General features: G+C 40.9%; 11 protein-coding genes across 13 annotated transcripts in view; 8 read left to right on the top strand and 3 right to left on the bottom strand.

Annotated features, from left to right (window-relative positions):
• The first annotated feature begins 7,317 nt into the window (after positions 1 to 7,317).
• pico lies at positions 7,318 to 12,746 on the top strand. The gene is made up of 3 exons (XM_064691086.1): positions 7,318 to 8,456; positions 9,690 to 12,190; positions 12,276 to 12,746. The coding sequence occupies exons 1-2, from the start codon at positions 7,526 to 7,528 to the stop codon at positions 12,146 to 12,148; spliced, it is 3,390 nt and encodes a 1,129-aa protein (XP_064547156.1). The 5' UTR covers positions 7,318 to 7,525; the 3' UTR covers positions 12,149 to 12,190; positions 12,276 to 12,746.
• Positions 12,747 to 60,082: 47,336 nt separating this feature from the next.
• On the top strand, positions 60,083 to 77,761 carry zld (zelda). 2 transcript variants are annotated; one of them, XM_064691085.1, is made up of 3 exons: positions 60,083 to 60,813; positions 61,467 to 65,939; positions 76,839 to 77,761. In XM_064691085.1, the coding sequence occupies exons 2-3, from the start codon at positions 61,721 to 61,723 to the stop codon at positions 76,967 to 76,969; spliced, it is 4,350 nt and encodes a 1,449-aa protein (XP_064547155.1). In that variant the 5' UTR covers positions 60,083 to 60,813; positions 61,467 to 61,720; the 3' UTR covers positions 76,970 to 77,761. The 2 variants fall into 2 exon arrangements, with proteins under 2 accessions (XP_064547155.1, XP_064547154.1); XM_064691084.1 differs by lacking the exon at positions 76,839 to 77,761 and having other exon boundaries at positions 60,084 to 60,813; positions 61,467 to 66,682.
• Positions 77,762 to 87,883: 10,122 nt separating this feature from the next.
• Positions 87,884 to 90,984, top strand: LOC135434472 (uncharacterized). Its single transcript, XM_064691070.1, has 5 exons — positions 87,884 to 88,997; positions 89,060 to 89,770; positions 89,831 to 90,210; positions 90,277 to 90,511; positions 90,580 to 90,984. The coding sequence occupies exons 1-5, from the start codon at positions 88,005 to 88,007 to the stop codon at positions 90,871 to 90,873; spliced, it is 2,613 nt and encodes an 870-aa protein (XP_064547140.1). The 5' UTR covers positions 87,884 to 88,004; the 3' UTR covers positions 90,874 to 90,984.
• Positions 90,985 to 91,480: 496 nt separating this feature from the next.
• On the bottom strand, positions 91,481 to 105,911 carry Pmp70 (ATP binding cassette subfamily D member Pmp70). The gene is made up of 8 exons (XM_064691071.1): positions 105,737 to 105,911; positions 97,213 to 97,325; positions 96,906 to 97,096; positions 96,741 to 96,838; positions 94,896 to 95,359; positions 93,897 to 94,329; positions 93,656 to 93,830; positions 91,481 to 92,869 (listed from the first exon to the last, which is right to left on the bottom strand). Exons 1-8 carry the CDS (start codon positions 105,847 to 105,849, stop codon positions 92,456 to 92,458), a joined length of 2,001 nt encoding a protein of 666 aa, XP_064547141.1. The 5' UTR covers positions 105,850 to 105,911; the 3' UTR covers positions 91,481 to 92,455.
• LOC135434459 (uncharacterized) lies at positions 97,522 to 98,766 on the top strand. Its single transcript, XM_064691056.1, has 2 exons — positions 97,522 to 98,020; positions 98,083 to 98,766. The coding sequence occupies exon 2, from the start codon at positions 98,107 to 98,109 to the stop codon at positions 98,764 to 98,766; it is 660 nt and encodes a 219-aa protein (XP_064547126.1). The 5' UTR covers positions 97,522 to 98,020; positions 98,083 to 98,106.
• A 756-nt stretch (positions 105,912 to 106,667) lies between the features above and the next one.
• On the top strand, positions 106,668 to 118,810 carry LOC135434474 (alanine aminotransferase 1). Its single transcript, XM_064691073.1, has 8 exons — positions 106,668 to 106,819; positions 106,998 to 107,130; positions 110,115 to 110,482; positions 110,701 to 110,842; positions 116,232 to 116,321; positions 116,382 to 116,644; positions 117,630 to 118,453; positions 118,526 to 118,810. The coding sequence occupies exons 3-8, from the start codon at positions 110,178 to 110,180 to the stop codon at positions 118,672 to 118,674; spliced, it is 1,773 nt and encodes a 590-aa protein (XP_064547143.1). The 5' UTR covers positions 106,668 to 106,819; positions 106,998 to 107,130; positions 110,115 to 110,177; the 3' UTR covers positions 118,675 to 118,810.
• A 1,354-nt stretch (positions 118,811 to 120,164) lies between these two features.
• Rbp1-like lies at positions 120,165 to 125,504 on the bottom strand. Of its 2 annotated transcripts, none has more exons than XM_064691075.1 (2): positions 124,954 to 125,504; positions 120,165 to 124,325 (listed from the first exon to the last, which is right to left on the bottom strand). In XM_064691075.1, exons 1-2 carry the CDS (start codon positions 125,337 to 125,339, stop codon positions 124,022 to 124,024), a joined length of 690 nt encoding a protein of 229 aa, XP_064547145.1. In that variant the 5' UTR covers positions 125,340 to 125,504; the 3' UTR covers positions 120,165 to 124,021. The 2 variants fall into 2 exon arrangements, with proteins under 2 accessions (XP_064547145.1, XP_064547146.1); XM_064691076.1 differs by having other exon boundaries at positions 120,194 to 120,820; positions 124,954 to 125,488.
• An 89-nt stretch (positions 125,505 to 125,593) lies between these two features.
• Positions 125,594 to 126,298, top strand: Tim9a (translocase of inner membrane 9). Its single transcript, XM_064691078.1, has 3 exons — positions 125,594 to 125,753; positions 125,872 to 125,967; positions 126,038 to 126,298. Exons 1-3 carry the CDS (start codon positions 125,694 to 125,696, stop codon positions 126,167 to 126,169), a joined length of 288 nt encoding a protein of 95 aa, XP_064547148.1. The 5' UTR covers positions 125,594 to 125,693; the 3' UTR covers positions 126,170 to 126,298.
• Positions 126,299 to 126,325: 27 nt separating this feature from the next.
• Yippee (yippee) lies at positions 126,326 to 128,130 on the bottom strand. Its single transcript, XM_064691077.1, has 4 exons — positions 127,971 to 128,130; positions 127,570 to 127,839; positions 127,344 to 127,503; positions 126,326 to 127,270 (listed from the first exon to the last, which is right to left on the bottom strand). Exons 2-4 carry the CDS (start codon positions 127,685 to 127,687, stop codon positions 127,183 to 127,185), a joined length of 366 nt encoding a protein of 121 aa, XP_064547147.1. The 5' UTR covers positions 127,688 to 127,839; positions 127,971 to 128,130; the 3' UTR covers positions 126,326 to 127,182.
• A 216-nt stretch (positions 128,131 to 128,346) lies between these two features.
• Positions 128,347 to 129,669, top strand: LOC135434475 (mpv17-like protein 2). The gene has a single exon (XM_064691074.1). It carries the CDS (start codon positions 128,737 to 128,739, stop codon positions 129,454 to 129,456), a length of 720 nt encoding a protein of 239 aa, XP_064547144.1. The 5' UTR covers positions 128,347 to 128,736; the 3' UTR covers positions 129,457 to 129,669.
• A 13,231-nt stretch (positions 129,670 to 142,900) lies between these two features.
• The window catches only part of Bcat (Branched chain amino acid transaminase), a 6,048-nt gene continuing 4,769 nt past the window's right edge, over positions 142,901 to 144,179 (top strand). The window contains exon 1 of the mRNA XM_064691041.1: positions 142,901 to 143,040. Coding sequence (XP_064547111.1) covers positions 143,011 to 143,040 — 30 coding nt within the window. The 5' untranslated portion in view covers positions 142,901 to 143,010. The remainder of the gene's footprint in view (positions 143,041 to 144,179) is intronic.

Genomic DNA, 144,179 nt, shown 5'->3' with positions numbered 1-144,179 from the left:
TTATATGATATAGTGCCCCGACTCGGCTGTTGATACGGCTCAAAAATATGTATCTGAGATCGGAGATAGCTACTTAAATGATGCAATACACATTTCGTAATCAAATTATAAGGCTCTAGTAAGTAATGAACATGTTCTAAGATCTGTTACTCGAGATCCCTAACTCATGTTCGCAGTTCTAACTTAGATTCAGCTCAATCTCCCATGAGAAGTTACAAATCTATCATTTTCTAAAACTTTTTCATTTTTTTTAATACAAATGATGAAAACTTTTGGATTTAAGTGCGGAATTTCCATAACTTTTCCGGGACTAACAGCGCAGCTCCTACAAATTCGACCTTTTTTTTTTGTGTCATGCTTCTCCTCTTGATTGCCTTTGAAGATGATCCTTTTGCATCTTTGGAAATCAAATCTTAAATTTCGAATTGAAAATCTTCAAATTTCCTTTTCAATGTTTCTATCTTAATTCGAAATAGTTTTGGTAATCGAAGCTGAAAAAATTCTAGATGGATTATTTGCAATCTGATATATTTGAAATGAAATTGATATTTTATAAATATTCAGCTGCCGCCTGCTGATGGCATTGAATTGCTCGAATGTGTAGAAGGTTTCCTTTCAGTTTAAAAGTATGTGTATTTTATGTTTTTTCTATTTGGTTTCACAACTTGATGTTGCCCTTGTTGTTGTTGTTGTTGTTGTTGTTGGTGATTAGGAAACGGCGTACTTGGCCTGTTTGACAATTAAGCTGCTTAACGAACCAGCATACCCCGCTCACATATCATTTCGAAGTTCGAAATTTGAATAGAGTCGTTTTACGAGCGACAAATTTGCAAAAACAACAGAAATCAGCATGGGATTCGCTTAATAAGGTAATGTGCCACCGCGACACGACCATCAAGTGCTAAACTTAATGCATTCATTTAGTTCTCTAATACCCTAACTTGGCGGGCGAATCGATGGTTAGTCACGCGTTGTGCAACGTATTGAAGTTAACAACTTTGCGTCCATCTGAATTCAACTTGAATATATAGAGTTTAATGATTGGATATACATATATGTTATATACTATTCTTTACGGATTTGTACATATAATTACTTTAATTACGAAAATATATTACTGCTCTTAAAAATTTGATTCATTCGCAAAAGTTCCACACATTTTCCACTCTCGCGCGTGAATTGACTTCTCTAAGAAAGTCGAAAACTTTGCTACTCTCATTTATTTTAACTCTAGCCATATATATTAGATAACATAAGTGTCATCTGTTTGCAAGGGTATTTGGGCGTCGGCTTTTCAGGAAACCATATGCTTAGCGTGTTTTCCTTTTCAATTTTTATAACTATTTTTTGTTGGTCAGGCGCTTTGCACGCACTTGGGCCACAGTTTGGCTTTATTGTTGCTGTTGCTGTTGCTGTTATTTATATTAATTGTCTACGGAAGTTGCTGTAAATGTCCGCAAACATGAAAATATTTTATATATATGTATATATATGCTTTTATGCTTTATAAGCAGAGGAAGCGGACAGTTGGGGAGACAGCCCCTCCTCTGCCTCGCCAGCTCAGCTCCCTCCCTCTTCCTCCCGCTTCCTCCCGCAATGTGCCCAGTATTTAATGCACATGACGTCAGTTGGCTTGTTAATTAAAGTGCTGCTGCTGCTGCTGTTGTTGTTGTTGTTGTTGCCTAGTTAATGACAGCATTTACTTAGTTAAGCTTTAGTATGATTATTCTATATGCTTGGCATAGTTAAGTAAAAGTAATTACGGCTACAATTACAATTTGTGCAACATGCTTTCAATTAGCCAAATGTAAAAAAAGCACCTGCTAAACTCAACCAAACCCCTCCCCCCATTAAAGCCCAGCCCCACCACAGTTTTGACGGTCACTCGGCCACTTGGCCACTTGGGGCTGCTGACCAATGCATGACCAATGCGATGATCAGCGAACATGCAACATGCTCCAACAATTGTCGAGGTCATGTTGGAGAAGCCTATCCCACCTATTCCCGTTGTAAATGGGTCAGTTTCTATGTTAACTGCGAAGTGAGTTCATAAATTCCCGCCCTTTAACCAGCCGCAGTTTAGGCCCATTATGTGGCTGACATTGCCAGAAAAGTGTTAGTGTGTGTGTGTGTTTTCTTCTTCTTCTTATTTGAGGAGCAGTTTCCAGTATGAGCTTGTGCTAGTCGAAGGTTAGAGTTTCTATTGTGAATTGGTATTGAGAAAAACTTCCCAAACAACTATTGGCCTGCATATACTAGAGCTTAGGCAGAATGTGACCAATCCATTATCGACTCGACTATAGCTATAATTAGAGTCAAAACATTGAACCAAGATCACGCCCGAAGGTGAGCAGCTGCAACAGCAAATGGAGCAAACAGTATGCGATCGCCGTTGGTCAAGAATTGTTTTTCCAGTGATCACAAATAGTTGAATGATAATAGTTGGGTATTTGCAACAACTGGTAGAAGCAGAATAACAATCGATCGCAGTCAAGATTTAGTTGAGTTCAAAGTTCTTTCTGGCTTTCTCTTGTTGATCTTAGTCAAGATCTAAAGTGTGGACACGGGCGGGGAAATACCAGACAAGTAGAATGTGCCCAAGTGCATTAGCATTGTTTTTGTTGTTGTTCGAGTTGGCACTTAGTTGCGAGCGAGTCGCTTGAGTATCTAAGCCCACAAATGGATGTACTCGCATTGGTACCTTAACAGCAACAACAACAACAACAGCAACAACAACAGCAACTGGCATAGACATCATATAAACTATGCAAATAGCAGGTCGTAAACTAACAAGAGATCACAGTACAACTGCGCCGCGACCTCAATGTGTGTGGCGCTCGATGCCGCTGCTGATGGAGTTTAGCTTGTTTTTGTACCCTGTAAACCATTGAATGGCCCAACAGGGTGTTATTATACATGCGTATAAATAGCGGCCAAGTGCAGTCGAGCCTAGGCTTGGCAAATTTGAGATGCAGTCGTGGATATACCTTATTTGCACTCTATTTTAAATTTTCAAAAGAAATTTATTAATGATAACATTAAAAGAGCGAGGCACGTTTGGCAGCCTCCTTTCGATATACTCCATGCTGATCAACATTTGTGAACTCAGCAACAATTGGAGCTACTAGAGTCTAGTCTAAGGTATGCAACCAATATATCCTAATCTATAGGAAAACTTTCCTGACTTCTCGCCAAATGGAATAAGCAAAAACAATTTGCAAATGCATTTTCTAGAGGTTAAGGGGCGAGAGTTTATAAAAGCTATTGATTTGCCGACTTCTTCAATTATGATTAAGTTAACTTGAAAGCTACTGTTCAGCTTGTTACAGGGTATGCACTCGTCTAATACTTTCGTCAAAGGCATTTCTTTTGTACTTATTGTTGTTGTATTTGTGTTTGTCAATGCAACTCAATTAGAATAACCGCTGTTGTTGTTGTTGTTGCTGTTGTTGTTGTTGTTGTAACAGAAGCTGTCATTGAACTTTAAGCAAACGCATGGAGAGCAGGGTCGCAGCGGGGTCGTCGCAGCCGGAGTTAGGGTTGGGTCTGCCTACAGAAAATTAAAATTGGTAATGGCAATAGTCAAAAGCAATGCCACCAAAGCACACACACGCACACATGCACTACACACTCACACACACACATGTACTACACACACATGCAGCACACACACACACACACACACACACGCACACGCACAGTTTATAGCACACTTGAACCCATAAATCAACGCAGTCGTCCAACCGATCCATTGTGGAGCGACCTCGTGCCCCATACCCTTACCCCCGCCCACTTCCCATATGTACGCTTATCCCCTCTCTCTATATATATACATATATATATATATTATATATGTATATTCTTTCCGTTTTGTGCGTCCCTGGATTTTATCAGCTTGTGTGCCTGCAGCTTCAGCTGCCCTTCGTGCTGCAATGCGCCACTTCGATGACTGATGGCACAGAACTAGACAGCAATTCGAAAAGAGAGAGAGAAAGAGAGGGAGAGAGATGGTCAGTCAGTCAGTCAGTCATGTCATGTCAGCAAGTGCCAATTACCGCTAAGCCTCCAAAAATCTTTGTGACTCACTCGACCGCCAAGCGACTCTCGTCGTTGGCTGTTGTCAGTTACCTGTTAAACATTTCCAAGCTCCAATCATGCCGTCAAGCGGTAAATCACAACAAACCTTCGTCTGTGTGTGTGTCAAATACATCACTTATCCAAACACTCGACCAAAGTGAAGTAAGTCCATAAAACTCTCAGAAGTATTGACTTTGTCTTTCAAGTTCTACAAGGCGAAAGATACATAAGTCAGGCTCTGCCAGAACATTATTTACAGAATGCGCTTTTTAAGTAGTCGCACTGCCAAGTTTTCTGAGGCAATAGTAGAAAACCCATTTCCATTCGTAAGACCTATGGTGAGGAGCTTTTTAGCTGGATGAGTAACTCAGCCCATTATCAGAGTTCTCATTCCTTTGAGAGAAGAAACTAACCCAAGCTTCATGGTTTTGGCTCAAGACGTTGTCTACAAATGCTCAACATAATATTATCTGCCCCTTTAACATCTCAATTTGAGTTCTTTGAAGATCTTCAAGTTCAAAAGAATTCTGTCGCGTAATAGGAGGAGAAACCATTTAAACCCATTTTAATTACTTAACCAATATAATACTTTTATTACATTCACGTTATTTCTTTGTAAGAGAAACAAACCCAAACAATATGCGAGACTTTATGGTATCTATCTATCTATCTTACGAATAGAATGGGAATATAATCCGATTTCATTCCAGGTCTTTTTCTAGTTGTCGAAAGCTTCTTTGTCTGGGATTTGAAGCTGGTTCTTCTCTAAATCGATAAATTTAATCGATTATAATTAATAATTATCAAAGTGTGTCTTTTATCATAGTTAGAATCTGATTCATAACTTGATTTGAGCTCTCTTTTCGTCAAGTCCGATGTGGAATTTAAAAGACGCTATCTTAGGAGTTAAATATACATATACATATATATTAAGAACACTATTTTCTCTACTAACACCTTCCTGCTTAGCTGTGGGCTCTAATAACGTTACTGACAAAATTATCCGGGAAAAGGAGCATAGCTGGCCGGACGGGCAAATAAAACACCTTCATCGTGTCGGTGATGCTATTAGAAAATTGTGTATTCTAATTAGGCTTTTAGCATTTAATTTTCATAATTTGCTGTCATAAATAATTAGAACGACACTCGCTTTTGTCGAGCAATAATAAATAATTAAATATAGATAGATAGATAACTATGGACAGGTTCCTAACCGCTTGACTCATCGCGATGCTCTGCCCAAAGAGCAACAAAAACAACAACAACAAAGTTTGTTTTTCTTGTGAGAAGTTTTCTTTTAGTGAATGGTTTGCTCTTGGAGTCGTCGGATAATATTCTTTCCTAGGAAAGTTACAGCTGTATAAATATTATTATAATTATGTTGTTGTTGTTGCAACGTGACGAAAGTCGTGTCGAGTCTAGCCAAATCTGTGTGTAGCTCCTTTTTCCTGCCAGTCGCCGACTTCCTCTCGCAGCTCTCTCTCTCTCTCTCTCTCTTTCTCTCTACCTCTCTGTTGCTCTCACTTAACTTCCCTCTAGCTCTCGCTCTGGCTAGCTGCCAGTCGTAGTCGTTAGTACGTGACTTATGTATAGGAGAATTACTTAACACTTGCCAACTCTGACAACGACAACAACTGCGGAGACTTAAGCGACAACTTTGGGCGATAAAAAGCGCTCAACTATCAGCGACTGCGACTGCAGCTGGAATAATGCCAATCACCAAGGGGCTGACTAGCAGAGGGGCGGCGGGTTGAGCTGCAGCGGCTCAGCTTTGATTATTATTGTTGTTCCTCTTGCCTTTGTTGTTGTTGCTGTTGTTGTTATTGGTTGCTGCCGCTCAAACGGAAATGTGTAACGTGTTTGCAGCTCGACTGAAGCTCGACTCGATGCAGCTGCGATTGAGCCGCGATCGAGACCTGGGCACGTACCAAAAAACTGTGCGCTGATTATGGCCAACAGTGTGGCGTGGCGGCTAGCTGCGGGGCAGCAAGGGGGCTGGGCCGGGGAACACTGTCCAACGGGCAATTCATTAGGCACATAAACCATATGCCGCCAGTCAGTTGTTTTTTCATCATTTCTTTATTTTTTTTTTGGCGTGCTTTGCAACGCCCTCACTTTCAATCCATTCCCTTTCTTATTTTATTAACAACTGTTTTTTTTTTTTGTTTAGCAACACCTTTCCTTGCATTTTGTAACACTTGCGAATCTGGCCTGAATTTCAAATATTTACAAACAAATAAATACGTATATCAGCTTACGAATTGCGTCCATCTGGCTGGCGAAACTTTCAGAAATAGAAGGCTGAACACTCTCAACTACTTTAAACCCATTTTCAAATTCGTCTTTAAAGTGCTTTTGATTCACTTTTAATCGTTTTTTAACTGCAGCGGGCATTTTTTTTGTGAGGTACTTAAAAAAAAAAAACTGTTAAAGCGCGCTTCTGCGCCACTTTATTCCAATTTAAATCCCATTTTGAAGCACAACTGTTGTCGAATCACTTCTAAAACCAATTTTTGGAACAACTCATTAAACGCTTTTCAGACAGTTTTTGATGCTTTGTCAATTCTTGAACCACATTTTCCATTTCCCTTCCCCTGAACCCATTAAAAATGGGTAAAAGGGGCATAATGTATTTGTGCAAATGTATATATATTCTTGATCAGCATCAATAGCCGAGTCGATCTAGACATGTCCGTCAATCTGTCCGTCCGTCTATCCGTATGTATGGATCTCAGAACCTATAAGACTTAGAGAAGTTGTTTGGGATCTTCCGACTCTCTTGTCATTTATATTTTAAGCCAATTTGAAAATATGAAATTATGTCACCAACTTTGAGGTCGAAACTGGGACTTAATCCGTTTATAATTGATGCAATCAAAAGGCGATCTAGCTTAAACCTGCTGAAAGTGGCTTATTGTTAAAAATATTTGAAAACTATTTTCAGTTTTGTTTAAAAATATATTTTTAGCTGCTTTTAAGCCATTCTCAAGCAAATTTAGGCTGTAAGCCTGAGTCAAAAAGGGCTTGAGCCGCATCCGAGTGCGCTTAAATCAACATATATGCTATTTAAGAATAATTTTGAACCCTTTGTAAGCTAATTTCAATTGGCAGCCGTTTCAAATTGGACTCAATTATAGTATATATATATTATAGTATATTTTATCTAGCTTCACATTCGTTGTTGATTTAGACTCGATTTGAATTATTTGTAATTGTGTTTCTTGTGTTCGATTCTTTGCAGATAAGTCAGGGGATAAGCCAGGGGATCATCGTTGGCAGCGCTGCCAGCGAAGGATCGGAGGCAATTGGTGCAGTCACCAGCGGGAGTCCACAGCACAAGTTGCTGGGCGTTGGGGATAATTCGAGCGGCGCTGGCGCCGTCAAACTGCGCAAGCACAGCGAACGAACGACGCCGGACGCCAAAACGCACGCCTCCTATCGCATCTCCATGGCCAATTTGGAGGATACACAAGAGTCCGAACTAGATCTGATTCTCGGCGAGCTGAGCTTGCTCGAGGCCCAGATCAGCTACGGTGAGGCGAGCTTTCTGCCCGGCGTGGCAGCTGCCGCCGGTGTCGGTGCCAATGTTGGTCCTAATATTGGCGGAGGTTTGGCTACGCCACCGCCACCGCCGCCACCTGGCCTGGCCTCCATATCGGCCGCCTCGTCGCGCACACATTCACGCACAAACAGCAGCATATCCGGCGATGTAAGCACCACATCCTCCTCGTCGGGCATCTCAGAGAATGGCAATGGCCCGAGCAGCATTGGCCTCAGTGCTGCTGCAGGCAACGGCAACGGCGTCGGCAGCGGTGGAGGCGGAGGCGGAGGCGGAGGAATTGGAGTCATGGGCATCACCGCTGGACACATGACCATGGGCATCACGCTGGGCGTTGTGACGCCACGTGAGCCGCGCACCGAATCGCCGGACAATGATTCGGCATTTAGTGACACCGTTTCGCTGCTCTCCAGCGAGTCGTCCGCCTCGTCCAACACCTCGCTGCAGCAGCAACAGCAGCAGCAACAGCTGCAACAACAGCTGCAGCAGCAACAACAGCAGCAACAGCAACTGCAGCAGCAACAGCAGCTGCTGCAACAGCAGAAAGTACATTTACAGCAACAGGTGCAGCAACATCATCAGCAGCCGCTGCAGTCCTCAACAAAGGCAGCCAAAATACAACTGGCGCTGCACAAGCTCGAGAGCGCCTCGGTAAGGCGTCTCTTTGTCAAGGCCTTCACATCCGATGGTGCGTCCAAGTCGCTGCTCGTGGATGAACGCATGGGCTGCGGCCATGTGACGCGCCTGCTGGCCGACAAGAATCATGTGCAGATGCAGCCCACGTGGGCGCTGGTCGAGCACTTGGGTGATCTGCAAATGGGTGAGTGGATAGCAAAGGCAAAGTATATGAGCAGTTCCACAAGAGTAGAGCTAAGCCAGCCACAGAAAAGAAAATATACGCAAGTGATAATCTTGTAACGCTTGTGATTGACGCGAGATAGAAAGGCAGACAGGCAGACAGACGAATGGATCAAATAATAAAGAAAATATACTGGATATGTATATACATATATATACTATTATATATGTATATATATATATACTATTATATATATATATATATATATATTATATATATATATATGTAAGCGACATGTCAAGTTTGGTGACTCTAGCTATTATAACTAACGAGATTTGCTCAAAAAACCGATTTTTATCGATTACTTGGAAACGTTGCAAGTTATCGATTATCGGAATTCGTACTGCGCGGGCACTAGAAGGAGCTAGATACCATTTTAGGTCTTTAACTCTTATAGGTTGGGTGATCCTTGCGTTCATACATACGGACAGACGGACGGACAGACGGACGGACAGACGGACGGACATGTCTAGATTGACTCGGCTATTGATGCCCATCAAGAATATATGTGCTTTATCGAATTGGAGATGCTCCCTTCTGCCTGTTACATACATTTGCACAAATACATTATACCCCTTTTAGCCATTTTTAATGGCCAAGATTGTAGAAGCTTTCTTGGATGCCTCCGTCCGCCTGTTGCAACTTTTTCAATGGGCATAGACTATATAAAAATATGTCACGTAATGTGTGAAACGTCGCGTTTAATTTTATCGCTTGCATCCAAAAAAAAAAAAAAAAAATAAATAAAGCAAACAAATTATATAAAGATATAATTATTAATTTGAAGCCAAGTGCATTTTTTTCGATTGAGAAAAAAGTTTACATCGCAGATGCAAATGAAAATCAATTTCCATTTTGCTTGTCACGTAAAACGTGTCTCCATTTCAAGACAAAATCTTGCTACTTGAAGCAGTTCGTCCGCGAGAGACCCATTTGGCTCCAGTCCGAGGCACGAACGAGGTCTAAAAGACGTTTGGGTCTAGTGCTAGGCGAGATCTGATAGAACTATAAGGAAGTAGGTCTCTAGAGAATGGAAGAATCTTATTCCACTGCAAAATACTTGTCCGTTTCCCGCTGAGATTAGCGGCTGTTGTGAACAGATGTCGAGTCTTGGCTCTGGAATTGCCCACATACATTTTGCTTGTGGCCAGGAAGAATTGGTTCAAGAATTCAAGTTTGTCATCTTTGTTGCAGAGCGTCTGTTTGAGGATCATGAGCTGCTGGTGGACAATCTGATGACATGGAATTCGGATGCCGGCAATCGTGTGCTGTTCCAGCAGCGTCCGGATAAGGTGGCGCTATTTGCCAAACCCGAGCTCTATTTGCCGGGGCCACAGATGGCGCCCGGCTCGCAGCATGATGATCAGACGCGTCACATGCTGCTGGAGGAGTTCTTTGAGACGCACGCCCAGCTGCAGCTGGACGGGCCGCTCTATATGAAGGCCGATCCGAAGAAGGCCTGGAAGCGTCATCATTTCGTGCTGCGCTCCTCCGGCCTCTACTATTTCCCCAAGGAGAAGACGAAGAACACACGCGATCTCGCCTGCCTGACGCTCTTCAGCGGCCACAATGTCTATACGGGCATGGGCTGGCGCAAGAAATACAAATCTCCGACAGATTATACATTTGGCTTCAAGTCCGCGGCGGACTCGTCGCTGGGCAAATCCTGTCGCTCGCTGAAAATGCTCTGTGCCGAGGATGGCGGCACCTTGGATCGCTGGCTGACCGCCATACGCATCTGTAAATATGGCAAACAGCTGTGGCACAATCACAAGCTGCTCATGGAGGAGCTGTGCTCGGGCGCTGGCACGGGCGGCAGCGGCAGCTTTGCAGCCTCGATGCGCAGCGAATCGATTAGCAGCATCTCGTCGGCGGTGCCATCGCAATGCGGCAGCGTCTCCTCGGCCATAAGCAGCATGTCGAACTCGAGCAGCGGCCGGATCTCGCGCGCCTCCAGCTCCAGTTCGAGTGGCTGCCTGTCGGATGAGAATAATGCCTTCGATTCGGAGTTCACCACCGGCACCATCAAGCGTAAACCCTCCATGAAGCCCAATCTGCCGCTGACCACAATGACGCGTCAGCTCAAGGAAGTGGGCGAAATAATCACCGGCCCCGTGGCGGTGGCAACAGCAGTCGCCACATCGGTCGCCGAATCGGCTGCCTCGCCGGAGCGCAGCGGCACACTGACGCGACGGCACAGTCGCCGCAAATCGCAGGAGAGCAACGGCAGCAGCGGCGGCACGCTCAAGCGTCGACCGGTCGTGGCGGTCAGTGCGGCGGTCAAGCGTGAGGTGATTTGCTCGGCGACAAACGATGGCGGCTCCTCGTCGTCCAGCAATTCAACGCCGACGCCCACACCCAGCATTTGTGCTAAGCCGCCGCCCGGTCTCAGCGATGCGGAGCTCATGTGCTCGTCCACATTGTCGCTGGACTCGCTGCCACCGCCGCCGCCGCCACCCGCTTTGCATGCCGACGAGCAGGATGTGTACGGATCACAGCTATCGCTGGCCTCACTGCCGCCGCCGCCGCCGCCCGAGGAGGTGCTGGCCTATGTGGAGCCCACATCGCCACTGACGCCAACGCCCATGTCCATGGGCATGGGCATGCCCATAGGCATGGGCTTGGGCATGGGCATGGGAATGGGCATGGGAATGGGCATGGGCATAGTCATGCCCAATAGCAATGGCACACTGCCGCCCGCGGTGCCCGCAAAGCCGATGAAGCCCGCTGTGAAGCAAACGCTAAAAGCGGCGCCACCCTACAAAGCGCCGCCCGACTATGTGGGACCCGCCGGCCTGGGCGGCGTCGCTGCAGGCGCTGCAGTCGTCCAGTTGCCGCCGCTGCCGGCGCCCGTGCAAAAGAAGGTCTCGTTTGCGGACTCGCCGGTGCTGCTGCGCCGCAAGATGTGCTCACCGGAGCCGCAGTTGCCGATGCGTGCGCCCAGCACAACGCTCAGCACAGGCTCCAACGGTAGCATTGGCGCCGGCACCGGCGTCAGCGTCGGTGGGATTCCCGGCTATCAGCCGCAGCCTATCTACTCGCCCGGGCCGCTGTTGCCGCCACGCACCGATCTGTCGCGGCTGTCCGGCTGCAGCCAGAACGGCAGCGATGTGGTGACATCGCCGAAGCGTCTGCAGGAATCGGCATCGAATCCGCCGCGCGATTTCCTCAAGGATCTGCAGCGTGTGATGCGCAAAAAGTGGCAGGTGGCACAGAAATGCAAACTGGAGCCGGCAACAACGCCGCACGAGGTGCTCGGCTTTCGCGATTTCAACAACGAGGATCTGCTTGCCGCCCACAATCTCAACTCGGGCGCCAATTCCTCGCACTACTATCGCGAGACGGCCAATGTCAGTCACTGGGTGCAGGAGCACTACGAATATGCGCACAACGAGTATGCGCTCTACGAGAATGTCCATGCCCAGAGCAATGGGGCGGGAGGCACCAGCACCAGCACCAGCAACACCACCAACAGCAATAGCAACAGCAACAGCAGCAACAACAATGCCACAACCACAGTGGATGCAGCTGGTCCGCCGCCAGTGCCGCCGCCAGCGGCTGTGGCAGATGCAACAGCGGCGCTGCGCAAAAAGCGTCCACCGCCGCCGCCGCCCAAACGAAGCGATTCCACGCATCTGACGCATCGTGTCTAGATACAGCGAGATCCTCGCTCCAGCAGAGTTGTCGCCAGTGCAGTGAGTAGACACCCCATTCCATTCCATTCCATTCCATTCAGTCCAAGGCCTAGCTCACTCTCTTTCTTTCTCTTGCTCTCTGCAGGTGCCACGGTCTCGCTCTCTCTCTCTCTCTCTCTCATTCATTTCGGATCTCCTGGCTTCAACGATCCTGCAACAACAACAACAATTTCTACGTGTCTAAACTTAAGTGCAAAAACAAATTCCTAACTAAGAGCGAAAAAAAAGCGAAACACAACCCTAAATACTAGTACATAAGTCTGGGGGCGTCAACACGCCCACTTCTCAAGTATTATATATTCAGTTCAGCTTCTTTAGCCTATTTTTGATGTGTGCGGCCAAAGTTTTTCTCTCTAAACTTGCATAATACTGACTGTACGATTGCACGTACAGCGCTGTGCATTTGAATAGGTGCACTGCTTAAATATGTGTTCAAACTTTAAAAGAAAGTTTCGGTTTTTATGAGCAGAAGGTAACATTTTTGGTTTGTTATCAATTTAGTTAAGAATATATGGGCCCAATGCTTATCCTTAGTTAATGAGCTTTACTTTTATAAATTTGATATAATTTTATTTTACTATTTTTATTATTCATTTTTCATTATTATTTGTCTGATTATTATTTTAATCATTATTTTTTATATGTTTTAATTTCATTTTCTATTGTTGGATCACATTTGACACAAATCTTTTTGAATTAAAGAAAAAATAGTAAATAGTTGTTAATCTAATTAAAATGTTCAAAATTGAACGCAAACTTAATATTTAAATAAAATATTTCTACAATTTGCCCAATAGAAAACTTTTTTTTTAGGAAATTCAGTTATTTTATTATTTTATTTGTTTACTTTGTTGCAATATTTGCGGTTTTCAAAATTGATTGCTTCAATTCGAATGTATTATTGGCTGCAACTTTTGTTGTCTATTTTGCAAATGTTTTAACGAAGAAACGTAAATTTTCATAGCACATATTTATTTAGTACTTAAGCTAAAAGAAATGCTCATTAAGTTTTGATAAGTTTCCAATTTGGGTGTATTCGCAGCTAAAATCCAAATCCAAATCCATCCCGTCTGTCCTATTGTACCTATTATACAAAAACGTGTAGTATTTCCCTTTTGGCAGTGTAACTATTCGAGTGAACTGCGCTGTAGAAATACTTAAATGCAAATGGAAAGAAAACCGCAATTTAGTTCAGTTGAGGAATTTGAGATCCAATATGTTTATATAATATATTTATATACATACTGGAGATTCCTTAGAGATAACAACTATTTATTTGAGACAAGGGCATGTACACACACACACACACACACACACACACACACACACACACACTATAACAAAATATAAATATGTATATTTGTTGATTATGTTCAATAATCGTTTAGTTAATATTATAACGAAACAGCTGCCGCACACATTTCGAATAGTTTACAATAAATTGCAAAATCAAATTAAGAAATTTCAAAACAAAATATGTTTAAGCTTGCTAGATTGTAAAAAAAAAAAAGAAAACGAGCCACAATGTTTTGTTCTGTACTATATAAACAATATATATGTATGCCTATATAGAAATACAATTTTTTTTTTTCATTTGCATTTGCATTAACTTGTTTATATATATATATATATATATTTTTTGATTGTTAACAATTTTTTTTGATTTAATTTTTTGATGCCGTGCATTAAATGCGCCTGGGAAACACCATGGAATAAAATGAAAAAAAAAAAGAAAAAAAAAACTATGTTGCAAGCAAGCCTTATACAACTATTAATCAATTAATGCATCATATACATAATTATATATACAAATAAGTTGATATACGACTATACATACTAAGTGCATATGCATATAAATATATAAGTCTTATATATACATATATATATAGATAAAAACATACATAGAGAATGTCATTAAAAATTGCTTTCGCTTTGCATATTATCGCTGCCTATATGTTTTGGAATTGTACTTACTGCAAATCTGGACAGAGACCGCAGCCAATAACTAAATCTAATAACTGTTTATTCTTTGTTTAGTTTAGTTTTTTTTTTTTTTTATTTGTAAATTTCTTTTCGATTTGTATTGGTATTTAGCAGGCGTTCCTAATGGTTCTTCATGTCCAGCAATCAACTAGAACAGAACAGAACCAAAATCAAATTGTAACGAGTAGCTGTAACAAGTAACGAGTAACGAGTAGCGAGTAACGAGTAACGAGTAACTGTAATTTGTAACTGGTTTGCCATGTTTTGCATTTTGTTGTATAATTTTAGCGCAAAATCTAACCATCACTCTCTCCCCCGTCCCCCTTCACACAGATATAATCAGCACAATGGAACGCAAAGCCAAGTTAATAATGTTGCTGATAATACCTATATATGGGCATATCTATATATACAATATGAATATGTTATGTCAGCCATCTAGCTTTTGTAATTTAACTTTGTTATGTTTAAGTACAACAAATGATGAAAGTGCAGTCAAATCGAAATATATACATACTATTATAGTTCACTGTGAGTAGCCTTGCAGAACTCTTGCAGAACAATGTCCTTGGCAAAATTGTTCAAATTGCAAAGAGTTTTACCAATAGAAAAAACTATGGTATACTTCGTTTGCTTTAAAAATATATTTGATGTCAAAATTCCATCGTAACTGACAGAAAAACCCTTCGAGATCGGGCTTAAATGCGAATGTAATTGTTTCTAATTCAGTTAATAGAAATATAGCGATGTGATTCGTTCGATGCGCAATATATATAATGTTTGAAAGAATATTGAATGATTGTAACGATTAACAAGAATATAGCTAAGCTGGAGCATATATGGCCTAGAACTCGGCTCGTATTCAGCATGCTAGGACCAAGGCGAGGCTATTTAAACAGTTGTTCGTTCAGATATGACTAAATAAATTGATGGCACAATTAAAAGCAAAAAACAGAAGATGATCGAAAAAGTCTGTCCTATAATGAATGGATTTGATGACTGCCCGACTGCCAGCATACTTTAATAGGAATATAGTACTATGTTCTCAGCTCGCAAATTGTATTATTATTATTATCATGATTAGAATGCTAAATTGTATTATTTGCATTTTGTTTTTGCTCTGGCATATAAAATGAAGATGAAATTTGGGAAGAGCATATATATGCAATAGAATTTTACATTGACTTTTCTATATGTAAAAGTGTAAGTGTATGTGCATGTGTATGTGTATGTGTTTGCTTATTTAACTAAAATTTAAACTAATGGAAAAATGCCAATTTTTAAAGCTTGCATCAAAACAAATACTGAATTTATATAAAATACATGAAGCTATTTTTTAGATACTATTATTATATAGGTACACTGAAAACAAAATTAAGTAAAAAAATAATAATAAAAAAAAAGTATATATACATATATAAATATATATATATAAATGCTATGCTTGATAAGAAATGTGCCATAGGCGCTGGCGTGAAAAAAAGAAAAGAAATGAAAACAAAAAATAAAAAAAAAAAAAGGACTTGCAAAATGCTAAATCAATGTACTAAAACTTAATTCAATTAGCATAAGTTATATAAATAAAATCGAAAACAAAAAAACAGCAATTTTTATAGCATAATATCGAAGAAGAAAAACAAAAGGAGAATGGAAAAACGTACTAAAAAAAAATTGGAAAATACTTTAAGTATGTGCTAACTAAGCGGATTTTTATAAAATATACAGAAACAAAATATTTATTTCAAATTTTTGCATTGTTTTTTTTTTTTTCGTTTTTGTTTTTTATTATTGTTTTTATACTTCTTTTTTTTTTTGATAAATGTAAACCTCAAGTAAATCAAACAAATGGAATAAAATAAGCGATACTACAAAATAAACTAAAATAAAGTTTAAAGCAAAAATAAGCAAAAAGCAGCCACAGACAAACAAAGAAGAGACTTTAACAAACAAAAACAACTTCATTATGAATATATAACTCGTAACTAATATTATAAAAGAAAAGAAACAAAAAAATCATAAATATCTATGCATAACTACAAATTTACAAAAACAAAAACAAATACAAACTACAACTACTACAACTAATTAAAATAAACAGCAGTAAAGAATAATACAAATAAAAAAATAAAAAAAAAATGGGAGTGGTAGAAGAAGAGTATATAAATGTAAACAAATGAAAAATAAATGAAATTTTTTGCAGGTCTATTATATAGTGAACAATGTTGCCATTTGATACGATTTTTTCCAACAAGACATTTAATATATATACATACATATATACCTTATATTCCGATTCAAATGGAATTTTTGTAATTTTGATAAAAACATTAAAAACCACATGAAAATAAAACAAAAAAAAACACACACACACAAACAAACTAAACAACAACAATACACATAAACAAAACAAAGAAAAGCATTGCGAGGAAAATGTGTTAAAAAAAATGCAACAATGAGAAATAAATGCAACAAAATGCCTAAAATCCAACAAACAAAAAAACGAAAACAAACAAATTTAGAAACATTTGTGTTTTATTTATTCACCCTCCAGAGCTGACAACTTGATTTTATATGCGCTCCTCTGGCCAAAGGTGGTGCAACAATGTACCAGGCCACAAAACGAAGCAGGCGCAAGGTCGAGATCCCACGTATCCATGCTTGAATAGGTGCTGTCGCCTCTTCTATCCCCCGAGTCTGCAGCACCGAGTCGTCGTCTTTCCACCATAGAAAAAGTCCTGCAGATATCCAGGCATAGGCGGACCCGTCTCCGGTCTCACAAAGTAGAGGGTATGCACATGCCCACCTGCATAGCTATGCATATATATTTGTATGTATATATACATGCTTGTACGTTCATATGGATACATACGTATATGTTTATACGTTTTCATGTAAATATCTATGTATGTGCGTATGTATGTATGTACATTATGCGCATGTTATCCGACACCAAACGCATACCAAATGAACTTTACTTCTTAGGTAACTCATCCCGCAGTGCTGCAAATTAAATAAAATGTATGATGCCCTACTACTCGATTCTCAGAAATTCAAGTAAGTGCTACAGATGTTAATGCTTTGATCGTAGGTGGTGTGTGTTGGCAGACTTATAAACGTGCTTGTTTGTATGTATGAATCTTAGTATGTATGTATGTATGTTTGTAGGCATATATGTATGTATGAATGTATGTATGCATGCATTCATGCATTTCTGTATGTATGTATGTACGTATGCATGTACGTATACATGTCTGTTTGTATGTATCCATGTAGGTGTATGTGTTTGTTATCTTGTACAACACTCTGAGTACACGTTTACTTTTTTGTTTTAGGTAGCTGTGCTGTAAGTTAGACAAAACATGAGACGCCCTACTATGCGATTCTCAAAAATTCAAGTAAGTCCTGCAGATTTTCATGCTTTGATCGTAAGTGTTGTGTTAAAAAAGTGTGTTGGCAGACTTATAAACGTGCTTGTTTGTATGTATGCATGTGCATGTATGCATGTACGTATGTATGTGTATGTTTATAAACATGCATGTATTTATGCTTGCATGTATGCATGCAGGTATGCATGTATGCATATATGCACATAAGTAAGTGTGTATGTTATACAAAACTCTGACCAAGTTAACTTTACTTTTAAGGTAGATCTACCCGCTGTGCTGCAAATTAAACAAAACATAAGACCCCCTACTATGCGATTCTCAGGCATTCAAGTAAGTGCTAGGTTTTCTATTAACTGGACTATAAAGATACCTTACCTACATAGACTTTAGAACATATAATTAACTATAGTAATGTGGAGCAATTGTACAAGAGTATTCAAGTCTCGCAGCAATCCAAAATTAGTCAAAATCAAAGGCACAACGCAGCAATCAACGAGCACGCCAAGAAAAAAGGGGTCCAGACGAACAGATCAGTAAATCATGTTAATGCTTCAGCGATGCAGGAGACCAGGGCTGAGGAGTGCGGGGAACGGGCCGGGAAGTTAACCAGCACTCACCCGAAGCCAACGAAGCGCAGCTCAACCCACCTCACTAAAAGAAAAAGGTCAATTGATTGGGTGTGAGGTAGCATATGCAATCGTAGCCGGGAGAAGTGAACCGAATGCGACGATTGAATTGTTTCATGTGCGATTCATGCAACGCACGAGGTGCCACCAATCATTTGGGCGGTTGGACAGGATGTGCCAGGATGTTTCCCGGCGGCGCTACAATTCGTTTTCACTTTGATGGCAATGGCACAAAATCTCAGTTTGGTGAATACAAAATTCGAATAAGTCAAGCTAAATGTTACCTAACGCTGTTAATGTTAGTTCTTACAGTGTAACTTTTACTAACAGTTGCTCAACAGCGTTAGGAATGTTAATGCCAAACTGTAAAGCATAAGAGTCATGATATGAATCGCATATGTCAGGCTCAGAATCAAAAGAAGTTGTGAATAATGCTCGGGTATTGAGAAATATTAAGTAGAGCTCTCTTTATGTTAAGGTTAACAGCGAGGCTTCAATTAACAGTCACTTAACATTCAGTTCAATTGCTAACATCAGCAGAATAACATTATGTTCAAGTGGCGTAACACCAATTACGTAAAAAATTGTTGAAATTTTTGAAGATATTCTATTTAAAAAAAAATTATTAAATAATAATTTAAATAATTATTGAAAATATAAATATATAAACTATAACGCCTAGTAAAGTCTGTCCTGCCCAAATTGTGTCCACTGTGCGATGTGAAGGACGACGACGCGGAGTTGACGATGCTGGAGAAAAAGATAGCATACACGCATACTTCCGCCCACACACACACACACACACACACACACACACACGCACACGCCCTTGAAGCCTTGCAAATTTACGCATTTTAATTTCCACGTACTGACCAACCGACCAGGCGCAAGGCGACAGCAGGCACGAAGCCTGCCGAGCAGGACAAACATCATTCGCAGCAGTGGGAAGAAGAAGAAGAAGATGCGGAAGGCGCACAGGAGCCAACGACGCGACAAGGATAACAGCCGAACGCGAACGAGGCGCACAGCAGCCATCAAGGACAAAGGCGACGGCGACGGCGACTCCATAATTTTGAATTTCTTTCTCTAGGTGGACACGACCAAGCGCAAGCGACCAGTATGAGTACGATGGGGACCTTGGCTGGCGAAGGAAGGAAGGGGGGGGGGGGGAGGGGAGAGGAGGTTGTGTGGTCTGGTGGGGCAGACGGGACGATTCCAGCTGGGCAAAAGAAAAGGGTTGGCAACGTTGCGTTGTGTTTGCTTTTTATTTAGCTTGGCATTTTATTTATGCTGCGTGGTCGTTTCGTTGCCAATCGCAACGTTTTCGTTGCCGTTTTGTACCCTGCCACAGCGGGCATATTAGCTGCCGCTCAAGTGTTAGTTACCCAAAGAATTGCTTCAAATCGCATACTTTTGCACTCTACTCGGAGTATCTATTTCGAGAGAAATTGTCATTTATGTGGGACAGCTCGTTTTCCCTTTCACTTTGATGGCAATGGCACAAAATCTCAGTTTTGTGAATGCAAAATTAATAATATTAATTAATTAATTAATAATAAGTCGAGCTAAATGTTAACTAACACTGTTAATGTTAGGTCTAACAGTGTAACTTTTACTGACAGTTGCTTAACAGCGTTAGGAATGTTAATACCAAACTGTAAAGCATAAGGGATATGCTGTGAAACACATATGATATCATGCTCGAAGGAAAAAGATAAACGTGATTTATTATTATTTCTATATTATTTATAGATTTTTACACTTTTATACTCCACTCGGAGTATATTTATTGAGGAAAAATGAGGAACTAGCTAAGTTCTGTTTAATTTCTAAACTTTACTGATTTGGAAAATATCAAAATAATTAAAATAATTATTGAAATATGTTATATAAAGATTATCTTATTAAATAACAGCTAAGTCTTTCAGTTTTAAAGGTCTTGAAAGATTGCGTAGGTCCATCTTTCCATGTTTCTGTCGGAATCGGACTACTATATTTTATAGCTGTCCATACTTTTTTGTTTTTTAAGATGTCTTTACCAAGCTCGGCATTTATAAGTGTGGCCAAACCTTCTCAACATCGGACCACTATATTATAAAGCTGTCATAGGAACAATCGGTCGAAAAGTGGTTTCTTGTCTAGCAAAATGTTTTCTTTTCCAAGATATTTGCATCAAACTCAGCATTTACGAGCTGAGGCAAATGTCTGCAAGGGTATTGAGGCTTCGGTGTGCCAAAGATTAATATATTTAAAGCTTGCTTTAAACTGGAACTTAGTCTGCATCTGAGCCAAAGCATATTTGTTCAAGCATTAAAAGATCTAGAAGACCAAGGTCCTTAAGTCTGGTTCAGGTCGAGAAAGGCTTTCGTTAGGCTTGCTATAGGTAGAGTATTTCAACTTCGGCGTGTGATCAAGCACATTTTGGCTCGTTTTGTCGTTGTTGTTGTTGCTTTTGTTGTGCTTTTTAAATTGGCAAGCGCCAGCGGGCAGCTCAGCAGCCATCAAAACGCAGCAGCACCCCTCCCATTAGCCATTAGCCAGCAGCCCAGCAGCCACCACCGGACGCTGCGTGGAGGGGGAGGGGGGGGGTTGGGAGACGACCTGGAGCTTAACCCGTTCGTGCGTTGCGTAGGCGGCGTCGTGCGTGCGTTGTCCAGTGGTTGGTGGATTGCTGGCCGGGTGGGTCTGCTGGGCAGCTGGTGGGCTTAATTTAAGCGGGTTTTATTTTTTCTCAATTTTGCGTTTATTTTTTTTTTTGTCCACGTTTTTTCATGCTTTTCGTTGCGTGTTTTTTATTTGATTTTGCTGCGTACATAGAAATATATGTACATATGTATATAGGGGGTGCTTTTCTGGACTGGACTGTGCGTGTGCGAGTGTGTGTGTGTGCGTGTGTGTGTGTGTGTGTGTGAGAATCTCGTTATGCTGTCTGTTGTTTGAAATGACCGCTGCTGCAGCGACGTCGCGCCGCAGTCTGCGCTCAATTTGCTGTAACTCTTTTTTAGGCCTTTCCATTTTCCTTCCCCACTTCCTTTCATTTTTTTTTTTTGCTTATATTGTTGTTGTTTCTTTACTTTGCGTTTTGTTTTTTTTTTGCTTTTATATTTTTTGTTATATAGAATTTGTTATATAATGTATTTTAATGTATATATTTTTTGTTCTTTGCCTAGGCTAAACAATTTTAATTGAATTTTTAACAAAAATACAAAACCATTTATTTGGCTTTTGTGCTGTGGGTGGGGAGGGGTAAGGGCAAGGGTATTTGCGTGTGTCCAGCACCAAGTTACATCAAGTTACATTTTTAATGAGTAACAAAAATCGTTGCCTACTTTTGAGCGCCAATAAAAACAATTTCTCTTATTTCCAATCTGTGTTGAAGAACATTCAGCGAATTGCTTATATACTTATTATAAATTAGCAAAAAGCAGATGATGAAAATATTTAGAACAACAATTAAAGATAATCATATGATTGCCGAAGAAACTTGGTTAAGTGTCTGGTCCAAATGGCAGGTCTATGGTGTGAAGTCTTTGTAGTCTGCGAAAATGCCTACTGTTGTCCCGCTGACTTATGGCCAGGTGATTTTCGTGCTGCTCTGGACGTTTGACATGGTTATTGCTGAATCTAGCAATCTTCTCCAGCACTGTGGGAAACCAATAAAAATGAATGCGTACAAATTGAAAGCTGTCAATTTATCAAAATAAATTATTATTATCTTTTAAGTTAGCCAGGCCCTTGCTAGCCAAAACGCTTCGTAAGCTGTCTGCTGCCTCCCCCCCCCTCCCTCCCCTGCGGTATATGCTAACATCCGATTGGGAAAGCGAGCTCGACGTGCCCAGAGTCGGGCAGGTAATAAGCAGCCTGTATGTGCGACTTATCACTCGACTTGTAAATCGGCCCAATCGACTTGCCAGACGTCTTCTACGGGGACGCAGAACGGGAGGAGTCGGAGTGCGGAGAAGAGATTGCGGTGGTTTCATTCAATCGATCTCCCAGATTGGTTTATATAACCAACCTATCTTTATTTATCCTCTTGATTGATTACATATTACAATAATTATTGTGAATTGGAGTAAATCAAAGGCGAAAAACTTGACATTAAATTTGAATTATAAAGGAAGCCTGGAAAAGATCACAAAATATATGGAAGAAATTGAGTGAAATACAGCTAATTGGATGCAATTGGTAATGTATTAGTAAAAGGTATTTGGATATATCCAAGATACATATCATATATAATATACATACATACATACATATATACATCAAAAGGATTTTTTAGAACAATTAAAAAGTTAAATGTTTTGAGGAATAAAATATGAAAAAAATAAGGAACAATAATAATAATAACGATTAAGAAGCTGCCTCTTAAGCACTTTAATTCCCATTTCATTCACAATAAATCCTCATTTCTAGTCTTTATAATATCGAAAAACATATTAGATTCAAATTGCGTAGAATGAGTCGTAAGTACAGGCATGTATACAAATGGAATGGAACGGAATGAACAAAATTGGAACATAACTTCAATAACAAATAAAATGAAACGGGAAAAAGATAACAGTAATATCGAATGAGTAACAAGACCAGACATAGAATTGGAACGAAACGGAATGAAGAGGTTCAGAACAGAACTTCAATAGCAATGGGAATAAAACGAGAAAAAGAGAACGGTAATATTAAATGAGTAGCAAGACCAGACATAGAGGTGGAACGGAACGGAACGGAGCGGAACGGAATGAAGACGTTGAGAACAGAAATTTAATAACTTCGATAACGAGAAAAATAACGAATTATTAGTAAGTACAGGCATAGAAATGGAACGGAACGGAATGAAGACAATTGGAACATGGTTTCAATAACAACGGAAATGAAACGAGAAAAGGAGGACAGTAATATCGACCAAGCATAGAATTGGAACGGAACGGAATGAAGATAATTGAAACATAACTTCAATAATGAAGGGAATGAAACGAGAAAAAGAGAACAGTAATATCGAATGAGTAACAAGACCAGACATAGAATTGGAACGGAACGGAATGAAGAGGTTCAGAACAGAACTTCAATAGCAATGGGAATAAAACGAGAAAAAGAGAACAGTAATATTGAATGAGCAGCAATTACAGATATAGAAAAATTCAATAACTTCGATAACGAGAAAAAGAAACGGCATAGAAATGGAACGGAACGGAATGAAGACAGTTGGAACACGGTTTCAATAACAACGGAAATGAAACGAGAAAAGGAGGACAGTAATTGGAACGGAACGGAATGAAGGTAATTGAAACATAACTTCGATAATGAAGGGAATGAAACGAGAAAAAGAGAACAGTAAATGAAAAATGTGGCAACCTTTTGAATACAACAACGTAATCCATATAAAAAACGGGACCAGGTCCGACACTGAGAATGATCAGGTTATGCAAAATCCAAAAAAGGGGCAAAAAGTGTGGCCAAAGCTTAATCACATATAAGAAAGAGAATGAGATAGAAAAAAAGTGGACATTGTCATGGCAAATGATGCAGATTTAATTGGCAAAAGTAAGAGGGCAGCATCATCAATAAAAAAAAAAACGATGTCCAAAATCAAATTGAAAATGCGAATAGAAATGTCAAAGGGCATGGGAAATGGGAAATGGGAAATGGGAAAAGAAATGTCTTTGATATTTAATATGTTTAAATATGCGAATCCTTTGAGGCGAGCCGGGCTAAATACAACAAAACAAAAAAGAAGCCTCATCAAATAAAATGAAAAACTGAAACAAAAAACCAATACACGCATGCATGTGTGTGCGTGTGTCTGTGTGTGTGTGTGTGCGGGTGTGTGTTTGTATCTTAGATATATGCTGATATAGTAGTCGCAAGGGGGAGGGCAAGGATGTGGTAAGGGGGTGCAAGTGAAATTCATTCAAACGAAACGAAATGAAACGAATTCAATTGAGATGACGACGAGGACAAAGATGAAAACGAAGACGCAGACGAAGCCGGAATAATGCCAATGAAGAGTAAAAAGTAGATCGATAGATAGCAGCCACTACACACACACTCACACACACACACACACAGACACAGACATAGACACATGACCAGCATGTGTGACCAGTAGGCAGCTGGGCATGGGGAGTGGGGAGGGGGGGAGGGGTTTGGCCTGAAAAGAGAGAGAGAGGGAGAGAAAGAGAGATCGTAATGCAAACTGTCAGAATGCGTAACTCAATTTACAATTTTGCTTTTACTTTTGCCTCGCTCTTCTGCACCTCCCCCCTCCCCCCCCCCTCCTTCCCACACCCTATTCAACTGCTTCTTCTTTGCCTTTTTTTTTGGCACAAAAGAAAATGCGCGTGCCTGTGTGCGTGTTAGGGTGAGCCAACTGTATGCTGAATTAAAAGAAAATGGAAAATGCTAAAAAACGAACGGCTGGACACGAGCCAGCAGCCGAGGGTTGGGCTTTCTCTGCCGCCTCCGCCGCTTGGTCCAAGCTGCTGCCCATGATAAAGTCAGCCCAATGTGCGTGTCGTGTGCCAGCAGTGCGACTAGGTGGGGGGTAAGTTGAAATGGTAGTGAGAGTGTGGCAGGGGAGGGGGGGGGGGCTGCAACAGCGTAGGCTGGTCAACGGTTTTTTTGTTTCGCACGAATCCTTTCGCCCAAACAACACCCCCCAACCAACCGCCTCCCCCGACCACCTGAAGCCTACATGGAAAAAATGCGGCAGAGAAATGCTGAGAATGTTCGACTAGATGATATTCCGTGAAATAGCCTCAGAGTAATATAGCAAGTATGTGTTTTACAGAAGCAATACGTATCAGACAATGCTATACTAAGGTATATTTTATTATATTACCCAACACTCTAACATACCATATAATTTTTAAGCACTCGCATAGCTTACCTATACACCATGGATGAGTTAATAAGCCCAAAATATACACTACCTTAGCGTATCATTTGAATGAAAATCTTTTCAAATCAAACTTCAAAACGCTTTTCCTACACTGCAAATTTCGTGCTACACAACACTATAATATGCTAATCTACAGTTTCCCATGTACAACCATTAATATGTGCTCATGGATCATGGATCTATATCATCATCATCTATACAAATCAGGACTCCAAATACCAAATCACATCAGTTCATTCCATGCCATTCCATTCCATGTCAACTATACATTGTCATATAATACCATGCCATTCCATCCAATGAATTCCCTCTCTATTCATACCATATCCATATCATTCCCTGCCACTCCATAGGCTCAAAGTTCTGCAAAAGATCACAACATTTTTTACCCATATGAAGTTATCAAAGAAGACAGATACAAGTTCCCAAATGGATTTTGTTTACTTGTTGAGCAAAGAAATCATTTTTATGCCTAAGGTAAATGATAGCCTATAAAACAAATTTGTTAATGCCGGAAATCATGGTTTTTGAATTGGTTTCGTGTTTGCGGACAATTGTGGGAGACTCAACTAAATCATCTATTTAAGCTATTTAAGCTAAACTCACTTCAGATACATATTTTCTGGCGTGTTCTCTGCTAAGTTGTTCAATTCGTTTTTGGAATTCTCACATTTACAGGGTATAAAAGGCGAACAAAAATTGTAACAAAAGCGGATGCTGCGTGGGCCTTAGAAGGGGTGAAAGTTGACGGTCAGGGGTGGAAGGGGGCGGGCGGTTGGTTGTTAGGTAAGCAAAAGAATGGGTTGGCAAAAAAAAAAAAACAAGAAAACCAAATGGAAAATGCTACACACACACACACCCACACACACACACATGCACGCTCGTTTGGACAATTGGCCATGGCTTCAATTTTTTTTTTTTTTTTTTGCCCAGCTTCCCAGCTCCGCCCGTCCGACATTAATTCCTCTGTTTGCGAAGCGTGCAGAAAAGCTGACCAGCACAAAAAAAAAGGAAGCAGTAGCAGAAAAAGAAGAAGAAGAAGAAGGAGCAAGAGCAAACGCACGAAATAACATAGAAAATCTTCGGCACAATGCACATAAAAAAAGGAAATAAAAAAAATAAAAAACAAGCGGGCAAAAATCTTTGGAGAAAGCTTGGTAAAAAAAAAAAAGGGTTACGAAATTACGTCGACGCAGACGCCGACAGCGGCGTTAGCGTTGATGCTGGCAGCGACATTGGCGTCGACGTCGACGTCGACGTTCAAGTAAAGAAATGTAAAGAAAATTACAAAATCACCCCCTTTGGCCAGGCTTACATGCTTACAGTTATTACCGCGATAAGGTGAGGGTGTCCATATAGGCCAGACCAAAGGGCTGCTGCGGAAAGGGGGTGCGTGGTGCGGGGTGCGGGGAGAGGCGCACACTGAGGACAGTTGCCTCAGTCGGTGGGTCTGGTCGTGGGCTTATCAGAGTTCCGGAAATGAGTTGTGTAACTTGCAAGTTTATGTAGCTGCAGATTGTTGTTGTCTCAGTGGCGATATGAATGAAAACTATTCAGACAAATAGATTACGGTTCACTTTTCACTTAGGAGCATCGCAGGCTGTGCAAATCGATGAAAGTAGCCTTGATCGAAATGCAGCGAAAATAGTCGGATAAATTGATTTTCAAATACAACTTTCCAATCGTTGTGTATCGGTTGCCCAAAATGGATATTCCCTATAATGCTCGATTATCAATTTTGTTCTCATTAGTTTCTCTCTTTAAATATTCGTAATCGATTGGTCGGGGTCGCAACTCTAATAGCCATATCCTTACTATATACCAACTTTTCTTTCTCCAAAGTACTTTCCAGTTTTAATTATTTAATGTGAATCACAGGGCTACAATTTTGATTATGCCTCAGGGTATAGTTTTGTATTATATGTATACACATATAAAGTCTGCGAGCAGAGTTGATTTCCCAGGTTCTTATCTTATTTTAAGTTGTTCTGAAATTCAATCTCGACTCATTATCACAGAAATACTTAAAGCATACTTTTTGGAGTAGAAACAAATAGAATTGTTTTTTAGGCGAAAGCTACATTTATTCGAATATCCGATTCGTCCTTGAACATGATTTCAGATTTGTAATATATTATAACAAAAATGTATTTTGAGAACTCTTCAGCTTTAGAGCCAATTTCCATATGTATATATCTATATTTGTGAATTCCCAGTAGCACATTTTAATTGGCTCGGAAAATTCTATTTTAAAAAGCGTTTAAATTTAACGGAAAGAAAGTTTTCTTACAAACAGGAGTTTTTAATTACAGAAAGTGCTTGTTCAGTCACTCGGACTGTATGGTATATGGACAATCTACTGATACTATAAGGTATGAAATTTAAGGTATTTTTCTAAATTCATAGCATATTAAATAATAATCAAAAAGAAAGCAACTTTCACTGCTGTGGAAATACATATGTTATAGCTCAGCGCAGCTGTCGCAGCAGCAGCAACAACTTCAACAACAAAGGAGAAGTAGAAGGAGAAGGAGAAAGACGAAGATTTTGCTGTTTGGGCACATTAATAAACAGCTAGCAAAAGTGCTGCCCATGCCCAAACACAACACACACACGCACACGAACACATATGCACATTGAGAGAGAGAGAGAGAGGGAGAGCCGCACATGTTCATGCATATGCATATACATTATAAAATGTGGTACAGAGAACAACAACAGCAAACGGCCCTCCTCCACACGCATACACACAGCAGCAAGCACACACACACACACACACACACACGGGCTGGTCAAGCAAATACAGCAAATCAAACGCAGTCATCACACGACCATTCAAACCCACCCGCCCCCCCTCAGACCGTTCCCACTTGTTCACACACTTTGCCTTTTACTTTTGCGCGCCAAAGTATGCTACAAAAAATTAGATGCTGACCAAAGCGCTGCGCTGCGCCGTGCCGTGCCGCGCTGTCAACGTCGACAGCAGCGACAGCGTCGGCAGCAAAATGAAAAATTACATAAAAACCAAATTTATATATACACTCTCACACACACACACACACACACACGCACATGCATGTGCATATGCACAGGAAAATACGTCAAAAAAAATGTAAAAGAAATTGAGAGAAAAAAAAGAAAAATCTTCCCTTAACTTTTCATTTCAATGTTGTGTAGTTGACAGTCAGACGCAATGTCCAACCCCCCCCCCCCCCCCCCCACCACCGCCATACAACCCTGCAACGCCCCCTTTCTGTTCTGTCAATTGTTGTTGCTGTTTTAAGTAGGAAATTGTGTCCGAGCTGCTCGCTTGCTCTCGCTTATCAAATGAATTTCTTTTGTAAACTTGCTGGCCGTCAAGGAGCAGCGCAGAAGGACACGACACGACGGGACTGGCAGAAAAACAGACAGCACAGGACACTAACAGACAACCCTTTTAGCAACGCCCGATAGTCAGGTGGGTCGGGGGCCGCGGGCTCGTATTGGACTAATGCTAATGTCGCATATACGCTTGCCATTCGCTTTGTTTTCAATGTGTGTGGTTGTTGTTGTTCTTGTTGTTGTTGCTGTTGTTTTTACGTGATTTTGCATGAGCTGGTTTTCGTTGTTTTTCCTCCTTTTTTGTTGTTGTTGTTGTATTTTTTGCTTGTTTTTCGTAGCGAGTGGCCGATTTAAAAGGCATCAGTTTAACCCACATTTTTTGGCAGCGACTGTGGGAACTAAGTCAGTGTGTCTGCCTGCCAAAAACCAAAAACTATGCACATACTAATACAGGCACACACACTCACACACACACACACACACACACACATGTGTGTAGCTACTATAAACTTAACATGCAGCTTTGGGCGCTCGGCTGCCAGTTTTTAGTTCTCAGCTCTTACAAATTTTGCTGGGCGCTCAAAAGTATGCTACGCCAAATGCGACGGACCGTGCAAATGCCACGCAATCAAAAACTTTCGCTCTCACGCTCTCCCACTCTCCACACACACACACACACACACACACGCGCGCTCTCCCACTCTGCTGCTGCGGCTGCTGTCCATTGCCCATTTACATGTATCTGTGTATCTGCGTATGTGTGTGCTGTAAGTGTAAACAGAGCGCAGGCATTTGGTTTTTGCGGTCGCAGAACTTGAAAACTAGTTTGCATAAAACAACAACAAGCGTGTGTCCGTGCCTCTGTGTGTGTGTGTGTGTGTGTGTTTGTGTGCAGCAACTGGTACAGAGATAGGGTTAGTTTTCGGCCAGCCTTATGTACAGGCCACTAGCTGATAGCCCCAAACATTGCCTTGATTATAAATTTCAACTTAATTACATAAACAGAATTTAATCCTTTCTAACTGTGTCGCATTTTATATATGAATATTTATATATACATTGGTGTGTGTGTGTGTGTGTGTGTTTGGGTATGTATGCTTACGCGCATTGCGTATCAGAATCAGTGCATGATTATGTGTGTGTGTGCGTTAATTTATGGGCAGCATAACTATCACAAAACAAGCACCAAAAATTTGTGCACAGTGGGCACAAGTGATTGAAAAAGTTAACTAGAAAAAGCAAAGCTTTTTTATGGATTTATGCATAACATTAAAAATAATAATAATGCTATCAAAAATAAATATAATATAATAATATTACAGTTTAAATAACTAACAATAATTAAATCTAAAAAAAGTTAAACAAGGAAAATCTTTCCGTTTTCATGTAATGAACACATTTTTTAAAAAATTTCCCTTATTAACCTGAAATTGTGAAATTTGTTGATTCATTCAATTATGTTTCCAAACTCAACATATGCAAATCGAAAGTTTAACTTCCAGCTATATTTTGTTGCAATTTAATAAGGCGCTCAATTTAAATTTTTGTTCAATATTTTATCACAGCTTGCACCACGGTGCAACGGGACAAACGAAGGACAACTGAGGACGAAACTTGTTCATGATGAATATTCTAAACTTGTGCATTAGTTTTGGGCTACCCCTAACCCAAAACACACACATACACAGGCACACACACACACACACACACACACACACACACACACACACACACACACACACACACGCATAGTTTAGAGCTGTGTGAAGTGTAGCATAGAAACAGGCGTCAAGAACGCGTGCCTCCCCTTGCCCTTGCCCTTGCTCCTGCTCATGCCTTGGGCTGTATGCTATATATTATTTTTGCTGCCCAGGCTGATCAGCACAACACACACCTGACTCACACACAGTCGGACATGGTAAGTGAGAGTATGCGTGAGAAAGCGAGAGAGAGAGAGTGAGAGAGTGAGAGAGAGCGATTGAGAGAGAGCGATTGAGAGAGAGCGAGGCGAATGTTAAACCAATTTCCACACAACAATTTTAAATTTCCGACTTGGTCCAATACACACACAAAACTTAGATTTGCGAATGCCAATTTGAGGGCCTTCAGCCCGAAGCATGTTCGAGCCACACACACACACACACACACACACACACACACATACGCACTCACACAGCTACACCTAGCGTTAACTTACAATGAAAACCATTCCCATTCCCATTGCCATTGCCATTGCCATTGCCATTGCCATTGCCAGCGTCGCCTGCTGCCTGCCACGCCTCCGTCAGCTTGTAAATTGCGCAAGTTGTGGCGCAGGCTGAACGCGTATGTATGAGTGCACGTATGTGTGTGTGTGTGTGTGACTGGGCGCACTATTTTACATACGTAATGCCAACTTCATGGGGCTTTGGTAAAGCTCATAAGCGCCGCTGGCTACAGCATCGAAATTAGCGTTTGGACCTTAGACCTGGCCATTGGGGAGTTGCGCAAGTCAAAAGTGGGCGCAGGGGCGCATAGGGGTGTGCTCTACACACATACATATGCAAGCGTGCGTGCGTGTGTGTAGCATGAGAGCGACCTGACATATGTACTTAAACACTTGTATGTAGCTCTACTTAGCTCGACAGACTCATGAGCCCGGCTGTGCACTTGCTTAGGAAAAGGCTTTGAGTTCTCGAGCCCCCATAAACAACAGTGAGCTCTAAAAGTCCATTGGCACTGGTTCAAATGTTGAATTTGCCTATCCATTTGGGCGTGGTCAAATCAGAGTCCGAAACTGTATAGAGTTTTTACAACAACATTTCGTTCGCAGAATTTTGTATTCTTTTTATTTGATATAACCCAGAAATCAATGTATTTTTTTATAATAATATTTATATCTCTATATATAGAACTCTTTGTCCTGCCGACTGACTGACTGGCTCACTGACTGATTGACTGATTGACTGATTGGTGATCAACGCACCAAACCGTAAGAGCTATAAAGCTGAAATTTTCACTGTAGTTACCTCATGTGATCGAGGTGCACTATATGACGGTATTTTGGGAATTTTACATTTTACCATCCGATCGGTTTCAAAGTCATGTTCAAATATATTTGTGAAGAGAAGATTCTCACCACTAGACTAAAATTAACCTAAGATATAAAGTTCAACATATTACAATCAGATTTACATTTTCCATGGGCGGGAATTTAATGAAATAGATGAAAAAGTTATGTCAAAAAAGTTAAGCACAAAACTTGCCACGGGCAAAGTCGGTGAACACCAGGTATATGTATGTACATATGTATGTATGTATGTATGAATGTTTGTATGTATGTATGCATGTATGTATGTATGTGTATATATATATGTATGTATGTCTGTATGTCTGTATGTCTGTATGTCTGTATGTCTGTATGTATGTATGTATGTGTGTGTGTGTGTGCATGCATGTATGTATGTATGTATGTATGTATGTATGTATGTATGTATGTATATATGTATAGATGTATGTATGTATGTATATTATGTATGGATTAATATATGTACATAAATGTATATATAAAATTTGTATGTTCATATGCAAGACCAAGATTACCTCTAGCTGCGCTACAAAATTCAAAAAATATCGTATGCCCTACTACTCGATTCTCATAAATTCAAGTAAGTCCCATGCGTTTCACTCTAAGAAGTAGGCGGCTTCAACTATGGAGGAGATGACGGCCTTAACATTCGAGGAGATGGCAGCTTGAGCAAAAGAGGAGACGGCGACTTCCACTATTGAGGAGACGGTGGCTTGAATATTTAAGGAGGCGACGATAGCTATAGCTTTGTCTAAGAAGGCGGCATCAATTTTAAATGTGAAAATTGATAGAAAAGGTACGTATTATAAACTTAACTATATCTTATTATATTCGTATGTATGCATGTTTGCCTGTATGTATTTGAATACACACTTGTACGTATGTATTTTAAAATGTGTATATGTCGAGCTGAGCTGAAAACGAACATGAAGCGTATTCATGGACACTGCTCTTCTAAGCGATTCTCATTTATTCAAATAAGGCTTAGCGAGCATCTGTACTTTTCTTTTCTCTCAGTGACGTGTTTATATAGAAGATCGTCTCCCGTGAATTGACAGGTGAGTACGTAATTACAAATATATATATTTATCTCTATTCATAAAACTGTTTGCCCTCGCTGACTGACTGAGTAATAGACTGATACAGCCCTATCCGTAAGAGCTAGAAAGCTGAACTTTTCACTCTTATTACCTTATGTGATGCAGGGTTGGGAAATTCCATCCGCAAGTGCGGAAAAATCGCGAAAAGCGTTTATATGAAACTCTTTTGTTTACCATCCGATCGGCGTCAAACTCATTTTCAAAAAAAAATGTTCAATTTCATTTTCACACGTTTCGGAAAATCCTTTATGAAAAATCATTTGAGACGTGTTCCACATTTTCTGCAAGATCCAAGATCCTCTGTGGAAAATGCGACTCAAAGATTTGTCGGGGAAAGTTTTAAGTTTTGTCCGATTGGCTTCAAAGTTTTTTTCGAAGCCCTTCATAAGAACTTAATGAATGCATGTTTCACCGATTTCGAAAATTTTACCTGCAACTGTGGTAAATTGGCGGAAAACGGTTATATGAAACTCGAAAACTATCAGTGCTCCTTCTGCTTTGTTTTTTATCATTATAACTATCTGAATTCCTTTAAATTTATACTCGCCTCACATACAGAGCATTTCTTAAACATTAAACGTTATTTAAGTTAGGATTTTGGCTCGAACTTGGTGGAAAGTCGTCTCAAATATTGAATGATGGTAATTCAGTTGCCGAATAATACACGACTTTAGTTCGAATTTTAACGTATAGGCAATGGGAAAATCAGGCTGAAGTCTGAAGTCTTGCTGCTTGCCACAGTCGAAGCAGAATTTGTCAGCAGCTGACACACACACACACACACACACACACACACACGTAACTCATGGGGAGCACAGCTGAGATACCAAGTTATGTGACTGCGGCTCCAGGATGTGGCCATGGCTGTGTGTGTGTGTGTGTGTGTGTGTGTGTGTGTGTGGTAATGCGTGCGTTCGACCGTGCGGCGCGTTCGTTGAGCCGTTGCGTCAGGACACACAAAGACGCATGAATTTTTTACTGGACTCGAAGCGAAGGCAGCCAGCAGCAGCAGCATCAGGACAGCTACAGCTACTGGCAGCTTCCTGTTTTCGAGTTGGTTTTTAGTCTCAATACCCTGTAAATATGTATGGATATAGCGGCATGCCAAGCAAACAGAGCAGCGAAGCACAAAAACTATTCTCGGCAGTTGCAGCTCTGTAGAACGTGCATCAAGGCTCTGACGGGCCTTTCCACAGATCTTGACACTCGCATATGATCATTTCCAAAACAATTTTGTTTTATTTGAATTTATCGTCAAGGTGAACATACTCAAATAAGTCTATTTTAACGTATTGGCAGCTGAGTTAAGTAAAATTGAAGGCAGATTTTACAACAAATATCAAAATATCAAATATCCTCTAATTTTCTCCGATTTTTGCGATTGTATAGATGCGGAGATAAACAGTTTTCTTTTTTACTGTCACCTTACGTGTGCTTATATATGAAAACCCAACAGTTTTTCCTTTCGTTTGAGAAAATTTCCGTATATCTTTTTTTTATTAATTTTTTTTTGCAGTTCTTTATTTTGAAGACTTACATACGCTCCTGGAGCTTGAAAAAAAAGGAGCTTGATTAAGGAATAACTGCCAGTCGAGCACTTTTCTATTTTCAGTTTTTATTTTTTATTTTTTGCAACTTTTTCACTGGACGCCAAGACTTACGTGCGATTACTTTGGATAGCGCGAGAGTGTGTGTGTGCTTGAGTGTGTGTGCTTGAGTGTGTGCTGTTGCCTTGCTACCCCCATTTGACTTTACATGCGTCAAGACGTGTGCGACCCCCCTGCTCCTATTAACCCCCTTTGCCCCCCGCCACTTTACGCCGCTGGCCAAAAGCTGAAAGCGAAATGCGTTTCTCTGTCTGTCGCGCTGTCTATTTGTTTATTTGACAACATTTTAGAGCACATGTGTGTGTGCGTGTGTGTGTGCATGTGTGTGTGCATGTGTGTGTGTGTTTGTGTGTGTGTGTTTGTGTGTGTGTGTTTGTGTGTGTGTGTTTGTTATTTATGCGCCAAGTGTGAGCGCCATGCCAATATCTCATTCAGTTCCATTTGCTGTAGTTGGTCTGCAATTGAAATTAGGCTTAAGCATTGCCATAGCCTCAGTTGCCGCTGCTGGCCAACAGATGGCGCTGGCGCAATTAAGATGCCGCTTAACCGCTATTCTGTTGGGCCTTTTGTTGCCAACTGTACTCGGCCTGTGCTGGCCGCGTCGCATTAGCGAAATGACATTGAAATATTACAAAAATTTAAAAACCATTATAAACAGACAAGAATGCCTCACCCCCCCCTCGCCCCACCCCCACCTCTCGCAACCATTCAATTTACCCCCTTTACACACTCTCTGTATAGTATATATAAATATCTTATGTAGAGACTACCTATGGGGCGGGGGCTCGGCGGGCAGGGGGCAGGGGGCAGCTCGAAAAATTCTTAACACCGAAAATTGCGCGCGAATAAAATAAAAAGAGGAAAATAAAGGGAAAAAAAGAAGAAATTTCTATATATATAAATAAAGAGGAAAATCAACAGCAGCCAAGTAAAAAGAAGAAGAAAAAAAAAACATCCACTTTTGCCCGTTTTTGTTTTGTCCTTGTCGTGTCGTAGTCGCCGTCGCCGTCGCCGTCGTTGTCGACGCCTTGCTCCTGGTCCTGTCCTGGTCCAACTGGACCGCTCTGGGCGGCCGGGGGGACGGGTAAGGGGGCGACGTTGCGTACTACCAATTTGCTAGTGACCATAATCAACCCCTTTTTTCTTTCTTGATTTTGTTTTTTTTTGTTGCCCAAACGATTTTTGTTGTTGGTATGCAAAAAAGTGCGTAAGGCGCTGGCTTAGAGGAGGTGGCAGTGGGAGTGGGAGTGGTTGTGGGAGGGGGGCTAAGAAGCAAGGCACAAGTAAATGGAGTAACGAGTGCGAAGTACAGCTGTACAAATCAAACAAGCAGAGGCGTCCCAGCAGAGGGGGGTGGATTGACAAGAGTTGTGAGTGGGCGGGCGATCTAGTGCGGCAGATAAATATCGAAATGATGCCACTGGCAAAGAAAAAGAATGCCCACGGATTTCCACATATATTCTCGCCCTTGAAGCCCAGGCAATACTGATTGATAAAACCTGAAAAGTCCTATATATGCTATGTAAGCTCTGCAAGAAAGTAAAAACAAACTTCAGGATAAGCCAAGAAAGAAGTATATAAAACATGATTAGCTCGTCTATTGTAGAAGGTTGTATTAGATCGAAAGCGATCTCCGCCTAACAAAGGTCACAGATCAGATTAACTTCTTCAGCTGCCAGGCTCCTGACTGACCCCATCTCAGAGAGGCCCCTCCAAAGGAAACAGCCCTGCGGCCTTCCTGCGAGGTGAATCATTTAAATACCTTATTGTATTGGGCTATGTCCTCAATTCCCTTCATTGTAAATATCCCTTATTGTAACCTTATTTCACAGTCCTTCGCATAGTCGAGTTGTGTTGGTCTTGATTGATTCCAGAGCATAACACATGGAATCTTTTAAAGTAAATTGTAGGCTTAGCTTATCTGTATTTCCAGCCAGAATATTTGATCGGAACGCAGACAGCAGCACACTTCTTTCGAGCTGATCGCATATAAGAAACTCCATGTATTACGCTTTGATCTTCGTTCAAATCACGGCTCATTTTAACCAACTCAAACAACAGGAAGCAGTTCGGTAAGTATTCACATCGAAGAAAAAATGTAAAAAAAAAAACAGTAAAAATAATACGTTATGAAAATGGAAACAATGTATAGCTAAGGTTTCACAGGGTTTATTGGGTGCGAAAAATTAAAAAGGGTTTTTTAGAATACCTATTTTATATTTTTATACCCTGAACCCATTAAAAATGGGTAAAGAGGGTATAATGTATTTATGCAAATGTATGTAACAGGCAGAAGGAAGCATCTCCGACCCCATAGAGTGTATATATTCTTGATCAGCCGAGTCGATCTAGCCATGTCCGTCTGTCTGTCTGTCCGTTCGTCCGTCTGTCCGTATGTATGAACGCAAGGATCTCAGAACCTATAAGAGCTAGAGACTTGAAATTTTAGCTGTAGTTCCTCCTAGTCCCCGCGCAGATCGAGTTTGTTTCCGAAACTCGATTACTTGCCCCGTTTCCAAGTAATCGATAAAAATCGATATCGAAATCCTGTTTTTTGAGCAATTTCGGCAAATAATATGAGCTAGAGTCACCAAACTTGACATGTAGCTTTTAGAATAGTAAATATCTATCAAGTATCTTTCATTTTATACCTATCGCCTGTCGAAAGAAGAGGGTTCAGGGTATCCCCTAGTCGGGAGCTTTCGACTAGAACCTCTTACTTGTTATTTATTTGTATACCCTTGTAGGGGGTATTATAATTTTGTCATCACAAGTGTAACGAATAGAAGGAGACACCTCCGACCCCATAAAGTATGTATATTTCTGAGTCAATAATCGAATTGATAAAGTTCGTCGGTCGGTCCGTCCGTCCGGAACCATCCATCCATCCGTCCGGTCGTCCGTCTTTGAAACTTTGCATAGGTCCGTCTTTCTGTTGCAGGCAGCTCATACATATATCTGCCGGATCGGACTATTATCATAGGAACGATCTGTCGAATAGTAGGTTCTAGTATGAACAACTTTTTTGCTATTCGAGAAATCTTGACAAAACTCAGCATTTAAAGGGTTCACAATATTCCTCATACATATGCATCAAGCTTATCAACATCGGACCACTATATCATATGCCATAGGAACGATCTGTCGAAAAGTAGGTTCTTGTATGGCAAAATGTTCACTTTCCCAAGATATAGATAAACTATTCAGACACATCTAAGTTATCCCTACTTTCTCGTCTTTTATTATTTGATTTTATATTTTATTTAATAAGAATCATTAAATACATTATAGCACAGCTATTAAGAGCTTATAGCCAACTAGCTTTAACCCCTTTCCCGCACCCATCCAAGGCCTACCAACCCCCCCCCCCCCCCTTGTAATGGCCGCCAACTACGCGCATGGCATGCATCAAAGACTCGTAACTACGTTCCATGCATATTCAAATTTTTGGCGAGGAATCACAGCAACGAAAATCAAGCGCACGCACTTAAGAGCCCGGCCAGAAAATACAATACAAAAAAAAAACAAAAAGGACGCCCCAATCAGAGCACTTGTCCCCAACCCCGAGTCAACTGGCCAGGCCGCTCCGCCGGACCTTTTCCAGGCCATAAAACGCGACGACAAAATGAAAAAAAAAAACAAAAAAAAAAGACAGTGAAAAGAGAGGAAAAATTAAAATACGCACAAAGTTTTGACAGCTGAATTGGCATAATGATGGGGTTAGTGACGCCGCCGGGGGGTGGGCTCTGTGCGGCCCGTTATACGGGCTGGGGGTTGGGGATTGGGGGTTGGGGTGGTTTTGGGGGTTGGGGTTTCGGCCATTGTCACTGCCTGGCTTGGCCGCTCCGCAGCACTTGCTTCCCTCTTCGGTTTTTTCCTTCTTTTTTCTTTCGTTCTTGGTCGCCTTCATCGTTAATTTTATCTACGCAAATGCAAAATAATTACTTTACTTTTTCTTTGGTTTTTCCGCTTACCCCCCCCCCCCATCCCCTCCACACCCCAACCCCTTTGGCGTATAACCCTTTTCGGAGCAACGGCTGTCGAAATTTATGTACTTTTGCCTTCGTCTTGCTATTTCTTTTTTATACCGCTTCGTTTTTTTCATTTTTTGTATTGAAAAGCATTTTAAAATTCAGCGCCAGCTGTCCTGCTCTATACATATATTTGGGAGAGTATATATACATACATATATACATATATATATACCTATATCTATATCTATATATTTTGCATTTTCTTTTTTAATTAAAGAAAAGGGTTAAAAAGTTTGGCAGCGCCGCGCGACGCAACGTTTCGCTGCTGAAAAACGGGGTTAAAATCAAAATTTTTGCCCCGCGTTTTTCAGTTTCTATTTAGTTTTCATTTATTTTTAAATGGAAATTTTTAATAACAAAGCAAAAGATAGGGTTGCATTCGGCCTCATTACCCGTCCATGAGCCATGCTCTCTCTGTTCCCGTTCCCGTTCCCGGCCTCGTCCTCGTCCTTGTGTCTTGGGGTTAGTCGGAAAATGGCAAACAAAAAAAAAACACATTAATGTAATTTTTTACATGGCGTAAGGAGCGGGAGCGGAAGCTGGCAATGGTGAGTCCCAACTGTCCGCACTCTCCACAGTCCACTTTCGTTAGTTTTTTAATACCCTGTATTAAGGCCTAAAATGTTTTTAATGCAGCTTCTAACGGACGGAAGTAGGCAGCTCCGTCAACCTTATCAATCAAGAGTCGCATCTGAACTCAGAAACTTTGAGAGCTAGGAACAGCTAACTTGGTATGTATGTGCTCCACAGAGATCAAATGCAGCTCAGCTTGAAAATCTCCATTGCCTTCACACTCCCCAAACTAGATGCAAAGGTAGGTTAAACGTAATTACTTTTTCATAATCCAAACAACTTTACTGGGTATTGTCTAGTCGCGCACTTTCTGCCAATACCTTCACAGTTTCGTTTCCCATTTGTTTTCCCTTCGGCATGTGTTTATCTTCACGTCTCAGCTGTCCCATTTCGATTTGGGGACTTTTCCCTTTGACTTGGCAAATGGAAATTGTATAAATCTTTCATTACATTAATTTCACTTTGATGCAAATAGTTGCGACAATTGCGATTGAAAAGTGAGCATTGCGGCATTTTCAATTGCAGATAGTTCACTCTGCCGAGGCTAGATATTATCAGCCTAAGTAATTACACGTAATTCAGCTGGTTTTTCCAACACGAATCGCCAATCGCCAGTCAAGTGAAAATTCTTTGGGAGAAAAAGGGTTCACACAGCAGCAGAAAGTGGCTGCTTCTTGCGAGTCCTTCGGCAATTCATGTTAATCAATGTGATAGCTGTTCGCCCATTAATTGTCCTGATTCCTTTTTTTTAAAGGACAAAAGCCGTAGAGCCGGAGACGGTGAGGATAAGCGAGCGTCGATCTCAGGACCTTTCAGGAATAAACTCAAATTCGGTATATGGCTTTTTTTTACAAAAAAATGTTCTTTGAAATCACTTAAAATGCAATACAAATATCTCTAAAGAACTTTAAATCGTTAAAAGTTAAATTATTCGCAATTCCGATCGCAGTATAAAATAGTTTATCGGCATCACAATGCCCGTCCGAGCTTCTTTAAGAGCTTCATTCCTCGCATGAATGCCAATTCAGATCCTGACCTTCTTCAAAGATCGAGCCAAAAATATTAACCTACAAACCGCAAATATCGATATATTCCAAGGTCACAGTTTGAAAGCAACTGCTTGGGCCTGAAAGTCTAGGAGTCATCAAGACTTTATATCTAGAAGTATCATCAATTTAGCTTGAGAAAACTCCATGTAGACTTTATTTCTTAACTTAACTTGTTATATATTTTTCAAAATTATAATGAAATAATTCAATTTATAATTAACAATTGCCCGTTCTACTGAAAATATTGAAAGCTGTAGATATTTTCATATAGAAACTGCGGGCTAGATTTGTTCTCCACCCTAAATTAACATTTATCAAACATGATAAGATTAATGTTAATTATTTGACTCCCTGTTTTTATACCCTGAACCCATTAAAAATGGGTAAAAAGGGTATAATGTATTTGTGCAAATGTATGTAACAGGCAGAAGGAAGCATCTCCGACCCCATAGAGTATATATATTCTTGATCAGCATCAATAGCCGAGTCGATCTAGCCATGCCCGTCTGTCTGTCCGTATGTATGAACGCAAGGATCTCAGAATCTATAAGAGCTAGAGACTTGAAATTTTAGCTGTAGGTCCTCCTGGTCCCCGCGCAGATCGAGTTTGTTTCCGATATTCGATAACTTGCCCCTTTTCCAAGTAATCGATAAAAACCGAATTCCTGTTTTATTTTTTGGCAATTTCGGTAAATAATAAGAGCTAAATTCACCAAACTTGACATGTAGCTTCAAGAATAGTACATATATGTATATCAGGTATCTTTCATTTTATACCTACCGCCTGTTGGAAGAAGAGGGTTCATGGTATCCCCTAGTCGGGAGCTCTCGACTAGAACCTCTTACTTGTTCAATTTGAATTTTGAAATAAATATTTAGAAGGCATTTGCTCCACTTCCCTCAAAAGAAGCTCACACTCTCTGCAGCCCGAATTGGCAACAGTTTGCATTATCCTCGCATTAGTTTCGACTCGCTCAGTTTGCCCAGCAACTAGTCTGCACCGCTCCACCCCACCCCCACCCCACCCCCACTGCCACTCCCACTGCCACAGCCACAGCCACAGCCACTTGCGCCCCTTTCGGGCTAACTAAACTGTTGGCCGAAGACGTCCACGCACAATTTAAACTCACATGCAGTCGCATTTATTTCTATTCAATTTGATAATAACCCAAGTGTGCGTGGCTCTCGCAGGAGTTGCGGTCCTGGCGGAGCTAGCTCCGGTTATGGCAGCAGCTGCTCGGGCGGCCACAGTGGAGCATTTAGAGTGGACGCAATGTATCAACGGCTGCTACGACTCCGCAGTCTCCGCCCAGCCCAGTTACGGCTCTGGCTGATGTCTTCTTCTTGTGCTTTTGCCCACGCACTTTCACTTTCGCTTTTACTTTCACTTTGCCCCACCCCTCCGTTCCCCTTGCAAGCAAAAGTGAAACTCATTTTCCCCTTTTTTTTTTTTCTTTTTTTTCTCGGCCAGCATATACATACGTATATATTTTTTCTCTTTAGCCCGAGCAACGCCTACGAAAGAAAAGTCCAAGTAAAAAGCAGCCCAAGTAGCGCAAAAAAAATACCCCCTTGAGTTTATAACTTAAAAATTCAAAGCACGAACAAAGTTCTAATTTAAACACCGAACAACAAAAAAAAAAAGAAAAAAGTGAAAAGAAGCAGAAACGGAAAAAAGCACGCGGCGAATACATGTCGAAAAAATTGGACATAAAGTGCACGGCAAGGCGAGGCGAGTAAATAAAACTAAAAAAAAAAAAAAGAGAAAATATTCGCCAAGGCAGCGGCAAAGGAAAGCCTCAGGACCAGGCCCAGGCCCAGGCCCAGGCCCAAGAGTCCTGCTCGTCCTTCCTCCTGCCACATCCCACATCCCCGCCTCTCGCTGCGGACAACGGTCCACACAAATCAAGTAAAGGGGTGGCAATCGCAAGTTCCTTGCGAATAAAAAAGTAAAAAAAACTGCGTAAAAGGCGGCAAGTAGCAAAAAAAAATATATATATATATATAAATAAAAGAAACACAAGAAACAAGTGTTGTCTTTAAAGTACCGAAGATTGTATACCCTTGTGGACCTATAGCAAATGCCTGATCCAATTCTATTCCTAGTGCTACATTGCTGTTAAGATCTTGCTAAGATTGGTAAAGATATCTTAAAGAAAACCAAACCATTTTTCTGACAAAACTGGAGCTCATCTGGCAGCTAATGCCCTTAGCTTAAGAATCTGCTGTGTAATCTGAGAGGCTAACAGCTTCCATTTTTTAAGTTACATTTTGATGGCATTTAGAGCTCAAATGCTTAAGCGATAGCAAAAGTGCACTCTTATTATAATTTAGCATATCTTCTTTGTGCGGCATTCGTAAACGTTTTGCTGTCTGCATATGTGCAACCTGTATGAATGAATGCTGACGGCGAACGGGAGCGAGAGATGAAGAGAGGGGGAGAGAGAGAGAGAGAGAGAGGGGGGGGGAGAGAGAGAGACAGAGAGAGAGAGGGGGGGAGAGAGAGAGAGAGAGAGAGAGAGCGAGATGAATGTCATCCAACCTTACCACGTTACGTCTCCCACCTTCTCCCCAAAGAAAGAATACTTTCATACCTTAGATAAGTGTCACTTTTCAAACTCCATTTAAACACTTTACGCATATGGGGCAGCTAAAACGTTGACGAAAGCCACACGAAAAATAAAAACATTTAAATCAGATACAGATAAACAAGATAAGCAGGCATATGTGAACTTGGGTCTATGTAGAAATCAGTAAAATTCATCTAATCTGCTGCAAGCAAAACGTTTACGAATGTCGCACAAAGCAGAACTGTTAAATCAATCTCTTTCGCTGTTGGCAACGTTTAAGGATGTCTGAATATCTGACAGTATCTGAGCTACCCACACTTCAAATTGAAATACCTGAGTATTAAATGAACTACTGAAAAGTAGAACTAGAAGTACTTTTTGTCAGTCTCAGTTCTACAACTTGAACGGGGTTAGCCACGACGGACAAATTTGACTCATTCCTTCTCTGTCTTCCTCAATCGCCTGCCCTCTCTCTCTCTGTCTCTCTCTCTCTATCCATTGATCAGAGTCAGCTTAAAGTATTTGATCTATTATAATAATCTTGAACGAGTTGGAAAGAGAAGAGTCTTCGACTGAGCAATTGACCAATGGGCGAGTGCCCACGCCTTTTATTAATTAATATACTTAGCGCTATATGTATACAAGTTTATGAGTTTTTGCCAGGGTTGAGTTTGCTGCTTAAGTTATTTACCGAGCATTATAAAGACGACTTGCTACTTCTTTATATACCCTGTAAGCAGAGCAAATGTTGAAGCATATGCCTAGCCTTGGGTATATAGCTACATTTGCTCTGCTTACAGGGTATATAAAGAAGTAGCAAGTAGCAGGTATATAAAGACTGCTTCCCTATATGTAGACATATATCTCTATCAGCTGGTAAGATCTAAGTCCTATTTCGCATGCAAACTCAGTTTATTTTTGACATATGAAAACTATTGAAAATCTCAAAGGTAAAGCCCGACTTTTGGCATACCCTTTTCTCTCGATATCAGCTCAGATAAGCCCCGTTTTTACTCAATTTACAATTTTCTATCGTTCGAAAAGTAAATGCGTATCTATGAGAGCTGGGTACAGGGTATCTGTCTGTCGGGCATTCTAAGTGCTGATTACTTTTTTCTTTAGCATCTTATTTTAAATGTATATAAATGTCGATATTCATTTACCGCGTGGCCAACCCTTGTGCGAATGCGAATGCGAATGCGGATGATGATGTGGATGTGGATGTGGATGCGGGCCAAGGGTCCCAGCTCATTATGTCCATCGTGGAAGCCCACTTATTTACTGGACATCGCCTTCTCGAGGGCAAAAAGCGGTGGCATCATTGCCCTTTGATACCCAGTTATCAAAGGGGTCAGTCGGGTCATCGTAACGGATATATAATCATATCACATGCAGATTTTATGATGGATTGGCCGACTCCGAAACAACTCCGAAACAACTCCGAAACAATTCCGAAACAACTCCGAAAATATTGAGGAACTATTTCCGACTGGGGTTTTGGAACAGCTTCAAATCATTTTCATATGTGATAGTTAGCATTTTTTCGGAATCACTTTTTCGTTCTACCTATTACCATATATATTTATACACCTATTTTATCGTTGAATATTTTATTGAAGTTCCCATTATGGAATTCAACTCGTGGCAGCTGTATAAAGAGCATTGCCAAGTCGAGCATTTTGCTTATAATAAGTTTTATTTTTTATTCATTTTTCTTTCTAAAGAAAGGGCAAAAACTTTTGCGCAACTTTATTTTTCTGTTTTTACCCCCAGTCGCTTGCTGTGTGGGCGGGGCTTCAAAGAGGGCGGCCACGCAATTATGTTTAATTGGACCTGCTGGGCCTGAGCTTTTGTTTTTTTTCGGACTTGAAAGCACTGCGCTATGGAATTATATAGAGTGCCGGAGTGCTTAGCGGAGGGAACAGAGCTAAACATTTTCCGAGTGGGCGTGCGAGTGTGAGTGTGTGGGCGTGGACCATCACTTAATGATGTCTAATCCTTGTTTTTGTGCTCTAAGTATTTAAATTAAATAAGTTATTAAAGTTTTGCAGCTACTTTCTAACTTTCGTTTAATTCGATAACATCAATTAATATTGATAGCTTCGTTAATCTAATATTGGTTTATCGAATGTAAAGAAAAGAAAGATAGTATTTGATCATTTCGATAACTTCGTTAATATACTATTGGCTTATCGAGAGTGTTTGATAATTTCGATATTATTGGCTCATCAAAAGTATTTGATATTTTCGATAACTTCGATAACTTTGTATTGGCTTATCACTAGTGTTTGATAATGTTTTGATAACTTCGTTAATCTAATATTGCCTACTCGATAGTGTTCGATCCGTTCGATATAATCGATCATTCAATATTGGCTTATCGATAGTGTTTAATAATTTCGATAACTTCGATAGCTTCGATAATTTCATATTGGCTTATCGATAGTGTTTGATAATATCGATAGCTTCAATAATTTCATATCGGCTTATCGATAGTGTTAGTAAGTAAGATAAGAACAACGGCTGTTTCCAACTATGCCTCGCTTTCAGTTTAGGTTTCAAGGCCTGGTTTTGTTTAATATAAGCTTTGTTCCTTTCTCTACATTTTATTTGTAAGGCATTGACCTACAACATAATTATATTATTATTTATCGAAATTAGTCACATTTTCCTATTTATATATAACGAATTTAAACCAGTTCGTTCTTTACAATAAAACATACAATAATATCCCTCAGCTACAGCTGTGACTGGCATAGGAAAAATCGTTTGAAAATTTATATATGTATATGAAAAATCCGTTGTGTGACAAAGCTTTGAAATATATCGAGTCTGCCCCAAGCGTTTTTCCAGCTGTGCCAATTAGGCATTGAATATATTGGCATGTACTTCGAGTAAGCCCACGTACTTTGTACTTCAGTCAAATACAAGTATTCGAAAATTCGTATATAGAAATAGATCTGAAATTGCAAGGAACAGTGTAGAATAGAGAATCGATGCCAAATTAATATTTTGATTTTGTTCAATTCTTCGTGCTTCTTAATTTATTATTATACATTTTTTACCTTAAACTTATTTTAGAGTTAAGACCAAAGGTTAAATGAATTCTAGCAAGGGCTGCCAGGACTTTAAGCTAGATGATAGTATCTACTTAAATGTAAGAAGCTTTAAGACTTACTTATTGTTAATTATTGTTTCGCTTAGGCATAAGATGATTGATTCTTATTGCCATTTGCGATCTTATTTAAATACAACTGAGGCTTTTTTTAAGGAATTTTATAAACTTATGTTATCTGGACAAGGCAGCTTAAGGCTATCTTGATAGACAAATACTTTTCGAATTAAGGGACAGCAGAGTTTTTTGGGGGCATTTAAATTAAACGGGAGGCAACAACAACAGCAGCAATAGCAATGACAATCAAAGTGCTGAATATTAGACAAAAGTTTCTGATGGCTCAAATAAAAGTACAACAACAGCAACAACAACCACAGCGGGAACACCGAACAACTGGCAACAACTCGGCGAAGCTGCCACATTTACGTCACTTAAGCTGCCCGTTTAGTGGCGGCTTACACACGCACACACACACACACACACACACACACACACACGCACAGCACACACACGCACACACACACGCACACATAGCTCACGCACACACTTGCAGCAACAACATAAATTAAGTTATTTTGATAATCAAAACTGAAAAGCGAATGTTGTTGTTAGACAAGAGCAGCGGGTGGCTGCGTGTTCTGGGGGGGGGGTTGTGGGCGGTGTGCGGCACAAGTTGGAGGCAACACGGAACATGGGCATTCATTTGTAGTTTATAGTTGTAGTTATAGTTGCCAGAGTAGGGGAGCAGGTGGGGGCTGGTTGTTTTCGTAAGGGTTGCTTCTGTCCATTGTTGTAGACGTTTTGCATTTTACAATAGGACACACACACACACGCCGCACACACGGACACACAATCCTCGAGTCCTGCTGCTAACCCCATCAACTACAGACCCCAAGCCAGCTTGCGGGCAGCGGCAGGCGGTGGCAGCATAGTTAGCACAATTGTGTTGCATACTTATTCGGGCATGCGTCAAAACGAGATGCCAAGTGCGTGCGCGTGCCCCTGTGTGTGTGCGTGTATGTGAGTGTGCGTGTGTGTTTGTCCAACAACTGCCCAGGCTGGCCAGCCCACAGCCTGAGACACACACACACACACGCACACACACGCACACACACGCACAAACTTAGAATTTTAAAGGCTCGCAGGCGACTGGAAAGTGCGCACCACCTTCGCACACACTCACACGCACACACACACACACACACACACACACACACTAACGCACACGCATATAGAAGCATACTAATTTACCTACGCCAGCAGTTTTTGGCACACACACATATGCAAACACACATATGCAAATTTTGCAATGCTTTATTTTGAGGGTTGGCCGCGTGTGTGTGTGTGTGTGTGTGTCGGTATGGGGTGTGGGGAAGCGGAAGGATAGGGGGGGGGAGGGGGGGGGCTTCTCTGCTACCAAACTTGCGCCGTCATTGTACACGTTCTCCTCCCGCCCCTCCGCCCGCGCTAGTCGCGTTCTCCTTCTCCTTCGAAGTCGTTAGGCTGCCTTTTGGCCATTGTTTGGACTTATGTTTCCCTCTCACTTTGCAAGCCATCAAGTTACAACCTCCCCCCCCCCCTCCCACCCCTGGCATCTGTAACTCCTTTCATAGCCGCCGGCCGCTAGGCCTTGTCCATTAAGAGCAGCACAAAAAAAAAGGGAAGGAGCAAAAGAAGCTGCCGCATGCTGCATACATTTTAATCTTTAATTTATGGCTTATTCAAAACTAATGACACTGAAAGTGTCCACAATGCCGCAGTCGCCGCTTTTGTTGCATTCGGGGCGTGGCAGTGGGCAGTCAAAGGATTCTGGCTGCCACACGAAAGGCTTAAACAATGCCAGCCATTGTTTCGAGGCGCCCAAACATGAGACATGAGACACTCGCCAAGGACATCGCATGTACTCAACGGACTGATAAATATCTATATGTGTATATATATCTAGATCTAGATATATATCTAGATTTGTATAGAAAGTTCTTTTCTTCGCCCGTGAGGAATTTAATTCAATTTACATAGATATTTGAGAATTGTATATCAAAAGTGGATCGAACGGAAAATCAAAGTTTTGCGCCCAATTTGCTCGCTGAGGCACGTATTCATTCAGAGAATTTTATAAATTAGCCGAAAATTCAGCTTCTGCTTGTAATCTTTGAACCGCATTTGCAATTTGCAGCAGGATATTTATAAATATATATTCTTTTGTGATGTTTAATCCCGCATGGGTCGCTAAAGATGAAACTCTTTCCTTTTTGTCAGCTTTTCCCATTTGCTCTATATCGATAAATATATCGCTTTTGCATGCCGCATGTCTCGCAGATTTTGAGAGCTGGAGATACAAGCTTTGAACACCTGCAAGCCTAAAAAGAAAACAAGAGTAGTCTAGTCAAGAGTGCCCGACTAGGAGATACCTAGGCTCCAAATTTTAAAACTCTAGCTCTTATCGGTTCATAGATCGACGCCTTAATACATACGCAAAGTCGGACAGATGAACAGAGAGACGAACATCGCTAGATCGAGTCGTCTGCTGATGTTGATCAAGGATATATATATATATGTTACTTTATGGGGTCGGAGATGCTTCCTTCTGCCTGTTACATACATATGCACAAAACCATTATACCCTTTCTAACAATTTTTAGTGAGTTCAGTAAATAATTCAATTTGTAACTTACAATTGCCCGTTCTACTGAAAATATTGAAAGCTGTAGATATTTTCATATAGAAGTCGCGGGCTAGATTTGTTCTCCACCCAAAATTGGCATCTACCGAATATGGTTAGACAAATGCAAATTGTTGGGTCCCCATTATTGTGCCTGAGACTCTCTCCCTCTCTCTCTCTCTCTCTCTGAAAAGCACAGATTGCAGCTGTGAATATGTATATATATAATCGGCAGTGGGTCGTATCTACGATACCTTAGAGTATAGATCTGTAATACATCCCAGCTTCCTCACAGTTTATTCTTTTTGTTATCTGAGAAGTGCTCAATCATAATTTGTAGTATATGTAAGCACGTCTATATAAACTCTATAGTATCTCTTCTATATCTCTTCGCTTGAAAGTTATAAAAATTGTATTTAAGAAACGAAACACAAGTTTGATTGAGACATTTTCGCAATAGAGAGAGCGCCAATAATTCGTTATCGTTCTAAGCCCAAGCTTAGATACATATTGTATCTCCATCTCCATCTCTATGTCTATCTCTATCTCTATATCTATCTGTATCTCCATCTCCATCTCCATCTCCATCTCCATCTCCATCTCCATCTCCATCTCCATCTCCATCTCTATATCTATATCTATATCTATATCTATCTCTATCTCTATCTCTATCTCTATCTCTATTTCTATCTCTATCTCTATCTCTATCTCTATCTCTATCTCTATCTCTATCTCCATCTCCATCTCCATCTCTATCTCTATCTCTATCTCCATCTCCATCTCTATCTCTATCTTTGTCTCTATTTGCTACTTTGTCCATGTGATCTATATATAAGTATATAAATTTATTCTATATTTTCTATGAAGCTCTCGAAATGCTCACTTGACCGCCGGGCACCAGCTACAGATGAATATTGGATGCGAGTAGTTGGCTGTCATTAGATATGCCTGGCAACCCTTAAAGCGCACACACACACACTCGTGCACACCTAGATGTGTGTGTGTGTGTGTGAGTGAGTCTCAAATTGTTTGCCATTTGTAAGCGTTGTATGTTTTAGGCCTGGCTCGTTTGCTGTTGTTTTAAAATTAAAATGAATGCCCGCAAGCAATAACTACGACAAGCCAAACCACCCAAAAAACCAACCCCACACCCAACCACTAGCCAGCCGCCCGCCGTCCAAGACAAGCCAACATCATTATGCGTGGCTGTGTGTCCATGTGTGTGTGTGTGTGTGTGTGTGTGTGTGCGTGCGTGTGTGTGCGAAATAATCTCGTAAATTACGCAAAAAAGGAAACACGCCGCCAGGAAGACACAGCCAGCAAGGACGAGAACCAGGAACGAGCCCACGAGCCGAAGTCCAAGTCGTGGCGAGCTGAGGTGGTGCGAGGCAAGTTGAGTCTATGGCCGGTGGTTGGCTGGCTGCTCGTTGCCAGACAACGCACCACGTGGACCATGGACCGCCACACATACATACATATATACATGTCCACGCACACACACTCCTCGACTTCTTGGCCCTGCCAGAAACTAGCAACCACCCGCAGCAGCCGGTGGGGCAAGAGGTGCTGCTCGAATAGCTCGTAATACACAGAGCTGCAGCAATTCCCCATAGACGTCTAAGTCGATTCACCTCAGGTTGACAATAGTTTTAAATTGCAAAACCAAAAAATATATATGTATATGTTGAATTCAGTTGTGGTTCAGCTTTCTGTTAAGAAACAGCTTCACTGTTAAATGTGACGCGCTTTACCTAACATTCTGCTGTTAACATCAAGTTTTTTACATAATTGCTAACATTATTGCGTTTACAGCCTTGGCTTATGTTTATAGCTATGCCAATTACTAATCTTCTTCTGTTATCAATTTGGCCTAATATTTTAGAACATTTTCAGTTAATTTATAATATTTTTAAACACTCAAGTGCTTAAATTATCACGATATTTGCTTGTATAGTCAAGACAATATATCGAATATATCATGATACTGTTACAATATCTGTGCATTACGTTTTCCACAAGAAAACAAACACTATTTATTTAAGTAGTTAGACGATCACATGTTAGCTCAATTTAACATGGAAAATGGCATGCTCTTCTTAACATCTGTTAGCATTTTAGAGGCGTCACTTCAACATTGATCGTTTATGTTAAGTTAATGGAATGCTACATTAATGTTAATTAAATGGAAAAATACTAATGTAGCTTTAACAATGTTAAATGCTTTTAACATAAGTAAATTAACATTTGCGCATATATCATCTGTACGTTCGTATGTTATGAAAGTTTGAAAATAATCCACAGTTATTTAACTGCTAAGAAACTTAAACGCACATAAATGGCTTGCTGTTAAAATTAAAAGAATTACTGAAATAACATTACTGCTACTCAAGAGTCTGTAAAAACCGAACATCTCTCAACATTCATAACATCATACATCAACTACATTAATTTACAATAACAATGTTAAAAAAATGTAAAATATATATTTTTGCAAGCCATTCTTCACAGCTTGCGAATGCTTAACATTGAATTGCAGACAGTTAGTTAACTAGTTTTATGATAAATAACATAAGCAATGTTAAATAAACTATAACATATGTGATCGTGCTTATGTTGTTAACATGTGAGAGCTTAAAAATGTTACCGCTACTGTTAATCAAACTGTAAATACTTTAATTTGCTACAAAATGCTATCGTGCAGCCCTCGCACACACACACACACACGCACACATATCTGTGTATGTATATATGTACACATGCAGCACATTGTAAAATCCGTTCCGTTCAGAGCTTGCCCCCCGTACACACACACACACACACACACACGCACGCACACACTCCGCCCCCTTGAAAATTGTAGACAGCGCCCAGGATCGTGTGTCCATTCACAACACTTGCGCCGCAACACAATGTGCCACCCATTCCTCACCCCCGCTCGCACCATCTCCATGCCTCTCCCCGTCCTCTACTCGATGCCAATGACGACGTCTGCGTTAGTCCTTTCGGCCACACACACGCACACACACACACACACACACACAGAGACAGGCACTCTGGTCCACTTATGATGAGTTTACATTTTCGAAAGCGAGACATGAAAATGAAAATTGGGCAAGGAAACTTGCCAAAGCCAGCTACAACAACAACAGCAACAACAACAACAAAGAAATTCTCCCTCTGCTCGCACGCATCTCTCATAGTTGGCGTGTGGGCGTGGCAGTAGGCGGCTGTCACACATTCAAAACAGCTCAACGCAACCTGTGTGTGTGTGTGTGTGTGTACGAGTCAGCGGCGGGGCGGGGCGGAGTTGGGGGGGAGGGGGGTAAGGGGAGCAGCAGCATACAGGAAGCCAAATGTGGCCCATCGTCGTCTATCGTCCAACAACAGTTGCCGCACGCTTTCCCCCGCCGCCACACACCGCCCCGCGTCCACAGTCAGCCGCGCTGGCCGTTACGTATGCATATTTTGTAAAGGGGCTGACGGAGAGTAAGGGGCAAGCAGGCTAAGGGCGCAACGGGGCAAGGGGGCAAGGGGTAGCTGAGGCTGTGGCTGTGACTGTGGCTGTGCGACTGTCAGCCAGACGACGCGCTGTACAAATGAGCTTGAGCAAGGACGCAAGATGTATGTGCTCCATGTGTGTGCGTCAGCCCGAAAGCCGTAGACGATGGACAGCCCGTGGAAGTGGAGGGGGGCAGCGCTGAGGTGCAGGGAAGGTGGAGAGCGAACGGACGACGGCGATGCTGCCACTGCCACTGCTGCTGCTGACTTTGAATGTCCATGTAGATATTTTGCAATTTTGAAATACATGCGCAGTTACACACACACGCACACACACACGCGCACGCACACAGAGAAAGCGAAATGCTTTTAACATTTTCTAAGATTCAAATTTCGTAAATTATCCCTTTGCGAGTTCCTGTGTTTGCTCTGTGTGTGTGTGTGTATGTGTGTGTGTGTGTGTGTGTATGCGTGTGTATGCGTGTGTGTGTAGACCTTGTTGTTGTGCTTGGCTTATCGATGGGCGGCTCATGTTGCGTCCATTGGCCAAAACTACACGCACGAGCCGCACATTTTGGCTTCTGCCTTGCCCGGCGACCGCCCTGTACTTAGTTTCGGTTAAGACGAGCGAACAGATTCCCGCCCCCCTCACTCACCCCCCTTCTCTTGCAGCCCCCACCATCACCCCAACCCCAATGCCAGGCCCAGCGTGCATAATTTCCGTTTGTCCTCTATATTTAAACAGGTAGCTCAAACTTCAAAAGCGGTTTTTCCTAAATGTTAAATTTGCCTTGCTCTACGTTTGGGCGTCGCGTTGCATGCCGCATGTTGCATGTTGCTAGCACAGCCCGCACACACATATTCAATTACAATTGAAAATCTATCAACGTCTCAAAACAAATCCAAAGAAACATTTCCCATGCAAATCCATTGAGCCATATTCGAGTTAACTGAGACAGGTCCTAGCTATTGTATGGCCAAGTACAAATAGATTTTTATCTATAGTTCATATAGATAATACATAATATGAAAAATAGTCCATCTGTAGGATAAACCATTAACGGAAGAAAATCGGTTAAGTTTTTCATAAAATATAATTAAAGAAACTTATTTCGGAATGAAATATGATGCAAAAGGAGAAGTTCTCAGATGGGGATTCGGAATAATCTTTAATGCCAATTTATATATATATCTATATATCTATAATTTTTGAATAAAACTCATATTTCAATAGGTTTTATTTGGAACATTTTGACAGACAACTTTATGCTTAGCTTTTTTAATTGGAAGTTTCCACAAGCTCTTCAATTCGGATTTAATTATAATTTAACTATTTTCTTAAACCTTTTCGGCTGTTTTTGAGAATCATTTCATATAATTTAAGATTATCTTTTTCTGAAAGATACTCAGTTCAGTCAAATCCTTGACTCAATGTTGATTAACATCAAATTTGAGCTAATAATAACTATATGCTAGACCTTAAGGATTGAGTTTGTATTCTTTTTGGTTTCGATTGCGATTAATTTCCAGATTTGGCCAAAAACTTTTTTCAATTCAGTTGCGATTATTTTGTGTTCTGTCGAGTGTCTTAGGTTTTTAGGATACTTTTTTTTTTTAGCGGTTCTTTGGTTCGAATAATATATTCGATAATAATCTGCTTTAATCATTTACAGCTTAATTTAACTAGTAACTTATTAGAATCGAATTTCAATTGAACAATTTCCTTGAGCTATTTGTCGTTTATTTGGTTGTTTTTGTTTTGGGTTTTAACATTTTTCCAATCTTTTTCCGGCTCCACCAACTGCTTCGATTAATTATCGATTAACCTGCGATTGTTATCAAATTGTTTGTTTGGTTTCTTTTGAATTCCGTTTTTGCCAACTTGTTGTTGTGATCGCCACGACGACAGCTTCCCCCCTGCTGACATTGTTACGTAGCTGCTATTGTATTGGCCAACGTCTAAGCGTGTGTGAGTGTGCGTGTGTGTGCGTGTGTGTGTGTGTGTGTGTGTGCGCGTGTGTGTGCATTGAGTAGTTGAAATTGTATTTTCTGTGTGCGCTGGCACTTTGCATACTCGCAGCCTTACGTTTAAAATTAATTTATTTTGCCAAAGCGCGACAGACACACACACACACACATTCGCATACACACACACAGAGGCGCACACACACACACACCGTTGCCCATTGGCAAGTGAAAGTGTTGGACGCTTGGCCGCGACCGTCGCTGCTGCCGCTGCCGCTGCCGCTGTCGACGTTTGGCGCTCATCTTTTTGCTGCTGTCCGCGCTTTTGGTTGGCTGCCATCTGAACTTTGCGCTGTCATCCGGCCTGGACATGTGTGTGTGCGTGCGTGAGTGTGTGCGTGTGTGTGGGCGGTATGTGGGCGTTGTGTGTGTAGTTGGCATGCGGTTAAAAAGGTATCTCAAAGATACTAAATACTTTATGCATGAATGTGCCAAATAGATTTACGAGAAACGAGAAAGCAGTAGCCGCTCGCTCTCTTTAAATGCATGTGTGTGTGTGTGCGTGCGTGTGTGCGTGTGTGTGTAATGTGGTGGTGGCTCGCACGTATGTGTGTTGCCTGTCATGTGTGTGTGTGTGCGTCGATATTAAATTTAAATTGGCGCTTGAATATTTTAGAGTGAGCAGAGAAGAAGCAGCAAGAGAAGGAGGAGGAGCAGTCGGAAGCAGAAAGAAGAAGAGCACAACGGACACGATGGCTTGCAATTAAGCTTGATGTGAGTGTATGTGTGTGTGTGTGTGTGTGTGTGTGTGTGTGTGTGTGTCGTGTGCTTACACATTTATATATACACATGTGCATGTATACAAATACAAGGGACATGGTTAGTTGCCCATTGACTATGTGTGTATGTGTGTGTGATGCCTTTATGTAAGCCCTTAAATATTAATAACAGTTACAATTTTTAATGATTAAAAGTTGGCGCATGTGTGTGTGTGTGTGTGTGTGTGTGTGTGGCCAATCTGCGTGTCTGTGCGTGTGTGGGTGAGAGGGGAAGAGAGAGAACTGAGCAAAAGTACAGTTAGACAACAAATGCGAGTCAAGTTTTGACAAGTGTTGGCCATTCCATTACAACCCCCCTTCCCACTCCACCAACACCATCACACCACGCCATTAACAACAAGAACAACAACTACAACAACAACAGTAACGTGACCACATTAATTTGCTTGCTTTGTGCTGCCTACTTTTGGGTAGCAGCACCTACAACAACAACAACAATATCTCTGAAAGAGTTTGATCAAATCAACGAGCAGAAAAGAGATAGCTAATCAAAGAGAGCGTTAGGCAAACGAGCTGCACTCTAAATAGAACTTAAGTATGCATATATGCAGTGCGAGTGCGAGAACTAATTTAAGAGAGAAGAGCATGCAAAAGGCTTTGAAATGAATGGCAGCCGCCTTAAAAGCCTAAGCAAATATGCAAACAAGTACATGAAAAATGCAAATGCACTTGTTGCCCGCACCAAATGCAGCAACATGTTGTTGCGTGGCGCTCTTATCACAGACTGCTGTTGTTGTTGCTTTTTTTGTTGCCATCTCTGCTGGATTCAGGGCGGGTTTGTTTACATTTGTATAACGGCTGATTCACAATAATGCCAGAGACGTGCCAAAAGCAAACCTAAAGAAAAACTTGGCATAGCGAACAAAAAGAAGGAAAAAAAATGAAATAAAAACAAAACTAAGCTGGGAAACATGAGCAAAATTAGAGCACACACGGGGGCCACATATGCATGCGCGCGTTTGGGTGTGTGCGTGTGTATGTGTGTGACACACGTGTTGCACATGCATTGCATTTGCAAAATGCGAGCAACAACAAAGAGCACTGCGGATTAGACACGCACAACGGGCTCACTAGCAGCGGGCAGAGTATTTTTATGCAGACAGCGACTGCGACGGCGACGACGACGGCGGTGGCGACAGCGACAGCGACTGCACAATTTCTGCCAGCCATTTTACACGACACCCCACTTTGACACGCTCACACATTCGCCCTAGCGCTCTTTGTTCGTGTGCATTTGCTCATTTGGCAGTTGTTGCTCTCACAGCGGCGTTTCATTGCCATTTTGTTGCAGTTGGCGCGCAATGCGTTGGCATGTTTAGCGTCTGTGTGTGCGTGTGTGTGTGTGTGCGTGTGTGTGTGTGTATATGCTTGCGTGTGGCTGCAGCATTGTTTGCATTTCAAATTGAATTCCTTTAAAATTCAATTCCTGCGTGTGCGTGTGTTGGCATTTTTGTGCGTTGTGCATCTGCTGTTTTTTCTGTCTCTCTTCTTTGTTGTTTTTCGTCTGCAGTTGTTTTTGTTGCTTTCAATTATGATTGAGCAGCATTTGTCGTACGTTTTGTTGTTTTGGTTTGGCTTAGTTCCTTTGTATGCACACATGCATGCGTATATGTATGTGTTTTTTTTTTGTGAGTGCGTGCGTGAGTTTTCTGGCTTGTCACCCCCAACCCACTGGACACAGCCATTGGGAACAGCAGTGTCTCGCGTAGCGACTCTACACTTTTTGGGCATCTGTTACGCTTGGGATCAGTTCTTAAGCCAAAACTGATCCCAGGCGAAATCGTAGCAAATCTCTAGAAATATGCAAATGAGGGCCGAAGAGAAGCAGTTGAAACGTAGCCGAAGTGTTAAGAAAACAAAAAGCCACAGAAAACAGTGAAAAACACACACACACAAACACAAAATAAGGAAGAAGAAGAGAAGAGGAGGAAGAAAGAAATACAAAAAGCAAAAGGCAAGATTGTGCAAACGAAAACATCAGCTCAGAGCCAAAAACAACAAGCCATACACTGTGCTAAAACAAGGAGAGTAAGCAAAAAATTAACGAAAATTCAAGTCTCTCTTTTTAAAATAAGTGATTCCAATTATACATAAAAGTCAATTGCATATGCTATATATTTATAGGCAAAGCTCTCTTATTACACCTTATCCAATTTTTGATTAGGTAAAACTTTTCTCTCAGTGTTGAAACGGAGTATGTACATTAAGAATTTTCGCTGGTTAGTTGACAATTGTCTTCGTGTGAAGTGCAAATAGATCTTACATGAGATGTTCAGCGCACAAGTACATAGAAAACACACAGTACATGCACACATGTAAGCAAACACACATACATACAAATGCATGCAAAAATTAAAAAACGAGAATAATTGAAGGCTTTCCAACAGCTAACTTCTCCACCCTTATGGACAAGGGGAAACGTGCGGAATTGCAACGATTTGCAAGCTAAGCTTAAAAGTATGTTAATAGCAGCAGAAACGGCAGCGGCGGCAGATAGCATTGTTTTAACTGGGTTCTACATTGGGAATGGATATTTAAGAGAGAATTTTTGGGGTTGTTTTAAGAGTATCATAAATCCGTTGCACTAATTACTTGAATAGCCCCCCTTTTTTTGGTTTTACCTCTTTTGACCCAATAACAAGAGGCTGCAAAGCGATTGCGACTCAACATGACGAACCCAAAAAGAAACTGCGGATATTCATATTTTACATACATATGTATGTACATACTTATGTATATTTTAACACATTCACATACATTTATACATACATGCGTATGTACATATGTATATGAATGACGCTGCCACAAAGTCAACACCAAAATGCCAACACCAACAATAAAAGAGAAAAACAACAACAGCCGAGCAAACTCCAAGCCGGCTTTAGGCAAAAAAAAAAAAAAAAATTAAGAAAAGAAAACAACAACAAATGGTCGCAGGCGCGCAGAGAAACCACAACAAACGGCGCAGCCGCAACGCCGCAGCGCCATACATGCAAAAAGCGACGGGGGAGTGGAATGGGGAAGGAGAGCCAACGGCTTTGGCCCTGAGCCAATGCGAGCGTGACTCATGGGCAGCGCAATATGTTGCGGCGACGTCGACGGCGGCGCCAACGGCTTGCCGGAGTGGCGCTCGCGTTACATAAGCCGAAGCTGAGAGACAAAAACCGAAGCCAAAACCAAAGACGAAGCTTAAACTAAAGATGAAGCTGGCAACACGTCGGCTTAAGCTTATGTTTGTTTGTTCTCACACCCGTTGACGCCCTCTCACTCGCTCTCGCACTCTCGCATAATTAAAAAGTAACGGCGCTGACAATGACAGCTGTACGCGCTCAATTAAAAAGTCATTAACTGCCACACACACTCGTGCACACAGAAAATGAGAGAGGGAGAGCCCGCTATTGGCAGCTAGAGATGGACACTGGACACGCATTAAGGACTAGCTGTGATTGACGCTGACACGCAAGGCCTCTGCCTCTACCCCGACGCAACACACACATACATATACTCACACGCACGCACGCACCTTGTAATTAGAGTTGAGTTAGGCGGCGACGGCGGCCCTACCTGCGCCTGCGCCTGCGCCAGCGCTCTCGCAACTGTTGCGTGTCATAAATGCGCCATAAAACTGCCTAGTCCCGCTGCACACTTGAGCCGGCTGCAGCGGCTGCCGCATCAGCTGTCTAAGCGGGCTTAAGATCACCCACCCCACACGCTGCGCACGCAGCTTTTCGCTGTTCTTCTCTGCTGTTAGACGCTGTCGCGCTGTTATTGTAATTGCTCTTATACTGCTTCTTCTATCTGGCTGCTGCTCCTTGGCCTTGTCTTGCACGCGGCTGCTTTGCTGTTCATTTATTTATATACAGTGGAGATTCGCTATGAAATGCGACGCTTCCATTAATCTATTTGAATTTTTACATTTTGCTACTATTATTTAACAATTTTATTTTTTATATAAAACATATTTCTATCCGATAAATGTACAAGTCCGTAAAAATAAGCTACTTTTTGGCATTGTTTACATTTCAAATTAACACAGAAAGTCGCGTGAACATCCTTCGACACACAGCAGTTGCTCTTAGTCTCTGCCCACTGTACACCAAACACACACAAGCAGAGATTTTTGAAGTTGCGGCCCGTTTTGTTTTTGTTTTTTTCTTTTTCTCTCTCTTACTGTGCCCCTACTTTGGCTCTTCCTCTTCCTCTTCATCGTGCTTCGTCGTCTTCAGCGTCGTCTTCTTTATTGTTTTATTGTCAGTTTAGGGATTTGACAATTTGCTTGCTGATTTTTTATGACAATCATGTATGTAAATTTTCGGCGTGCCTTCTGCGCTCAACTCTTCCTCATGGCCCCCGCAGCCCTAGATGTGCGCTTGTGTGTGTGCTGCTGTATCTGTATCTGAGCGCCATTAGCTGGCATTTGGCTTACGAGATTTTTAAATACTTTTGGGCATATTCAGGCGTCCCAGCCCAAAAAAAAAAAAAAAGAAGTAAACCTTAAGCTCGCACCCGCGCCCGCGCCCGCGCCCTCTACTCGAACCCGAACCCGAACCCTTCGGATGGCTATTTTTAGTTTTTCGCTCTGGCTTTACGCTTGTATTATGTGTATACATATGTGTGTATATTTTTTATGCTGTGCATAAAAGTTGAGTTTATTAATTTTAAAGCGTTGACAAGTTTTACGAGTGCCCTTAAAAGTAGCCACACAAGAACAGAAACTAGGCTAGTAGTGTGAGGCGGACGTGTGCGACTCTTCCGAGTCTGTGAGTCAAGCTGGCTAATAGAGCAGGAATGTGGCCCAATGGAATGGTGACCAATTCAATCAGATCGAAATGCCTGCCAAGCAGCTGTTTCAAGTTTGTTTTCTTCGCTTGGTAAAACTTTTCTTTTTGTTTCTTAGCATTTCTTCGTCAATGTGGTGCGAATCCGTGCATCAAATCACTTAGCAATTACAAAGCCATTCAAAACAAAGCCAAAACAATTTGTTCCATTTGCCTAGCAGTGCTACGAGCCGAGTTACATGGGGTTAGTTGTTTCAAGCCGGGTCTTGAAAACAGTTTGGGGCCGCATCATCGCCAAGAAATGGCCAAATAGAGCTGAGTGCTTTTAGTTTTGCGTTTTTTCTTCTTTGATTCGCAAAAGCAAAATAAATAAATTATAAAAAGCAAATCAAATGCAAAAAAAAAAAAAATAAAATAACAACAATGCAAAAACAGCCAGCGTTGGCAAAGCAAAAACAAATGCAGCCACAGAAAGAGACAGCAAAAGCGGCGGCGGTGACGGCGACGGCGGCCGCGACAGCGACGTAAGCGAAAACACAAAACGCACGGCACATAAATGCTGTTGCTGCTGCTGCTGCTGCTGTCGCCTTTGTTGCTGTACATAGCACACACACTCACTCACAAACACACACGCACGCAAGCCCAGCAGCGACAGCGACGCGAGCAGCGACCACTGCGCTGCTGCTTCTATGCGCGCATATGTGTGTGCGTAAGTGTTTGCTTCTGCCGCTGCTGCCTCGGCTGCGGCAGCGGCTGCGGCTGCTGCTGCTGCCAGAATGCCGCATGCACGTCGGTCATTTGTATTTGGAAACACAATTCCGTTCCGTCATTTGTATTTGGAACGCCGTAGCAGAAAGAAGGACACGAGCGAATAAGCGACGAAGCGTGCGAACGGAGTGGAGCGGCTATTTTAGCTTTTAGCGCCCTTTTTTGTTTCATTTTCTTTGTACATGTAAAATATAAAAAAAATACAACATACGGCAAAAATCAACAACATTTTTGGCAACATTTTCGGCAAAATACCCAAAAACTATTTCGGACTTAAACACAAAAAAACGAAAAACTAAAAACTAAAAAACGAGAAAATTCTAAAAGAAAAACACTAAAAAGTTTTAACAATTAATAACCGCGTTTTGTATTGTTTTCCATTGTGTTCGTAAACATTTTTTTCTGTTGTCACAAAACCGACTACAACAAAAAAAAAAACAAAAAACAAATCTAACATAAAAGTGATCTTGGTGTGAACATAATGTAATGTAACCGAAAAGTATGAATATCCACAAGCTAAAAGAAAACGGTCGAAAAAACTAACCGGCGAACAGCAGGCGAAAGCGAAACGAAATTGTTTTCGCGCTCGCAAAATCAAAATTCTAAATTCGAACACACGCAAAAAAAAAAAAACACTTATCCCAACAGTTCTTCGTTTCGGTTATTTTTTTATGTTATTATTCTTCAGTTGTTTTGTGTTTCGGTGAAGTAGAAGAAGAAGAAGCAGCCGAGAGAGCAGCAAGCCGCTAAACACAATAACTGCACAAAGCAAAGGCGCAGATAAGTAAGCAAAAGCAATAACAAGATCAACAGCGACGAAGATGGCGATGGACAGACATAATGTTGATGATCATCAACCACCACCATCATCATCATCATCGTCGTCGTTTTTGCCAATCAAATTCATAATTGTTATGTAGTTGTATATATATACATTTTTTTTTTCAAGTGTGTGTGTGTGTGTTTGAATGCAAAACTATACGAACACTATGAACACAAAGAAATGTGAAAGCAACCGCAGCAAGAGCAAACGCAACCGCAGCTGCATTTCTAAGAGAGCGCAATGTTAACGCAAAAAAAAAAAAATTAAAATAACTCTCAGCACATGTAAATTTGGCATGCCTTGTATATGTTTTTTTTCTTTTTTTTTTTTTAATGAACAGTGATAAGCAAAAGCTGCAGCTGCGACTGCGTTGAATTCTGCTGCCGCTGATACTCTTAAGCGATCAGCATGCACGCGTTTTTTCTCTCTCTCTCCCGTGCACAAAACAAAGAGAGTGACCGTCTTTTTGTTTTGTGAACTAAAGAACATGCAAAAAAGCCAAGAGGCGAACCGTTAGCTGAGAGCGCAAGCAGTGTGTGTGTGTGTTAGTTAAATAAACTTTTAAATAAATTGAAATGGGAATTAATAATTAAATTACATCAACATTTTTACAGTACAAATACCAAATACATAAAAACAAAAGCTAAATCAAAACTAAACCAAACGAACGGCAAAGCAGCCAACGAAAAAAAAAACAACAACAAAACAACTAGAACAACAGCAACAAATAAAACAAGAGCAGCTGCAGCAGCAGCAACAGCAACAAGAACAACAACAGCTAGCAACAATTAACAAGCGAGCCACATGAGCAGCAGCGCGACGCCAACGCCGACGCAGACGCCAACGCCGACGACTTATGTAGCGTTACATGGCGAGCATAAAAAGTGAAATGCCGCCACTGCACGCGGCAGAGGCGCTAGCCGCCAGCAGCAGCAGCAGCGCAACGGATAGCGGCGGCGGCGGCAGCACAGCAGCAACAGCAGCAGCAGCAACAACAGCAGCAGCAACAACAGCAGCAACAGTTGCTGCTGCTTCTGCTGCCGCTGCTGGCTCTGGCGGCAGCGCGCCCGCAACGCCGAATGCCAATGCAACAATCAGCGCCGCTGCCGACTCCAGTGATAATCAGCCGGGCACGCCGCAGCCAGCAACACAACAGCAGCAGCAGCAACAACAACAGTCGCTAATGGCTGCCGAGGCACAGCAGCAACAACAGCAACAACAACAGCAGCAGCAGCAGCAGGCGTCGGGCATAACGCATCAGCCCTATGCGACCCATCACATGTACCCAGCGCAGCAGCAGCAGCAGGTCTATGGCAGCATCTATGCCAGCGACATGCAGCAGCAACAGCAGCAGCAGAGCTATGCCGCCAGCAGCTACATCAACAGCTACGAGCAATTCTATCAGCAGCAGCAGCAGCAGCAGAGCGCCGTCGACTATGGCAGCGCGTACATTGACTACACGAAAGCCGTGCGCTATCATCCGTATTTGCAGCAGCCCACCTCTGTGCTGCCAACAGCAGCTGTTGCCACAGGAGCAACAGTTGCTGCCGTTGAGGACGCCGCCGCAGTGGCGGCGGCAGCAGCAGCAGTGACAACAACTGCGGCAGCAGCTGGCGCTGCGATGAGTCCGCGCGTGGTCAGCAGCAGCAGCCCCACCTCCACCTCGTCGCATCTGCAGCTGAGCAGCGCCACGCCCAGTTCGCCGGGAGGCGGCTGCAAGCTGCAGTGCAAGAAATGCGGCATACTCAACACCAACGAATCCGAGCTGCAGGAGCACATTGCCAATGTGCACGGCGAGTCGCCGTACGGCAGCAGCGGCTACGCCAGTTCGCCGTACATCAAGGAGGAGATGCCGATGCCGACGCCGACAGCGGTGGCAGCAGCAGCAGCTGCGGCGGCGGCAGCCAGCGGCGAGCTGCTCGACTTGGACTCCCAGAAGATGGTCTATCATCAGCAACTGTTGCAGCAGCAACAACAACAACAACAACAACAACAGCAGCAGCAGCAACAACAACAGCTGCAGCAGCAGCAACAACAACACGATGCAGTTGTCTCCGGGCTGCCGTTGGCGTTGCCAGATCCGCTGCACTCGATGCAGTCGATGCAGCAGCGCGCACTGCACAGCTGGGAGCAACAGGCGCCGCCAGCGGAGGCGGGCCTGCCTGCGTACATGCAGCCGCTGCTAGACAAGTCGCCGCATTATTACGGCTCGCCAAAGCAATCGCCGTATCCGGCGACGGGCGGCATTAAACAGGAATATGCGCTGATCAAATCCGAATATGCCGACTCGCAGCACTATGTGGATAAATCGTTTGATCCGACCTCCGCGGAGGTGACCACCAGTCCCGCCGAGTTTCCCAGCACGACAACGGGCGGGGCACAGGATGGCGGCGTCGGCGGCAATGGGTCCGGCAATGCGGCGCCGTATCGCGGCTTTGAGCCGCCCAGCTCCAGTTCGGTGCTGCCGGCCAACAGTCTGACCGCCAAGGCGGCCACCTGGAAGTCGAATGAGGCGCGTCGCCCGAAGACCTACAACTGCACCGCCTGCAACAAGTGGTTCACCAGCTCGGGCCATCTGAAGCGCCATTACAACACGACGCTGCACAAGAATGCGGTCAAGTCGAGCGGCCAGCCCGATCCGGCCACGCTGCCCATATCTGCCCATCATCATCCCGCACGCGATCCCGTCACGAAGACCAGTCGACGCGGCAATGCTGCAGCCGCAGCGGCAGCAGCAGCCGCCGCAGCCGCCGCAGCAGCAGCAGCAGCGGCTGCTGCTACACAACAAGAGCCGCCAGCGCCGGAGCCGCCCAGAAGTCCGCCCGATTATGGGGGCGGCGGTGTTTGTGGGGCGACGGGCGTGCAGGTGGGCGCCGCCATGTCGCAGTACTCGGCCTCGCCGTCGCCCACCGCCCAGCAGCAGCAGCAATTGGTTGCCGGCAATGGTTATGCTAGCAATGGGCATGGTCACGCCCACTATCATGGCCACTACAACATGCAGCAGCAGCAGCAGCAACAAGTGCAATCGACGACAAACGCTTCACCACAGCATGCTAACAGCAGCAGCAACAACAACAGCGGCAACAGCAGCAGCAGCAGCAACAATCACAACTCCGTTTTGAACGGTCACCCAAACGGGCTAGCAGGTCCCTCCGCCCCAATCAACAACAACAACAACAACAACACACAAATGCCGTCCTCCCAAATGAGGGGCCTGCTGAACAAAACAACAATCAACAACACAACAACAACAACAATAGCCACAGACACAACTATAAAGATCGAACAAATGGAGGACAGCAACTCAGCAATGGTCATGGAGGAGCAGCTGGAGGAGCAGCAGCAGCAGCAGCAGCAACACGTGTTACAGCAGCAACATCACCCACTGGAGCAGCAGCAGGTCAGCTATCTGCTGTCGCGGCCATATCACAGCAGCAGCAGCAGCAGCAACAACAGCAACAGCAACTCGCCGCTTACTATTTACCACCACCACCAGCACCAGCAACAGCTGCCGCTGCAGCAGCAGCAGCTGCAGCCGCCGCCGCTGCTGCAGCAGCAGTTGGAGCTGGACCAGCAGCAGGAGCTGCTGCAGCAGCAGCAGCAGCAGCACCACCACCACCACCACCACCAACTGTTGCAGGCAATGGATTTCTCGCGCACCCAGCCGCTGCTGCCGCCGCCGCCTATGGCAGCGCTGCTGCCGCCTATAACAATGGACTACAACATGCTGGCTTTGGATATGCAGCAGCAGCACAGCAATATGCTGCAGTGCAGCAGCATCAGCACGCAGCAGCAGCCGTCGCTGCCGGTCACTATTACCACCACGCACACGCCCACCCTCACGCCCATCCACACGCACACGCCCATCCACACGCCCACCACCACGCCCACGCCCACGCACACGCACATCAATATGGACATGGGATGCACCACTATGCAGGCGCAGCATTACCTGGCACCACAGCCGCTGTCGCCGCCGCAGCAGCAGCAGCAGCAACTGTTGCTGGTGGACAACAACAGCAGCAGCAGCAGTACGGCCAGCAGCCATACGCCCAACAGCATCAGCAGCAGCAGCAGCAGCAACATCATCAGCAGCTCAGTAGCAGCAGCGGCAGCAACAGCATCGCCTCCGCCGCCGCCGCAGCAGCGGCAGCAGCAGCCGCCGCACATCATCACCAGCAGCAGCAGCAGCAACATCACCAGCAACATCACCAGCAACCACACCAGCAACAACAGCAGCAGCAACATCTCCAGCAGCAGCAGCAGCAACAACAGCAGCAGCAGCAACAACAACACCCTGCCATGCTATCAGCAACTGCCGCCGGTGCTGGAGCACACAATGAGCTATCACACTATTATTGGTAACGAGCCGGGCGCCTATGATGCCTACACCAGCGATGGCCATCAGATATTGCAGCTGATGCCCGCCTCGCTGTTTGCGCCCTATGCCCCCCTCTCGCCCTATTCGGTGGCCGCACAGCGTTCGCCGCAGGAGGGCGACTTGCCGCCGGTGCATACGCTGACCAATGCGTTGCAGGCACAGCAGGAGGCGCAGCAGCAGCAGCATCAACACCATCAACAACATCACCAGCAGCAGCAGCATACAACTTTAACGCTGTTGGCCACGCCCACACCGTATTCGCCCACAGTAAGCAGCTCGCGTGCAACACCAGCCCTCGAGCTGGACATGGTGTCGCTGATGGCACAACAGCAGCAGCAGCAGGAATATGAGCAATATCAACTGCAGCAGCAGCAACTCGAGCAGCAGCAGCATCAGCTTGAGCAGCAACAGCTCGAACAACTGCAGCAGCAGCAGCAGCAACAACAACAGCAGCAACAACAACAACAACAGCAAATGCAACAAACTGTTGCCGTGCTGCCCAAAAAGCGACGTGCTGCTGCTGCACTGTCAGCGGCAGCAACAACAGCAGCACAGCCGCCGAGCAAGAGACGTCGCAACAGCAGCATCGGGTCGACATCGCCACACTCGACAACATTGCCATCGGGTCGCATCAAGTGCCTGGAATGCGACAAGGAGTTCACCAAGAACTGTTACCTCACGCAGCACAACAAGAGCTTTCACTCCGGTGAGTATCCATATCGTTGCCAGAAGTGCGGCAAGCGTTTCCAGTGCGAGGAGATCTATACCACGCATCTGGGCAGGCATCGCACCCAAGACAAGCCGCACAAGTGCGAGCTGTGCCCCAAGCAATTCCATCACAAGACCGATTTGCGGCGCCACGTGGAGGCCATCCACACGGGCCTCAAGCAGCACATGTGCGATATATGCGAGAAGGGCTTCTGTCGCAAGGATCATCTGCGCAAGCATCTCGAAACGCACAATCGCCCGCGTGTTGTTGGCAAAAAGGCGGCAGCTGTTGCCGCTGCTGCCGCAGCAAAGGCTACCGCAGCGGCGGCAGCAACAGCCGCCGCCGCAGCAGCTGCTGCGGCAGCAGCAGCAACAACAACAACAATTGCGAGGCAAACAGTTAGTTGCATGCAACCAGGCAATAAGCTGGACGATGTGGCCGCTGACGATGATAGTTTGCTAGACGACGATGATGAGGACGATAATGATGCACAGCAGCAACAGCAGCAGCAGCAGCAGCAACTGTTGCTGAGCGGGGAGCATCATTTGATCAAAAACGAATTTGTTGATATTAAGCACGAGTACGAGGAGGAGTTTACGGAGGAGTTTCAAATTATTGAAAAGGACATTGAAATGTATTGAGCGCAGGGGTTCGAACTGGGCATAGTTATACATATACATATACATACATATATATATATATGTATGTATATATGTAGGTAGAGCAGGGGGTGTGGGGCTTTGGGTGGGTCTTGGGTCATAAAAGGGGTGGGGCTTGTCTGCAAATGCTCGAGGCTTTGAAAACTGTTTCTGTTCTCTGGTTTTTGTGTATTTCATTTCATTTTAAATCCTAGCACAAAACTTTTGGTAACAACTTTTTATTGCACCTGCGGCAATAAATTGTTATTAATTTGTTTTTCTTTTTGTATTTTGTTTCTTGTGTTGCAACCAATTTTTATTGCACTTGCAGCAATAAATTGTTTTACTTGCATTTTGATCAAAGCCTTTAGCCTTTGCAGACACGCCCACTCAGCACAGCTGTAATTAACTAAACTTTTGCCATATATGAGAAAGAAAAACAAACAAAAAACACACACACAACTATAACTATGAAATATTTAACTATATAAATATATATATATATATATTTATATATCTATTTTTTTGTATTCGAAATTCCTAATTGTTGTAGCAGCAAATTTAATTTAATGACAAACAAATTTATGTTAAATTGTATTATTATTATTAATTATGAATTAATTATTGTATTATTTCTTGTCTTAGTATTTTGTAATTTTTTTTTAATTAACCTTTTTTTTTTTATTGTTTGTATAATTAACTTTTTAAGGCCGCGCATACCTCAAAGACAAGTAGAGAAACGAAAAGAAAAGAAAAGAAAAGAAAAGAAAAGAAAAAACGCTTAAAGAATGCAACACACACAAACACAAATCAGGGCAGAACCATATATCTATATATGTCTATATCTATATATATATATATGATAACTGTAACATTATAGGCAACTATCGTATATGTTAGCGCACAATTTAGTTGATTGTTTTTTTTTTTTTTTTTTTAATTAATTAAAATTAGTTGTTGTTTTTCTGTCAGCCTGTAAACCATAAACTCGAATGCCATATATAAATATGTAATGCCAATTGATATATAGCTATATACTATATATATATATATATACATAGGTAACACTAGCCTACAAAACGCCAAATTGTCAGCAAAAAAATGAAAACAAAACAAAAACGCAAATATCAGGGATAATATTTACACTTAACAGTTATAGTTCTTACATAGAGACAGACGTATATATATATATACATATATATATATATATATAGATAATTATATATATATATATATATATGTATATGTAGAAATTGCGTATTATATATATTTATTATCATTAATTTCTAATTTATGCATTTCTTTTGTAAGCCACAAAAATAAACGAAAAATAATCCATTTATATTTACATTTTTTTCGTTTTAATTTTCTTATAAGTTAAAAAATTGATAATTTTTTAATAATTTGCCTTAACGTAATACTCAAAACAAAAAGGAATACAAATTTGCCATTAGCTTTATGTTTATTCATGTTAAAACCAATTTTTTGAATGCACAAAACAAAAAACTTCCTTAAAATTTGCTCCATATTTTTATATAGTTTATACACATAATTTCTTATTATTAAATTTATATAAATATGTACGTCTTTTTTTTTTTTGTGTGTAACTAGCGCAACAAATTTTTTAACTACTTATATATATATATATATTTAGATATTAGAATTAAAAAGAGCGCAAAGCAAAAAGAAAAGACAAAGACAAAGGAATGCGCGAAGAGGCAGAGGCAGAACGGAAGAAAGACGGAGACGCGTACCAAACCAAGATCTATAAAAAAGCAAAATAAATTATTGAAAATGTTTCAAACCAAAAAAAAAAAAATCACACAACTTTATAATTTTTCTTATTTCTTTTGTTTATTTCTGGTATGCATTTGTTAAATATTATTTTTTTCAGTTTATTATAAATATTTTTTATGATTTTTATTTACAGTTTTTGGTTTCATTTCTGAAGGAACAGAACAAGTCCATTTATCAAGTCCATGCTTTTTCGCATACTCTTCCAGTGTGGGGTCTTTCCAACCACGTGACGTTTATGGCGTCGAGTAGTTTGGTTCTTTTGCAAAACATGCAGTTAAACATGTCTCTCCGATCAGATCTTAACAACTAAACGAACTGAATCTGCGCTTGAGCCAAGCACTCGAAATTTGGTACAGATCTGACCTGGGCTAGCACAAGGCTATATATACTGTATATATATGACTATATCATTTGATTCTTGCTAGAAAACTACATTATATACATATGGAAAAACAATCATGTTATTCTAGAGAAAAAGCCTTAACTTTTAGATATTAGGCAGATTTATCAAAGGGCTTTAAGAGAATTATATCTGGCCGATTCTGCTGAGCTACAAAAAGAAAGCTCTGATTGGCTTCTTTTATATATATTGTATATATATATAGGTATAGATGTGGTATATATGAAGGTATATATATATATATATATAGATATAGACATAGTAAACACAAAGGTGTATATATATGTATAGGTATGTGTATAGTTTATACACTTAGTTGTATGTATGTGTGTATACATCTAGGTATATGTAGGTATAGGTATAGCCATATATATGTATGCCTATATATGCACAAAGTAAGGGCATTTAAAAGTCGCTCAGCTGCGCGTCGGTCGTGCGCTGAACTTCTTGTTAATTTTGTTAATTATTTTTGTTGAAATTTATTTTTGTATTTTGTTGTTGTTGCTGCTAGTTCCAAAGAAACTACGTGCGTGTGTTTAAATATTATTTTATTTTTTTTTCTTGTTTTTTTTCCATACGAAAGTCGAGACGCAGGCAAATTGTGGCAAGCCGAATTTTAGCGACGCGCCGTTGATCGTTCTGCAAGAGAAAGACATGTGCACGTGTAAGCACATATACACATACACACACATGTGTGTGTGTGTGTGTGTGTGTGTGTGTGTGTGTGTGTGTTTATAGATAGTTATGTATATGCTTATATATGGCGAATTCGGTTCCTTGTGGCACAACAACGACAACATAGAGCATAGGACAGCTGCAGCCAAAAGCTTGAGATAGTTTGCTAGCTAGGCTCTAGTTCTGGCATATATATATATATATATATATATATATATATGTGTGTGTGCTTAATATATCTTTTTGTACTTCTCTGGTAACTGGCTGTGCGCTTTATGGCGACATCTAAGTGCCTCGGCAACAAATCATAAGCAGCAAGCAAAGTATCTTTGTATCTGTATCTGGCAAATGCCAAAAAAAAGAAGAAAGAAATGAAATGAAAAAAACATGAAAACCAAAGACAACGCTAGCAACATAACACGCACACATGTGGCCAGCTGCCTGTCTCTGTGTGTGTGCGTGTGTGTGTGTGTGTGTGTGTGCAGGAACAGCAGTAAATAGCCAAAAAAAAAAGTATATACACACACAGGCGCAGCAAAGACAAAGTAGAAGAGACAAACGAAATGTGCGCGCCACAGCAAGCGGCAGCAGCAGCAGCAGCACGAAGCACGCAGCGAGTGTATCTCAAAGATACGCAAACAGCCAAGCGACGCGACGCGACGCCGAAGTTGAAGTTGAAGTTGCGCGCCTGCGCAGCAGCGACGGCAGCGTCGGCAACGTCTCCGACTATGGCTATGTCATCATAACATACAACGTCGTCGTTGCCGTTCGTTGTTGTCGTTTGTACACTGCGCGAAAGGATCTAACCAAAATTGAATTTGCTTCAAATTATCTGCTAACGAGCATATATTTCTTCCATTTAGCTAGGCTCCAATTGTTTTTTTTGCCATTTCTGTCGAGCAAAATCCAGAAAAAACCTATTTTTTTTTTTGGCTCTGTTAATGTTCATAAATAATCTATTTGAGAACCCTTCAAATAGCACCGATTTTGTATGATCTTTGAGCAAGGAAGCATAGATATAGCATAACTATATAAATCCTTAAAATAGCACAGATTAAATATGTTTCTTGAGCCCGGCTTTCGCTCTGGGCTGGCACAATCTGTTCCCATATAGAGTTCACATTCTCAAACAATCAATATATCTATATCTATATCTAAATCTATATCTATATCTATATCTATATCTATATCTATATCTTTATCTATATCTATATCTATATCTATATCTATATATCTATATCTATATCTATATCTATATCTATATCTACATATTTCATATCTATATCTATATCTATATCCATATAAACCCTTTAAATAGCACAGATTCAGCTTGCTTTCAACAGCAAAGTGTGTCGAATCCTTCTTCTCATTTATCATTTGCCTTACTAACACTTCCTTTGATTGGCTTACATGTGCAGATGCCACAAATTTCGTTCAGTGTATTCGTATCTGTGAATTTCTACTTGCTGCTGACGCTGCTTCTGCCCTTTGGCTGTTGTTGTTGTTGTTGTTGTCGCGTTTGTTCTCGCTGTGCGTTTTTCTTACGCGGTTTGTTTGTTGAACATCAAACTGGTTTCCTGTACATATGCTCATCCAGCAACAACAACAACAGCAGCAACAACAACAACAAGCGGCAGCAACAACAACCATCTGTAATTTTAATTTTTCGGCAAGGCAGAGATTTCGATCGACGACGACGACGACGACGTCGCTGCCCAGGTAGAAATTGTGTACCTTTATATTGTTTGCTTGCGCTGCCTTTGTGTGTGTGTGTGTGTGTATCTTGTAGATAGCTCGAAGACAGTAGACACACACACACACAGACTCATGCGCTGCTCTCTTTGTTGTGTGTGTGTGTGTGTGTGTGTGTGCGTAATCCTTGCTGCCTTTTCCATGTTTTTCTGCTGTTTCGTCGTCTTCTGCTTATGTGTTGCAACAACAACAACAACAACAACACGAGCTGTTACCATGATTCATAGTTGTTGCCGCTGCCGCTGCCACATATACATATATATAAATATATATATATATATGTATATACACATACACGTAGACCGACTATGTATCTGCAGCTCCTTTCATATATCTATATATATGTATAAATATATATATATAAAAAGTCTTGCATTGCTCGGAGCCAAAAACTCTCTGCACAATAGCTGCCTGTCAAGGCTTTTGTCTGCGTATCTGTATCTTTGTACATGTAGCTGTATCTGTATCTCTCTCTTTCTCTCTCTGTGTGTGTGTGTGCAAATATCTGTGGCATACATTCTCATAGAACAGCCGTCGCATGTTTTTCATGTTTTTCTTCGCCTTTGATTTTACGATCGTTGCGCAAATGCTGCTGGGCAGGATTCGCATTTTAGCTGCTGCCCCAGTCCCAGTTCCAGTTCCAGTTGACAATTGCCGGTTGAATTTGTTGTAGTTATAGCCAACTGATACGCTGCCCCGCCCCGCCCCGCCCGGCCCGCCTCACCTTGCCTCGCCTCGCCTCTGGGCACATGTGTTTTTGGCTTCCATTTGAGCTGTTGCTTCGCTCTTTTCTTTTCGTCGGTTCGCGGTTTTTGCTTTTGTTTTGCAGCCGAATCCTTGCCGCCTTGCTGCCTTGCCGCCTTGATCCTGCCCCGCCCCGCCCTTATCATAACTGTTTAACAGCGCTCGGGCAACCTTTTGCCTTGATTCGCCCCATATTAATATATAAAATATATATATATATATACTTATATTATGTGATAAATTAGTTATATGCTCGATATACTTATATTAATTTATTTCTGTGCCCGCTGTCTGACACTTGATTGACTCTCTTATTAACCCATGTTGCGCCGCGCATTACTGTATATGGACAACAACAACAACAAAAGAAAAAAACAGCAAAAAGGTTAAAATTTGCCTAATTCCAAAGGGTCGGATCGGGTCGGGTCGGGTCGGGTCGAGCCCGAGCTTGACATCTAACACAAAAACTCAATCAAATTAGCGGCAAATGTGAATTATGTCAAGAACCAAAGCCCAACCCCCTTGCCCCAACTCACCCCCCCCCCCTCCCCACCCCTCTATCGCCCCACCCACTAGCAGAGAGCGACCGATTTTCACATTTTCCACGAAACTGTTAACTGTCGTTTCCATTTGACTTTTCCTCCGAGCCGCATTTTTGGTCTTCTTTTTACTTTTTGTGTGTGTGTTTTTTTTAATTACCAAACATTTGACAGCATCCTGATGCTTATATTGTGTTGTCTATAAAGTGAAGATACACACACACACACACACACACACACAGTCTTAACCTTTTTTGGTTTTTGGCTTTTTAGAGAGAAAAATGTTGCGTGTGAGCGTGTTGCTAGAGAAATCAACCCCCGAAATAGCGTTAGATATTTGATTTGAACAAAATTCAATGCCAGCAATAGCTAGAAGAAGCAGATAAACCAGCAGAGCATAGCATGGCCGCCATGCTGCATCATCATCATCATCAGCATCATCATCAGCATCATCAACATCTTGAGCTCGAATCTTGAGCATCTGCCAATGCTGCGCCTCTGCCTGATGCTCTTCCCCTAATTTCTATCTATCCTCCCGAAACTGTGATATACAATTGCCAATAATGGGTAGTTAGAAGGTTGAACGCGTTTCAAATACGAAAAAAAAAAATTGATTTTACTACTCTTCTTTCTTTGTTATATAGGGCTTTCATATAGTATATACACTAGAGAGTAGGGTAAATATATTATATCAATAATAATATCAATTAGTTTTCTAGCACTGGAAATCTAGTCTTAGTTGACAAATCACATTCATGATTCGATCTGATCTTTTGTTCATCAAAAATTCGTAAGCCAATCCCTGTCTTTGCACATACTTACGTCCAGATCTTGGCTAAGACCTTAGCTTGTCATATATATTATCCGGGATAACAGAAAATATCTGCTACACTTGATATTTACCCAAAAGTTGGCATATACCGAATATGGTTGGATAAATGTATGGCAGTATATTGGCCTTAACGAAAATATGCTTAGATAAGTATATTTAGATGAATGTAAATTATCGAAGCTAGATCAAAAGTTTTTATATCAGCTTTTGGTTCGTCTGTTTCTTAAACTGTTTTGCTTTACGATTCATTTCAGATTTCGCACTCGAGTTAACTCTAATTGAATTGTTAAGATTAGAATGTTCGTTAATTACGACATTTAAATAGAAATAAATGACTTGAGTTGACAGTCTGTTATTGATATAATAGGTATAATAATCACAATAGAGTCCACAGTCACAGTAACAATATAATACCCTATATCTGATATTTTGATATTCAAAACTTTTGCTGCAGTTCGTTTGGCCATCAAATCATTTAAATAGATTTTTTTTTGTAAATGTGCTCCCAAAACAAATCCTGTTCTTCGGAGTATATTGTAAAAAGCAAGTCATGCTCTTTGGAGTCTCTCACACAAGGAGCAGCTCTTTGCTTGGCTCATGATATCACAAAAAAAAAGAAGAGAGAAACAAACTTGCAACATTCTTGAACAGTTGCCATGCATTGTTTTTTCCCACACATACTTAGCATATTTATGTGTACATATGTGTGTGTGTGTGTGTCTGTGCATATGTTTGTTTAATTATTATTAATTATTGCAATCAATTCGCAAGAAGAAACCACCCACAAATGCAAATGCGCACACACGCACACACACACGCACAAACACACGCACACGCGCTGTCAGCTGGCAAACAAAAGACTTAGGCAACGAACTTGGCCTTAGCAGCTTCCTCTCAAAGCGAAGCGCCAAAAAAATTGAGAAAAAAAATATATCAAATAAAATTTTGCAAAAATAATACAAAAATAAAGCACACAGGCTGCCAGGCTTGGAGGCTTTAGATGCGCAACTATAATAAAACTTTATATGTGGCATATACACACACTCACATGTGTGTGCGTGTGTGTGCGCGTGTGTGTGAGTGTGTGGCTAAGAAGGAGCGTCAAATGGCGCACAGCTGCGCGAAGCCAAGCCAAGCAACATTTGCTGTTGCTCACAAATTGTTGCTACATTTTGACTGCTTGTTGTTGTTGTTGTTATTATTTCATGTGTGTCCTAATTCCAATTCAACAGAAATTTTTGTCTCACAATCACCAAAAAACACACAGAAATTTATATATAAAGTAAAGCGAAATAAATCTTAGAGCCGAGAGCCAAGCAAAACGAGTTGAAATTAAGAGAAAAAAACAATCAACAAAAAAAAAGTTTAGGCTAAAGTTTTGTGTTGTTGTTGTTGTTGTTGCTGTTACTGTTGCTGTTGTTGCTGTCGGCGCTTTATCCGATTTTGTGCTGTGCGCTGCTTGTTGTTTTTTATGACGAGTTTCCGCTAATTGCTGATGCGCTGCAGATTAAATGAAGCAGCGACAATAACAACAACAACGACAACAGCTCCGCTCGAATGGGGAGCACGCCCAGCGCGTCGAGACGCAAAATGTCACAAAAAAAAAAGAAGCAAAATAGTTATCTATGTGTACCTATCAACAAGTAAGAGTACGCTAGTCGGGAGTGCACGACTAGGAGTTACCCTACAGCTGAGCTGTGCCTCTGCCAACCTTTGGCCCAGTCACAGCTTGGCATACACTACGAAGCGGCAGATGCTTGCTCCTGCCTGTTGCATACATTTGCACATAACTAATATGCCCTTTCTATTCATTTTCTAAGGATTCAGGGCATAAAAACTGATATTGGAACATCTTGACTTGGCAAACAGATTTGCTAAGCATATTCACAATACAAATAATACTAGAAATATGTTCCATTTAAAAGCATTATTTCTCACGCTTGGCTAGAGGCAAGAGGAGGGGGCGGGGGAGGAGTAGGAGTTCAGTTATGTGGTGGACCAGCTTGCAGCATGCATATAGTATGTATTACAGTAAGGCCAGCGAAGCGTGTGTCGTGCTTGTCAGTCAATGTTCTGTCTTATCGACAGCCGCATGCGCTACAGCCAGCCATGCCGAGCCTATCGATGGGCATTAGACAAACGCAGAGGTAAATCTCTGTGTGTGTGTGTGTGTGTGTGTGTGTGTGTGTGCGTTAATGGCAGCAGCTGCTGTAACAAGTGTTCACTGTATGCGCAGCGCATGTAAGGGTCGTTTAAATCGAAGCCAAACCCTTGCTGCGGTTGCTCTTTAACGCCGCGGCTGCGGCTGCGGCTGAGTCTTTTCCTCAAGTCTTACACAGCGCGAAACGAAGGGTGATTAACAGAACGATAAACATTTTATAGTCATGGTTTTTAATCAAAAAGTTTCGTTTGAACATAGACATAACAGTGGCGTATTATGTTAAGCTGCTGTTATTATCATGTTTTGTTTTACATAACATATGGCAGCTGTGAGTACCTGGCACTGTTGGCAACAGTTATGCTACGTACTTAACAGTCAAAGCTTATGTTAAGCAGCCGTAAGCGCAATATGCTTTAAAGCAAAAACGTTAGTTTGAACATGGACATATTACATGTTTTGTATTGCTTTACATTTAACAGCTGCGTGTACCTAGCACTATTGGCAACAGCTATGTTATTAGCTTAACAGTCTTAGCTTATGTTAAGTAGAGCTGTTCGGCTAAGCGACTTTAAAGCTGAATGTTAAGTGCAGATTCTGATCAAGATTGAATTGAACTGCCTTTTTTGCTGCAGTGTATGGCCTGTCGAACACACACACACACACACACGCACACGCACACAAAGGCCAGTGAAGAAGGGGCAAGCCGAAATTAGAAAAGAAAAAAAAGGCGTATCGCCGTGTTTGCTGCCTCAACTCTGGTTGTTGCTGTTGTTGTTGTAGCGCTTAGATTGTGGGCCAGAATGAACGAGAAAAACAACGAAAATAAAAAGCAGAGAATTATACGAATTATAAGAATTACGCTGAAACTGAAGAGAAAGACATCTTATAGATATCAGATTATGGTGCTGCGTTAGCCTAAGCTAATAATTCTAGCACACCTTGTGTGCGTGTGCGTGTGTGTGCTGGTGTGTGTCGGTGTGTGTCGGTGTGTGCATATGAGCATAATGAGCTATAATTGGATTAAAGATTTATTTATTGTTGTATTTCGTTTCGTACAACAATTTTACATTCGCCTGCGCCAGCTGGGCGCTGGCAACAACCGGGCCAACAATCGACAATCGACAACTGAGAGCTGAGAACTGAGAGCTGAGAACTGAGAATTGAAAGGCGAGATCTGAGCTCTCGTGTTGAGAGATCGGGCACTTTGTATCGACATTGACTAATTAGCGGGTCTCTCTGGGCAATGTTTGGATAATTATTATTACTGGCGAAACACATTTGCATTAATCTCGCTTCTCCCTTCTTCTCGGCTTCTGCATCATCACTTATTATTTCTTCTTGATCTCGTCTTGTTGCAGCTACCGCCGCATCCAGCAGCCGGCGGCCAACAGTGAAGCGGCAATATCAGCTCCAGGGCGAGGGCCAATACCAGGCGCAGAACCCGAACCAGATGAGGAATTACAATGCCCAGAAACGGATCAAAATTTAAAGTAAATTGATTATTTCGGCAAGTCCGGGGCGACGAAGTTTAGTATTATAATTATACCAACTATCTAAATTACGTATGTATTGTACGATTATGTATCGAATAGTTTTAATCTACCCAAACCCAAACCCAACCACGATCCCAACCCGAAGACCCCACTCTAAAAGTGTGTCTAAAATGTGCCAGGAAGTTCTAAATTCTTCCATCAATGTTGGCATCGATGTTACGCAAAATTTTATGTAGTATTTTTAAGCACAACCTTTTGCTGAATAGCACAATTTAGTACATGTACTAAAGGTAGTACAACAATTAGTACAAACAATTCGGCAAAACAGCTTTGTGTCTGTTCTAAATTGAGTAAAGAGCACAAACTGTTAAAGTAATAAGAAATACATCCACGCAGTTGTACTAAAAAGTGTACTAAGCAATATATGCGATTTACATGGCAAATATTAAATTTAGTACCTTGTACTAAAATGTGTACTATATAGAGTACACGCCAGAACTTACCAAAAACGGAGTGTTTGTCCTTTAACGCATATTGTACTAAAATATACTAACATGTTCTAAAATGGAGTAGTGCGGCAAGTCCAATTACATTTTGGAGATTTAATGAAAGTGTCGAATGTTAAGAAATAACTTCTAAAAGCTGTACCCAATTTAGTACATGTACTAAATATACAACAAACATAAAGGATCACTTTCAGCAAACCCAATATAAATGCACTAAAACTCGGTGTACTAAAACAGTGCTAAAATGAATGGAACACGTACATAAGTCAATAATAGCTAGAAATGCATTGTACATATAAAATGTGTATGTGTTATGACAATTATAGTTTCTGATCTAAATTAGTTCACTCGGTTTTTTTTGTTTTTTTTTGTTTTGTTTGGTTTTTGAAGATAAGCTCCTACATATACATATACTTATATCAACAATGTGCATATCATTTTTTGGGCAAGTTAAAACAATAATTAAGCTTAAATAGCAAAGGTTAACTAAAAAATAAAACTAAAAAATAAATTTTAAAAAAAAGACAACAGCACAAGGCAATAATTTTAGTTCAATTGATTTCGATTGGAATTTTGATTTCAACATGTTTCAACTGTGCAATACAAACAAAAACAAAACAAAGGTTAAAACTAAATTTAGTATACATATACATATATATAACATTTTTTTTTAAACATATATACATATATACATATATATATATATATTCATTTATGTATGTACGGCAAGTCCTAGTGTAAGCGCGAATACCTCAGCCGAACAAGAGCGAATTCTATTTATAGAAAGATATAGCAAAAATAACTGAACAACAGCAAATGAAACAAATGATCAACTGCAGCTCAAGCAACTACCTCGTTAACAATAAAAGGAACAAAACTGAACGAAACAACAAAGAAATTTAACATAAATCTGGCATGAATATATCAATTATATAGTATATATATATATATATATATCTCTCTCACGAATACGTAAAACTTAAACAAATAACAATTTATACGAATTGCAAACAAGTTAAATTAAATGTACATTAAATTTTAATTGTTTATATATATAACAAATTATATATATACACACACACATATATATACATATATACATATATATATATATATAGATATATATATACTTATACATATATATTTAGCGTAGCAGCCCCCCGCCCCGCCCACACTTCCGCGTCAGCGAATTTTTTTCCATGTTGTCATCAGTTTAAATTTGAATATTTACAAAAAAAAAAAAAACACATTTTGGCCAAATCACATTTTGTTGCACACATATGACAACAGGCGTGTCTCACTGGGCGTGGCCGTGGCTGACGCAAGGCGTGGCTCTGCCGCCCACTAACCCCTAAAAACCAAAAAACAACAAAAAAAAAAAAATGTTTCTCATCCTTAAACGTAGTTGTAGTTGTGCATCTATTTCAACAACGAAAACGAATTGAAAATTATTTCAAATAAAATATATATACATAAAAAAAAAAAACAACAAAATTGACACAAAAAAATAACAAGAATGTTTTAAGCGATATTTTCATTTATTGAATTTTTATTATTTCCTCTTCAATTTTGGAACTTGAAGCAATACACGAAGCATTTTTTTTTTGGTTTCATTTCTCAAATTGACTTTGAAGCGAAACATATTTGAATTATGTAGCAACTACATGTTAAATTTTAGCAATTAATTATTAAAAAAAAAAGAACGAGGAAAAAGAAAAGAAGAAAACTAAGAAATCAAGTGAAAATGTATGCCAAATAAATGTATTTGAAAGCAGGCAAAATCAGGACAAGGCAAATGGAAAACTGCAAAGAGAACTTTGAAGGCACCAAAAAGAAGAAAACGAGAAAAAACTGTTAACTTCGGCCAGCCGAAGCTCAAATACCCTTGCAGACCTAACCTCAAATGCGTTATAGTAATCCGTCTAATCCGATATTATTTAACATTTCAACTGTTCTTCAGTCAGCCTGACGAGAGCTCATCTGACATGTTAAACCGCATTTTGAGTATCTTAATCAAGAATCTTTTTCCTGCGATTGAAGCTATATAGTTATCCGATGCTTATCCCAACAAAAGCTCAGTTTGCGAACAAACTATAGATATATATATATATATATATAGATTCCCGTATATGTCAGATCTGCAGACAAATTGACTTCGTTTAGCTTGCATACCCGATTGTAGCGAAACTGTTAGGGTATACACCCCAAAAAAAGTAGCCGACTTTGAAGCCCTTTGTTTCTAGTATTTAAAATCCAGAGCTCTATAAGAAATACTAACAATAAATAGAACAAGGAACCGTGTACCTCTCAAAACACCTGGCTAAGGGCAATTCGAATTTAGGATTCCGATTTCAGCTTCTAGTCGGCGTAATAGTGTGCATGTGTGTGTGTGTGTGTGTGTGTGTGAGTGGGTGTGAGTGGGTGTGAGTGTGTGTATTTGTACATTTTTACATACTCAAAAGGAAAAGCCAAGTAAATCAATATACAGTAACAATTTTTTGCACTCTATAAGTTTTAACGGTATTATAACAAAGGCGAGAAATTTAATGAAAAGTTATAAATGAAAAGTTATATGTATATCAATTTTCCTTAAACTATATAAATGTATTTCAAATAAATGGTAATGTGTAGTAAACGGCAAACCGCTCCATAAAAAACAAAAAATAAAAAAAACTAAAAAAATATATATATTAATTAAATTGGGGCAACATTCTCAGCAGCAACATGAATTTATGACAACCAGATAAGCAAGGAACTTATATACCAAATATATTATATATATATATATACAAAACGAGACATACGTATGCGTGTGCCACATATAAGAAAGTACATCCAAGTACGACTTAAGAGCAGGCATATACCATTTACCACAAAGCACAATGAGCACGATCATGAGATTGAAAGCACAAAACAAATTACAAAATTGTCAAAACTATAACCAAAAAAAACAAAGTGTGAAAACAAAATATATATATATATATAAAAACAAAAAATAAATAAAAAGAACCGATTTTTTTTTGAGCCGAAATAAAGCATAAAGCAATGTAAACTACAAAAAAAAAGAAGAAATCTCTTGTATTATTTTGCTTGGGTGTACTTAGGGGTAGATCTAGTAATAATTATATGTTATACAAGAATATTGTTGCCAGCTCTAGTTGGCAAATTGATCAAGAGACCGCACGACGGACAAAGATCCAAGCCTCGTGCAAATCTGATGAGATTTGACCAAGTTATGGGGTTATGTGCTTATTTTTGTATGAATGTATGTATGTATGTATGTGTGTGCGTGTGTTTATGTATGATTGTCTGTATATATGTATGTATGTATGCATGTAAATTATCTTATAAAATACCAATAGCAGATACCAAATTGTCTTGTTGCGCCGCAAATTTAAATAAGAAAACGCATTTATTAATGCTGCCCTCCTCCTCGATTCTCAAAAATGTAAGTAAGGCTTGCAGGCTTCACCTATGAATAAGGCGCAGGCGGCTCCAACGCAAGTAGCCGAGGAGCATGGCGGAGGAGGAGCAGGTGGCGGAGCAGGAGGCGTATGTTTCTGGGTATGTAGGTATGTAGGTATGTAGGTATGTAGGTATGTAGGTATGTAGGTATGTAGGTATGTAGGTACGTAGGTATGTAGGTATGTAGGTATGTAGGTATGTAGGTATGTAGGTATGTAGGTATGTAGGTATGTAGGTATGTAGGTATGTATGTATGTATGTATGTATGTATGTATGTATGTATGTATATATGTATGTATGTATGTATGTATGTATGTATGTATGTATGTATGTATGTATGTATGTATGTATGTATGTATGTATGTATGTATGTATGTATGTATGTATGTACGTATGTACGTATGTATGTATGTATGTATGTATGTATGTATGTATGTATGTATGCATGCATGAATGTCAGTATGTATGTATGTATGTATGTATGTATGTATGTATGTATGTATGCATGCATGAATGTCAGTATGTACATATGTGTGTATATATGTATGTATGTGTATGTATGCATGTATGTATGTTTGTATGCATGCATGTACATATGTATATATGTGTATATGTAGGTATGTATGTATTTATGTATGTATGTATACATATGTACAAACTTTAAACTTCACGAAAAAAATCTTATAATCGCACTTTCCACCGAGGAGGCTTTTTATACCCTGAACCCATTAAAATGGGTAAAAAGGGTATTAAGTATTTGTGCAAATGTATGTAACAGGCAGAAGGAAGCATCTCCGACCCCATAAAGTGTATATATTCTTGATCAGCATCAATATCCGAGTCGATCTAGCCATGTCCGTCTGTCCGTATGTATGAACGCAAGGATCTCAGAACCTATAAGAGCTAGAGACTTGAAATTTTAACGGTAGGTCCTCCTAGTCCCCGCGCAGTTTGTGTCCGATATTCGGATTCGAATGCATCTTTCGAAAAGTGTAAGACACCCCTCAAATAAATTTGAACAAAGATCTTTGAAAATGAGTTTGAGGCCGATCGGATGGTAAACAAAAAAGGTTTCATAGAAACGTTTTTCGCGATTTTTCCGCACATACGGGTGGAATTTCCCGAAACCCCGTCTTAACGTGCACCTTCATCACATAAGTTAACTTCAGTGAAACTTTCAGTTTCTTAGCTCTTCCGGTTTGGGCTGTGCGTTGATCACCAATCAGTCAGTCAGTCAGGACGAACAGTTTTAAATATAGAGATATATTTTTATATTGGAGGGTATTATGAGCTTGTCAAGACCCCATAAAGTCTCTAGATTAGCATCAGCAGTAGAGTTGATAAAGCCATATGCGTCCGTCCGTCCATCCATCCCTCCGTCGTCTGTCCATATATCCGTCCGTCTGTCTGTCCATCTATCATTCCATCCCTCCATCCATCGATCCATCCGTCTGTCTCTATGCGAACTAGTCTCTCAGTTTTATAGCTATCGTCCCCAAAATTTGCATAGGTCCTTCCTTCTGTTGCGGGCAGTACATATATCGAAATCGGTCGGATGGGTCTATTTGGCTGCCATAGGAAGATCGATCAAACTATAGATGCTAGTATGGTCTAGTTTTTGGTTTTCAAGATCTCTTGACCAAACTCTGCATTTATAGGCCTTACCCTCGCCCTCAACATATATGCAAAATCTTATCAACATCGGACTACAATATCATATAGCTGCCATAGGAACGATCGGTCGAAAAGTAGGTTCTGGTATGGAAACCTTTTTGTTTAGTGGAGATAACTTGACCGAACTCGGGATTTATTAGTTCCTCCATGAGCCTCATATAAATATGCAAAATCTTATCAACTTCGGACCTTATTCTTTTATTATAAAATACATTGATTATTTTATCTATAGCAAACTCTAGGCGTCTTTAGACTTTCAGCAGGCACCGTGCATACCCTGAACATACACGCTCAGCTAAAATAACAGTAGAACCCTCTCCGGGGAATACTCTTAGAAGAAGATTTAAATTATGATTGAAAGCTAATAATGATGATGTTGAACTTGAAACTCGCTTTCACAAATGACGTAATAGACTACAAAAATAGTTAAGTACACGACTATCAAGCGTATGGATGCACTCAAACACACCGACACACACACACACACTGAGGCACTTGTGTGCGCCTCGGGAGGGGGGCAATAGCCACAAGCAAAGTCAAAGGCAAGGGCAAGGGCAAGGGCAACTGCTAGTGGCTAGAGGCAAGAGGGAAGAGGCTAAAGGCCGAGGCGCAATCACGCAGACCGTGTCCAATTAAAAGGCGCCGTACATCATTTCGAATGCAGCACCAGCAAAATGGAAAAATCTACAGGTGGTGGCGGCAGCGCTGGCGACGGCGACGGCGACGGCAGCATTTCAGATTTGAGTTTCCTGCACGGCGAAAAGAAAATTGAAGAAAGAGACTAAAAAGTAGGCGGCTATCGGCTGCAGCAGCAGACAGGATAGCCAGAATATGGCGACAGCAGAGCGTTAGAGTGCGAGGCAATGGAAAATAGTAAAACAGACGGCATTTGCATTGTCAGCTAAACAACAGGTTGCACGCACACACATGCATGCACGCACATGCTGCTCTCGCTCTGCCTCCCTCTCTCTCTCTCTCTCTCTCGCTCTCTTTGACACAGAGTGTGCGTAAGGGCAGCGCCAGGACAGGACAGCGCAGCGATCGTTTTTGTTTTTCTTTCATTTTTTCAATTTCGTTTCGTTGCCGTCCGTCCCACCGTCTCGCTGTTCCCCCTACCGTTTTGGGTATGTCAAATTATTGTAATTTATTATTGCATGCCAAGTTAATGAGTCCTGTGTGCGCGCTCTCTCGCTCTCAACAATTTCGCTCTGCCAACTGCTGCTGCATGAACAATGAAAATCGAAAATTGTTTTTCGAAATGCCGAGCGAGCAGTCAAAAGAAGAAGAAGTAGAGGAAGAAGAAGAAGAAGACGATAAAGGAGAACAAAAAGATATTTCAGTGCACACCTTCCTGCATTTAATCCAGTGGAAAATCAAGAAAAATAATGCGACAGGCAGGTAGAAAACTGTTCAAGTCCATGTTCTTTGATTGCCTTTTCTTTTAGGTAGGAGTGTGCGTGCTGGTGTGTGTGTGTGTGTGAGTGTGCGCGTCTGCATTGATTGAACAAATTTGTTTTTTTTGCTGTTTCTGATTGCACTCTCCTACGAAATGGAAAGCTAATCAAATTGAGGCTGGTCAAGGGAGCAAGACGTACACAGCAGCAGGAGAATGAAGTGTATTTAAGTTTGAAAATAACTATGCAAGCAGAGCTTTCAGCGCAAAGCTGAGCGTGGATCTGCATTTGTCATTCGCTCTCCCATTCACACTCACTGTCGCACTCCGAGCAGCTAATTGAACTGCCCGCCAGGGGGCGCATTTGCAGGCATATGTTAGCCGCTGTTTAGTCCCTTGTTGTTGTCCAACCCCGCCCCCCTCACAACACACTGTCGCCACCTATAGGCACTCACGCTATTGAATCGGAAAACCTTTTAAAGCGCTTTGCGCTGTAAGCAGCGCCTAAAAGCAGCTTACAGTTACACTTACCCACACACTGGCAAGCACACAAACATTCAAACGCACACCCACACACGCATGCGGATGAAAAATTTTTGCATAGCAAAAAAGCAAAAACAAACACAAACACAGTCGAGCAGTTGCCCCAGAGAGAAAAGTTTTCTGCACGATTGCGATGCCCTTTCAATGAGTCCGAGACCGAGCCCTATTTACATGCACGCCCAAGGGCAGGGAGCTGGAATAGTAGCCACCCCCCTCATCCACCTCATCACACACACTCCGTACATAATCCCATAACTTTTCATTGTGCAAGTAATTCGTGTGTGTGTGTGTGCATGTGTGTGTGTGAGCATGTGACAATTGGTATGTGTGGGTGTGAAAACTACTAGAACTAGATTAGACCAGGCGTTGATTTTGCTAGAGTTGGCAGTCCTGACTTTGCGAATGCCCTACATTAGAATGACGAATACCTTACATATATTTCACTGTTAGGCATACAGATATTACACTTCTCTACACTCATTTCATTCTCTGTACATTTCTATGCTACTGCATATATACACCATGTTACGTATACCTAAGCTGCTCTACAGAAGTCTACACTGATGTAGACCAGACCCATGTTGCTGTACTCAGCATAAATATAACTCTGAATCACGTTTACTATTTTCTAGACTACTCTACACAATTTATATACATTGTTTAAGTACTCTACACTTCACAATACCTTAGTGGATATATTTCTACACTCATCTACACTGGTTTTATTCAAACTACACTACTCTACACTAGTGGGCATTACATCTATATACCTTTCAGCTACTCAACACGAGCTTTACAACTCGCACTGTTCCACACTATATGTAAATTGCTCAACAGTAATCAATATCAAACTAATATTAAATTGGTCTACACAGCTCTACACTACTCTACATAGGTTAACATTTTTATTATTGAATTTTGCACAAATGTATTTGATACCAACACCATACGACTAATGCATAACTCTCCACAACTCTACACTGGTCTCCACTAGTCTACACCAGCCCCATGTTGCTTCATATTGCTCAATTGCAATGCAACATCACTTTTGCATAACTCTACACGACTTTGTAAAGTCTCCACTTAACTCTACACTACAGCGAAATCGATTCAACCGCTCCATCAGCTGACTCTACATAAACAATTCGACCAACTGACCACACAAACGACCATTGCTCAACACTGATTTATGCCTACTTGCCAGTGTAGCGCACCGCGATAACAACAACAACAACATATTGATCCAATACAATAGTATATGTAAATTTTTCATAGATTAAATATATTTACATATACACACAAGACCTTGAAAGGCGCTCAACGCACATCACTCCGCCCGCTTTCACTCTTCCAACCACCCCCCGCACCGCCCTCCCATCCTGCCCCATGTCAGCGACAGGCAGAGAGTCGACATCCTGGTCTCTGTGCTGTGTCCTGCGTCCAGGAGCGCTGCTTCCGTTTGAATAAAACGCATTTTTCAAAGCCTGAGCTAAAAATGCCAATGTGTGTGTCTGTGCATGAATAATGTACATACATACATATGTACATATATGTATATACAAATACAATTTACATATGCATGTGTGTGTGCGTGTGCGTGCGTTTTAGGCGTTTTGGCCAGTTGGCAAACAGAGCGTTTGCCGACGAGGCTCTGGGGCGGCCCCAGGGCTCAGTGCCAGTCAAACGCCAGCCCTCTGCCCCTTCTCTATATAAACAGCCCCAACCCTATGCCAATATTGAAACTTTCAACTACACACACACACACAATTTGTGTGTGTGAGTGTGTGTGTGTCTGTGTGTGTGGACCACTTTCATTTTTCACCCACACAGAACGAGGCCCGGCTAACTGCCGGCTGGCCTCCTGGACGAGACGATAAAAAAGCTTAGGTTTATGCTTTCGCACATTTTAAGCCACCCCCCCCCCCCCCACACACACACGGTGACGCCCACCGAAGAGCGGCCACTACAAGAACATAAGGAACGTCTACTGCAAAGCATGCGTAATTTTTGTGAAGTGGGAGGGGGGGACTTGGAGTGAGGCTTGTTGGAGCTAGCGGGCAGGGGACTGATGTGTGCGTGTGTGTGAAGGGGGTAGGCGGCAGCAGGCTGAGACAAGTACAGTAAAAGCTCTGACAAACGAAACTGTTAAACTTTTCGCTTTATTGTGCTTATATCTCATGATTAATAACAGTATTTGTTTATACTTATAGTTAAAATATGTTAAGGATGCGATTTCAATGGGTTGCGTTGATGCGAGTCCGTACTGTATTTCCTTGGAGCGTGTGCGTACGCCTATGGGTGCTTTCACTGTACATGCGACAGCGCGCACATGTGCCCGTGACGTACTCCCGTGCCACATGCACCCTCAACGCCCCCGCACCCTTCACCTATGGCACAGCCTGCGGCTAAGCTGTCCGGCAACGAATTGCGTTTTGATTTTGCATGGGCTTTTATCCAAAATATATAAAAAATAAAAACTGTATACGCTATTTGAAATGTAAAGCACGCATGTGTGTGTGCGTGTGAGTGTGTGTGTGTAGCTGATTTGATTTAAAATTAAATAGGGTTGACTTTAAGTTTTTGGCTAGCAGACTTAAGAAAACGCAATAAATAACGGCAATTTCTACTACAACAACTAAACACGGCCCAAAGGATACATATGTATGTCGGAAATGACATGTGTTTGTTTTATATGCAAAAATATGTGCATTTAAATACATATGCGAATACACTATGAGCACACAAGTTTGTTAATTAATCGTTTAGCAGTCGGCCAATTTGCTTTTGATCGTAAAAAGGGATGCATAAAAATATAATAGCATTTAAATGTGCCGCCATTTGTCAACGCAGAAGCAGCCTTGCCAACCTAAAGTTTGTGGCAGGCGTTGCCAACCGTGTGTCACCTCTTAATGCGTATAACTAGTTCGATTACAAGAGTTAGTTTAGCTCATGAACCAAAAAGGCTTGCTTATAAAATGCATCGCATTTAATTTATTTCTACTCCGCAGTTCCATGAAAGTAAAAGTACAATATTGTGTTGAGAACTGCACAGTCTTGACACAAAAAAAATATATGTATATAACTAAAATACCAAATTAATTAATACTTAATAATACTGTAACTTGATCAGTTTAGTGACTTCGTTGCTTTAAATAAATGGTTTTAAAATTAAATAACAATTCAAATATATTTGCTAGAATTGCTTAAATATACTTATACTTTTTAAGCTAGGCGGCTAAATTACAGTTAAAAATACTAAAATCGAACAACACGCTCAAAATTGTAAGCCCAAGGTTCTGCTCATTTGAACCAGTTCCGCTGCGCAGCTCTATCGATACAAAGCTAGCGCCAAGCGACAACAACGTTCGAAAAAAAACTGCTCTGCTGCCAACAAAAATCGAAAGGTGCAGTTAATAAAAATAAATAAAAAGTGTCAGTGAATTCGCGACCATGACTACGATTCGAAGTCACAGCGCTGGCCACACGAATAGCAACAGCACCAACAACAACAACAGCAACAACAACCAGAATGGCGACTCGCCGTTGCAGGCTGCGCTGCCGCCGCAGGACGCGGCGCTTGCGCAGGCCATTGGCTATGTGCGGGAATTTAGCAGCCAGGCGGCGGCTTATCATCAGCTCAAGACGGAGGAGTCGCTGGTGCATCTGCTGCGGAGCATTGCGCTGCTGGGCACAAAAGTGCCGCCGCATTGCTATGCGCCCGCGCCTGGGAATCTGGAGCTGGCCAAGTTCTTTGTGGATCTGCATGCGCTGATGAGCGCCCTGGACGGCGACAGCGATGCCCTGTGGAGCTGTGTCACGCTGCTGCAGCACTGCAGTCGCAATCTGGAGGCGCGCAGCGCCATTGTGCAAAAATATTGCTTTGTGCCGCTGCTGAGCTACCTGCTGAAGCGGACGCTTCGGCCGGAGCGTGTGCAGCGGCTGTTGCTGCTGCTGCAGGATCTGACATACGGCATACGGATTGGCTGGGAGGAGCCGTATCTGGTGGTGCTGCTGGAGCATCTGGTCGATCTGGTGCACAGTGTGGAGGACTGCGATCCGAATGCCACAGACGTGGACAACACACAGGCACAGCTGGCGCTCTCCATACTGGTCAATCTGTGCTACAAGAACTTCGTGGTGCTCTTTCTCTTTCTGCGCAGCGTCAACATATCCAGCTTCAGCCGGCGCATACAGAACTACGGCCTGCTGGCCTACAAGATGCTCATCATCCTATCCGAGGATGTGCACGCCTTCGAACAGCGCGAATTGCACACATTTCTGCGCACCGCCTTTGCCGGCATGGAGGACTGCCTGAAGCAGTGGCATGTGCCCCAGCTGCGACACATTGTGGACTTCCTGCTGGACGCCCAGTGCCATGCGGGCCTGCAGCGGGCCATGCTCAGCTATGCCCACTACTGCGAGGACATTGAGCGGCTGTTGAATGTGAGTCTGTGCCCGTTCGCGTATTTATGCTGACAACTAATTGCATATCTTGTCATTTGCAGCAAATAGAGGCGCGACGCCACATGGACGACTCCTCCAATGAGGACACGCGCAAGCAGCAGCAGTGCTGCATGGAGCTGATCTTTTGCCTGATTCGCCATGTGCTGCAGCTGTCCGAGAACAATAGTGTGATCAGCCTGGATGCCATAACAGCGCGCCTATACGAGCTGATCTGCGACTGGCTCGAGTCCGAGCTGTGCGGCGTGGCGGCCATTGAGCTGCTCGGCTCGCTGCTGCGGCTGGGCAAGCGTGGCGCCGTCTCGCAGCTCATAGCACGCGAGCCCGCCAATGTGGTGAAGCTGGTGAACAGCGCCGAGCGCAGCGATACAAAGCCCGCCCTTGTCACGGCCATTCTGCGGCTGCTGCTAACGCTGCTGCGCGAGTCCAAGACGGAGAAACTGGTGCTGTCCAAAATATCCGAGTCCTATTTCGATAAGATTCTGGCAGCCCCCTTGAGCTTGCTGCCGCAAATGCTTAGCACACAGACGCTCGCCCAGTCGGAGGTGGAGAAGGCCATCTACTGCCTGCTGCTGCTCATCAATTTCGCCAGCATTGCCAAGAAGGCCTATTGGGACAAGTGTTGTGCACTGCTCGAGCTGCCGCAGCTGCAATATGCGCTGGCACGCGCCATGCTCAGCGGCAATGAGCAGCTGGTGTCCGCCATGCTGCAAATAGCACAATTCGAGCACTTTCCCAAGGCAGCTGTAGCCAAGGTAAAATCTGCTTCTGTGCAGAGTTCCACATGCCACTAACCTTCTGCTTGCTGCTTTCAGTTTGTCTCCAGCATTGGCAGCAATAATAGACAGGCGAATCCCAGCCCTGAGCAGGCGGAGCAGTGGCGCAATTTGAGCGCAATTCTGAAGAGCCATCGCACCTTTATTGACAAGGAGCTGTCGCAGCGCGTGAATGCGCTAATCGAGAGCATCGGGGATACAATGCGTCGCAATGAGCTGCACTCGGCGCCCGTGTCGCAGGTGATTGAATTGTATAACCATCGCATCGATAGCCTCAACTGTGCCACACAAAACATGCAGCAGCGCCTGGAGCAGGCCAGCGTTCAGCTGTGCCACAGCACCCAGCTGACCAATGTGCAAAACGCGGAGCTGGAACGCTTTCAGACCAAAAACTTTGAGCTGCTCATCAGCCAGGAGCGGTAGGTACTCGCAAGAGCAACAGCTGGAAGCTGCAGCTAATCCTTTTCTATATTTGCACAACACAGCCTGCAGACGCAGTGCAAGGATCTAAAGGCGCAGGCGGGACAACTGAAGACAAATCTTAGCGATCTGCTCAAACGTTGGTCGGAAACTTCCGAGCAGCTGCAGGCCAGCGAGCGCCGACTCTCGGTCAAGCAGTCGGAAATAGCGGGCCTGCAAAGAGATTGCGAGGAGCTGCGGGGCAATCTCAGTGCGAAGAGTGAGGAGCTGTCCAAACTTGAGGCGCTTAGCAAAGATAATGTAAGCAAAAGCAACTATAGTCGACCCCTCTTAAAGATCATTTACTAACCCCCGATCTCTGTTTGCAGTGCACACGCATCGAGAAGCTCAAGAAATCGGTGACTGCCTATGAGCAGGACATCAAGGAGAAGCTGCGCACCATTGAGGAGCGCACCACAGAGCTGGCCAAAACGCATAAAGCGCTCGAGGAGCAGCGTGAGGCGCGCAAAAAATCCGAGGATTTGGTTAGCGTGCTGGAGACGCAGCTGCAGGAAAAGAAAGAGCAAATCGAGAACCTTGAAATGGAGCAAAAAGAAACCGAAGATCTGCGCAAGACAATCTTGAGCCTAATGGAGAGCAAAAAGCCCAAACGCAAAGCATAATTCATTGTTTAAATATCATTTATTTATTTCTACAATATTGACCTAGTTGTGTGTTTAGAAAGTTAAAGGCCCGTAATACAACACAATAACAATCTTACAATTTTAATTATACATCTAGATTTTGTTTTTCCATTAGTAACTATAATAAATTATACTAAATCGCATGACTGAGCCTACGGCAAACAAATTCGATCGAAAGATTGTTAACTTTTATCAATGTGGTTTTCCGTTTGTGATACTTTTTACTTACTTACACACCTGAAAAGCCAGTCAAACATTTTGTTATTGCGCTGGCATACAAATTAACAATTACTCATTTTATTGCCGACAATACGTTTAAAAATTAAAAAGTTGTAAAAAAGTTTTGCCACTTAAGCGACAAGAAGTATTATATATAAACAAGGTTCTAGCTGAGTTTTGATCGGATTTTTAGACAGCTGGAAATACTAGAAGAAACAGCTATAACTAACACCTAAACGAGGTTCCGTTTGTATATTAAAAATCTATTAAGCTCGGATTCTTAGTTAGTACAGTGGTCGCTCGTATATCCTGCAGAGATTTGAAAAGTCTAGAAATTAGAATTAATATTTTCATATACATTCGACGCTTCGCATTTAAAAGTTGTATTTATTGTTTTCCGTTTTGCATTACAATAAAAGCCATACAATTTTTTTAATATATGTATATATATATATTTATTAATTATACTTTTTATATAGAAAAATATGCCTTAAGTAATGCACATGCTTGCCAACTAGAAACGCCTGTGCGAGGGACCACTGTATTGTGTCATTGCAGATTTATTGTACTATAGTGTGTTTAAAATTCACGTGGAAGCCAAAGCCTCTGGCCCCGTTCTGTGTTCGAATAAAAAATCGCATCTGTTTATTTTTTTAATTTGGTTGTATATACATTTTAATGCAAGCATTAACAATACAATGCAATTGATTGTTGCTGAAGTGCGAATGAAAAAAAAAAAAAAACGAAAACATTGTATTACAAATTCCAACTTAACCGAAGAGAAATGTATTTGGGGTGGTGGGAACAAAAATAATATATTAAATATATAAATTACAATATTACAAGTGCATATACATGGGAGTTGCGCGTGTGTGTGTGTGTGTGTGTAAATTTACTAAATGTTGGCTAAATAGTGAATTTGATAAATCGACCTTAGGCTCTTAAATAACTAACACCAGCTGCTTTACTCGAACAGGATAGTTAAGGAAAACGACTTGAGATGAAAATCTTATTGTGTGGAAAGCGCGCAGCAGAAGAAGAACAAAATTACAAAAGTCCGGCTGAAGATTAAAAACAGAGAAAATCCAAAAAAAAGAAAGTCACGAAACTAAAAGATATATATAATCAGATATATATATGTATGAGTGTATATAGAGCAGTATGTACAGCTCGGGGATTGGAAGCCTTTACGAGGGAATGGAGTCGCAAGTGAAGCAGGAGCTTTAACAACAACAAAATGGGCAAACTTGAACTTGGACTGTGTTGATTTCGATTAGGTATAAAAGTGTAGGCATCCAAAGTGTGTAGTGTCTGTGTGTGCCCCATGTGGCGACTGCGGCTCTTACGAGCCGAAGTGCTCCTTGTCCTGGTCGATGGGCTCGAATTCATAGCTGCCACGGCCATCGAATTGCAGATAGTAATCGTGATGGACCCAAAGCGATTTCCGATGCGATACGGTGAACAGAGTGATGCCCACCTCGCGGCAATAGCTGTACATCTTGCCCTCGACATCCACGGAGACGGCACTGGTGCACTCGTCCAGAATGGCGAACTGCGGCTTGTGATAGAAGAGACGGGCCATGGCGATGCGCTGCTTCTCGCCGCCGGACAGCACATCGATCCAGTCCTCGATCGCATCGAGTCCATTCTCGCGCTGCTCCAGATATGTCAGCTGGACAATGTCCAGGAAGTGCAACAGATCCTCGTCCGATTTGCCCAGGCGGCGCATATCGTCGCGCGTGTGCGGATAAATGATCTGCAGAGCGAGAAAGCAAATGTTTTAATACGCATAATAATCAAGAGTGAGCGAGATAGCAGGTGCATGACACTTAAGCACGGAATCACAGCAATGAAAGCTTAAAGCTCCGGCGGGCTTTCGATTAATCGAGCAATCAAGTAAATGGAAGGGAATAGCAATAGATGCCTTACGGACAAATAGCACAGGTTAGAGCGAAAGAGAGAATAAACTAGAGTACATTTTATATGGTTTAATGTGCCTTCAATTAAACAGAGAAAAAAGGATAGATGCCTTTTGCATTTATGTAATTTGAAAGAGAACAAGAGCGGATAAAGAATTAAATTAGACGAAGACTGAAAGAGCTTTAATAAGCTTTTAAGCAATAGAAGTCACATGACAAAAGAGAGAGACGGAGAGAGAGAGAGAAGTGACAGAGCTGTCCTAAAGCTTTCATGTGCTTTCAAACAAACAAGGCAATATTTAAGAATGGCATAGAAATGAAGAATACAAGAAATCTGACTTAAAGCTTTCATGTGCTTTTAAACAAATTATGGTATTTAACATAAAACTGGAGCATTTGTTAAAATATGAACATCGTTCCGGAGGGAACAATAAATAAATGTATAAAGCTTTAATGAGCTTTGCAGAAAAGTGAAACAACAATGGGTAAAGGAGCGAGAGCAAGAGAGGAGAGTTAAGTGTTGTTTTGTTTGAAAGCTTTTCGACTAGAATAACCAAAGTCATTTAAGGAACTTGAGAAAATGCAAATGATAAATTGATGAAATGTTAGCTTTGAGCTGTTACCTGATCACGCAAGCTGCCCAATGTCATATAGGGGCGCTGGGGAATGTAGAAGAGCTTGCCACGCGATGGCTTTGTCACCTTGCCGCCCCACGTGGGCCACAGCTCGCCGAGAATGCGGAAGAGCGAGGACTTGCCGCAGCCATTGGGGCCACAGACCAGGACATTGGTGCCAGATCTGCGAAACAATAATCAAATAAGCAAAAGATGAGTTGCGGATCAGAGGCGCGACACAGAAACTCACTTGACTTCAAAGGTCAGCTCCTTGAGCAGCACATCGCCATTGGGCGTTACCAGAGGCACCTGCTCGAACCGAATGATATTATCCTCGAAGCACATGACGCCCTTGTTGGGGCCAAAGCTGCCGGCGCTCGCATCGGTGCCGCCATTCTGGGTGATGCTGTTGCCATTGACCATGGTCCGTTCGTAGGTGCCCTTGTTGAGATCGCTCAGCACCTTGATCAGCTCGGTCATGCGGGCCGTGAAGCCGGCCAGCCGGGACATCTCGCGTCCGGCCAGCACCAGGCGGCCAATGGCCTCCGCCAGCTTGACCAGCATCCGTCCGTACGTGTAATAGGCCTGCAGACGCTGGCCGCTGTTCTCGCCGGACAGCAGCGGATGGTTCTCGGAGAAGAAGGGCAGCGACACCGCATAGAAGCCCACAATCGAGGCAAAGTCTGCAAAGAGAATCAATTCAATTTTGGCATAAATATCGTTTATGGACAACAACTGCAACAAGTAACAAAAGCTATCTGTGGCACGCCGAAGATCAAATACACACTTTCGTCAGGGAACTATTTCTATGGAAGCTATCATTATTATTTATTATTATTAGGATATATTCATGTTTTTTAAACATTTTACATTTATGTGATATACTGCGACGGGCAACAAGTTATCAAGATACAAAAGCAGACAGACGGGCGGGCGCCTCGGGTTTGTTGGCCTGATCGTGAATATATATGTGTATATATACAATATGGGTTCAAAGATGTCGACTCCGGCTGTTTATACTGATTATGAATATATATATATATATATATATACTGCCAGGTCGAAGACTGTCTCCGATGCGTTATAGATTTTGAGCAGAGGGTATCATAAATGGCTGATGCAATGCGGAAGGGAGACATCTCCGATCCCATAAAGTATATATATATTCTAGATAAGTCTCAGTCTCCCAGTCTCCCAGTCTCTCAGTGTGTCCGTCAATCAAGGACTTTTATCGATGGCACACACTCACATTTGCCGACGATGTTGTCGATGATGCCCATGCTGACACGGAACTCGAGGAACTTGCGCAGATGGGATCGCAGCTTGGAGTAGCTGGCGAGCAGTGTTAGCTTCTCGCGCACGTTGCCCTGGTAGAAGGCGACCTCCTCGGAGTTTGTGATCAGCCTGCTGTTCACATAGCGGAACTCGCCCTCCAGCTTCTGCTCCTCGACGGTCAGGCGGCCGGTTGGGCGACGCAGTCGTGTCAGAAAAACGCCCGCAAACAGCAGATAGAGCATCAATATGGACGGTGTCTTTCCGCCCAGATTCACGGTCAGCCTGTACACATAGATGAATATGTCCAGCACCGGCTTGCTAATGTTCGAATACAGATCCGTTGCGCTCTCGCAGAACTTGTCAATGTCCGTGGTCAGCAGCTGGTCCGCGTTCGCTATTCGGTTATCCAGATTCGACATTTTGTAGTACGTGTAGCCACTGGAAGAACACAAAAAGAGCAAAAACTATTTTCACAAATGTTTAACATGTCGATTTTTGTTGTATTTCATAAATTTCCTGGTTCTAGAAAGCAGATATGCCAGAGAACTTGCGTATTCTATTAGCTATAATATGCATTATCTAACAATTGGGGCTGCAAACAAACAAAAGTGAAGTCGCTGGTTCAAACCAACTTCATGACTTTCATTTCATTGTTTTTGTTGAATTTCATGGGCCTAGAAAGCAGTTATCACAAAGAACTTACGTATTCCAATACATATAATATGCATTATATAACAATTAGGACCCAAAAGTGAAGTCGCTGGTTCAAACCAACTTCATGCCTTTGATTTTATTGTTTTCGTTGGATTTGTTGGGCCTGGAACACAAATATGTCTGCGTATTTCAATACATATAATATGCATTATATAACAATTGGGGCTGCAAACCCAATAGTGAAGTCACTGGTTCGAACCAACTACTTGCCTTTCATTTCAATAGGTTCTCGAACCTGTTTTTTTAAATTCCTTAACCTTGATTGTGGTTCAAATGTTGGCTAGCTCCTCATATGCTATACGCAACATTTTATATTTTTAACTGCCCGTTCTACTGAAAATATTGGAAGCTCTAAATATATTTTCATAGAGAAATTGCGGGCTAGATTTGTTATGCACCCAAAGTTGGCATTTACCGAATATGCTTTGATAAGTCCAATGATTGGGGCCTAATGTATTTCTCCTCTAAAAGTGAAAAGTATTTCATCATTTAAACCAAAACATTTTTGACGAGCATTTGGTTCGATTAATAGTAAAGAAATGTTGGGTTCGAACTGGGTTTTGGTTCAAACCCAGTTTGCAGTCTTGATTAATGCATTTATTTTTGGAAAAATATTTTGAATCGCTTTTCTTATGAACAAAACGTTGGTTCATGATAAAAAATAAAGAATTGGGTTTGAACCGGTTTTGGTTCTTATGAGCAAAACTTTATATTATTAACGCTTAAATAGGTTTGCGTTCTTTTAAATCTATATATTTGTATTAAGCTCGAATAGAATAGAATATTTATAGTAGGATTGAACTGTTGAATCATTAGTGCAATTACTTGATGAGGCATGCGAAAGTATATTTGAAATTGTGTGTTTAAAAAGCTGAATACAATAAGAATCATACAGAGATTAGTTAGTCGGGAATATGTATGTACGTGTATATACATATGTCCCAGTCAAGCACTCTCCTCTCGAGAGTCAGCCTTGATAATATGATAATGAAAACGATTCGATTGGAAACCATTTATTGCATTTGCCATGGGCGGCGTTTAATGAAACAGGTATTTTATGTATACAGGTAATGGGTATTTGATTTATTTGCTGGCGTCTACTCACTTGAGGTACTGACTGTACAGATGATGCGTTAGGTTTGTGCGGAAACGCAGCTTCAGCTCGCCCAGACTCCATTTGAGCACATTGGTGACCACCGAAATCTATAAAGGCAACACCTGATTAACACACACCTGTCTAACAGACGGCCACCGGGAGGCTAGAACTTACAGCCGGCAGAGCAGCGAGATATTTAAGCAGAGCCGTCTTGAACTTGGCCCGGTTCATATGTATTATGGTGCTCTCCACAACGGTCGCATTCTGTATCATCCAAATGTCGCTCACGGATCGGCCGATCAGCGAGCCGGCGATCAGCAGCAGGAGGCCCGTCTCGATGCACCAGAATCTGGGTATGAGTATGGCTGTTGGCACACCGAATACATACATATATATATATATATATATATATATACAGTTAGCAGACGAATCTATACTCTATATATACATATATAGGTAGATTGATATCGGGTTTACTTACGCAGCAGCTGTCGCAGCTGTTTAAAGAATACTGAATTCACGTGCGCCTTGCTCTTCTTTTTGTCCTTCTTCTCCGATATGGTATACTGAATTTTATCCTCATAGCCCGATTTCCTGCAAATAAACCAATTATATGAATTGTTTGTTTAGATCAAATGTCGCATAAATTGAAATTTGAAATAGTTTAAAATTCCTTTATTTCGATATCTGCACACACTTTCGATAAATATCGATAAAAATCGATTGTCAGACTACGTTACGACTACGTTTTAGGCATAACTCGAGTAATATAGCAGCTAGTTATATTTAAAGCGGAATTTAGCTTCTCGTTTGGCATATCTAGATAAATAATTCTCCCATAAATTGTAAAAAACGAATTCTTTTAGGCAGAGCCTAACGCTCAGGTATGCACGCGCTTTTTTATGCCAATGTTAAGCTATCAAAATTGCATAGTAATCGGACTCCAAGCGCCGAAGTCAAATAAGAATACAGTTCCCAATGGGGCAAAGACGCTTGTGTGTGTGTGTGTGTATATATATGTATATGTATGTGTGTAAGCAAAGAATGTTTGCAATGGCAGCTGGCTGCTGGGCTTAGGGTATCTGCTAGTCGGACCCTTCTTCTTGTTTTGAAATTATGTAGGAATATTTGTTCGAAAAACCTAGTCACATAGCATATTACCAGGCAAACAGCAGAGCCTGGCATAGTCTCAAGAGTCTCAGCAACAGGTCGGACAACAAAGCAACAGCAAAAAGTCGCAAGCATTCAAAAAGTGTGCCAAAAAAACGCAAGTACAGCTGACAAAACGGGTAAACCATAAATAGACAGAATAAATATATAGCATAGTTTATATGGAGTTCTCTTTTTGCAGCAAGATGGCGGCCAGTGTTGGTAAATGCCGCGAGGCGTATCAACTGCTGCAGCCGGAGGCGCTGAGCGGGCGCAGCTACAATCGACTCCATTGCACCGTCTGCCCCTGCCCAGTGGACACTCGGGCTGCGGCATGCCACATCGGAGCAGCGCATGGTGCTCTGAAGGTCATGGAGCTGGAGAGTCCGGATCGCTGGGAATTGAACGAGTGCCGCGTTCTGCGCAAGCTGCAAGGGACATCCCGCGATCATCAATCTGCATTATAGTGGAGGCCGTGGAGAAGTCCATGCGCCCGCTGACCGAGCCGCAGGTCACGCACATCATGCGCAACATAGTCCATGGCCTCGTCTATATACAGAGCATGGACATTGTGCACAGGGATCTCAAGCTCGACAATGTGCACGTCCGTGTGGAGAAGCGGGCGCCCCTGTGGGTCACCGATGCGAAGATCGCCGACTTCGGCCTGGCCTGCGACTGTCCGCCGGGCAGGCAGCTCTTCGATATTGTCGGCACCAAGGAAATTCAATGGGATCCGTGCGGGCGGAACATCGATTCGTTCAGGGAATGGTTCAATTTCTGCGATCTACTTGCCCATATGCTGAAACCCCAGCCCGAAAAGAGATGGAACGCCGCGCAAATATCGCAGCATCGATTTTTCTCTGAAGTATGGTACAGTTGCACCTGATCAAGAGAGTTTTTTTTTTCAGTTTTTGGTTACCTCTTTCGCTCGTTTGTTTTTTTTTATTCAAAATCGTATTCGTTAAATTCTCCATTCAAAATTGGTAAATACAAAAGAAAATTCTTGTTTTAATGCCCAGAACAAAGTAAAGTGATCGATCGAGTCGATCAATCGATCAATAATCGATAAGTATCGATTTTTCATAATTTAGTTTGTGCTTCTCTTGGCGTCTGTTCAACTTGAACTCGAACTTAAATCCTCTGATCGCGCAGTTCAAGTTTTTCTAAAATAATTGATAACACGCCGTTTACACGAAGTCGATATGTATCGATTTTTGATCGATAGATCGATAGTCAACTCGGCTCGCGTCGTCCTGCTCCAAAATACTCTGTATGAACGTGTCAGACCGGAAAACCCAGGGGATATTGCCTAAAAATTTGAATTTAAAATTCTCTTCTATCATAAACAGGCTCTTTTTATAGTCACAACTCGAAAAATACAAGCTTCTCACATCGAAGGTTCTCATTATCGTAGCTTACCTTACCCCAAATTTTTTTTACACTCTTTATCAGTTAAACATCGAAATGCGGAAGTCTGAACCATGAACGAATTTTGAACTTTTTCACAGACTTGATTGATGTTCTCTGCACAGCTTATCAATAACCTGAATGTTTAAGTTTAAACGCCAGATATCACCAAATTAGTATTAAATATTTTGAAAGCACCTTTGAACCAGCTCAAAAGTACTGATAAATCAACTTGCATGTGGGTTTTAGCTGAGAACGGGTTCGGAACCAGTTTAATAGAAGTAGGGAAAAGTGTTGAGTATATAGATCCTAAATAGCCTAGTCTTTTAAGGGGCTATATCTATAACACTTCGTGCCAATAATTTGCTCTTTCTAGAACACTTTGCTTTAAAGAACAGTGTTGATAAGGGATGCAATTGTGGCAAAGATTAAAGATTGTAGCAATTAAAGACCAGTGTTGATAAGGGCTTTAGCTGCAATTGTAGCAAATGCAAAGTCTAAAACATATTAATAGGAGTAAGAAAAAAATTGAATATCTATAACACATCGTGCCAATAATTTGCTCTATCTAGTACACTTCACTTTAAAGACCAGTGTTGATAAGGTTTTTAGCTGTAATTGTGGCAAAGATTAAAGATTGTAGCAATTAAAGACCAGTGTTGATAAGGTTTTCAGCTGTAATTGTAGCAAATGCAAAGTCTAAAACATATTAATAGGAGTAAGAATATCTATAACACATCGTGCCAATAATTTGCTCTATCTAGTACACTTCACTTTAAAGACCAGTGTTGATAAGGGCTTTAGCTGTAATTGTAGCAAATGCAAAGTCTAAAACACATTTGTGAACAACTATTGCAACAGATTTTACCCACTTTACAAGCGCAGTCGTAATTCCCATTAAAATGGGACACGAGTCGGTTTTGATTGCAATTTAATTGTCGCGTGTAGCGGAAATTGAAAAAACGATTTGGCTGGAAGAACGACAGCATAATGAGGTAGGTCCACGTGTATATCTATCTATGCATATATATATATATATATATATATATATATAGTATATATCTAATCCGATGCATCATTAGCGAAGCACTTAATCAATATTGGAGTGCGGCATCTTCGACTTTGCAACCGGTTGGCCTTAATTGCTTTGCCCGGATGCGGATGCACTGCAGCCGATCAAAAGGGCAAACCGTTCCAAATTTCATAGACCGCCGCCTCCGGTTGCTTATCAGGCGGGTCGTGGTATTTGTGGACTGTGGATTGTCGGGCTGTCTTGTGGGTGGCAGTCAAAGCAAAGTGCAAAGTGCTCGACCGTCCGTCTTATCAAATGGCCGTGGACGAGGCCGAGACCGAGGCTGAGGTGTCGCCTGCCGCCGGCTGCCAAATTGCGGCCGGTTTTTTATAAAATTTTGATGATTGCCGATGACTTGCACTATTTCCTAATACATACATTCTTCTTCTTGACTAGCTATTGTTGTTTTCTTTTTTTTTTTTTCTCTTCATTTATTTTTAGTGGTCGATGGCGAGCGTCGAGTTTTTATTGTTGATTTGCTCACTTCTATCAATTCCAATGGATTTACACACACACACACACACACACACGCCCATTGTGTTTATATTAAGGCTGTTGCGTGTGTGCGTGTGTGTGTGTGTGCGTGTGTGAGTGGGGGGAACGTGTAACACGTGTTCGGGTCCGTAGGTCGGTCAATCGCATTTGACGATCAACGATGCCCCGTCGCCAATACTAGAGATGTGCATGTGAGATCGTGAGCAGGCACGAAGACATTTAACAACACTAGACTTGATTCTAATTGGAGACCCTTTGTCTGGCTCTTGGACCTTTCGTGCTGTAATTGGAACACAATTTAACTCTTACTTTCCCATTTGATAAAAATTAAAGCAAAACTAATTTTGTAACCATTTAATATATGTTTCAATGTGTTTTCCAGACATTTGTGTGTTGATTTTAATCAATTCGCTTCATTTTCCATTGTTGTTTAGCTGTGCCTGTTTTTATCACAGTGCTTTTTGTTGTTGTATGTTTTATCGTGCTCTGATTGGGAACGGACAGCTGCGATTGCGTCCATCTCTAATCGATACTTTGGTCTGATTGGAAATTTTCGCTTTTGCTATCAGCTGCTTTTCCTGTTGCTAATCGCGGTGATTAATCGACTTAAGCAGCCGGCGGCGCACATGGAATCCAGCATAGGGCAAAGGGCCTTGCAAGCGCGGCAGCAGCAATTTGTTATGCGCTTGGCAATTAAGAGCAGAGTAAAATTTATATGTTAATTTGGTCAGCATTAACCAATAGGAAGAGAGAGAGAGAGAGAAAAAAAACAGTGTTGCATAGTTAAAATATATGTATACACACATTTGCATAGGTGCGTGCGTGTGCGTGTGTGTGTGTGTGCATGTCCATAGGGGCAAATGCGACGATCGCTTTTTCGGTTTTCGGTTTTCGTCTATTTCGCCTCTTGAAGTTTGGCCAAGCAAATTTGTTGATTAACAAACACAACAACAAAACAGACAGGGCTAAAGAGAAATAGACGACGACGTCAGAGTCACAGAGACACACATGTATACACAAAATGTGCATATGTATTGCTGCCGGTATTTTATTATCATCGCCGCGTTGTTTAGCCAGCAACAAGACAGACAAGTTAACACATACATACATATACATATATATATTCATATATGCATGCATGTGTGAAAAATGAACAGATTCGTAACGGCAACTTTTGCCGTGGGTGCAAAGTTCAATATCATTTCGAGTGTCTCATCAATATACATGTGCATATATAAATATAAAAATGTATGTATGTATTTAGTCAGATGAAAGATGCCACTTGATAAAATCTTAAAGCAAGCGCTGACTGCGGCTGCTGCTACTTTTTTCTACTTGCACTATGCAAGTCGTTTGAATGTGTGTCTGTGTGTGTGTGTGTGTGTGTACGGGTTGCATATATATTTAATTCATTCAAATGTGCTGTTCATTTCACGCCCAAGCCAATTTAACGTTAATTTCAAAATTGACTGTGCCAGCAGGTGCATGTGTCAAGCGCTTTGAATTACGCAAATTTAAATGCATATATTCGGGGCAGCAACAGTTCCACATGCACAAACACACATACAATAACAAACAATGCAGTTTAACAGCAACAATTACTGTTAAACGCGAATCTGTCAATTAATGCTGCAGTTGCGCGTCATAACTCTTATACGCATCGATATGTATGTAGATGTGTTGGTATACAATTTGTATGTTTGCCATGAACGAGCGTTTTTGTTTTTGTTTTCTTTTACCGTTTGCAATTGCCGCAATATAGTTAACATTTATATGTGTATGTATGTATGTATTTTTAATACGCTGAAACATTGCGCAACAACCGGCGACGCAAAAAATGTTATGTACCTGTAGAATACCAGGCAAAGATAAACAAAAATTAACATTCATTCTGGCGAGTGTGTGAAATCCAAAGGCGGAACAGACGAATGTGCCCGGCAACAATATAAAACGAAAACCCACCATAAAAAAAAACAACAACACATACGTATGTATGTGCGTACATTCATATTCCGAAATATAAATGCATATTTATGTTAACTTGATTCTTATAAGCAAACAATTTCAATAAACGAAACAAAATATGTACACATTGATTTGCTACTTTCTCTTTATTTACTTGATATCAAGTTCAGATTTGTTACAATTCGATTGCAGTGGCAACTCTTGTGTGCAAACCAAATCGAATGAACTTACGAGATTGGAATTTCATGTACATATGTATGTCTGGCAACTCTTTAACAGTCTTTTCGGCTATGCAAGTGCATTTGTTGTTGTTTATTATGTTACACACATACGCACATACTAACAAACTTATGTATCAATCAGCCACTGCAACAGCGCAAGAGATGCACACACACACACACACACACACACTCGCATGCAAATTGGGAAATGTAAACAAAGCAATGCCGGCAAGTGTTTGTGAACTGTTTGCATGCACATATATACATATGTGTGTGTGTCTGTTTATATTCATTTCGATTGCATTTTCGCTTCAGCCGCCGCCGCCGCCGCTGCCGCTGCCGCCGTAGACGATGCCTCATGTCAAAGTTGTTGCACTTTGCAACACCGATTTGCATAAAAGGCCTTTTATCACCTCCCGCTACCAGACGAGTAGACGAAATTGACAATGCAAATCGATGTGCAAATGTATTAAGCGAAGGGCGTGAAAGGGGAATAGACAGCAAAGTAACCCGATTTGGCAACAGGTTGACATTTTTAATTAACAGTAAGTGCTATCAAACCGAATCGACTTGAATTAAATGAGTTTATTACTAGTGTAAAAAGCTATCGATATCGACTACAGCGAACAAAAATCAAACAGTTTATAACACTCAGTTTAGTTACACTGAATGTGTTCTCTGTATTCTCTTGATTTTATACCAAAAGTAAAAGTATACTCAAACGATTTGAAATCTATCAATTAATTTGTTAAATATGTAACTATTTGCCTGACAATTCCTGGTAACTATAATTTTGACCGACTTTCATACGAAAAACATTCATAAAGAAATTGTCTTTTTGCCTGTGTTATGACTAAACGATACGTTTAGATAAGAACCCAGATATTACAATCCATTGTTATTGCAAATTTTATGGCCAAAGAGAGAAGAGTGTCATTAAGTAAATGGAATATAATTTAGCCAATGCATAGTATATACAAACATCCCTATCACATATCGTTGATATATGTACATACATATATGTATGTATGTATTTGACCTGGCCACGAGTGAAATGTAGTCTATACAAATATTAATTCCAATGCCCCAACAAAGCAACTACTTAGTCTAATTGTGAACGTCGTGCAAACAAAATTTGATCACAATTTCAATTAATTAGACCAAATGCTATATATACACGTAGTTATATCTATGCACATACATATACATATCTATGTAAATAGATATATGTATGTATGTATGTGTTTATATGTACATGCATGTGTACAATCGCAGCTAGATAACAACATTTTAGGGACAACGTGTTCGAGTTAAACGTTAAAACATTTAACAACAGCCACTCAGACGGGTGAGTTTCGAGTTTTGGCAACCGCAGATTAGATATCGGCTTTATGGCACTAACAAGTGCAATTGTCAAAAAGAAAAAAGGGAAGAAAAACAAAAAGAATACAAAAAAAAAAAACCGACCTTTTCACTTGTCGGCACGTGAAATCCAAATAGAGTGGATTATTAGCAGCTGTATGGGTATGGATGAGAGCTTTTACCGACTGGCACGAGTATCGAATTACGTGTAACGAGGGGCATAGTACGAACAGGGCTAGCAATTAAGGTACATAGGAATTAAGTGTTTCGACCTAACACAAAAGCAAAACCCCGTAAGAACCGATCATTTTGGAAAGCTAAAGATGAACTGTCCAGGGGGAGGGGGAGGGGGGGGGTCAAGTTTCATTGAGATGTCTCTAACTCCTCTACGGACGAATAGATCTAATAGATATAGATCCATAGCTACATTTGGCCAGATCAGGAATATCTATACATAAATATATTTATATATATGCACAAACACGTCATGGAATAAGAGCTATTTTATATGGCTACAGGGTATTACAACCATTAAACAGGCTGGTCACATTAAATGGACGACCCCTTTTGAAATTAATGTGATACGAAAAAAAAAAAAAACACTGCTGCATATCGACAGAGCAGCATGAAAGAGAAGAAGACAAACACAAAAGGGAACGCCAATTGCGAGCACTCGATCAGCTGGGGAGCAATAACTCTCGATATTACGGTTGTTGCGGCTGTTGTCGTCCTTGGACGGAAGTGCTGCAAAATGGGGCAAAAAAAAAAAAAACAAAACCAGTTAGGAGCCGTCCGCTATGCACAAGCGACGCATCGTACGATCCACATTCACACACACGCACGCACACACATACAGCAATACAAGCCAATGCGCTTCACATGAGACCAGTGTTGCCATGTTGGCCATTTTCTAGCTAAAAGTCAAAATGCTTGTAGCCTGACAACGGTTTATTTAAAATATATAACGAAATTAATAGTAAAGTTAGGACATTGCGTTCTATTTGAAGCATAGCTTATTTAAGTCATATAAGCTTATTCACACCTGATTTACAGTGCGATAAATATAAATAATGTAATGTAGTATTAACCAAGTTTTTTCTATATTGAACATCACATAACATCAAAGCAAACACGCTTTCACATTTGTTATTTAGGCTATTTTTAGCATTTTTTTTTTCTTATTTTGTTGATTTAGCTTTTTTGCGCTTCAGATTCTCGCAGCACTGGCTGCGCATAAGAAAAACATCAAATTCGAAATTTTCAATGTCAGGCACCTTCGTAATGCAGCCAAGACCTTGCCCAATATGTATGGGAGCTGTTCTGGGGGTACTCACCTCTTGTTATTGGATAGTTTGCCATATGCGATTATCCATAGAGCTGCCGTCATGCCAGCCGCGCCGACGATGGCGCTCTGGTTTTGCGCTAATTTGCTCAGAGCCGGAGCCATTTTTTTGCGAAAGTATTTGCACTCTTTCGCACACACACACACGCACGCACGCACAAACGCACTCGCTCGCACTCACGTGGGCAAAAACAACAAAAACCAAAAAAAAAAAAAAACAGACAAAAAGAAATGCGTTTGTTGTTGCCTTTTTGTTATTTATCCTGCGTGACAGCCCTGTGCTTTCGCTCGCCCAACAGCCCTGCCTCCAGTGAGTAACTCTATCGCAGTGTATACGTGTGTGTTTGTGTTTGTGTGCGCGTGTTAGTCGGAAATTAAAACTTTTGCAGACCTGGCGTTGCACTATTATTTACATAGGCATTAAATACTATGCATCGCCTTTGGCCAGCAAATGCACTTGGTTGTTATGTCTGATTTGATTTTTATTTTTTTAATAAATATATATTTGTTTTCAACGCACAACGGAACTGGCCAAGTGGAAGAGTCACTCGAGTGAGCTCTTGTACAATACAACTGATGAACAATTAACAACAGTTAGTTTTATTAATATGCTAGACTTGATAAAAAAAATTTCGTTTTGGTTTTTTGTCGCTCCACATCCGCATTTAAACAAATACACGTTCGAACTCCGGCTAAACAACAACAAATGCTAGCATTCGAGATGTGCGCAATTAACTATTGATGAGCGGAGTGTGAAAGGCACAGGCCAAACGCCAACCTATCGATAAGTCTGGAGTGTTGATAAACAACAAATGGCCACTGTTAAACAGCACTGTCGCAAATGACTCTGACAGCTGATGTCTGGTAGCGCTTGTTATCGATATGTTGTCGCTGCTGCTGTCAAACAGCTGATCACACAATTCCCCATAGTTGCATTCAAATTCAAAACATTGGAGCACACTGGCGCTATTTTGTTTGCCAAAGCTAAGCGTCACACACACACACACAGACAGTTACTGCTACTTACGCGACAAACACCTTGGCGAATTTATTTACGAAATTTTTTGTGTATAGGGTATGTATATGAATAAATATGCGCAGATTGGTTTATTAATAATCTTTTTCGTTTGCATGTGTGCATATATGTACACAAACACCCACACACACGCACATACATGTGTGTATGTAATCAATTTGATTGCTCGCTCGGACCGAACGCAAAAATCACAACAAACAAACGGATTGAACATCAGCGCCAGTTGACATCCACACACAGCAGCAGCAGCAGACGCAGCAGCAGCCGCAGTTGCTACCACGTTAGATAATCGAGCAACGTCCCCTGCCCGCTTAGCCGACAGCCGGTCGTGACAGCTTTTAATTGACCAGGTGCGTAGAATTTGAGCCCAAAACAAATTGCAAAATGCAAAAATCGATTTTATGCTAAGTGGACACACTGTGCGGCCTGTTCTTGAACTATATACACATATGTGCACACGCACACACACACACACACACGCACGCAGACACTTACGCGAGAGCAATTGGCTCCGCCATCCCCCAAAATAAGAGCTAGAAGAGGAGAAAAAAAAACCCGCTTGAGGTTAAGTGCGAGCGGCTATCGTAAATATAATGTGCGTTAAATAGTCATAAATTGTCGCTTCTGATTTTGTTTACCGTTTTGCGTGTCGTCGTCAATTGAATTGCGTGCAAAACACCGCAATTCGCACCAATTTTCCCAATCAGCCGAGCAGCTAAATAACGGCACAAACAACTAAAGCAACAATTCCAATTAGATTTGCTGATGTGTCAGCAGGGAATTGGAGCGAACTTTGTTTTCCCAGCTAAATATTAATTTGTGCAATTAATTTGTCCTTTGTCTTTTACGGCAGCGCTGCGATTTGATTTGTTTATGTTGCTTTTTTTAAAAATTAATTTCACTTTTATCTTATCGGATGCGCACGCCTTTCGCATAGCGCAGTCTTATTAGAATAATGCAATTGCCGCAGCGCCCATTGCATAACCTGTTGTCAACAGTCCAATCAGCACATTCAACAAACATGGATTAAATTAAATATTTTATTAATTACAGCGTATACAGCTCAATATACACGTGTGCTAGCATATAAATCTATTATCGCTTTATTGACGCTCCCTTTAGCACCTGGACGTAGGCGCTAACTGAAACTTTGATATCAGCATATTGATTATTTCTTGTTGTTGTAGTTTATTTTGATACAAACACACACACACACGCACGCACACACATGTATTTGCCGGGCTAACATTTCATATATGCATAGGTAGTGCATAGATACACTGTGAGAAATTTCAATCTAAAAGGCACCAAATTTTTCAGTTGTGTCTTTTAAATAAAACCCGTCTGAAATTTCTGACTCTAAGCACTCACAAGTTCTCGAACATATACTTTCTTATAGCCATTAGTTGTAATCAAATGTTAGTGCAAATAGCAAAAGCTTTATTTTTTTCCACCCTTAGTTAACCATTTTACTAGAAAAAAAGATAGCAACTCGTAAAACAAATCCAATATAATCCCAAGTAAATATAATTACACTGAGCTTTTAAAAAGAGATACTTGAAATCAACAAAACTGTTGCTACCTTCATAGATGTAAACATATATTAAAGCTTTAATCAACGTTTCAATTTCAATTTTTAAAGCTTAAAGCTTTCTGATTTAATGTGCTTTAAAGCCCTTTCTATTTATATACAATATGACGTGTTTTGAAATCAGAAACTGCCTAAGCCAACGACTCAAAGCTTACTCTTTCTTTACGTCTTTCTTTACGTTAATTACCATAAAAAGTAGAGCTTTAAAAGCACATGCAAGCTTAAAGCACACAAAATGCATTATTTATTGAACTAATAAAAAGTGTGTGTAAAACATATAACAATTAAAGCCTGCAACAAAATGAAACTTTTTGAAAGCTTAAAGCTCCACAGCTGCTTAAAACTAAACTGTTAGCTGGTTCTTTCCTTTCTTGTTTCGTTTAAGTAAACGTTCAGGTAAAAGTAAAGAACTTAAATCTGAAATTATAATTAAGCTCATTGAGAACTTGAATTATTTTAACGTATTCAAAGTATTTCTGTTGCTTTTAATTCCCAAATAGTTTTTGCTTTTAAGCTCTTTTATTTTGTTTTGTGTAACAAATATTTATGTATATATACTGAATATCATTTATACCGCTTATTGTCATGTATTTCAGTATTCTGTGTATGAATTTTGGCAAACACTTTCGTTTCATAGAACCGTTCTATTGCGCAATTGCGATTCCAAAGTACACACTTATTGCCAACAATACCTTGTTCTACATCTAAGTATATACATACATACATACATATATATGTATATAGAGAGTATATATGCATGGTATATATTGAATCTATAGCATAAGCCGAGATCTGCCGTTGAGGCTGGGACGTCACTGATAAGCGACTTTAGTCTGGCGGGTTGAAAGTCAAAAGTACACGAATTTTGATAGCACATAAGCCCCTCAAATCATATACATACATATGTATGTACATAATCCGTTTCCTATCTAAATGGCCCCAACAAAAAGGCTACTCTCATAAGTCTTTGAGCATCTGAAAGAAAATAGCAAACAACACGATAAGGCAACAACAGGTGTTATTTAAACAGACAGAGACAGAGGCAGACTGTCAAATTATTTCTTAAATTTGTTTAAGAAAATGACAAAAAAAATGTTTTTCAAATAACTATTGGTGATCGCATTTATCGATACTATCGAAATTGGTCAAGCGGCGAGCATGCCAAATGAATAACAGTGTGACCATGCTCTATCATAAGCAAAATGCCTTCATTCGACTTTATCCGTTACAAAGCTCAAAAGGATTTGCCATCATGGCACACAAATTCAATTTATAATTAGCATTAACCAAGCAATTGCGTCTTAGCAACACAAACATACGAGCTGAAAAACCGGTTAATTGTTATTTATATAATTGAATAGCAGCCGCTACGCTTGATTGTAAATATGTTAATATGTGTGTGTGTCGATGGCGCAGGCTATACAATTATTTTCTTATCGTGTGTGTATGATAACAGGCCCCCAATAACCCAAAAAAAAAAATAAAACAAAAAAAATATCTCACACCAATGGCAAGGTCGATAGCAATACCAATCCGGCTGGTTTGCTTCTTCAACTCTTATAAATCAAGCTTAAGCGCAAGCTCTTATACGCATTTAAGTCAGGCGTGTGTATGTACATATGTATTTGTGTTGGTGGTGCTGCTGCTGCCGCGTCGATTTTTGCACTGGACATTTATTTATACCGTTTTTTATTTCTCTCTCTCTGCTCTCTCTCTCTCTCTCTCTCTCTTTCTCGTTGGCAGTGTGCTTGCAACAACAGCGCGTTAGCGAAATATTAAATAGGGATACCAAATTAACTGTTAAAGATGAGTCGTCAATTGTTAAGGAATCCGTCAGCGATGCAGCGTGCAGCCAATGTGGTTGCGACGTCAGCCAGAGGAGCAGCTGGCCTGCCGTCGCATCTGGAGCGTAACAGCAGCCAGCTGCAGCAACAATGTAAACTGACGGCAAGTGTTGTCGTTCGGCGCTGGAAATCGCTTCTACATAACAATAACAGCGCTCAAAAGCTACGGACGACGGCTACAGTCACGACGACAGCGACGCGACGTCGCAGTCAAGCTGAAGCATTGAACGCGCGTGGTAGCCATTCACCGTTTGACGCTCCTGCTCGGTTAGTAGCCTCATCATATACATTTTTTTTTTATTTTATTTTGCTTCGTTTCGTGTTTTGTGTTTGCGATTTTAATGTTATTGTGTTTCTTGTGGCATCAAAACAAAACCAAAACTAATTTGCATTTAACATTAACATTTAATTGAGTTGGTCTGTGAACTTGAACAGCGCGTATTAAATTTTTGATTTCCTTTTCTGTTAACACACACTTTTTGCAGCTGCATGTCCACCAAAGCCCAAGCCTCCGACATGAACATCTTGCAACTGAATAATATTAATGCCAACTATGTGTCCATGGAGTATGCGGTACGTGGCCCGATCGTCATACGCGCCGGCGAAATTGAGAAGGAACTGTTAAAGGTAAGCCCGCTAAACCCCTTTCAGCCCGCCAATAACAACAACAATAACACACACACACACACACACACGCACACACAGAGCGCTCTGCCAATTTACGTTGCGTGCTCAGCCACACGCCATCTAGCGTGCGCTGCTGTGTACTATTCGGTCTTCACGCCGTTTTTTCTTCTTCTTCTTCTCTTTTCTAAGGTGTTTTGGTGTTTTTTTTTTATTCGTTCTCACCACGTTTGGCCAATTATTTACATTTCGCGCACCTGTTACCCCTTCAATATTTGTAATTGTTTGGGATATGTTTAAGAGGTTTATTTTGCGCCTTGTTTTGGAATAAAATGTTTATATTTATCTAGTTTTAAAGAAGATTTCAGTGCATATTCGTTTCCGGGGTTACGAAATATATTAATTTCGGGTGTCTCTTTACTCAAACATTCAATAGTTGGATGCTTTTTATGGGCATATTCCAATCTCCCACAAAGATATTAAAGAAAATGTTCCTTGATAGAAATGTGCCCTAAAATAGCATAGATTTGATGCTTCCTTCTAGAGGCCTTCTAAATTCCAATATCCGGAGATATTCTTAAGATTCAGCACGCCTGACGAAAATATCATATGTGTGCCGTTATATGAAAAGAGTCCCGTTATGGAATCTTACCATATACATCATATGTACACACTAATTGTTATAGCTGTACTCGAAGTATTGCCAATTCAAAACTTATCTGGAATGCGATAAGCTCTTGCTCTTGTTCTTCCTCAAAACTTGAACAACTGAAGGTCCATAAAATACTTTTTATCAAACTGTTTGTTATAGGCTTCAATTATTGCCCGTGTCTATCACGCTCGCTTGTTTGTTCCAGAACTTAATTATTCTCTACTATTGGGGTCACACTTTTTCAATTATCTGCGCTTAAATTTCAATTGCGTTCAGCTTAAGCTCTAAATTTTGATCACATATACATACTTATATACATATATATTTTCCGCTCCCTTCCTACCCGACGCGCCCCTCTTGTTGTTTCGGGCCCAAGGCCCGAATTTGGTGTCCAAGTTCGCTAAACGTCCTTCAAAACACCGGCAGCATCTGCTGCTGCTCCACAGGAGCTTTTCTTTTCGATTATATAAGTCAAACTGGCTGCTCTTGGTGTAGGTGGCGGGGGGGGGGGGGGGGGGGGCTGGCGAGATGGATGCAAGGGGCGTTGTTATCAAACAAACAAACAACAACAACAGTCACAACAAACATGCGCATGAGCTGTGACTCGCTCACACATACATATACATAGTACAGTGGTCGCTTCATAAGTCGAACTTCCGGTAATTGAAATTGTTTCTTAGTTTTTGCATAATTCACTTTTGACAACAATTCAAACTTACATATTACATATTTATTGGTATTTCACAATTTTGGTAAAAGCTTAAAAATAAGAAGGTATCTTTTGAATATTATTACCATGCAAATTATTCTATGTAAATAAAAGTTGTTTTTCTGATTTATGACAACGCAAAGGTTTTTTGGAAAAATCGCCCTATTAGCATATGAAATATATAATGGGAAACAATAATTAAATTCATAGCTATATCTTTGCAACATTATTATATATACATTTTTATTCATTATTATATTATACATATTTTTTTAGATTTTTCCTTATTTATATTTATACGTATTTATGTATATTTAAACATTAATTATATTGTTTTTATGTCAGTTCCAATCGCCCGTGGAATCGTTGCGTTCTTGGCAGCGAGAGATTACTGTACAATATACACACAGTTCCATATTGATATATTTATTGTGCTCTTTGTTGTTGTTACTTTAACGTTTGCCTTTTTGCAGCGCTATGCAAAATATTCTCTTCGAATTTCATGGGTTCACACTGGCAGTGCGTTTACCCCCTCCGCCCCTCGTCACGCGCACTAAACTGCATAAATGCTAATGTGTGTGTGTGTGTCGCGCGTGTGTGTGTGTGTCGTGTGTATTTCATCTATTCATTCATTGTTTGGCTGACATTCTTTCTCTTTATGACTTTTTACATTTTCCTCTGCCCACTGTTGCTGACAGTTGCCCCTCCACCTGCAGCCCCTTCCCCTTCTATTTGCATTCACATTGCCCCCATCGTCAGCATCATGGCTCATTTCCTCATTCGCATCACTTATACTTTCTCTTCTTTTTCTTCTTCATTGTTTTTGCTTTTGCGTTCTATCAAACGCGTTCAGCATCAGCTCTCCAGCTCTTGCTTTGCGCTTATGATAAACTCGACAGAAATTTGAGAGCTTGCCAAGTGGACAATCGAAGCGTCTATCAATACCAAAATGCTTGACATTGTTACTCACATATGTACATACAAGCATACAGATTTATGTTAAGCTCTGATCTCTTTACGCTGCGTGGGCCGTTATCGCAAATAATTTGCAAACATTGTGCTGTTAGCAACATGTTTAATTTGTATGTCATGCTATACATATTAATTGAACATGCTGTTAACTGTGCATAATAAGCAATATGTTATTGTGCTGACATGCTATAAGCTCTTACGAGCTGGTAACCTCATGATGTTAGTAACATGTTTCGACTCTGTTAAGCTACTCTTTTAAAGGTTTCGCGTTGTGTAGCTCTGAAAAGTGCGTGGCAAGCACTGTTAAGTTGCTTTGGAACATTTAACAAGCTGTTAGGTATAACCAGTTTTAAATGTTTTCTGTTACTAAGATGTTTTTTCACTGTTAAGTAACTGTTTGCTTTGTGCATGTTACATTGCTGTGCGTGCTGTTACAATCAATCGCGCGCATTGCTAGCGCGCCAGTTGTTGATTGACGTGCTCAAATGTTTACTTTTCACTCTACTTACGAAAAGAATGTGTAAAAACATGCACATGATAGTCATTCTATCTATTGCACTCATTTGGTACAGTTTCTCTAATTTGAACCACTTTTTAGCATGGTTTATTGACATTGATGCGACCCCCAGCTCTCTATCTGAGAGTCTATTGTTTCTTTTTTCTACTGATTTTCTCTGAGCGGCTCGACAGCCATATTAGCAAATGTACATTAACAAATCGAAGTACGTACCTAACACACCTACACACACACACACGCCCCCCTATTGATAGATAGACGGATGTGTGCGTGTGTGTATATGTATGTATATTTATACCTGACAGGTGGCTGCGGTTGATTTCGATGAGATATAACCGCAGAAGGTTTTCGCCTACAGTCTTGAGTGCAAACTCAATTATCAATACAAGCCACACGCACACATGCATGTGCATATGTCACTGTTAATGTATGTAATTACCTATGCGCAACTAAAAGTTCAGGTGTTTCGGCCAAAACGCAGCTAGAAAAATCAGCTCTTTCTGCTTGCTATTCAATTTAATTACCAATTTGCGTATGTAAACATGTATATATTGTAAATCCAGATGGCGAAGCGTCGTCGACCCGATAAATTATGTATATATACATATGTATGATATATATGTATATGTATAAGGATAGCTGTTCTTACTTATGCCATATATAGGACGAATCTATAGACGGGTTCTGGGCGGTTTTGTTTCTGCCCGAATTGGTTGCGAATTACACGAACAATTTCGCCGCCATTGGCATTTCAACAATATTCATTTAACCCGCGCGACGCCGGGTAATTTCTTTAAGACTTCTTGAAAGCCCTGCACACTTAACTGGAGACTTGGCTTCTAATTGGACTATAATTTGCTTAAATAAACAAGTCCAGCAATCGACTATACGAGTCGACATATACATATATATATATATGTTACATATACATACATATGTATATATAGCGCACATAGTATGTGCATGTTAATACAAATTGTACAATGGGGCCATTGTACAAAGTGTGCAAGGTGCAGCCGAGGGATCCAGCGGGTGGGAGGGAGGCGGGGCAACAGCTCGTATGAGTAATTTTTCATTTGGTTTTGGATGTGGAACAGAATGCGAGGCGAATCACGAACCCCGCGAATCCAAACCGAATTCAGTCATGTGTCTAGCTGCTGTAAAAAAAAAAACAACAACAAAAAGGTACAAATTATTGTGGGATAAATAACGTCAAGATCCAAACCTGATAATCGGCTGCTTATTTACAGCTCACTCAGAAAACTGAAAAAGCTCAAAGCGGGAATTGACACTGAGTACTCTCCCTCTCCCACCCTCTCTCTCTCTCTCTCTCCCTCTCTCTTTCTCTCTAGTGCCATTTTAACGAGAGGGAGCGGCTATATTCGGCATGCCGAAGTTCGAATACTCTTGTAGACATGTTGCTCAGAAATACCTTTATACGACAGCTTTCTTCTATTCAGAGCTAAGTTCATTTAGAGCTATTTATATCAACAGCAGACTGTAATATCATACGGCTTTATATATTCTAATCGAGAATATATATATATATATCAAGAATATATATAGCATACACTATAAATTTCAAATGTCAGTCTTACAAAATAGATGTAATATCAACAAATGTCTTGTCGAGCCTTGTCGGTAGTCTCGGTACTTATCGATTTTGAAATATATATCGAAAACATAGTCTCCAGTAGTATCGATACTTTTCGATTGTGCAATATACATATATCGAAAACGTAGTCTCCAGTAGTATCGATACTTATCGATTTGCAATATATATCGAAAGCTAAGTCTCCTGTAGTCTCGATACTTTTCGATTTCGCAATATATATCGAAAGCTAAGTCTCCAGTACTATCGATACTTTTCGATTGTGCAATATATATCGAAAGCAAAGTCTCCAGTACTATCGATACTTTTCGATTGTGCAATATATATCGAAAGCTTAGTCTCCAGTACTATCGATACTTTTCGATTGTGCAATGTATATCGAAAGCGTAGTCTCCAGTAGTCTCGATACTTATCGATTTCGCAATTTATATCGAAAGCTTAGTCTCCAGTATTATCGATATTTATCGATTGATACTTATCGATTTCGCAATATATATCGAATGCTTAAAGTCTCTGGCTAGTATGATCTTTGCTATCGACGCCCTAATGCCGGGCTAAACCGGGTAACAGCCGCTCGTAATAATAATAATTGGAACTCTATGTCCAAAGCAGCCCGATTCTAGTTCAGCGCCTGATAAAATCTTTGTTCCGCCAGTTAAATCTGTTTATAGCTATTTGAATAATTGAATACTAATCTAACATATATAATTATAATTATAAATATAAATAACTGATTGTTTTTGGTGCCACCTCCTCTAATGAGCCAGCTAATTTGGCCATACAACAACCAGGCGTCAGTCGTCGGTCATTATTCATTAGTCATTAGTCATTACTCATTAGTCATCAGTCACTCAATCACTCAAACAATTTGGCTAATTGAGCGAACTGTAATTTGGCTAATGCTTTCAATAATTCACGTTCATTTTGCAGGGTGTGGAGAAGCCATTCGACCGGGTAATTCGGGCCAACATTGGCGATTGCCATGCGATGGGTCAAAAGCCGTTGACCTATTTGAGGCAGGTGAGTACGGGCATGCGGTACAGTAAACACTCGACTTCAATAACGATTTAATTGCTGCAGCTAATGGCGCTGACCATGGAGCCACGCCTACTGGATTCCCCCGACTATCCCGATGATATCAAGTCGCGCGCTGTCGATATTCTGGCCGGCTGCCTGGGTGGCTCGATGGGCTCCTACACCGACTCCGCTGGCATGGAGTTTGTGCGTCGCCAGGTGGCCGTCTTCATTGAGAAGCGCGACGGCGGCGTGCCCAGCGATTACCAGAACATCTATCTGACCGGCGGCGCCTCGCCAGGCATCAAGAGCATTATCGGTTTGCTTAAGTGAGTATCGCATCTGGTTAAATCTCTCCAGAAAAGGAGTTCGAATCGAGACTGCGCCTTAAAAAAAAAAACATGCTCAATGCAGTTCCCGATTCGTAACTATGCTTCGGTTCGGTTCATGAACCGCATTTTAGGCAACTATGAATCCAGGTCTACATATTTTTAAATTTTTTAAAGAACAACTGAATCTTATATAAATTAAGTTTATTATCACATTTATTCATATTCAGAGAACTGAAAATATCGTGAGTTTAAAGTAAACTATTTCAAAAATATTTGCAAATATTATATTTATTTGTTTTTGAACTAGTCTATTCAAAAGAAGTAACTAGTTCGGTTCATTTCTAACTTTCTCTGTTCAGGTTTAAAATTCGCTTTATGGTGTATAAATAATACTAACTCCTGGCTAAATTTGTTTTCGAACTTATCTATTCAAAAAAAAAAAAACTTGTTCGGTTAGGATTAAGGTTCGGTTCATGGTATATTAATAATACTAAGTCCGGGCTTAATTTGTTTTGGAAATAATTTATTCAAAAAAAGAAACTAGTTCGGTTCATGGTATATAAATAATACTAAGTCCGGGCTCAATTTGTTTTGGAAATAATTTATTCAAAAAAAGAAACTAGTTCGGTTCCTGGTATATAAATAATACTAAGTCCGGGCTTAAACCGGTTCGGTTCAAACCCGTTTAGCTTAGTTCTAAAATTGGCTTAAATCCTGATTCTTTTGCAAAGTACAAGAACAAGATAAAAGGAAATAGTTTTCACATCAGATATCAGTATTTGGTTAAAAAATAAACCTCAAACAACTTTCTTTTGTTCTTTTTACGAAGAAAATTATTAAAGTACAAATAAAGGTAGTTCAAAACCCTTTCTGAACCGGGCTTAAAACTATTTCTGAACCATTTGCAAATTGTTTATTTAGAATTCTTGTAATATCTTTTGAAAATATGAAAAATTAATTGTGTTTTTACTTTTACTGACAGCTGCCAGGTGAACGGTCAGCTGCCCGGCGTAATGGTGCCCATTCCACAGTATCCACTGTACTCGGCGACAATAACCGAATTGGGCATGACCAGGGTGGACTATTTCCTGAACGAGGACAAAGGCTGGGGTCTTGATCGCAAGGAGCTGCAGCGTTCCTTCGATGAGGCGAAAAAACAGTGCAATCCACGGGCTCTGGTTGTCATCAATCCGGGCAATCCCACCGGCCAGGTGCTGACACGCGACAACATTGAGGAGATCATCAAGTTTGCGTACGAGAACAAGCTGGTGATATTGGCCGATGAGGTGTACCAGGCGAATGTCTACGACAAGAACTCCAAGTTCTTTTCGTTTAAGAAGGTTATGAACGAATTGGGCGGACCGCATCGCAACCAGGAGCTGATCAGCTTTCTGTCCGTCTCGAAGGGCTATCTCGGCGAATGCGGCATACGCGGCGGCTACATGGAGGTGGTCAATATGTGTCCCGAGGTCAAGGCCGTGCTGACCAAGTCCATTACGGCCCAATTGTGCAGCACCACCGCCGGCCAGGTGGCGATCAGTGCTCTCGTCAATCCGCCGCAGCCCGGTGAGCCATCCTATGAGCTGTTCGAGAAGGAGAAGTGCGCTGTGCTGGATGCGCTCAAGGAACGCGCCGAATTGGTCTACAAAACGCTCAGCAGCTTTGAGGGCTACACGGTGAATCCCGTGCAGGGCGCCATGTATGTCTTCCCCAAAATCGAGATACCGCCCAAGGCTGTGGAGGCGGCCAAGGCCAAGAATATGCAACCGGATGTCTTCTATGCGTTCGAGCTGCTCGAGACGACGGGTAATCATTATTGATTGCAATTAAATGCAAATCGACAAATTAACTAATCCAATTCTCAAATTATTTTCACAGGCATTTGCATTGTGCCCGGCAGCGGATTCGGCCAATTGCCCGGCACCTATCATTTCCGCAGCACCATATTGCCGCAGACCGTTTTGCTGAAGGAGATGATGGAGAAGTTCCGTGTGTTCCATGCCGATTTTATGACGAAGTACAAGTAGACGCCATCAGACACCCCACCTCCCCTCTACAAACCATCCAGCAACCAAATTAAGACGTGAAGCGGCTTTTGATTTTTTTTTCTCTCCCAAAATTATAAAGTGTATTTAATAAAACATACAAGTAGCGAACAACTTATTTATAATAGATGTGCGAGTTCCTGTACTCTCAACCGGCTGTTCGGATTATATATATATATATATATACATATATATATGTATATGTAGATATATATGTGCCATATGTTTATGGTTTTGAAATAGAATTGAGGCATGTTACCAAAATTGACAATAATGTTTGTTTGAGCAAAATAGTTATTTGTTGTTGCTTAGTTGCCATCATTTGAGATTGTTATTAGAATATATATATATGCACATATAAATTATACATATATATGTGCATATATATTGTGCATTTGCTTGTCCCACTAAATGTTATATATGTATGTATATTGTACTGTTGTTAAAGAAAAATTATATATCACAAATACAATTGGCATTCAGAATTTCCAAATTGGCTTCTTTGCGCCCAAAAGTGTGCAACGCGCTGTTTTGTTTTTAGATCTAATCAAGCACACTAGATGTTACCCTGTAAAATGTTCTCGTTATATATAGTTCCATATAAGTTCGCTAAATATAGAAGTGTATCAAATATCTCAACTAATTTTAACTGCCATTTGGTTTATCGATTTATGCTTTTAGGCTTAAGACAGACTTCTCTTGCGGTACTAGAGTTTTCTAGGCTTTAGATACTTGTTGGAATTACATTATAGCCAGCACATCTTTATCAGAATCTTAGTTCCTTAAATAAGCAATAGAAATGGTTTAAAATTAGGGTTTTGTGTAGGCATATATTTGCTTCTCTTATTATCGCTCTTGGATACTATAAAAAAGAATGAGAGATTTGTTATAAATTTGGATTGTAGATTCGCGAAAAGGAAATGTTTGTTTTTGGTCTCAGCATAACTTCTAGATCGTAATAGCTATGGTTCCTTAATTGGGCATGTACTTCTAGCATATAGTTGGCATAGGAAGAATCGGTCCTTTCTTTTGGATATACCTACCTTATGTGATCCAAGCGTGAAGCTGAGAAAATTGGCGAAAATCTTTGTCGTTTACCATCCGATCGGCTTTAAGCTCAGTTCCAAAATCATTCCGATTCAAGAAGTTTCAGCATTTGTCCCATCTATTTTCATCTGATTTTCTTGTTGTTTATCTTCCGTTCGGATCAAAGATGGAGGAGGAAAACCTATATTTGAACCCAGACCTGCTTCTCTACCTACATTTAACATTAATTCAAACGCTTTACATATTATATTTCATAATTTTTATTATGTTCACCTTAAATTGTCATATTTTTTTTTTTTTTTTTTTTACAATTTTTGTCGATAGATTACGCGCAAAAAAAAAAGTACAGGTGAAAAAAAAAAAAGAATAGAAACATTCACAAAATATTCGTACCTTCCGCTCCGTCTAGTCAATCCGATTGCAGGCTGTTGTTGTTGTTGTTGCTGTTGTTTTGTTGTGTTTGTTTGTGTGTGTGTGTGTGTGTTGTAGTTGTTGTTTTTTTTTATATAAGTTTCTCTCTCTTTAATCTCTATGCACTTACATCTAAATACGCAGCAACAATCTCTGCTTATACTCGCGGCTGCCTTCGAATAAATATGTTGTTGCGACTTGGTTCGAAATGTTTCATAATTATAATTAATTGTTGTATTTTTTTATTTTGCTTCTTTTTTTTTTTTTACTTTTTTTTTATTTGGTTTTTCTTGTTTGTGAGGAGCTGCTTTTGTCGTCCGAAATTCACAATTGTACACATATATGTATATATATATAATCCGAAAAAAAAAAACTGGCTGTAATAGGAAATTTTTATTATTTTTTTATGGCCACACTCGCGGCGCCTTTACACATGTACTAGTTGTATGTGTGTGTTTGTGTTTGTTGTGTTGTGTGCGTGTGTGTGTGTGTGAAGGTGTGTCTGTCTGTATTTGTGTCTGTGCGGGTGGTTATGTGAAGAACTGTCTTATGAGCTGCTGCGCTGGTTGCTGGTGGCTCCACCTAGTGGCGATCCCTCGAGTCCGAGCGGCTGCGTCGATCCCGTGAGAAACTGCGACTGCGGGTCCTTGAACGTCTCGGGGAGCGTGATCTGTAATTAGATTGTGTTTTGGTGGTTGGGTGGGGCGGGTGATTGGTTTATGTTTATTTAAAGCATTAGGCAGACAGAGCAGGACGAGTGAGTTAGACACACACAGACACAGAGAGAGAGAGTGAGAGAGAGAGCGAAAAAGAGAGAAGAGAGAGAGAGAGAGAGAGAGAAAAAAATACAAATTAAATAGATTTTTAACACTTGTGTTTTGACACATATTTTTTTTTTTTTTTTTTTTTTTTTTGTATAAACAATGCTGAAAAACTGAGCCTCCATTTCAGTTTTTAGTTATTCTATGGAGGAGCTGAGGGGAGTTGGTGGTTGATTTGGTCGGTGGTGCTGTCACAATTTGTTGTGGCTGTGGCGCTGCGTTGAGCTGACCTGAGCTGAGCTGAGCTGAACCGTTGTTGAGCTACTTTGCAGGGAACTTAAGCTTTTCTTTGGGTTATATCCCAAAAAAAACATACATAAACACAGTAGTAGCTTGTGGTGGTGGTGGTTGGTGGTTGTTGGTGGTTGTTGGTGGCTTTTTGATGAGCGGAGCAGACTGAGAAGACTGTTGTTCTGGTTGTTTGTTGTTATTGTAGTTGTTGTTATTGGTGAACTAAATGTAGCTGTTGTTGTTGTTGTTGTGGTGGTGGTGGGTTTGTTGTTGTGGTGGTGGTTTGTGTGTGGGTGTGTTGATGCTAATACTGGTTTCAACACATTGATTGAAGCTGCTGCCCATACGCACACACATGTACAGACACACACAGACGTGAAGAGAGCGCGGCTCAAAACGCAGCAGCTGAAGAGCTGAAGGGCTGAAGAGCTGAAGAGTGGGCAGTTTGCGATCGTCCGCAGTTGTTGTTGCTGCTGATGCTGCTGCTGCTGCCTCTGCTGCATCCGCGTGTTCTGTGTGTGCGGTACTTTTTTTTTCTTACTAACTGTTGTTGTTCTTGTTCTTGTTGTTGTAATAAAGCAGACAATTAGCGGGTGAGTGAGTAGAGGAACAACAAAAAAATGCATGTTAAGTGAACGATAACGATAAACGATAACAAAAAAAAAAAAAAAAACCAAGAAAGTTCTGTTAACGTCGGCTTGCCGAAGATTTAATACCCTTGCAGACATGCGTCAGATGGAAAATATAATAAAAACTACAGTGATCGCAATTAGAAATCGAGGCAGATATTTTATAATAAACAACAAATTGTTTTTCGAAATGAACATTTAAGTTAAGGCTCTGATTTAGTATTTGTTATTAATAATTTTATATGCGAGCGATCACTGTACTTTGTATTAAACCAAGACCAATATTTTGTACACAACAACTCTGATGACTTGACTATATAGTAATTTATAGTAGTCCGATGCAACTCTGCCAAGTGATCAGCACATTAAAAAGCCACTTACGAAAACTTCAAGTTATTTTAATGTTCTAACTTGACCGATTGTTTTTATGATTAATCTGAACTGTATTCCAGTATTTTTTGTGCTCCACTAACAAGAAAAAGTACTCCTGAACAATCCTCTAGATAGATGATATAGTGATACGATTCAGCCAATCTGCAACATATCTACCAATTTCAGCAAAAAAAAAAGATGCATATCTGCCAAGTTTCTTCATCGAGATAGCTTCGCTGGGAGAGGAGTTAGCATAGATACAGCTAGAAGCACGGAAGAACATGGGTTCGATCTATTTCTATCTATTGTGACCTGCTGCTAAGGGTATTACGAAAATGGCAAAACGATAAAAAAAAATATATTCTAAAATAAAAATAAAACTTGGTTATTTGATTTTAGCTACAGCTAAAAGAAAAAATGGGAACAATTTTACATACGCTTTGCTTATCTTTTTCTTTTCTTTTTTGTGGCAGTTGCTTTGCGTGATAATCGGAGGTTGTGGTTGGTTGTTGTTGTTGTTGGTGATAATTGGTGGTGGTGGTTGTTGTTGTTGTTGTTGTAGTAGTTGTTGTTGTTGTTGGTGGTACGCTTGCGGTTGCAGGAGTTGTTGCAGTTGAAGCTGAAGTTGTTTAGGTGAATAGTGAAGAAGCGCAGCGCAGCTGAATTTGAAGATTCATAAACATTTTTGATGGAGATGCTCGACGCAGGGTGTGGGGGGATGGGGTGGCCAACCCGGGCATGTTGTTGTGGAAGGGGTGCAAAAACTGAGATGAGCCTAGGAGCTAGAGCAACAACAAAAGAGATGGTTAAAAACAAGGACCCCAAGAGCTGTTGCATGCTGCATGTTGCATGTTGCATGTTGCATGTTGCATGTTGTTGAAGTAGCTGTTGTTGTTGTTGCTGTTGTTTCTTGGTTGTTGTTGTTGTTGAAGTTCTTGCTTGATTGGCTGATTGGCTGCATGGCTGTTGGTCGTTGTCGGTGGCAGGCTGGCATATAGATGACATAAGATGAGGTTCTTTTTGTTTAATTTTTTTTTTTTTTTTTGGGACAGAAGCGCAGCTGTGGAGTGGAGGCACGACCGAGGCTGAGAGGCGTTGCAAGTTGCAAGTTGAAGTTGTCTACAGTTGTTGTAGCTGTTGCAAAGCGTTGATCGATTGACTGGTTGGTTGGTTGGTTGGTTGGTTGATTGATTGATTGATTGATTGACTGGTTTGTTGGTTGGTTGTTGGTGTAATTGGAGTTAGATTTGATTGCTGCTGGGTCAGTAGTTGCACTTGCTTGTTGTTGTTGGTGTTGTTGTTGATAAGTGTTGTTAATATATGAGAGAGCAAATGGTCGTTGTTGTTGTTGTTGTTGATGTTGTTGGTACGATACGAAATAGAAGCTTATGATGAAGTATGAAGATTGTTGTTGCTGTTGGTGAAGATGCGACGACAGCTGCAGTCAATCGATTGACCGACTGATTGGCTGCTCTCACGGTGGCACGTGGCACTTGCTGATTTGTGTGAGTGTAAGTGCGTATGTGTTTGTGTTTGTGTGGTATGAGCATGAGTTAGAGTGAGTGAATGTTGTATTGTGTTGCAGTTGCAGTTGCAGCTGTTGCTGATGCAGGTTGTAGCTGCTGCTGCTGCTGCTGCTGCAGTTGGCTGCAGGTGATGAATGGTGATTGGACTGCCCCTTGGCTGATCAAATAGATGCGTACGTTAAGTACATAATGTTGTTGAGATCTTGCGAAGAGGAACTTGTGTAGTTTTTGTTGTGATGTGTTGCTGTTGCTGTGGCTGTCGCTATTATTGTTGTTGTTGTTGTTATTGCAGTCAGCGGAATATATCGTATTTGTTGAAATCGACAATTATCATAAAGCTGCACAATTTGGTTGGGCGTGTTGTTGTAGTTGTTGTTGTTGTTGGTGGTGGTGTTGGTGAAATGTGTGTAAGAGGAGGAGCAGGAGCTGTTGTTGTTGTTGTTGTTGTAGTTATGAGACGTGAAGTTGTTCTTGTTGTTGTTGTAGTAGTTGTACTTGTTGAAGGAAGAGGAGGAGTAGTAGAAGTACTAGTAGTAGTAGTAGTAGTAGCTGTTGTTGTTGTTCTTGTTGTGCTTGTAGTAGAAGTAGGCTTTATCCTGCAAAATGATTGTGAAACCACATTAAAACTGAGCCCCAATCCTCGATGATTTTTGTTTCTATTTTTATAATTTTTTTCTTTTTACTAAACACAACAAATTTGTACAACGGCCAGGCCGCATTTGAGTAACAAGCGGGCAAACGGGTCGGGGAGGGGAAAATCTTCTGTTTATGGGTGTTGGCGAAACAAATGAAGTACGTAAAGAATAAACAACAAAAAAATAATAAAACGCACCCACTTTGAATCTGAGCGTCCAACCCTTGTTTATCGATTAACGATACTCGGACTTGTGAGATTTTTTTGTGCACACAATTGATGCGCACGCTACTGTAAATGTGTGTGTATGTGTATGTGTGCGCTGTGCTCACTTTTACAACCGGTACTGCAATATTTCTTGTATGTATACGCACATTGGCGGGCCCGTTTCATATATATTTTTTTTTTGCTTGCCCCAAATCGATTTTTCATACTTTTTTTTTTTTGGCCAGCTCATATGCAATGCACAACGTTTTCGATGCCACATATGCACACACATATATTTTTTTGTATATACATATACTTATACATATGCGAAAAAAATGGTGATGCACGGACAGTGCAAGAGGGAAGATCGGAGTGGTACTCACCTATAACGTCCACCAGCATCGCCAGCGCGAGCAGCTGCACCGCCGCCGCCACCGCTACCGCTGCGGCCACCACGACGGCCACCTCCGCCGCCACCGCCACCGCCGCCGCCACCGCCGCGTCCTTCGCGTGAACGGCCAGAGGACATTTCGACGCGTATGCGTGTGCCACAGCAGCGTGTGCCGTCAAGACCGCGTGTCGCATCCTCAGCATCACGACGATCCTCGAACTCAACGAATGCAAAGCCAGGCGGATTGCGTGCGACCCACACGTTTCGCAGAGGTCCATATTTGCTGAACGCATTCTCAATCTCATGTTTGGAGGCCGAGGAGCCCAGATTGCCCACGTAGACTTTGCAGGCCAAATCCCATTCACGATAGCGGGGCATGGTGTGTTTATATATATATGTGTATATAAATATATATGTAGAAAGCGTTTGCTAACTTTAACTAAAGTTTTTTTTTAACCCAAGTATTAATTGCGTCTCTAGGTATACACAATTTTTTCGCAGGCAGCAGGCAGACACAACCACGCTTACGTAGAGAAAAATTAATTTGTGATTGTGGGCTAAAAACAAGATGGCAGCCAACTATCGATGTGCATTCCAACCAAATCGATAACAATGACTTATCGCTGGTAGCAGCCCTGGTATTTTGACAGCACAGCTGAGTTCTACTATTATTTAATCGCACAGCATTTCGTTCTATTTCACAAAAACTTCAATAAAACAACACAGTACAAAATGGCTAAAAGCCCCGAAACCGTTTCTCTCGACCAACTGGACAAGGATCAAATGAAAACGGTGAGTAAAGCGGCGCATTTGATTAATAAATCCACTGCAAATGTGATGCAATGTGCAATCGAATGTGCCGCCCGAATGTGATTATTGCTGGCAATCAAACTAAACAACGTGCGTATAGTTTTCAGATTTCCTTATGTCGTATAACAAACTTTCTGAAATGTGCTTTACGGACTGTGTGCGCGATTTCACATCACGCGATGTTAAAGACTCTGAGGTAAGCGCCAAACCGTAAATAGAACTTTGGCCAAATGATGATGATCATAATGGTATTTCTTGTTTTGCAGGAGAAATGCTCGCTGAATTGCATGGAAAAGTACCTGAAGATGAACCAGCGTGTATCACAGCGCTTCCAGGAATTCCAAATGATTGCCAACGAGAATGCTTTAGCTATGGCCCAGAAGACCAATAAGCTGTAGAGCATACAGTTCGAGTTACTAAGTAGTTTAGTTAACAATACAAATTCACACCGATAGCGAAGCTGAGCTGAAAATGCATTTTTGTTGCATTTGTATGGGTCCTTATCTAGCAATTAAATAAATACCAAACAAACAAAAAAGCAATGTTAATGATAGTTACGCTTGTTAGTCGTATACATAATGTACTTGTTTATTGCTGCTGTCCTGGATAGATGTTAGGGCAGTCTCAAGTCTCTGCAGATCTGAAGCCATAGTCATTATTTAAAAGTTAGCCTGATCGCTTATAACTAGACCCATTTTAAACGTACTGTGGCCCAGTTACAGTCATGCACATTTGTGCTTTACTCTGACACGCACTCGTCCACTTGCTCTCTCTCTCTCTCTCTCTTCTCTCTCTGTCTGTCTTTCTCTTTTACTAACTTTAGCATCTACTTCTGTTTCGTGCACATGTTCTTACGCGTTTATCAGTCTGAGAAAAACAATTATTGACTTTGATGAGATTTATAAAGATAACTAGAGATCTCTTATTTTATTAATTTATGAAGTTGTTGAAGAGGCACACACACATACATATGTGTTCCTTATGATAATTGCAAGTTACAAAAAAAAAAGGGACAAATTTGGCGTTAGATTAGTTCCGTTGTGCCACACAGCAACGAAGGGAGAAGGAGGTGGGAGTGTTTTAGCAGTTCAGCCTCATAAATAGTATTTTTAGAATTGGGCGCCGCATAGCTGCTTATGTGCTAATGTCTAAAACTACGTTTAAGTAACGCTGACAGGGTCTGTAATTATACGTTAACGAACTCGACATGATTATATATCTAGCTACACACACTAAATATACGCACATTGCGAGCGCTGCTAGCCAGTTGTCGATGCACATACGCAAGGACCATGGCGATCATTACATTATTACATATCCTATAGAAGCAAGCCATCGCCTGCGGCTTGCTATTCAATACTTAGGGCTACACACGCTTTATTGGCCTGGAGCTGCAGCTACACTCATGTGTTCAGTGGCTGGTGCCGCCCGCCTCCGATGGGAAGCCCTCTGCCTCATTGATCAGCGCATATTCGAGAATGACGCGACCCTCTTTGTATCTGGAAGAGCAAACAATAGTGGGTGCGTGAGCGAGTGCCCTATACGAATGACAACAACTCTCTCTATTTTTACTTTTGCGTCTCCTCGGTGGCAAACTCATACATCCAGCCGAGCTTGGCGCCACAGTTCTTGCACATAACATCGCGCACCATATGACGGCCCGTGAGCATCACACGCTCCTGAATGGCGCTGAATGTCAAGTTGACCACGCGCTTAAACAGATAAGCCCGTCCTGCGGATAATATGTGCAACAATAAGCAATCAAACAGAAACACTAAATTGTGTATTCTCTGCTTACCCGTGGCGCCAGTAAAGCGTGTGCTGATTAATTGGCTGCGATTGGTCAAATTGGTGTGACATTGGGCGCAGTTGAACAGCTTGAGGCCGCCAAGGTGCTCCAGAAAGATGCGGCCCATAGTTGTTCGTGTACTTTATATATTTGTTTTTTATCAGAACACTTCTATTGTCACTGTCTGTGCGCTTCCGTTTCCCTTTGCGCTCGTTTACCTGCTTTTAATTGCAGTGTTTGCGTGTGTGTTGTGTGTGTGCGTTTCTTTGTTTGCAGATGCTGAGAATGTTGAGAAATTGTTGTTATGAAAGTGTTATTAATCACAGTACGCAACGAATTTGCGTATACTTTTGCGCAGCGCTGCTTATCTGCAGTGCTTTTTTGTTTTTAAGCGAAAAAAACAAACTTACAGCTGTTTGAAACTTTGCTGTGGCGCAACCAGATACAAAAACGTACAAAAATACACTAAAAATTCTACAAGCAGCACAAGAAGCAACACAGGGAACTCTCGCTGACTTTGATTTAGAACACAACTCGCCAATTACGACGCCTGTGACAACAAAAAATCCAAAAAAAAAATAATGAAAATAGCACAGCAATAACAATGCAACGCTTTCTAGGGCTGTCGCATAAATATCGATACTGTGCTGTTATCGATATTGTATTATTTGCGATTTTTCATAAGCATTGCTGTGCTTTTCGGCTAAACATAAGTTTCGGCACATTAAATTTATCGTTTGTTATTTTAGTTATAATTTAAGCAACTTGTAGCTGTTAGCAAATGGCTAATCAAATAGTTGCACATAAGATAAGCAATCGAGTAACTCTTGTACTCGATAGCGTTTCAAATGCTGACGCCCTGGTCAACAGCTGTTCAGTACACGTGATTGTGCAATTGTTGTTGCTGTAATCGCCGCCCACCTAACGCTGCGTGGGGATATCTTTCCGGCAGCGTTTGGCGTTTTTAAAATATTTAGAATATTTTCGATTGGAGTTCAGTATCATGTGTTTTAAAATTCATATATAGAAAACTGTCCTGGCCAACACAAAATGGAATCCGAAGACTAAGAGCGCCTGAGGAGACCATGCCAAATTTCATTTCAATCGCTTAGCTAGTGCGAATCGGTATTTATCATAAAGGCAAGAACCTCAATAAACGCAAAACATCAACGAAAGATGAACCTCCTGCGACGAAAATTACGAATCCTGCTCTCTCGGGGCCGCTACAGCATATTCCGGCAAGCGGCGACGGGGACTGGAGGCGGAGGCGGCGTCGGTGCGGGTGTCAGATCTGGAACACTGCAAAAAATGCGCGAATGGCACAGCAGCGCGTTTAGCAATAAATTTCTACTATTTACCAACGTTGGCATCTCGCTAACGCTCAGCTCGGTGGGCGACATACTGGAACAGCAGCTGGAGTTGTACAATAACGAGATCGAGGCATACAGCAGCACACGCACCCGGCACATGGCGACCAGCGGCGTGGCCGTTGGCATCATATGCCATTATTGGTATCAGATGCTGGACAAGTATCTGCCGGGTCGCAGCATGCGTGTGGTAGCCAAAAAGATTGTCCTCGATCAATTGATCTGTTCGCCGCTCTACATATCCGCCTTCTTTGTGACGCTGGGCATACTGGAGAGAAAGGACGCGCACGAGGTGTGGGAGGAGATCAAGGAAAAGGCCTGGAAGCTCTATGCAGCCGAGTGGACTGTCTGGCCGGTGGCGCAGTTCGTCAACTTCTACTGGATACCCACGCATTATCGCATCTTCTACGATAATGTGATCAGTCTCGGCTACGATGTGTTCACGTCGAAGGTGAAGCATTCACCCTCACATCTGCCCATTACCGCCACATCCTCGACTATGAAGAAGCTGACGACGCAACAGGCCTAACTTATCCAAACAATAGTTTAACGCCCTGCCTTTTACCTTTCAAATAGTTTATTTAATATATGTACAACTAAAAATCTTGTAAATACTGTATGCAATTTATTGCAATGCAAACACCATGAGCTTTAACAGCGCGAAAAATGTACCTTGACGCGAGCCGCGCTGCGGCTGCTCTCTCAATAAAATGGGCCAAAATGCGGCGACAATCGTACCGAATCCAACGAAACTGGTCTCCATGCAAACTAGATAATTTAGGCATCATTGAGATGTGCTGCGCTCTGCTCTTGTCTGATGCAATTCGGTTGCGGCTGCCAGTCACTTGTCTGGCAACAGTTGCAACCGGTTCGACATGCCTTCCAAGTGAACCGTCCCCCCCCCCTACAGGCCATCGGTTAAACTTCCCCTCGCGAGTCGGTGAAGGATTTTTCGAGCACAACGACCGCTGCCCAAAATTGGTCTTTGGCAATAATTCTCGTTTATCAACTGCGCCAAGAAAGTAACTTTTTGCATCGCTTGTGCTCCACTTACCAGCTGCAACGGAAACATGCCTGAGCCACAGATCTTACCGTGTATATGACAATGATGCGAATGACGCAGATGGAACGCGCACGCTTTCAACTGTTTCTTTTTTGTTTTTTTTTCGCTGATAAGCGCGAATGGGAAAAGATTGTGATTGGGATGTGCCTGCAGGCAGGCAGCAACACGCCATGCCACGCCCCGCGTTTGATAAGCGCCCATCGGTTGCTAACTACGAAAGCAACAAAAGTTGACTTTAAATTTTGCCGCAGTTAAATATAAATCAGAGGAACCCATCCAAAACTGATAAGCCGCATTCACAGATACGGGACAGTCACATAAATTTAATGTACGCACAGCCAAGTCCTATACATATATATATATATATATATATATATAGATACTTGTATCCATTAATGAAATGCCTATCTCAAACTGCGGGGGGCATGACTAAAGAAATCTTATCGCAGCCGTTTGCAATTCGCAACTTGTGCTTGACATTGATAATGAAATTGGTTTGTGAAACAAATCAACGCCAAGAAACAATAATAATAATAATAATAATAATAGCCATAAAAATGCTGCAGTATTTAATTAAAACGTTCATATTTATATTGGCAACGACCTTGATAACGCACAGATAATCGAACGGTCGCGATTCCCGGGGCTCCGATTAGCTGCATCTGAGCCTCTTTTTTTTTTTTGGGTAGGCCCAGTAACAGGTGATCCAGTCACGGCAAAGATTTCAATTTGAATATACATACATATGCACACATATGTTTATATATATTTCGCATTTCAATTGTTTTGTCGTCGCGGCGGCGACTGTTCCATGCCGATCCCAGCGGGCTTGGCGATTGTAAACTGGTTTTCGTAAGATTAATTTTCGTTTTCTTGTGCTATTTTCGGGGCTAATTGGCAAGAGGAAGAAAACACGATATCAGTTAGCAACCGAAACGTGATTGCTTAAAACAACCGGGCCTCCAAATGAACGACAGCTCATTAAATATTCGATTCGTTGCATCGATTGGCATCAAACTGCCCTTTTTAAATTGTTATCGATAATTAGTTATCGAGCCCAGTTGAACGCCCTGATTTGCCCAAAGCTTCCCGCGTTAATGTCTTAAAGTTGAAATGCGTTTATTTTGTGGTCTATAATTGACAATTTACTATTTCTACGAGCCTTAGCTTATTATCGATATTGGGTTCGGGGGCGCATCGAATTTGATTTGGGCCAACGGCATGTTTGCGTAAAAAGTTCTCGAACATACATACATACGTATGCATGTATGTATGTATGTACGTATATGTATATTCAGCCACAAGGTTGTTGCCAATGCTGTAATGCTAACCTAAAAAAACAAAAACAAAAAAATCCAACTTGTTTTCGAACTTATTGCAAATGACGTGCGGTTTGTTGTTGGCGTCGCCATTGACCGATCGCACAACAGCATAAAAACAACTAAATAAAAGTGGGGTAAATGCGCTTATTTACAAGATGCTGACAACAATTTTGTCTATCCCTTACCGCGCACAGTCCCCCTTATTCGACATGCGGGCGGTGGGCGCGCTCACGAAGAACGCACGCGGATTGGCCAATTTTCTGGGCTCGTCTGCTGTGCCTCTCTGCGATAAAGGCAAAAATCAAATACAAATATGTATATCGAAACAAATAAAGAAAGCGTCTTTGGCAAAGAGCGCAGATCGTATAGCATTTGCGGCCGCATTCAAAGAGCGCAACACACGCGAACAAGTTTTTGTAAGGAGCTGCCAGACTCGTCGCGAAAGAGTACAATTTACAGAGGCGAACAGATATCGATGCATACATACATACATACATACATGCATACATGCATATGTGTGTAGATAGCAGCATTTAAATTGGATACTTGTGCGTTTGTATGTACTGTTGTCTGTTTGTGTGAATATTTGACTTGTTGGGTGAGCAGATTTTTGCGTTTGTTTTTGTTGTTTTTTTTTCGGTTTTTTGTGCCACGCGCAATTTAATATGAAACAAAGCAAAATAGCTTGAAGCACAACTTCAAAATACCTGTACTTGGTATCGATTACTTTACGCATTAGTCGATTAGCGATAACAGCTGATGTTGATATCGATGCCTTTTAAAAAAATATGCAAATCATGTGGGCGGTTATTATGCCGCTTTAATCAAAACAAATAATGTTAATTAACTAAAGGTTGTTGAGCTTAAGCAGGGCTACTATTTAAAGGTTATTTAAGGAAAGTAAAGTGTGGAGTATAGCTATATAAATCTATATACATATAATATAAAATATAAAGACAAATATTGTCTAAACATAAACGGCCGCTGTTACCATCGCGAGGCACACGTGTCGTTGAGTTTCTCAAGCGTCGTTGAGTTACCGAATAATATACATATAATGTATGTATGTATATACATACATACATATGTATATTGTAGATGCTCAACGTGTATGCTTGGTATCTATCTCTGCACGTGATTTAAACGCGAGCAAGTCTATAAAGTTGACAATTTAAAGATCATAAAATCTTCTAAGATAGACCATAAAAACCGGTTGTTCAGTTGAATTATTTTTGGCAAAAAGACGGCGAGACCCGCACCAGCTTTATCAGGCCCAACTCATCCCCCCGCACTCCACGGCGGGGTTAATAAATTGACTAATGTTGTTGGCATTAGCCTTGAAAGCGTTGCAGAATTTGGTGGAAAGCAAAAGCCAAAAATACCAGCGCATAGTTTTTTTTGGGAATGCGAAATTAGAGAGATAGTCGGGATAGCTGGTAAATAGCCAGAGAGAGAGAGAGAGAGAGAGAGAGAGAGAGAAAGAGAGAGAGCTCTTGTCTTATTATCTATTTTTGAATGCCAAAGCCAAAGCTCGGCAGTGAACATGAAAAGCACGGACCTGCTCGACCTTGGCAGCACAACAAGAAAACAGCCCAGCATGGAAAATCATCTCAAGGAGAAGAGAAGGCGCGGAGGAACAAATACGCAGCACGCGTAAGCAAATAAATCAAGAAGCGCCCACGAGTTCTGGCCATCGTTAAAAAGCCAGACAATTGTATATATATGTACATAAGTATATAAATATATATATCCATATATTTGGTATATAGGAAAGCTAAATACATACATATGTATACTTTGTGTGGAGAGTGAAAAGTGCACTAAAAACAAGTAAGAGGTTCTAGTCGGGAGCTCCCGACTAGGGGATACCCTGAACCGTCTTCTTCCAACAGGCGATTGCTAAAAAAAGGAAAGATACTTGATTTATATATATACTATTCTAAAAGCTATATGTCAAGTTTGGTGACTCCAGCTCTTATTATTTACCAAAATTGTTCAAAAACCACGATTTCGATATCGATTTTAATCGATTACTTGGAAACGGGGCTAGTTATCGAATATCGGAAACAAAATCGATCTGTGCGGGGACTAGAAGGACCTACAGCTAGCAAGTCTCTAGCGCTTATCGGTTCTGAGATCCTTGCGTTCATACATAAGGACAGACGGACGGACAGACAGACGGACATGGCTAAATCGACTCGGCTAATGACGCTGATCAAGAATATACATATATTCTTTATGGGGTCGGAGATGCTTCCTGCTGCCTGTTACATACATTTGCACAAATACATTATACCCTTTTTATCCATTTTTAATGGGTTCAGGGTATTAAAAAATGGAATATTTAAATGACTAACTTAAAGCTTAGTCGGCACATGACTTTAAGAGGATTCAAATGTTATATCTTTTTGCTGCGCGGACTTTTTATCAGAGCAAGTTTTTAAAAACAGAAGCAACCTCTTCCGATTGCGATTTCCACACACTTGAACCAAGGCTTTGTGTTTTTGTTGAAACAATTTCATTAGTTTTTTACAAATCTGCCCGTTCTACTTGAAAATATTGCATTGTTGTAGAAATCTGCCTTATATGGTTAGAGTCCTTCAGAGTCTCCTTGAGTCTCCCAGAGTCTCTCTGAGAAAAAGATATAATATATTTAGGCTTCCCCTTTAGCTGGTTTTGGGCTAAATTTTTAGCTTAGGGCTCGATACATATTAAATAAAATGGAGTTTAGAACTTGAAGCCTTGTTTTATTGTTTTTTTTTTTCATATATAATTCTATATTATATTAACACTAACAATCAACTGAAGGACTATATTTAAATATATACATATATCAATTTATACATGTCTTTGATTAAATTAAATTCCATTAGCGTCGTGATGTCAAATCCAAATAGATGAGTTGTGCAGTTAATTCAGAGAATCAATCAAATGACTTGCGAGAGCGCTTATCGCCGCAGGAGATACTGGTCCGAGCTACTGAATGATCTGGCAACATTATGGTCGCATTGTCATTGTCAGGCGCTGATAAAACCAACAAACTGATCGCGATCATGTGCCCTGTGTGTCAGCCGAAAGTTGCTGTTTGCTTATCTCTTTCGCTTCTCTCTATTTCTCTATGCCCTGTTTACAGTTAAACATGGGCATCCCAAGTGTGACCAACGGCATGCAACTGTCAACAGGTTGGCAACTCTAATCCCGTTAAGTATAGTCTCCTGTAAGGCATCTGGTAATTTGGTTCTCGAATTCGAAGTCTTGGCTTGGAGCTACTTAGAGTTCTGCCTTAGTCTCCAGGTAATACCTCGCAAATTTAAAAAGAGCTATATGCATTATGTTTGCCAAGAAGATTATAGTTTAGTATATTACAAATATTCTGCTTATTCTCTTCTCCCTCCTTTCAACTTCTTTGGCATTTCATATTTGAGCCCTGAAATTTTCATAAAGATCGGACTATAAACACCGAAGTTAATTAAGAGTGCATTTTCCATACATAATGAGGGGTGAACTGAAGAGGAAGAAGAGTGTGTGTGTTTGTGTGTGGAAGGATGCATGAAGTTTTCGCAACATCAGCTTGGCGTTGGGCCCAGGGTATCTGCTAGTCGCACACTCCCGACTGCAGCACGCAGACACATAGAATCAGAGAATGTACAGAATGACAAAGATTTGATTAGCCTGAAGAACATTGGCTCAGATCTGCGTGCAGGGTAACTGCTAGTCGTGCATTCATTATGTAGTATCTTGTTGTTGTTGCTTCCAGCTATCCAAGGTATCTATAGCCGTGCCCGCTTTATCTGCACCTGATGAACGACCACAGCTATTTGCTATTTGGACAGCAAATTTGTTTTTGTTTTCGGTTTTGGTTTTGGTTTACCTAGGCCCGGAAACTTTTAAGTATCGTGGAGTGTCGTCTTGCCACATTATTATGTATAGAGTTTGGGTTTTTTGGTTAAAAGGGGGCGGGGTGCAGGGGCGTCGGAAGGGGGGGGGGGGGTTGGTCTAATAAATAAGTGCTAAAAGAACGCGCAAACAAATGTGGCCAAAAATTCTCAAGTAAACACACACGAGCACACACATACATGCGCCCAAATACATGTGTGTGTGTGTGTGTGTGTGTGTGTGTGTGTGTGTTGGGGGTGTGTGCTGGCTGCGTTCTTTTCTGTTATCTGTTTCCCTTTTCATATTCTATTTATCTGTTATTTTTAATTTTTTTTTTTTTTGAACTGCTTTGACGTAAATGCTGCAGAAATGCCAAAAAGGAAACAAGACGACAAAAACAACAGCAACAAACGTAGGAAAGCAAAAGTTCTGTGAATTGTACACATTCGGAGCATTACGTATATGTAGTATATATATACATATATATATATATTTATATATTTGTATATATATCAGGAAGATATCTCAAATGCCTGTAAAGCAACGTGTTCATAACCTCAACATGACAATATTAACAGTTATTTATCCGTTAACATTGTCATGTTGTTAACAGTTGCAGTTACAGTCATTAACAGTTAGTTATCTGTTAATGTTAACCTCAAGATTATCAAGGCAATTCATTAACAGTTAATTTACATGCAAATATTTAGAGTTTGTCCAAATAATTTTATACAATTAGAAACACATTTAGGATAATTTCTTGAGCTTTTATGTCGAGCTCTCAAAATAAGTTTCATCGGACCGAACTTAAAACTTCGCCCCAATAAGCTTTTATACTCAACAGGGAAAGATTATCCGAAAAGAAGAGTTCTGAAAAGAAGTTGGAAGCCGAAGAAAACAGACTTGGAACTTCGCTCATATTTTTCAAGCAAGATTGACCAAGACTGACCAAAAACTGTTAGAAAAGTCTCAAATGAATTTTCACAAATTATTTTGAATATGAGAAAAAAGTTGTAAAAAAAATGTTCCACACTTGCGAATGGAATTTCCAAGAAGTTCATCTTGGCCATGATCTTGTCTGAGATTTCTTTTATATATAGACAAGAAAAGTACTTAATCTTTTCTTCAGCAAAAAATGCAACAAGTCTTTCACATACATATTTATATTTAAACTTGAAAAATATATATGTATGTGTATTACGTTGCGGGGTGACCCCTTTAACCCCCATCGAAATGGATTTGCATCGCGGCGACAGAGAGTACAACCCGACGAGACATATGTACTATATCGACGATGTCAGCCCAATATCGTGCTACTTAGCTGGGAGCATACGTAAGTGCGTTCCGACTATTACGCTTCATTCAGTATGCTATTCCGTTGTAAATTTGTACGGATCGACGATTGCTTACGTCATTGGGCAGAGCGGCTAGATTAAGTTGAAGTATATCTGGCGGATGTGCAGCTAGCAGCTACATGGTTCAGATAGTTATGTTAGATAGTTGAAAACAACAATATGTTAAATTCTCTTGAATTCCTACAAAAATATTTACCATCAGAATGACAATAACACTTTGCAGCTGCAATTCGGGTTGGGCTAGGGGTTGGGCTTGGAGCTGGGGGAGCTGGGGTTGGGGGTTGACAGCGCGATGACGCGCTTCGGTTATCAAGGTGAGAGCTAGCAAAACAAAATGCCTGTAAGTGTGAGAAACTAAATAACAAACAACAACAAGAAGAAGAAGAAGAAGAACAACAACAACAACAACAATAACCAGAACGGGCCACAAGTGCTCAGATTGCGCATACGACGCGTGTGCTGCGCAAAAATCAAATCAAAATAAATGCGAGTCAAAGAGAAATTACTAATAATAAAAAAAAAAGTGGGCCCGTTTGCTGGCGAACGCGCCTCCAAAAGCACACACACACACACACACACACACACACACACACACACGCACAGCCAGTTGTTGTTGTTGTTGTCGTTGTTTTTCTCAGTTGTGCATGGAGCAAAATCGCATCAAGTTTGCATTTCGCTGCCACAGCGATTGCTGCACGCGCCTCCGATTGTGTCACTTGATATGCCACTCAATACACACACACACACACACACACTCACTACCGCACACACACACTCACACACACACACACATTGCTATAGATAGACAGCCACGAGTTACTTTTGTATACGACAGTCATTCATCAACTTGTTTTTGCCTTATGACAAACAAGTGCGGCAACAACAACAACAACAACAACAACTGTAACAACAACAACAACGGTAACGGCAGCAACAAGTGCCACATGCTGACAAGAATAACAGACCATCATATATACCCTACACATATTTATTTGTTAACAATATCTTTATAGCTTTTAAAAACTTGCAAAACAATAAACAGATAAACAGAAGGCTTTACAAATTGCTTGTAAGACACGCAGAAGTTGTCTTGGCTCGAACCAATTACTTTTCTTTTTCGATTCGAGCCGTTAAGCTGGTTCACATTCCCGAAACCGGTTTTGGGTTATTCACAGTTTGCCTAATCGAAATCTATAGATAAACAATCCGAACTCGGTTTCAAGCATGTAGAAAACCAGTTAAATCAAAAACCATGCATCGAATCTAAAAGAAAAGTAGTTGGTTCAAACTATTTGCAAACTATTATTATTGAAAATGATGAGAGAAAAAAACCATGGAAATTCTGGTATGACTCGGTTCGGTTCATTTCATGTTGAAAATGTTCTGTTCATAAACCTGGCTTTTGATATCCAAAAAGCCAGATTCTGGTTCATAGACATGCAAAATGTATATGAAAGAATTCAATTTTGTTATTTATGATAAACCGATTTAACTCTTTATTTATCTATTAGAATATCTTAACAGTTACCTAGATAATATTTGATATTTTACAATTTACTGAAACCGGCGTGCAGGGTATTTGCTGGTCGTGTATTCGCTTTTACCTGTTTTCCATCTGCATATTTCTTTTCATGCTCTTGATTATTCTGTTTACTTACTTATTTTTAATTTAATTTAATTGAAACGCCCGCTGGCAACAGTTCATAGAATCTAGATGATAATGTCTGAAAATAGTTTTTTTTTACCATTTCAAAAAATTAATATAAAAATAGTATATAATTATGCCAATAAAATCAGCCGGAGCACCTGTGCACTCTGAGCCTGGATGATAATCCTATGAAGCATTTGTTTGTGTCCAATCAAAAAAAAAAAAAAAAATTAATTATAAAAGAAATTTTAAAATATATAATCAATATTCAATTTAAAACTTACGTAAAGCTTGCATCTATGTAGAAAGCCGTGCACTCTATCTTTTTCAACTTTCACCTTGTGTCCTATTCGCAATCTGTTTACTGGCAGCACGGGTTGTTATACGATTGATCTGCGGAGTGGAGAGGGGGGGGGGATGGCTAATAATAATATATAATAATAATTAAAATATATCATATAATATGCTTAAATAAGTGATATGCCATAAGTTAATATTTCCCTGTACTGAGTTTTATAGAAACTTCTTTACCATGAGAAAACTCTTGTATTATGCGTTATAAAATTTCAACAATTTGTATTTAAAATTTTTAAGTACATTTTGTAATTGAATATTCCTAAATGAAATATAAATTTTTCTTGCTTTCAAAATTGTTCGTAAATCAAAAAAATATAGCTTGCATTGAGTAGAAAATGCATATTAAACGAATTTTCTCACTGGAAGCAAGATAAAAACGTTCTCGCTGGAAAAATATAATATTCGCTGGAAGCAAGATTACTCACTGGAAAAATTTCAATTCAATTTTTTAGTATTGTATTTAAGTCATGCCTTTATAAATAATGAAATATTCTAGAAAAATGTTCCACCAATGAGCATTTAATTCCCAGCTTATGTCAACTTTTGCACATGTTTTGGGTGCAAAATGCTTGTTTTTATTTTTCAACTATTTTCCGTTTTTTTTTTCGAAAGTTTTTATGGAAGGAAATTCACTCTTTGCCACTTGACAAATGATATGATAAGGTGTATTTACTTGGTTTATGGTAAGTTCCCGATTACATAAGTCGCACAGCTCGACTTCCCCTCAGGGAATAACAGGTATAACTTTTATTCAAATATTCTACGATAAGCACTATCATGGAGCTTAAAGGCCCTTTGTGTCAATACGTTCACTCTATATACATATGTATGTAGCTAGAAGTAGGGCCACAATTAAGATACACAGATTGTGCGCTATCCTTGGCACGCTGCCCCCCTCCAATGAAGGTCACAGAGCGCTGACCCACTGAGAGCCTACACACACCAACACGCACACGCACACGCACACGCACACAGTTACATAGTATTACATGATGTTCTGGACATATCCAGCTATGCATCGAGTCAAACATCCGGTACATTGACATTGGAAATACGCACACAACGAAAGTGCCGGCGTGTGTGTGTGTGTGTGTGTAGTCGCATCGCGTGATCACGATAGGCTGCTTGGCGACTAGAAGTAGGTGGCAAATGGAGGAATGTTTTGTTTATCAACTGCTTGTAATTCCGCGAGCAGCGAAAAGAGAGCGCCGAAGCAAAGAGTAAAGAGAGCTGTAAAAAAAACGCAACTCTTAAGTGAGCCGAGGATGGAACTAGAACTTGATGGAAAGTTCGTACGGAAACTGTTAAGCATGGCAAATGCTGAAGCGTAAACAACCGTTACGGCTGATGCTACAGACGCTGATATATTACATCAGCCAAGGAATTGGAATCTTCGGTTAAAACTTGACATCTAACACACACGTTTGCGCGAGCATATTGTTTGGCCCGGGAAATATATTGCATGGGAAGTACAGATTACACAGACACCTCGGCTTATCAGCGGGAAATTAGTAAAAAAAAAAACAAAACAAAACAAAATGCTGAAATTACCGCTAGGAAAAACAACGAAATGTGCACATCATGTTGTCCAGGTGCCAGATAAGCAGCAGAAAAAAAAAAACGCACTTCTCTTCTATTTCTTTTTTTCCATTCTACTTTATATGATAAACTGGAAAGAAAAAAAATGAAATATGTATGTATGTTTGTGCTGGGCATAAGTACGCATTTCCGCGCAGTTCCGTTCAGGTAGCAGAGTCTTGGTCAAATCAAGAAGCAGCAACATAAAAAACAAAAAAAAAAGTGAAAACACGTGTGCGTCAGAGCCGCATAGTGTTCTTTTTTTTGTTCCTTTTCCTAGCAAATGCGTTTTAATATACCATAGACATGGCGCCATTCCAATGCCAGAGAGCGACAACAAGATATTTAGCTTTTATACGTATATATATGTATATATATATATATCGTAGCATAGAGTATATATGTATAAGTAGTATATATGTTATGCCCAGGTACTTTTGTACTCGAGCGAGTTCCTTGAAATTATTTCAAAACAATTTGTTTTCGTTTTTTTTTGTTTGACAAATTGCGTATTAGGCAATTGTTTATCGATTTTATTAGTTATTTAATACACATATATTGCATACATTTGTTTTTTTTTTTTAAGAATTTTAGCTAACTACTTTAAGAATGTAGCTGGAAGTTAATATTATTATACTATATATTTTATGTTATTTTAATTTTTTCAGATAGTTTGCCAATTTTATCATATTTGCTCTCCGTCAGGCCGAATTTTCTAAGATTCTTCAAGTTCTTTGAAACCATTTCCAAGATCTTAAGTTTCGGAACCTTTTTGGAACTGGCATTGAACTGAAAGCTCATGGAAAATGTTATAAGAACTTTTACTCAATTAACTTTGTTGATATATAACAAAATGTTTTCCAAAAAGTACAGCGTGTAAAGGAGCTGCAGCCTTATAGAGTATTTCTTATGGGTTATGCTCTACATTTTGTCTTCACACATTTTGATTAGGCAACATAGACAATGAGTCATGGGATAAGTTTCATCCTTTTGATAGACTTTCGCAATTAAATCCCGAGTTAGCTGAGATAATGTATTACGTATTGGGTTTATGTATGCTTATAGCCATGGAGAGGGCATTATACTTTCTTTATGCAGTGTGTAACGCATAGCAGGGAATATCTGCAAGCCTTTATTCCATACATATATTCTTGATCAGTATCAACAGAGCTCTGCCGTCTCTCCTTCTAGGCAATCTAGTCTCTCAATTCGAAAGCATAGATTCGTCTCTCTGGCAATCCGTCGGATCGGTCCACTATATGATATCTTGAGAATGCTCGGTCGAAAATGCAAAAAACTTTTTGTTTTTCTAGATATCGTATCACTAATATACATAGTTCCTATAGAGCTTGAATCGCTTGAATTCGATTTTGGAAAGCCCTATTGTTTTTAAGATATACTCAACAAACGAGCTTTATTTTCCTCATATATGTATGTATCTGCAAACCCATAAGCTCAAGGTTTACAAGGGTATCTAGTCTTCGGCGTGCCGCAGATAGCTTTAGTTTTTGTTTTGTTTTTGAATTTTAGGCGGCTTTTAATCACAACATTTCCCAAGCGAGTCACAAGTTTTATTTTTTATATTATTGTGTTACATTTAATAAATATGTACATATATATATATGTATATTATATGTATGTATTGTATTGTGTATTGGTGTATTGTGTATTGGAAAAAAGAGGCACGTACGTGTGTGCGATCCGGGGCTTTGCGCAGTGCCCGCCATCTAATGGAAAAGTACGCAGAGCGCAGAGGCGAACAAAGAACTTCGGCGTAAAGCTCAAGAAAAAAAATAAAAATAAATTGAAAATAAATAAAATAAAATTATATACAAATAACAAAAAGCTTAACTCGCGACAGACAGCGATATTTCAAACAGCCGAAGAAAAAACAACAACAACAACAGAAAACAAATTTCAACGAAATTGTTGTTGCCGATGAAAAAGTAAAAAGTACAAAATAAATAAATAAATAATATAACAAAAAAATTAAAGTAAATATAAAAGGAACAAAAAAAAATGGCAATAAGTTCGTTGACGGCAAGCAGCAAAATATCAGCTCAGTCGCTCTGACGCTTTGTCGTTTGGTTCGTCGGATCAGCCGCAAAGCAAAACTGTTGCGCCCAAATAAGTACGTGGTAGATGCGCACCCCGCACCCCGCACCCCGCACACCGCAGCCCACACCCCTCGCCCAGCCAAAGCACGTTCCAGTTTAGTTGTCTCCCTTGGCCGCTTGTGAGCGAACGTCTGCGTTTTGGTTTTGCTCTTAAAAATGGCCGCCGGCCGCATTGAACGGTAAACGTACGCTCCCGCTCAGCCAGCAATCGGTGGACGTCGCCGTTACCGTTGCTGCCGCTGACGTCGACGTCGACGTCGACGTCGTCACGAGCGCTGCTCTGACTATACATAGAGGCGCGCATAGCGCCAGGAGCTCAGTTCTTGCAGAGACTCTGCGCTGTTCAGACGTAACGTGCGACCAGAATATATGTATATACATATATAGAGAAGCAACAAATAAGAAAAGACAACCAGAAAAGACAGCAAATCAGCTCAGCCTATATAATATATATTCAGATACATATATGTATTTAAATTTTTTTGTTCCATGCTACAGTCTTATGTTCCCTGTTGCGCCCTGTAGACAGAGTTTAGCCCCAACTTTTGGTGAACAGTGCAAAAAGCTACTAAGCAAAAATCCATAAAAAATAATTATATATATAGATATATATATATATCTATATATACGCATAAGTCTAAACCATTCGTGTGTGTGTGTGCGTGCCGGAAAAGTGCGCAACGCTTTTCCTTAGATTTTGTTTTGTTTTTTTTTTTTTTTGTTAAACACCTTCGCGCGCTTCCACGTGAATCCAACGGCTTACGAAAATGACGACCAAAATGGCCATAAATGCAAAGGTTGGTAATAACTTAGGCTTAACAACTTTAAGACATTGCAATGTGTGCGAAATGCCAAACTATGTCAAGCTACAAAATACTTATGTATATATCAAATATATTTCAAATTCATGCTCAAATTTTGCGACTGTTTATCAGTCAGCCGGAAAGTTCAACAGTTGGTTCAACAACAAAAAAATTTAATTATTAATAATATTAATAGAATCAACAACTCGAACATTAAGACAAAGTCAAATATGGCAAGAAAAAAAAGAAGTATTCCATACAAATGATAGGAAGTTAAATGAAATATACAATTATGAGGAAAACAATAACAAGCGGGCCTAAGGTTGACACACACAACAGTTACCCTGTAAAAAGCATAACTAACCATATATCATATGCCATAAACAAAGACTTAATCTATTTGTATGAAATATGCATACCAAAAATTTTTACTCACATATATTACTATATATAGTTAAACCGATCTGCCTGAAATATGCAGACCAAAAGATAATCTTTTAGACAGTTTCTTTATGGCTGTCACAACACATTAAAGTCATATTTGGTATACATATTAACAATATAGGAATACAAGTATCTATTTAATTTTAGTAGCTCTAGCTCTTCTAGTTTCCGAGTTCAATGGGTATGTGCCTAGGATATGCTATGAACTACTTTAATGTTGCCATAGAAAGGGAAGTTCTCTAACGGAATGCCCATCAATTATATGCTGGCAATTGCTTTTGATCGATTAACGATAAATATAAGCTTGATTTATGTATCGAAAACAACATTCGAAATGTACAAAATGTACAAAATGTGAATATGTGAATAGCATATCATTCTTCGAGCATTTGCCAAGGTATTAGAAATTCATATTTATTTCTTAATTATGATTCGCCTAAAGGATATCATATATCATGCTTATAACAAATGATTGTTGATATGCTTTTTTTTTCTTTATAAATATGCAATTTCTTTTGATATATCATTAAATAGTTTTGGGTTTTTTTTATGAGTTTTCTTTTCTTGACATGCGGCTTATTTATACATAAATGTTTAGACATGAGACAAACATTGTTATTGCATTCTGTGCGCTTATCGGCTGGGATTTGCTTAATGATAAGCCATGGCACATGCTGGCTGGCTGGCTG

Source organism: Drosophila montana, unplaced genomic scaffold (assembly GCF_035044405.1).
Source record: "Drosophila montana isolate Dmon_TW-CO22-7 unplaced genomic scaffold, ASM3504440v1 contig_3325_1, whole genome shotgun sequence".
Taxonomy (NCBI): Eukaryota; Metazoa; Arthropoda; class Insecta; order Diptera; family Drosophilidae; genus Drosophila; species Drosophila montana.
Note: the sequence above shows the minus strand (reverse complement) of the source record. Positions and strands in the feature narration are given on the sequence as shown.

Coding starts and splice junctions, on each gene's coding strand:
- pico (XM_064691086.1), top strand. CDS start 7,526: ATGGCCAATTTGGAGGATACACAAGAGTCCGAACTAGATCTGATTCTC. Junction 8,457..9,689: donor CTTGGGTGATCTGCAAATGG/GTGAGTGGATAG, acceptor TCTTTGTTGCAG/AGCGTCTGTTTGAGGATCAT.
- Rbp1-like (XM_064691075.1), bottom strand. CDS start 125,339: ATGCCCCGCTATCGTGAATGGGATTTGGCCTGCAAAGTCTACGTGGGC. Junction 124,326..124,953: donor GATGCTGGTGGACGTTATAG/GTGAGTACCACT, acceptor ATCATTTTGCAG/GATAAAGCCTACTTCTACTA.
- Pmp70 (XM_064691071.1), bottom strand. CDS start 105,849: ATGGCTCCGGCTCTGAGCAAATTAGCGCAAAACCAGAGCGCCATCGTC. Junction 97,097..97,212: donor ACAGCTGCGACAGCTGCTGC/GTAAGTAAACCC, acceptor GTGTGCCAACAG/CCATACTCATACCCAGATTC. Junction 92,870..93,655: donor TGGGCAGCTTGCGTGATCAG/GTAACAGCTCAA, acceptor CTCGCTCTGCAG/ATCATTTATCCGCACACGCG.
- Yippee (XM_064691077.1), bottom strand. CDS start 127,687: ATGGGCCGCATCTTTCTGGAGCACCTTGGCGGCCTCAAGCTGTTCAAC. Junction 127,504..127,569: donor ACGCTTTACTGGCGCCACGG/GTAAGCAGAGAA, acceptor TATTATCCGCAG/GACGGGCTTATCTGTTTAAG. Junction 127,271..127,343: donor GCCACCGAGGAGACGCAAAA/GTAAAAATAGAG, acceptor TTGCTCTTCCAG/ATACAAAGAGGGTCGCGTCA.
- zld (XM_064691084.1), top strand. CDS start 61,721: ATGGCGAGCATAAAAAGTGAAATGCCGCCACTGCACGCGGCAGAGGCG.
- LOC135434475 (XM_064691074.1), top strand. CDS start 128,737: ATGAACCTCCTGCGACGAAAATTACGAATCCTGCTCTCTCGGGGCCGC.
- LOC135434474 (XM_064691073.1), top strand. CDS start 110,178: ATGAGTCGTCAATTGTTAAGGAATCCGTCAGCGATGCAGCGTGCAGCC. Junction 110,483..110,700: donor CCGTTTGACGCTCCTGCTCG/GTTAGTAGCCTC, acceptor CACTTTTTGCAG/CTGCATGTCCACCAAAGCCC. Junction 116,322..116,381: donor CGTTGACCTATTTGAGGCAG/GTGAGTACGGGC, acceptor TAATTGCTGCAG/CTAATGGCGCTGACCATGGA.
- Tim9a (XM_064691078.1), top strand. CDS start 125,694: ATGGCTAAAAGCCCCGAAACCGTTTCTCTCGACCAACTGGACAAGGAT. Junction 125,754..125,871: donor ACAAGGATCAAATGAAAACG/GTGAGTAAAGCG, acceptor ACGTGCGTATAG/TTTTCAGATTTCCTTATGTC. Junction 125,968..126,037: donor GCGATGTTAAAGACTCTGAG/GTAAGCGCCAAA, acceptor CTTGTTTTGCAG/GAGAAATGCTCGCTGAATTG.
- LOC135434472 (XM_064691070.1), top strand. CDS start 88,005: ATGACTACGATTCGAAGTCACAGCGCTGGCCACACGAATAGCAACAGC. Junction 88,998..89,059: donor ACATTGAGCGGCTGTTGAAT/GTGAGTCTGTGC, acceptor TGTCATTTGCAG/CAAATAGAGGCGCGACGCCA. Junction 90,512..90,579: donor AGGCGCTTAGCAAAGATAAT/GTAAGCAAAAGC, acceptor CTCTGTTTGCAG/TGCACACGCATCGAGAAGCT.
- LOC135434459 (XM_064691056.1), top strand. CDS start 98,107: ATGCCGCGAGGCGTATCAACTGCTGCAGCCGGAGGCGCTGAGCGGGCG.